The sequence below is a fragment of the Oncorhynchus kisutch genome, linkage group LG15, assembly GCF_002021735.2.
Source record: "Oncorhynchus kisutch isolate 150728-3 linkage group LG15, Okis_V2, whole genome shotgun sequence".
NCBI classification, from domain to species: domain Eukaryota; kingdom Metazoa; phylum Chordata; class Actinopteri; order Salmoniformes; family Salmonidae; genus Oncorhynchus; species Oncorhynchus kisutch.
Genome location: NC_034188.2, coordinates 31,209,755 through 31,352,243, shown reverse-complemented (window position 1 = coordinate 31,352,243; position 142,489 = coordinate 31,209,755). Strand labels below are relative to the sequence as shown.

At 42.7% G+C, this 142,489-nt stretch overlaps 10 protein-coding genes across 22 annotated transcripts; 5 read left to right on the top strand and 5 right to left on the bottom strand.

Moving 5' to 3' along the window:
• The first annotated feature begins 20,472 nt into the window (after positions 1–20,472).
• On the top strand, positions 20,473–26,243 carry LOC109905167 (serine protease 23). The gene is made up of 2 exons (XM_020502395.2): positions 20,473–21,179; positions 23,946–26,243. Exon 2 carries the CDS (start codon positions 23,963–23,965, stop codon positions 25,133–25,135), a length of 1,173 nt encoding a protein of 390 aa, XP_020357984.1. The 5' UTR covers positions 20,473–21,179; positions 23,946–23,962; the 3' UTR covers positions 25,136–26,243.
• A 2,015-nt stretch (positions 26,244–28,258) lies between these two features.
• LOC109905166 (cofilin-2) lies at positions 28,259–35,380 on the bottom strand. Its single transcript, XM_020502394.2, has 4 exons — positions 35,199–35,380; positions 31,076–31,386; positions 30,867–30,943; positions 28,259–29,169 (listed from the first exon to the last, which is right to left on the bottom strand). Exons 1-4 carry the CDS (start codon positions 35,199–35,201, stop codon positions 29,057–29,059), a joined length of 504 nt encoding a protein of 167 aa, XP_020357983.1. The 5' UTR covers positions 35,202–35,380; the 3' UTR covers positions 28,259–29,056.
• An 895-nt stretch (positions 35,381–36,275) lies between these two features.
• LOC109905165 (atlastin-3) lies at positions 36,276–48,830 on the bottom strand. The gene is made up of 14 exons (XM_020502393.2): positions 48,700–48,830; positions 42,603–42,812; positions 41,632–41,769; positions 41,366–41,470; positions 41,230–41,280; positions 39,792–39,848; positions 39,512–39,604; positions 39,242–39,380; positions 39,033–39,160; positions 38,892–38,948; positions 38,657–38,728; positions 38,348–38,539; positions 37,961–38,200; positions 36,276–37,750 (listed from the first exon to the last, which is right to left on the bottom strand). Exons 2-14 carry the CDS (start codon positions 42,804–42,806, stop codon positions 37,691–37,693), a joined length of 1,536 nt encoding a protein of 511 aa, XP_020357982.1. The 5' UTR covers positions 42,807–42,812; positions 48,700–48,830; the 3' UTR covers positions 36,276–37,690.
• A 1,445-nt stretch (positions 48,831–50,275) lies between these two features.
• Positions 50,276–53,807, bottom strand: LOC109905163 (forkhead box protein N2). 2 transcript variants are annotated; one of them, XM_031790103.1, is made up of 5 exons: positions 53,643–53,807; positions 52,360–53,038; positions 52,128–52,249; positions 51,859–51,914; positions 50,276–51,275 (listed from the first exon to the last, which is right to left on the bottom strand). In XM_031790103.1, the coding sequence occupies exons 2-5, from the start codon at positions 52,993–52,995 to the stop codon at positions 50,932–50,934; spliced, it is 1,158 nt and encodes a 385-aa protein (XP_031645963.1). In that variant the 5' UTR covers positions 52,996–53,038; positions 53,643–53,807; the 3' UTR covers positions 50,276–50,931. The 2 variants fall into 2 exon arrangements, with proteins under 2 accessions (XP_031645963.1, XP_020357975.1); XM_020502386.2 differs by having other exon boundaries at positions 50,276–51,230; positions 53,643–53,806.
• A 200-nt stretch (positions 53,808–54,007) lies between these two features.
• Positions 54,008–61,727, bottom strand: LOC109905164 (protein YIF1A-like). Of its 4 annotated transcripts, none has more exons than XM_020502392.2 (9): positions 61,497–61,727; positions 61,024–61,066; positions 58,269–58,513; positions 57,068–57,172; positions 56,494–56,572; positions 56,339–56,396; positions 56,005–56,160; positions 54,972–55,065; positions 54,008–54,811 (listed from the first exon to the last, which is right to left on the bottom strand). In XM_020502392.2, exons 2-9 carry the CDS (start codon positions 61,055–61,057, stop codon positions 54,653–54,655), a joined length of 930 nt encoding a protein of 309 aa, XP_020357981.1. In that variant the 5' UTR covers positions 61,058–61,066; positions 61,497–61,727; the 3' UTR covers positions 54,008–54,652. The 4 variants fall into 4 exon arrangements, with proteins under 4 accessions (XP_020357981.1, XP_020357979.1, XP_020357980.1 ...); XM_020502390.2 differs by having other exon boundaries at positions 61,450–61,517; XM_020502391.2 differs by having other exon boundaries at positions 61,454–61,510.
• A 3,430-nt stretch (positions 61,728–65,157) lies between these two features.
• On the top strand, positions 65,158–69,438 carry LOC109905160 (fos-related antigen 1). 2 transcript variants are annotated; one of them, XM_020502384.2, is made up of 4 exons: positions 65,158–65,647; positions 66,152–66,406; positions 67,643–67,750; positions 67,860–69,438. In XM_020502384.2, the coding sequence occupies exons 1-4, from the start codon at positions 65,534–65,536 to the stop codon at positions 68,433–68,435; spliced, it is 1,053 nt and encodes a 350-aa protein (XP_020357973.1). In that variant the 5' UTR covers positions 65,158–65,533; the 3' UTR covers positions 68,436–69,438. The 2 variants fall into 2 exon arrangements, with proteins under 2 accessions (XP_020357973.1, XP_020357972.1); XM_020502383.2 differs by having other exon boundaries at positions 65,192–65,647; positions 66,149–66,406.
• An 812-nt stretch (positions 69,439–70,250) lies between these two features.
• On the bottom strand, positions 70,251–73,505 carry LOC109905162 (coiled-coil domain-containing protein 85B-like). The gene has a single exon (XM_020502385.2). It carries the CDS (start codon positions 72,229–72,231, stop codon positions 71,629–71,631), a length of 603 nt encoding a protein of 200 aa, XP_020357974.1. The 5' UTR covers positions 72,232–73,505; the 3' UTR covers positions 70,251–71,628.
• Positions 73,506–75,442: 1,937 nt separating this feature from the next.
• On the top strand, positions 75,443–90,018 carry LOC109905159 (acidic fibroblast growth factor intracellular-binding protein B). Of its 5 annotated transcripts, XM_020502382.2 has the most exons (12): positions 75,465–75,769; positions 82,687–82,788; positions 83,073–83,157; positions 83,282–83,480; positions 83,687–83,813; positions 85,984–86,084; positions 86,182–86,315; positions 86,483–86,591; positions 86,772–86,835; positions 87,108–87,194; positions 87,387–87,484; positions 88,995–90,018. In XM_020502382.2, exons 3-12 carry the CDS (start codon positions 83,073–83,075, stop codon positions 89,062–89,064), a joined length of 1,074 nt encoding a protein of 357 aa, XP_020357971.1. In that variant the 5' UTR covers positions 75,465–75,769; positions 82,687–82,788; the 3' UTR covers positions 89,065–90,018. The 5 variants fall into 5 exon arrangements, 3 of the variants coding, with proteins under 3 accessions (XP_020357970.1, XP_020357971.1, XP_031645962.1); XM_020502381.2 differs by lacking the exon at positions 82,687–82,788 and having other exon boundaries at positions 75,443–75,769; XR_004203031.1 differs by lacking the exon at positions 82,687–82,788 and having other exon boundaries at positions 75,483–75,769; positions 86,772–86,909.
• A 622-nt stretch (positions 90,019–90,640) lies between these two features.
• Positions 90,641–104,163, top strand: LOC109905158 (EGF-containing fibulin-like extracellular matrix protein 2). Of its 4 annotated transcripts, none has more exons than XM_031790100.1 (12): positions 91,330–91,592; positions 97,739–97,976; positions 98,089–98,166; positions 98,289–98,337; positions 98,472–98,684; positions 99,733–99,855; positions 100,503–100,619; positions 100,740–100,859; positions 101,053–101,172; positions 101,372–101,498; positions 102,731–102,926; positions 103,181–104,163. In XM_031790100.1, exons 5-12 carry the CDS (start codon positions 98,516–98,518, stop codon positions 103,340–103,342), a joined length of 1,134 nt encoding a protein of 377 aa, XP_031645960.1. In that variant the 5' UTR covers positions 91,330–91,592; positions 97,739–97,976; positions 98,089–98,166; positions 98,289–98,337; positions 98,472–98,515; the 3' UTR covers positions 103,343–104,163. The 4 variants fall into 4 exon arrangements, with proteins under 4 accessions (XP_020357969.2, XP_031645960.1, XP_031645959.1 ...); XM_031790101.1 differs by lacking the exon at positions 91,330–91,592 and adding an exon at positions 96,989–97,225; XM_020502380.2 differs by lacking the exon at positions 98,089–98,166 and having other exon boundaries at positions 90,641–91,592.
• Positions 104,164–131,159: 26,996 nt separating this feature from the next.
• Positions 131,160–137,382, top strand: LOC109904730 (neuronal PAS domain-containing protein 4A). Its single transcript, XM_020501886.2, has 8 exons — positions 131,160–131,684; positions 132,170–132,333; positions 132,457–132,559; positions 132,677–132,986; positions 133,125–133,234; positions 133,423–133,558; positions 133,684–135,407; positions 135,530–137,382. Exons 1-8 carry the CDS (start codon positions 131,510–131,512, stop codon positions 135,556–135,558), a joined length of 2,751 nt encoding a protein of 916 aa, XP_020357475.2. The 5' UTR covers positions 131,160–131,509; the 3' UTR covers positions 135,559–137,382.
• Positions 137,383–142,489: the final 5,107 nt, after the last annotated feature.

Here is a 142,489-nt window from a genome sequence, read left to right as displayed (position 1 = left end):
TCAATTTTATACACCTGTCAGCATCGGGTGTGGCTGAAATAGCCGAATCCACTAATGTGAAGGGGTGACCACATACGTTTGTATATATAGTGTAACTTAATAACATCTTATTCCAACTTGTGCTCAGAATAGGAAAACATAAATTATGCACATCCACATGTGGCGCCAACCTGGTCTCAGAGCATTTCGTATTATTCTGTACGTAAAGCCAAGACACTCCATTTGGTATGATATGTGATGTTTGGTATGGTTAGATAAGACAGATGGTTAATTAAGGCAAAAACAAAAGGAGGGTGGATGGGTGGGCGTATATTACGCGTGTAACCTAAGTAACCTACTGTCTTTATCAGTGATTGAAATGCACTGTATACAAAATTGTGTACAATGTCCATAGGCACAATTTATTTATGAAAAGGTTGAAGTCGAAAGTGTAACAACAAAACACATTCTTTCATCTTGTACTGCTTCTCTAATCTTGTACTGTTCAAACCATTTTCATTTTGGTTACTTAAGACAGAAACGATAGGAGGGAGATTGGTCAGGAAGGAAGAATGGGCGTATAATGCAAATGTATAGCAACCCAAAGGTTGTGTGTTTGAATCTCATAACAGATAACTTTAGCATTTTCGCTAAATAGCGACATTGCAACTACTTACTACTTTTTAGCTACTTTGCAATTAGCTAACCATTCTATCAAACCATAACCTTAACCCCTTTAACCTAACTCCTAAACTTAACCCTAACCCGAAGCCTAGCAAACGTTAGCCACCTAGCTAGAATTCGTAACATATCATACGTTTTGCAAATTCATAATATATTGTACGTTTTGAAAATTTGGACATATCATACTAATTATAATTTGTAACATATTTTACGAAATGGGTGATGGACATCCACAAAATAATTTATATCATACTAAATGGAGTATCTCGGATTTATGTACAGAATAATACGAAATGCTCTGAGACCAGGTTGGTGGCACGGGAGCTGAGCGAAAAGAAAAGCTAGTCAAAATATACAATACTCACAAAAGAAAGCAGACATTCACTTTCTTTTTCTAGAAGGTCTAAGCACCCTTTTAGCAATGATGGTCAGTAGTTTTCAAGGAAAGGTGAAGAAGTGAACCGTGGCAGCCTGACACTGAAATGATTGTCATGGGTCGCTAATAAGAAATGTTGCATATTATATGACAGCTGGTTCTGATTTGGCTTCTCCCTACAGGTTAAGCAGACTGGGTTCTGGAGGAGGTCAATGGCTGCAGTCTGCAGACCTCTGTCATGCTGCCTGAGACCCTGCAGGCCAAGGTGATTGATTCACATTCCCCCTATACACACGGTTTATCCTCTCCGTCTGTCCCCAAGGTGCCGAACGGACCCACTCGGTCTCCCAAATGCGATTCAAACTCACAAATACCTAACAATTAACATTGCGTGAATGAGAGAGAGGGAGAGATGGAGGGATAAAGAGAAAGAAAGTATGCTTAAATTGGCCCATTTGTAAGTATGTATAGTCTCTGTTGAATAAGAGCGTATTTGATGTGGAAGAGCCAAGTGATTGGAGGGGTGAATGGAGGTTGAACTTAAACACAGAGACACAGCTGCAGCCCAGCCTCTCTGTCTTGGTCCTTGGCCTGGCCTAGTGCCTGCAGTTCTGTCAGCCCGTGCCTCAAATGGTAGTATTCACAGACAAGTGTCAGCGACAGGGAGTCTGCAAGCCGTCTACAGCCCTGCTAGCAGTCTGTGCAGCAAAGTTACAGGAATTTTACTACACTAGAGCAGGAAGAAAGAGTGGATAGGAGACATTTATTGTAAACACTGCTTGTTTTTTTTGTGACAGGCAAACGAAAAGTACATTTTTTTGTGTGTAGTACATGATTTTGTATACAGTGCCTTTCAATCACAGATAAAGACAGTAGGTTAATTATGACAGAAACGATAGGAGGGAGGTTGGTCAGGGAGGATGGGTGGGCGTATAAAGCAACCCTCTAGCAACCTAAGGGTTTTGTGTTCTAAGCTCATCACAAATAACTTTAGCATCTTCACTAATTAGCTACTTTGCAACTACTTTTTAGCTACTTTGCAACTACTTAGCATGTTAGCTAACCCTTCCCCTAACCTTAACCATTTAACCTAACTCCTAAACCTAACCCTTTCACTTCATAGCTAGTATGTTAACTAACCTTAACCCCTAACCCTAACCTTAATCCATAGCCAAGCTAACGTTAGCCACCTAGCTAGCCTAGCTAATGTTAGCAATAACACATTGGAATTTGTTTAATGTACACGAATGCATTATGAAGAAAGAAAATCATGTAATAAGCACAAAATGCATTGTGACAAAAAAAAGTTGTGTGCCTGTCACAAATTTCAAATAAGTAATTTGTGTCTATTTCACAATAAGGTGTGAAAGTGTGTTGATTATCCAGATCTATGTTTACAGTGATGCCAGTTTTACTATGTTTTCAAAATGTAATGGTTTGTTGATCAGTCATGGTTTGATTGATTTCATGCCAGGTAAAGCACTCAGATGCAATAGTGAGAAAGTGACAGAAAAGCAGATGTGGTTGGCTGTAAAGTTGACAATGGCAGATATGGCTCTGAATCAGTCACTTGCAGTACTTATTCCCACACTGTCTAACATCTCTCCCTCTCTATTTCTCTCTCTCTTCCTCTCTTCTCTCCTTGGTGTGACTATTTGGAAGGCAGCAGCCTGTGGATGTGAGGTGGAAATGATAAATTAGCTGTCTGAATATGGAGGATTAGCTGTCTTTTAAATCCATCAATTTTAAGTGCACACACATGCATAGAAACCAGAACCACACACACACACACACACACACACACACACACACACACACACACACACACACACACACACACACACACACACACACACACACACACACACACACACACACACACACACACACACACACACACACACACACACACACACACACACACAGAACTTGTTTCATAGTTGCACAGATTGAGACATGTATAGGGTGTTCTGCTTTTGTTCCTGGTACAGATTCACTATTACTAACCCCCCCTTTGATAATGTTTTTTTTAAGCTTCTCCCAAAAAGATTCCTGCTGTCAGAGATGAGGCTGTTGTTTGTCAGTTGGCTATTAATACCACCAAGATAAGTTTGCAATTAAACAATTGTTGTTGCAGTGTTTTGTCACAGGGATGATTTGTGTGTCTGGGCCTTTGGAGCACCGAGCCACCTCCCGTCGGATGGATTTATCTATAGGCCTCAATCAGCGATGGATTCAAATCTGGTCTAAACAATAGCTTCAATAACGTAATGGGTCAGGGATGAGGCCTGTTGGAATTCTATTAGACCTAGTGTTGCCTCATCTCCCTGTCACTGATTCAAAGGAGACCACTGCTCCACAAAAACACAGGTCAGGCCCATGGAGAAGCAGTAGTGAGAGTATTAACCTCCACTTAAATTAATTTCATGTCACATGGAAAGTGTCTTAGAGTGGAGGTCTGCTTCTGACACTGGGAGTGAGGGCATTCTTTGTTTCCGTGGTGTTTATAGGCTTAAACGGGGATTCGGACAGCCTCGCCTTTCTTTGAGCTCTCTGATTGCTTTAAAGTCCTGTCTACGGCTCCACTGTTCCAGCACTCATGGCCGGGGACCAGAACAGGCCGCCTTGTGAAGTGAAGAGGAAGAAACCCAATAAAAAAAGTCTGCCTGCCAAAACCTCAGTGAATTCCTGATGAGGGAAAGAATGCAGCAGGAAAATAAGCCACGTTACCGTTCCTTCTCATTTCCCCCTCACTCCTTCCCTTTTTTGATAAACACAAATCCTTCCCTGTGCCCCCCCCCGCTCGCTCCTCTTCCTCACTCAACTCCTCATTCACTTGCACAGTTCTGGCAGAGTCTAGGAGAACCATGAAATCCCTCAAGTCCAGTCCAGATCTCTGGCAGAGAGAGAGATGTTGAAAAAAAATAGTTCCACTTGCATTTGAGATCTCAGTAATAGTTAAACATATGCGCTCATCCACTGATAGTTTATCCATTGTTGGAAAGTTTAATTTGTCTTACTGACCCTCTACGAGAAGTGTTAGAGGGTAAATAGGATAGGGTGCGTCGAGTGATTGACTGAAACAGGGCCTGTGTATTAGCCTAGCTGTTTCTCTTTATTCCCCAGCCTGGCAGTAGAGTATTGCAGAGGAAATGTCTTGTTATGGAGCTTCAGAGATGTTACGCAGATGGCTGTTTGGTTTCCTCATGTGATTAATGTCAGTTGATTAACCCTGGTTGGGGGCTGGGGAGCAGAGATGGGGAGCTCTACAGCTGCCGATATGACTGAATGATCTGGTAGCAAACGTCCTTGCTCTGTTTGTCAGAACTGGGTTTGGACTGTCTCCATTGAGCATACAGGGAGAGAGAGGGGTGGGTTAGGGGGGTTCTGCACTGTCCTTCTATGTAACTTTATGTTGATTAAATCACTTCATACTTCAGCAGCTTCACTGCATGGATTTCTTTCTAAAGTCCTCCCTCACTGTTTTGTGGAACTAATTGGGAGTGAGAGGTGAGTTGAAGTACACACACATATTTCCCCTCACCCCCCATGAGTTCCAGTGTGTGGCCACTAAAATATCTGCCTGTCATCGAGTCTGCTCGGTTACCTGGCAACATTCATTGTTCCGGTGGGAGTGCCTCCAGAGAGTGGGTGGGGGCTGATAACATTCCAGGACCTTCCATTGAGGACTCAGGTGCCTCCCTTGGCCAGGCTCATAGCTCTGTAGCGTGTATGTGCTGAAGGACAGGTGTGCTGGTGTGCTGTGCTCTCTGAGCCTTGGAGGGAAAAACCACACAACCACACCCACTAAAGCCCGTCTGATTCAACTTCTTACTCATAGAGACATGATGTCAATGTGGATATTTAGGGCCAAATATGGACATGTGCAGGTTTAAGGAAGGACTTGACGAAGGAGACAAGGCAGTTAATCTTCTCAATAACACTCTGCAATATACATCACCTGTCAGTATGGAATCTGTGTGCAGAGGGGAGGAAAGGGCAATGCGTGAAGAGAGGGCTGAAAGTGAACCTGGAAAGTTCACCTCGAGGTCTGCAGTAAATATTCAAACCTGTTTACCGAACGTTTTGTGGTAGATTTGCTCCTTTTGGCTCAATTACTTGAGTGTTTTTTTCTCTCTCTCTCCCTCTTGTGGATACAGGTTTTTGAAGTATGATCTCTCCCATGTCTTTGGATCAGTTGCAGCAATACATGTTGTGATTCAATAACAACCTGTTTGATGATTTTTCAATATGCGGCATGACATATTTGGGGGAGGGAAGAGGAGATAGGATAAAAGGGTTAGCACAGGAAATATCGCTGTCTACCTAGTCATGAAGCAGTGGGTTCAAGTGCCTGCAGATGCCCCCAAATATCTGAATCTAAATCTGCATGGCTCCTTGTGCTCTTTACAGGAGCAGTAATCTAAATCTGCATGGCTCCTTGTGCTCTTTACAGGAGCAGTAATCTAAATATGCATGGCTCCTTGTGCTCTTTACAGGAGCAGTAATTTTAATCTGCATTGCTCCTTGTGCTCTTTACAGGAGCAGTAATCTAAATCTGCATGGCTCCTTGTGCTCTTTACAGGAGCAGTTCATGTATAAAAGGCACTTCTGGATGATCTTTGTTCCTTGTCCTTGCTTCTCTGTTACCCTCCATGGTAGGATTCTAGACATGCTAATGGTGCTTGAATCCACTGGCGGTCGGTGCTGTTTACGATTAGGGAGGAAAAAAAATGTATACTCTCATTCATATTCCATCCACCCAGCTCCATGTAAAAATGATAGTTTTAGGCTACTACGTGATATTTGACTTTAAACAATATCCATCATGAAATTTTATAACGTAGGTGCACAGGTCGAGAGACAAATTGCCTTAATCAAGGTGACAGACAGTGACACATTCAATACCACCTTGCCTGCATCTAGCTCATCTAGGATATAATCATTAGTCCAAACAGATGCAAAATATATTTTCTATTGGACAAATTCAGGTAGGTTTATCCCTGTTTCATTCTGTTTACTTCCTTTTCAGAAAAGTTTTTTAACAGAATCGTCAGAATGAATACACCCCTGATCACCCGCGCAACAGTTCACTTTCATAGAAGCCACATACAAACAGCATCATCACTTTCATCGTTGTATAATTCCTTCTCGCATCTACGCGCTCTCCTCCTCTCACCGTTTCTCTCAGCTTGTGGACAGTGCACCATTCAACAACTGTCTGTGACCAAGCGAAAAAACCTTTCTAAGCCAACCTTCATACCATAACCGCTAACCACTACACAGACTACATCGTTGTCACCATATTAACTAATGTCATAGTCAACATACAGTAGCTAATTGAACTAACGCATTAGTAAACCCACTACAATCATGTAGTACAGTGTACAGCAAGCAGTTTAGCAATTACACCAGTGGGTCCTGGTGGCAATTAATGAATCAAACTGAATGCTTACTTTGACTTGGAAGAGTTCCAATGTTGTAGCCAGCTACCTAACATACAGTGCATTCGGAAATTATTAATACCCCTTCCCTTTTTCCACATTTTGCTACGTTACAGCCTTATTCAAAAATTTATAAGATATGTTTTTTCTCATCAATCTACACGCAATACACCATAATGTCAAAGTGAAAATCAGGTTTATATAAAAAATGTAAAATGTATTAAAAAAACCTAGTTTGCATAAGTATTCAGACCCTTTGCTATGAGACTTGAAATTGAGCTCAGATGCATCCTGTTTCCATTGATCATCCTTGAAATGTTTCTACAACTTGATTGGAGTAAACCTGTGGTAAATTCAGTTGATTGGACATGATTTGGAAAGGCACATATAAGGTCCCACAGTTGACAGTTCATGTCAGAGCAAAAACCAAGCCATGAGTTTGAAGGAAATGTCCGTAGAGCTCCGAAACAGGATTGTGTTGCGGCAGAGATTTGGGGAAGGCTACCAAACATTGTCTGCATGATTGAAGGTCCCCAAGAACTCAGTGGCCTCCATCCTTCTTAAATAGGAGAAGTTTGGAACCACCAAGACTCTTCCTAGAGCTGGCCTCCCAGCCAAACTGAGCAATCGGGGGAGAAGGACCTTGGTCAGGGAGGTGACCAAGAACCCGATGGTCACTCTGACAGAGCTCCAGAGTTCCTCTGTGAAGATGGGAGAACCTTCCAGAAGGACAACCATCTCTGCAGCACTCCACCAATCATGGCCAGACGGAAGCCACTCCTCAGTAAAAGACACATGACAACCCACTTGGAGTTTGCCAAAAGGCACCTAAAGGACTCTCAGACCATGAGAAACAAGATTCTTTAGTTTGATGAAAGCCAGATGAAACTCTTTGGCCACGTCCGGAGGAAACCTCGCACCATCTCTACGGTGAAGCATGGTGGTGGCAGCATCATGCTGTGGGGAGGTTTTTCAGCGGCAGGACTGGAAGACTAGTCAGGATTGAGGGAAAGATGAACAGAGCAAAGTCCAGACAGATCCTTGTTGAAAACCTACTCCAGAACGCTCAGGACCTCAGACTGGGGCGAAGGTTCACGTTCCAAAAGGACAATGACCCTAAGCACACAGCTAATCTTCAACAAAATACTGAGTAAAGGGTCTGAATACTTAAGTAAATTTAATATTTTAGTTTTTATTTGTAACAAATGAGCAAAAACAATTAACAGCCTCTTTTTGGTTTGTTATTATGGGATATTGTGTGTAGATTGATGAGGGGAAAAATCTATTTAATCCATTTTAGTAGAAGGCTATAACCTAACAAAATGTGGAAAAGGTCAAGGGGTCTGAATTCTTTCTGAATGCGCTGTAAATAGCATCCCGCTCTGTTTGCGCTGGGCGAGTAGGCTAAATTAGCTATCTGCATTAGCCAGCTAATTTTGTGAAAAAAAATACAATGAAATGTAGCTCTCTCTCTCTCTGCTGCCTCTCCTTGATTTTTGAAGAAATTCATTTGTTCAAAACTGTTCAACTATCGTTTGTCTCTCTCTTTTTTAGTCAACTACTCACCACATGTTATGCACTGCAGTGCTTGCTAGCTTATGCATTCAGGACTAGATTCATTCTCTGATCCTTTGATTGGGTGAGCAACATCCCAGTTCATGCTGCAAAGAGCTCTGATAGGTTGGAGGACATCCTCCAGAAGTCATCATCATTACTGTTTAAGTCTATGGAACGGGGTGAGAACCATGAGCCTTCTAGGTTTTGTATTGAAGTCAATGTACCCAGAGGAGGATGGAAAATAGCTGTCTTCCGGCTACACCATGGTGCTACCCCAGAGAGTGCTGTTGAGGCTACTGTAGACCATTGCAAAACCGTGTGTTTTAATCAGTTATTTGGTGGTGTGACTATATTTTGTATAGTTTTATCTAAAAAGGATTACTATTTTTATTTTTATGAGATTCATTGAGTAGGATGGTCCTCCTCTTCGTCTGAGGAGGAGCCTCCACTTCTTGAATCTCTGCTTGTTGAATGCTTTGGCAGAATTCCTTGAAGACATACCCCAGAATTATCTATTTCATTTTTAATTCAGTTCATTGAAACAAAGGAGGAATTGTGTTATTCAAATGGCATGGTTTCCTAGGAAGGGACAGAAGTCCCACACATGAAAATGAAATACCAGCTTCCTTCTAAATCATTCTATGAATCAGATAGATTCAAAGACCAGATTATGTTTTTATACATTGTCCATCTATAAGTGCAGCTCATGCTTAAAGCCTGTTTTTAGGAAGCAAAACTCTTGTGTCACTGAGCTATGCAAAACTGTAGTAGTTAGTTTTTTTATCATGATGCTACTGTGACACGAAAAATTATGTTTATATTGGGGAAAGTGCTGTGTTATGCACACAGCTGCTAGCGCTGTGGAACATAGCATATTTTATTGCCAAGCTATGGCAGATGTTGTCATAGTTTAGCTTCATTTAGTTTAATTGGCGTTAAAGCTGCAGATTTTAAAACCTCAGATGTTAAGTGCCCTATTTAGGGGACTTTGAGTGGTTCTGACCCAGTTCCCACTGATATTTTGGTGTACAGTCGTGGCCAAAAGTTTTGAGAATGACAGAAATATGAATTTTCACAAAGTTTGCTGCTTCAGTGACTTTAGATATTTTTGTCAGATGTTACTATGGAATACTGAAGTATACAGTGCCTTGCGAAAGTATTCGGCCCCCTTGAACTTTGCGACCTTTTGCCACATTTCAGGCTTCAAACATAAAGATATAAAACTGTATTTTTTTGTGAAGAATCAACAACAAGTGGGACACAATCATGAAGTGGAACGACATTTATTGGATATTTCAAACTTTTTTAACAAATCAAAAACTGAACAATTGGGCGTGCAAAATTATTCAGCCCCTTTACTTTCAGTGCAGCAAACTCTCTCCAGAAGTTCAGTGAGGATCTCTGAATGATCCAATGTTGACCTAAATGACTAATGATGATAAATACAATCCACCTGTGTGTAATCAAATCTCCGTATAAATGCACCTGCACTGTGATAGTCTCAGAGGTCCGTTAAAAGCGCAGAGAGCATCATGAAGAACAAGGAACACACCAGGCAGGTCCGAGATACTGTTGTGAAGAAGTTTAAAGCCGGATTTGGATACAAAAAGATTTCCCAAGCTTTAAACATCCCAAGGAGCACTGTGCAAGCGATAATATTGAAATGGAAGGAGTATCAGACCACTGCAAATCTACCAAGACCAGGCCGTCCCTCTAAACTTTTAGCTCATACAAGGAGAAGACTGATCAGAGATGCAGCCAAGAGGCCCATGATCACTCTGGATGAACTGCAGAGATCTACAGCTGAGGTGGGAGACTCTGTCCATAGGACAACAATCAGTCGTATATTGCACAAATCTGGCCTTTATGGAAGAGTGGCAAGAAGAAAGCCATTTCTTAAAGATATCCATAAAAAGGGTTGTTTAAAGTTTGCCACAAGCCACCTGGGAGACACACCAAACATGTGGAAGAAGGTGCTCTGGTCAGATGAAACCAAAATTGAACTTTTTGGCAACAATGCAAAACGTTATGTTCGGCGTAAAAGCAACACAGCTCATCACCCTGAACACACCATCCCCACTGTCAAACATGGTGGTGGCAGCATCATGGTTTGGGCCTGCTTTTCTTCAGCAGGGACAGGGAAGATGGTTAAAATTGATGGGAAGATGGATGGAGCCAAATACAGGACCATTCTGGAAGAACCTGATGGAGTCTGCAAAAGACCTGAGACTGGGACGGAGATTTGTCTTCCAACAAGACAATGATCCAAAACATAAAGCAAAATCTACAATGGAATGGTTCAAAAATAAACATATCCAGGTGTTAGAATGGCCAAGTCAAAGTCCAGACCTGAATCCAATCGAGAATCTGTGGAAAGAACTGAAAACTGCTGTTCACAAATGCTCTCCATCCAACCTCACTGAGCTCGAGCTGTTTTGCAAGGAGGAATGGGAAAGAATTTCAGTCTCTCGATGTGCAAAACTGATAGAGACATACCCCAAGCGACTTACAGCTGTAATCGCAGCAAAAGGTGGCGCTACAAAGTATTAACTTAAGGGGGCTGAATAATTTTGCACGCCCAATTTTTCAGTTTTTGAAATATCCAATAAATGTCGTTCCACTTCATTGTGTCCCACTTGTTGTTGATTCTTCACAAAAAAATACAGTTTTATATCTTTATGTTTGAAGCCTGAAATGTGGCAAAAGGTCGCAAAGTTCAAGGGGGCCGAATACTTTCGCAAGGCACTGTATATGCAAATTGCCATCCTACAAACTGAGGCAGCAGACTTTGTGAAAATGTATATTTGTGTCATTTTCAAAACTTTTGGCCAGGACTGTACAGAGCTCTGTGAATGTCACAGGGTCCAGTACCTTATAGTGCCAGAAAGCCCCATCTATAAAGCTGAAGTTGTAATGAGTATGCAGACATTCGAGTTGTGTCTCTGAGTCACTCAGAAGACACTTGACAGAAAATGCTCTGTCGTCAGTTATATGAAATGGGGCCAAAATGGAGCCAAAATATGATCATATTTATTTTACAGTTATAAAAGATGAACTCTTATAGTAAGTAATTTGTAATTGGATTGTTACTATATTTAGAAGGCATTTCAGTAATTTAAAGAAAAATACTATATGATTTTTTATATTTCTATATTTTCGTAAATATTTGTACTATGTACTTGAGCTTGTGTCCTCAAAATTGACTACACCTCAGCAACGTATAACTACTTTTACCAGAAAGGTGAGTACCATACCCTTCTACAAAAAAGGGTTCCAAAAGGGTTGTTTGTGGAGGGATTAGCCTAGGCAGCTGATAGTGGGTGCTAGATCTACACTAAAGCTTCCTCCATTGAGGCTGCAAAGGCATCATTTTCCTCCTTAACTCGGAGGGGTTGGGTTAAATGCTGAAGACACACTTCAGTTTAATGCATTCAGTTGTGCAACTGACTTGGTATCCCCCTTTCCCTTTAATGTTGGGCCTTCGGTAAAAATGTGTACTGTCTTAATATAACACAATGTTTCACCACCATTTTCTGACAACTTACAGTATGATGTTACACATATTTTGCTTAACGCGGTGTGCAACATCCTATGTTGTCTGAAAATCCCAAAATGGTAGTAAATATTTATTTTTTTACTAAGACAGTACACATATTTCCCGTTTTTTTTCAGACGGCCCACCATTAATGCTAGTTAAGGAGGAAAATAATGCCTTTGCAGCCTGAATGGAGGATGCTTTATGTGCGATCGGTCCGCGGGGGACGCGAGCGTATTACCGGCTGGGCATATCAATCCTAGACGATAGTGCAGATCTAGCACCCACTATCGGCTGCCTAGTCTATGGAGGTATAGGGTTCTACCAAGAACCATTTTCATCTGAAGAACCCTTTTTGGAAGACAAAGTTGTAACGAGGCAAAGGGTTCTACTTAGAACCTTGCCTTTTGAATATGAATAAACTTTTTTATTGTAAATGTGTTTCTTCTTTTAAATAGTACCTGAGTATTAGTGTTTACCTCAGCGTTTAAACTTTAACATCAGTGGTTTAAGTAATCTGATAACTCTAAAAAGATATGTGCGAATATGTACCTATATGTGAATATTTGTGCATTTATCTGCTATTCCCGTAATAATTTTACATATACAGTACAGACATTGTTGACATCTTTGCCATGATTTCTGTCTTTCAAATGAGTATTTTCTGTGATTTTATTGAGCAGAGAATAGTATAATTAAAGGGAATATGAGTGAACCAGCAGTATATTGTGTGGTACACAGCAAATTGGCAATGTTTTTTTCATCAGTGTAATATTTCTAGTGTTGAATCAGAAGTTAAATTAACTTAACACTCAGTGGTGTAAAATAATCCCAGTGTTGGTGTTAATAACCAGAATTCCGTGTGATTGTGTCATTTTAACTCTGTGAAGAGTAAAACACTCAAAACCACACCCATCATTATCATATTTTCCAGTATGCTCTATTGCAGGTTGATTTTCAGAATTGCTTGTTTCAATATCTATGTTTTTGCATGTACATTGACTGGTTGAATAATCTTATGTTACACAAAGATAACATACATTTTTCAAAATTATTCCAATCTGTTAGTAGTTGGATGTATTTCACCCATTACTGAGATGGGTGTTCCAGTTTAGATGATTTAGGTAGTCTCATTATTCAAGTTCCAGTTGGTGGATGTCCTCACTCTGCCTGGATTCCAATTGGAATTACACATCCCTTTGCAAGCCAACACAATGTGACTTGCAAGCCTGATCTGGCCTGTAAAGCACGAGTTTCCTAACACCACTGTGTAAGGGTATAATTAGGCCCTCAAAGAAAGGCTTTGTTATATACGTCATAAAGAGTTGAATTTTAAATGCTAATAAGGCTGGTGGAACCGTTCATAGAGGGTTATAGGAGGAACCCCTCAAAGATAAAAGGGTTCTCGGTAGAACCCTTCTAAGAGGGTTCTAGGAAGATGAGAGATCCATAAACAAATTATCTGTGCACTTTCTTCTTAATACAAATTCAGGATCTCATGTAGTGCCCCCGTGAGGCAAATTTATAATAATCTTCCATCTGGCTTTATATGCAAAACCGTGGAAAACAAGATTTATTCTGTCCATTCAGACTTTGATCTGATCAGGTTGATCTCACTGGACTAGACCGCTAGATCACCCTCTAGTTTCCATGGCTCCAGTCCAAACATGGAGATGAGGGTTGTTAGGGCTAGAGGTTGGTGTGGAGTGACAGGACACAGTTTTCAAACTCTCATATCCCATACCCTTCAAAATGCCTACACTGGTTAAGGACTCATCTCCTCAAAGTGATTTGAGCTTTACATTCCTTATTTCTGTTTTGCTAATTGTGTTTTCACATTACTTCCTGCTCGCTGCCAAATGACCTAATGCAGAGGGGGAAGCAGGGCTGAAGATGTACCCTGTAGGTCCTGCAGGAGGACCAGAGACCAGTGGGAGGAAAGGTACAGGGGAAACACAGTGAATTGTTTATTTTATTAACTAGGCAAGTCAGTTAAGAACATATTCTTATTTACAATGACAGCCTAGGAACAGTGGGTTAGCTGCCTTGTTCAGGGGCAGGACGACAGATTTTTACCTTGTCGGCTCAGGGATTTGATCTAGCAACCTATCAATTACTGGCCCAATGCTCTAACCACTAGGCTACCTGCCACCCCAACACAGAGAAAGGGAGCCAGGGAGGACAGGGAGAGAGAGACAGAAACAAAGTGGGTAGAAAAGGAGAGGGATTTGAGGGCATACATTATAGCCTCACATGAGAGGTTAATTGTATGTGAAAAACACAGTCCTACTGTACATAATAACTAATGAGAATCCACATAAAAGGCATTTCGAAAAAAATGCCATTGTGGTCTTCATGATTATGGATGAAACGCAGACAGAGGCAGATTTTTACAAGGGAGAGGGAAACAAAAGGAGAGAACTACTATGTGGCCTACCAGACACATGGGGAGGACTTTGACGAGAAAAGGAGGAAGGGGGAGTTATAAATATAACTGAACGATTAAAGAGAACCATAAAATACTGGAGTGCTGGAGAGTGAGTGCAGAAAGGGGACGTTGTTTGTGTTCATAGCTCAGCACTCTAAAAGAGTTACACTCTGTAGGCTATGAATTCCAAGGAGGACATTGAGAATTGTTAGTGACAGCAGGCTCAGGCGGTAAGGGGGTCAAGACTTGCGGCCGTTGTTATGAAAGGATCATTCTACTATTGTGAGGCCCAGATCACTGGCTTGAATCTGAAGAATTATCGGATTAAAGAGTACAGAGACAACCCCTGTGATCTTGTTAATAACCGCTGTTTGCTTGGAGAACTGTCGTGGGGCCGGCCTGCATGTCAGCTAAGTGATTACACAAGGTCTGATCCCCGGGCCCACCATGGTGGAACTAAATGGGCAAAGGGAGTGTGTGTGTCCAGCTGCACACTGACCATGCCAGAGGTTATAACCTACCTGTGAGAGACATAAGGTATAGATTACAATGCTCGTTGAATGAGAGCATCACCTTTACCATAAAAGGCTCTTATGCTACTGTAATCTCCATCAAATCCTTTAGAACTTGTCTCTGTTTGACTGTAAGGAATAGCTTATAGGGTATGAGCAGGGTGTTTGTACAGTATGGAAAATGCAGGCTTTGACTTGCGTCTAGCATGGCAGACCATTTCAATGGAAATTTGAGATATGCCTATTCACACATACCCAGCGTGAACTCACTCATCTGGAATCTTTACTGTTTCCTCCCGGCTGAATCCGCTTTGCCTCAAACTCTGACTGCCATAAGTAATAAGATATATTAGCAAACCCTAAAGAAACTTGAAACAGTGACGTTAGGCAAACACAAATGTAACCGCTTGTCAGCTTTAACATAATAGTTAGACTTTCATACTCTGTGTTTCTATCTCACATTCCCCTTTCTCCCAGCTTGGGTTGACAAACTAATAACAGTCTCCCTGAAGAGTGGTCATACACAAATGATGAAGACATGTCCCGTGGGGGGAAAGGGGGTGCCTGCTTTGTTGGTTCAACTGAATCATCTCAGAAATAGTTACTATGGTTCTGGGAGAGAGGGGAAGAGAGAGGGGCCACTAACCTTCAGGACCAGTGTGTGGAGACGGTGCTCTTTAAAAGGAGACGTTTTCAACATTTTACTGGACCGAAACGTTTTAACAAAGCACCCTCCTCCCTGTGAGTCTCTCTCTCCTGGGTGAAGCGTGAATCCCAGGTCGGGCCAGGAACAACCGTTCCACTGTACTCCTGGCAGGAGACAGTCCGGAGACCGGACTCCTGCAGAATGTTTTTACAGCATCTCATTAGGGCCTCCTAAAATCCCAAATCTCATTGAAATATGATGAATGCTTCAAATTGGTCTGTTGATGTTCGATATTGTATCACATGTATGATTGTAGAGACAATGCCAGAGAGGCGTGAGTGTGTGAGAGGGTAATCTAGACAAGGAACTAGAAAAAGGAGATTAGGAATCTTAGTAGTTTTGATGCCAAACACACGCAGAGGAAATCTTTCTCTCCCTTGCTAACTCTCCTGCTGTGACACAGTTCATGTTTGCCCAAAGTTAGAGTGATACCATCAGTGGAGACGGCTTGGCTGCAGCTTGACACATTTACACCTTCTGGGCTGTTCCTACCAACAAGATATAAGACCCCTCCAGTTTAATGTGGCTTCTATTGCCAGGCAAATTCCTGTAATTGACCATAACTTTGGCCTCAATGTCCCATTATCTCAACATATCCCTGGAGTTATAGAGGAGAAGATGGTTGCATCAGAAAAGCCATATACATCGCATTCAGAAAGTATTCAGATCCCTTGATTTTTTTCCACATTTTGTTACGTTACAGCCTTATTCTAAAATTGATTAAATGTTTGTTTTTCCTCATCAATCTACACACAATACCCCCACAATGACAAAGTGAAAACAGGTTTTTATATATTTTTTGTAAATGCAGGAGTGGTTTTGTAACAAGTCTCTGAATGTGCTTGAGCGGCCCAGCCAGAGCCCGGACTTGAACTCAATCAAACATCTCTGGAGAGGTCTGAAAATAGCTGTGCAGCAACGCTCCCCATCCAACCTGACAGAGCTTGAGATGATCTGCAGAGAAGAATGGGAGAAACTCTCCAAATACAGGTGTGCCGAGCTTGTAGCATCATACCCAAGAAGACTCGAGTCTGGATTCGCTGCCAAAAGTGCTTCAACAAAGTACTGAATAAAGAGTTTACTTATGTAATGTGATAAATAATGTATATTTTTTATGTATAAATGTGCAAAAATGTCAAAAAATATTTTTTGCTTTGCCAGTATGAGGTATTGAATGTAGATTGATGAGGGGGGAAAACAATTAAATACATTTTAGAATAAGGCTTTAATTTAACAAAATGTGGAAAAAGTCAAGGGGTCTGAATACTTTTCGAATCCACTGTATTACCAACACAGACTGCTGGTCGCTTGTTAATGTGAAAAACTCATTAATCTATCTCATATTCCAGCTCCTGGAGGCATTAGGCAAGCTGTGATGGGGTTGGTTAGCTGTGATTGACCTGGATTTAAACCTTTATTTTAAGCCTTTCCAGAAATGAAAATTAGACCAAATGAAAGCAATTGTCTGAGGATGGTGCTGGACCATCTGACATGAAAATAAATAGGGAAAGTATGATGAAAAATCTTGAAATAAAGGTTCAAATCCAGGTCATGTAACACAACTAACCAAAACACAGGGCCCTAGTGCTGAACCATACCAAAATAGTTTAAGGCGGGGGATAAGAGGTCAAAGTGTAAACCTTTGCTAGGTATGTGTGAGATTCACAGTTAGGATGCGTACACACCCACTTGAGGACAACAGCAGACACATTGTGTTGAGAGAGCTTGACTTGTGTCCTTGCTGGTAGATTCCACAGCATTCCAGAAAGCGCCAGGGCCTGTGAGTGAGACCTGTGTTTCAGCGCCAGTGAACTGTTCAATCTCCCACACGTTCACATAGGGCCTGATGATACCCCCAAAAAGATCAAGGTCAGTGGGTAAATCTGAATTGGATGTGGGCTGGGAATGGATGAACAATGAAGACCACCACCACAAGATGCCCCAACATCTCAGGAATTCCTCTGCCTGCATGTGGGCTATAATCACTCGATCCAGTAATAACGATGAATGTGTCTTCGTTCCGGTGTTTCATCATATCCTACAGTATATGATGGAAAATGTCACGGATGGAGAAGTTTAATGGCAGCCATTGCCACCCATACCTTAAGTAGTGTGTTTTGTTCTGAGTCCGGGATAATCCACATGGACCACTGGAAACCACACTGGCTGCCTGTGAGTTTAAAAATACATTTTAATATTAATCTGTTTTTTATTATTCGTTGTTTCTTTTTGTATTTCTTTTTTCATTTTTTCCACCCTTTTTTCTCCCCAATTGGTAGTTCCAGTCTTGTCCTATCGCTGGAACTCCCATACAGACTCAGGAGAGGCGAAGGTCGAGATCCATGCGTCCTCCCAAACACAACCCTGCAATGCCTCACTGGAAGCTTAACCCGGAAGCCAGCCACACCAATGTGTCAGTGGAAACACCATACACCTGGCGACCGTGTCAGGGTGCATGCGCCCGGCCCGCCACGGGAGTTGCAAGAGCGAGATGGGACAAGGACATCACTGCCCTAGACAATTTTGTGTCGCCTCATGCGACACAGCCCGGTATCGAACCAGGATCTGTAGTGATGCAGTGCAGCCCCCCATATATATTTGCCTTAAAATCAATCTAGGATTGTTCACCCCAATACATGTCAGACATGCTTTTAAGTTATGTACCCAGTAGGTCCCTCAGGTCCTCTGACACTGGCCATTTAACGATCCCAAAGCCTAGGACCAAGAGGCATGGAGAGGCAGCCTTTAGAACAGCATGCTAGAGAAGCTGAGGGGAGCCAAAACTGTGGAAATATTTAAAAGGGCTCTTCAAATACCCCTTTTTAGCTGTGCTTATCCTTAGGGTGCTTTTTAGTCTTGCAGGTTTTATTCTTCTTTTGGTTTTTATACTCCGATGTTTGGTGTGTAGTAAAATGTTATGTTTTTATTGTTTTGTTTAATTGATTTGTTTTTCTTGTGCAGCGCATTGTGTTGCATCCATCTGAAATGTGCTATATAAATAAAGCTTGATTTGATTTTAAATACTGTAGTAGCCTACATTATAGCCTGCTTAGTAAGTCCCTGTCTTTTGCTTTTTTGGCAACTGTCAGCAGCTCAGTGCCTTGCACAGACCTTTTTCTGTGTGCTCAAAATGAAAAAAGGGCACCCCCCAGCTTAAAAAAATAAACATTACTTTCATAAATTCATATCTTGAAATTCATAACACACCAAACGCCTCTCACACCCAAAAAATTAACATTTTTGAGCATAGGCCTATTTATTTATGCAACATGTAAAATAGGGACCTAGTAGCAGGCAGCAGGAAGGTAGAGGTGTACATGGTGGTTGAATTGATTTACAAAGCACTGGTGATGATGGTGATAAATGCACAATTGAATTATATTTACAAAATATAGACTTCAAACTGTCTACACACCCCCATAATGTCAAAGTGGAAATATATGTTTTCGAAATGTTTACAAATTAATTAAAAATTAAAAACTGAAATGTCTTGAGTCAATAAGTTTTCAACCCCTTTCTTATGGAAAGACTAATTAGCAGACATGCTTGATGAGCATGATGAAGTTATTAATTACACTTTGGATGGTGTATCAATACACCCAGTCGCTACAAAGATACAGGCGTCCACTCTAACTCAGTTGCTGGAGAGGAAGGAACCGCTCAGGGATTTTACCATGAGGGCAATGGTGACTTTAAAACAGTTACAAAATGGCTGTTTAATGGATGTGATAGGAGAAAACTGAGGATGGCTCAACAACATTGTACTTACTCCACAATACTAACCTAAATGACAGAGTGAAAAGAAGGTAGCCTGTACAGAATAAAAATATTCCAAAATATTATTGTTTGCAACAAGGCACTAAAGTAACACTGCAAACAATGTGGCAAAGCAATTCCGTTTTTGTCCTGAATACAAAGTGTTATGTTTGGGGAAAATCCAATACAACACATTACATTTTTTTTATTTAAACTTTATTTAACTAGGCAAGTCAGTTATGAAAGAAATCTTATTTACAATGATTTACTATTACAATTACTGAGTACCACTCTCCATATTTTCAAGCATAGTGGTGGCTGCATCATGTTATGGGTATGTTTGTAATCGTTAAGGACAAGGGAGTTTTTCAGGATAAAAAAAAAGACTGGGGAGTTTTTCACGATGAAAAGAAACAGGATGGAGCTAAGCACAAGCAAAATCCTAGAGGAAAACCTGCTTCAGTCTGCTTTCCACCAGACACTGGGAGATGAATTCACCTTTCAGCAGGACAATAACCTAAAACATATCTACACTGGAGTTGCTTACAAAGAAGACAGTGAATGGGATGAATTGTAATGCCGCCTGCAAGCCAGACTTATCACTCAACATCAGTACCCGACCTCAACTAATGCTCTTCTCGATGAATGGAAGCAAGTCCCCACAGCAATGTTCCAACATCTAGTGGAAAGCCTTCCCATAAGAGTGGAGGCTGTTATAGCAGCAAAGGGGGGACCAAATCCATATTAATGCCTTATGACTTTTGGAATGAGATGTTCAAGGAGCAGGTGTCCACATACTTTTGGTCATGTAGTGTATATATGTGATTGGCTATATAACGGGAATTGATGAACAGTGACAAACAATTGACACAATGAAACCATGAGTGCGCACGAATTGGCTGGGTCAGTGCGCATACGTGGAGAGACTTGCCTAGCGCGTCCTCGCCACACAACACAACACAACACAACAACACTCACTCATCATCACAAATTGTAAGCAAGCTAGTTACAGACCCTCCAAAAGACATCGGAAAAGAGGATGGACTATCAGCTGGTCGTTGATGATTGATTTAAATATACTAGTTAGCTAGTTAGATTTATTTTACTGATTGTGATTTATTTACCTAGCTCTCTTTCTGCCTCTCTGCTGCGCATATCAGACAACCAGACCAAATATTGATGATTATTATGATGTAGGCTAAATCAACTGTCATCAAGTATTAAACAAATGTTATTATGCTATTGTGGCAGTGGTTTATATTTAAACTAGGTTGCTAGCTACACACACTCGACCGGTGACAGCATCTCTCAAGCAAAGCATGTTTGGGTACCGAGCTCCGTACAAGCAGCTTAATAGGCGCAACCAACGGACCGGGTGGGGTGGAGAACTGGAGACGATTTGTGGCAATAGGTTTTTTAACAACAATGACAAAGAAATGTAGCAAATAAGACAATTTTGGGGCGATTTATACCGGGCACTTTGGAATGGCAAAGGTGCATGTGCTCGGCAAAGGTAGTGCACGTGCCTGTAGGTAGTGAACGTGCCTGCAGGGACACATTATTCTAAGAGCCTGTGGCAATTTGTGTTTTTCAGCATCTATTCGGCTCTAATTGGCAGGTGACATTTGATATAGCTTTAGGCTTTTCACATTTGATTCACTCCCAACCCCTGTGCCAAAGTCTACTCCTGTGAGGAGAAAAAAAGTTACTGTGTCACTTGGGACTTTTTTGCAGCTGAAGGACACACTGATCTTGAGCTGAGGGCTTCAAAATGTTTCAGATATGTGCTCCCCTAGTCCCCATCCTAAAAGCACATTCTTATCCAGCTGAGACATGCTACGGCTTTTGTATACAACAGGGGCGCTAGGACCGTGAGGGAGAGCGCCTCTAAATGTCTTGTCAGTAACATTTTCAGTTATTTGTAAGCGCCTTTGAACCGAGCAGCCGTTTAAGCGACTCCCAGGGACGGATAGTCACATTGAGTAGGAACACAAGCTTGTAGTTGACTCTCATCGATCAACTTTGCTTGGACCGAATTGATTTGGAGACGTTATTAAAGTGGCGACTATCTCTCTGCGGGACTGTGAAGAGAGAGGGATACCTGTCACACTGAAGAGATGGGAGAAATCAGGAGAATCGAGATGCCCGGTAGTTTTGAAGGGGGCGAAAACGGGAATAGGATTTAAACACCGACTCAAAAAGGTACATTGTGCATTTGTCTTACCCATTGTAAGTAGCCTAATAATTTGTTAATCATGATTTTGAATATAATTATACCTGGTTTGTTACCAAGAGTCCACATTGTAAGATTACTTTTTTTGCCTGGGAAATCTGTTACAAAGTAACTCATGTTGCTCCACTGGATAGGCCTACTACTTACTGTAAGTGAATGTTGCATTGCTAAACATTAACTAAAGCCAAAACTTACCTTTTCCCCCAGCCCCACAGAATTTTTCAGTAAGTTGAGTATACTGCCTCCCAGCACTATTCCTCTGTACTGGTGCGTCTCAATAGTGACAGAGCAAGGTACACATCATCTGTTCTCTTTGGGGTCTGACAACAACCCACGGAGTGGACATGGGACAATACTACCTTCACTCATGATTTTGGTGAAAGACAAAAGACCCAGTGGGGGGGGGGGTTTCAGGACAAATCTCGGGTCCTGGGTAGCAGGCTGTTCTCAGAATTTCAGAGTCTTCACTTAAGGGTCAAAGGTGAGCTGTAGAATGCTGACAGGTTTCAGGTGTACAGAGGTCCATTACTGGAATGTTTGTGTGCCTTTGTAGCTTATATACAGTAGGTGTATTGGTGCTTGTTAAACACCTCTCAGCATCTATCAGTGGGCTATAACCTTCAGTTGTCAGGAATGGGATCCATGTGGAAATGGGAAAGGCAATTTATATTGCCTTTCCAAATTAAATTGACTGCAATTGAAGTGCATTTGACATTAATCTGATGGAAAGTGTTGACAAAATTAGTTGAGGTCCAGTGTCTTGTTTAAGAGAGGATTCCAAAAGGCTGTTAGGCACTGATTGGCTCTACAATGTGTCAGAGCTGGAGGATCTTTCTAATGTGGGGATCAATATACTGTTGTGCACTTTGGGACATAAAATGGAGGGTCACCCAAACCAAACTCACCCCTCCACAACTTTTGGAAAATGGACTCACCATGAATTTTCTTGAACTATGTTATTGATTATTTTGTGTCCTTCATCAAATGCTTCCTTATTTTAGGTTAGTGTGGTTATATGTGTGGTTTGTCTCAACCCACTATCCCCTTTCCCCAATTAAAGCTAGTCTTTCTCAGACCATGGACATTATAAATGGCCCAGTCTATACAGACATTAAGAGCCCTGCTACCCCAAGCCTTCTTAAAATACATTTAGATGTGGACACATGTTAAGTACTCTGACAATGTGTTTGTAATAATGTCAGTGCAAATTGAACGGAACCCAATTAAAGATGGCTAAATGTAGATGTTTCATGTGGATGGGATCAGAGGCCAGGATGTAATGACTGCTGATCGAGACGGGTGTAGTTGTTTTTGACTGCATAGCAGTGTAGTTTAAACATGAGCACCTTTGAGTAACTTAATCTTCTCTGGCTACACTATGATATAGAATCCAGTTGTGTGGCGGGAATCTCTCTTTGTGTGGCAAATCCGGTCCGTACGTCTATGCCTCAACTTGTCTTGTTTCACTTGTAGACACCTGCTCTCTTCTAGGCCACTAGAGCCCAAGGGTCCATCATTTTCAGACCTATCAAGTTCCCCTAGTCCCTCTGAGCCTGCCAAGCACGCTCATACATAGAAAGTTAGTTCATGTTTGATGGCAGACACCACTTTGCCCCAGAGCCTTATCATAAATATGATTTGAGACACTTCTTTCTGCTGAACAAGCTGTAATAAAGTCCCCTTCAGTCCTTCCCACACATACACCACAGCACAGTGGCCAAGATTAAAAACTTAATGATACAAGGTGTGCCTCCCAGTGTGCCTCCCGAGTGGTGCAGTGGTCTAAGGCACTAGCTATGCAACTAGAGATTCTGGGTTCGCGACCAGGAGAACCATGGTGCGGCGCACAGTTGGCCCAGCGTCGTCTGGGTTAGGGGAGGGTTTCGCCGGCAGGGATGTCCTTGTCCCATTGTGCACTAGTGACTCCTGTGGCGGGCTGGGTGCAGTGCATGCTGACACGGTCACCAGGTGTACGGCGTTTCTTCTGACACATTGGTGCTTCTGGGTTAAGTGGGCATTGTGTCAAGAAGCAGTGCAGATTGTCTTGGTTGTGTTTCGGAGGACACACTGCTCTCGGTCTTTGCCTCTCCTGAGTCCGTACCAGAGTTGCAGCGATGAGACAAGACTGTAACTACCAATTGGGGATAAAAAAATAAACATATGCAGTGTCATATTTTCCACCACGACTGATATCCAATGTGTGCCCCAACACCTACTTTCCATCTATACTTATCTTGTGTACATAATCAGATGTTCCTCTCCTGAGGCTAATATATGAAACCTCCAGCAGAACTGACATTTTAATGCCTTGCAGCATGGTTTAAAATCACATTTTATGAATAGCCCACAGTATAGGCTGGAACAGGAGCTGCGTTGTTACCTCTTAAAATAATTGAACATTTAGACCTGCATTGCAACATGAACCTGCATGAACTGATCCCACGTGTATAGTCTCTGAGCGAGGGGATTTGGAATCCACCTGTCAGAGAGAGTGGATTCATTTTATGGGGGATTTCGGAATGTGAGTGTTTGTGAATGATTCACTAAAATCAGGGAGACAATCCAGTGTTCTAATCTCCACACCGTTTTGTTTAATTAGTGATGACCTGTTTTTAATCTTTTTAATCGTTAATCTTTACCATTCCTCAAGGATAAGTGAATTCCTTATTTATTGTATTTGTGTATTGTGGTTCAATGTACGTAAATGTACGTATGTATCTGTTTTTTCGTTTCAGTGTTTTGATCAACGACCATGTCTCCACATCCAAACTCTGGCCTGGCTCATCCCTCCACCTCAGTGCTGCTCCTCTCGCTCCTCCTCCCCCTCTCTCTGTCATCCCGAGCCCTCCCTCACCAAGATCCCGTCCACCTCCCTTCACTGGTGCCCCATGTACCCCTGCCCCTCTCCCGCTCTCGCTTCAGTGCTCAAACTCAATTGGACTTCACCACTCACTGTAACGCCAGCTGCTACCACAAGGGAGAGCAAGAGCGAAGGCGAGAGCACCTGACTGAGCAGCTGGCCTTCGAGACGCTCTATGCGGATGGTTCTCGTACCCTCACCACTATGGATGTGGAGGACGAGTATGATTATGAGGGAACCATCAGTCCTGCCCTTCAACCACCACCAATGAGAGGATGGAGAGTTACCAGTCGGCACAGGCGTCAGAAACGACAGATTTACGGGGCTGATGGGCGCTTCAACATCCGCGGTGACCACTTCCTGTTGGACTACCCATTCTCCACAGCCGTGAGGATCTCCACTGGCTGCACCGGGGTCCTGGTGTCTCAACGCCACGTTCTGACGGCTGCCCACTGCGTGCATGATGGGAAGGATTACGTCAAGGGAGCCCGTAAACTGAGGGTGGGCTTCCTGACTCCGCCGTACATCAACGGCACCAAGCCCAATCAGACCCCCACCAAGATACCCCTGGTGCGCTGGGTCCGGGTCAAAAGCACTCGTGTCCCCAAAGGCTGGATCCAGGGCCCCCAGGAGGTCAGCATGGACTTTGACTATGCCCTCCTGGAACTGCGCTGGCCCCACCGCCGGCCCTTCATGCGTCTGTCTGTGGCTCCTTCCTCTGATGACCTGGCAGGGAAACGCATCCACTTCTCTGGGTTTGACAGTGACAGGCCTGGGGAGCTGGTCTACCGCTTTTGTCCTGTGGAGGATGAGTCTAACGACCTGATATACCAGCATTGTGATGCCCGGCCGGGGGCCAGCGGCTCGGGGGTGTACGGCCGCGTGTGGGACACAGCTCTGGAACGGTGGGAGAGGAAAGTCATCGGCATCTTCTCTGGACACCAGTGGCTGGAGATTGACGGGGAGAACCGAGACTACAACGTGGCTGTGAGATTCACCCCGCTGAAGTTTGCCCAGATCTGTTACTGGGTGCATGGAAACCGAGTGGACTGTATCCAGGACTGAGGGAGAGAAGGGGAGGGGGGATGAACTAAGAGAAGATGGAGGCTATGAAGCTCATGACTGAAAAGTGATTAAAGTAAGCACAAAATCCCTTAAAGGAGATGTGGAGGAAATTACTCCTCAACTCATTCTATAACAGGCAAGAGTGAAACTGGATTTAAACCTAATAAATATTTAAAGTCTTCAATAATATCTAAGAAAACAGGACTGCTAAACCTTCATGCGCCATAACGTGTTTTCCTTGGAAAGTCGTGAACCACTGTGACTGTCCCTTACTCTGGAAAGTGCAGGAATGTCCCTTCGGATCAAACTCAGTTCCCTCAGTGAATGTAAATGTTTTCTGTCTCAGACTTAACTAGCTCCTTTTTTCGGGGTCTATGCCTCCTTTCTAACACATCTGCTATCATCACAGCAGCTTTTAATGCACTTTTCCTTCTGGTCAGCTTCACAACACTTGAGTCGATATTTCCACTGTATTAAACAGAACCACTTTTATTAGAGGGAAAAGAATAACACTGATCCTTTCCTTGCGTGCTCCCCATCTCTCCTGTTTTATAACTGTGGTAGCAGCCGTTCATTTTCTACAATGTACTGACTCGCTTTAGCCAATGGAGGGAAATACTGGACTGATTTTCTTTATATATATCATGCTCTCCCATTGTACTCTATAATACCGCGACCGCATGCTTTTCAACACTTTGGATTAAATGTGTGGGTGGGTAGTTGAATTTACAAAGATGTGGTGACGGGACGGTTTATTTGTTTAGGTAATGTCTTGAAGGATGTGAACGGTTTTGGAGAGTACAGGAACTTGTCATTGTGTTAGAAAGACGCTTGTTAAAAGGCATACTTTTCCCCAATGTACCTAGCCACACTGAAAACATATTGAGCCTCAATACACCAAACATGTCAAAAAGGCTCAAAGGTATAGATGGTGAAATCAATAAAATACATTCTAAAAACCTAGGAGGGGGTTTCTTACTCTGAATGCCTGCAGCATATTCAACTTGCTTTTGAGCATATGGGGGGCAGGAAAATCAGAATGTTGGTAATAATTTTATTTTTTGAAAATGCCTATATCTATTTTAATAAACTGAGATTTCTATCATGATTGCTTGTCCGAGTTCTTGTGTTATGGAAACCAGCAGGTATACAAAGAATGGCTTGCTTCTGTAAAATGGAATCCACTTTTCAGAAGTGGAGTTAGAGTTCCCTCTTGTGGTCAGTATACAAATATATTTAGGATGCATGATGCCAGTGTCTCTTTATATATACTGAACAAAAATATAAACCCAAAATGTAAAGTGTTGATCCCAAGTTTCATGAGCTGAAATAAAAGATCGCAGAAATGTTCATTTTGTGCACAAATTTCTTTACATCCCTGTTAGCATTTCTCCTTTGCCAAGATTAGCCATCCACCTTACAGGTGTGGCATATCAAGAAGCTGATTAAACAGCATGAACATTACACAGGTCCACCTTGTGCTCGGGACAATAAAAGGCCACTAAAATGTGCAGTTGTCACACAACACAATCCCACAGATGTCTCAAGATTTGAGGAAGCATGCAATTAGCATGCTGACTGCAGGAAGGTCTACCAAAGTTGCCAGAAAATCAAATGTTCATTACTCTACTATAAGCCGCCTCCAAAGTTGTTTTAGAGAATTTGGCAGTACGTCCAACCAGCCTCACAACCGCAGACCACGTGTAACCACGCCAGCCCAGGACCTCCACATCCGACTTCTTCAGCTGAGGGATCGTCTGAGACCAGCCACCAGACAGCTGATGAAACTGAGTTTACACAACCAAAGAATTTCTGAACAAACTATCAGAAACCGTCTGAGGGAAGCTCATTTACGTGCTCTTTGTCCTCACCAGGGTCTTGACCTGACTTCAGCAGGCAAACGCTCACTGGCATGCTGGAGAAGTGGGCTCTTCAGGAATTAATCCTGGTTTCAACTGTACCGGGCAGATGGCAGACAATGTTTTGGGTTGTGTGGGCGAGCGGTTTACAAATGTCAATGTTCAGAGTGCCCCATGGTGGTGTTGGGGTTATGGTATGGGCAGGTATAAGCTACACAATTGTGTTTTATTGCTAGCAATTTTAATCCGCGACGATCCTGAGGCCCATTGTCATGCCATTCATCTGCCGCCATCACCTCATGTTTCAGCATTTTAATGCTAGGCCCCATGTAAGGATCTGTTAAAAAATCCTGGAAGCTGAAAATGTCTCGGTTCTTCCATGGCCTGCATACTTACCAGACATGTCACCCATTGAGCATGTTTGAGGTGCTCAGGATCAACGTGTATGACAGCATGTTCCAGTTCCTGCCAATATCCAGCAACTTCACATAGCCATTGTAGTGGGACAACATTTCACAGGGCACAATCACCAGCCTGATCAACATTATGCAGAAATATGTTGTGCAGCATGAGGCAAATGGTGGTCACCAGATAGTGACCGGTTTTCTGATCCACACCCCTACCGTTAAGGTATCTGTGACCAACAGATGCATCTGTATTGCCGGTCAATTGAAATCCATAGAATAGGGCCTAATTTATCAATTGACTGGTTTCCTTATATAAATCCTAAAATCTTGATATATTTTTTCATCACTTTACAGCAGCCTCAACAAAATGTTGCCATGAGCAGCACTGCAGATGCAAGAACTCGCTCTCACACAGTACATGGGTTCAGGTCACACCGTGGTAGCCGCTTCCAGTAGCTTCCAAGTGGAGGTGAGCCTCACGCTTTGACTCACTATGCAGCTTTTACTCTCTATCTTTGTCATATCACTTAGTATACAATTAATTGGCTTATGTTTGAATATAAATTTCTAACAGCAAAAACTCAGTGGAAAGTTATTGCACAGTATACAAAAATAAAATAAAAAGGAGTTCCCCAGTTAAATAAGAAACATCACCACAGCAGCCCCATGTAAGCAGGTTGCAGCACCAACCAACCATTTAATAGATCAACAGTACTTCAGATGTATTACCCAGGCCACTGTGACACTCAATAGGAATCAAGCAAAAGCAGCCACATTCATTTGAAAAGGCTAAAATTATTAACAGTATTAGCTTGCCACTATTTAATCACTAGACAAAAAAAAAATGCAGTAAAAGGTTACTCATTTAGTGCCTTTTTATTAGAGACAAGGAGACCATACAAAACATCCACCAATTCAATACCAGTCCAAGTTCTGAACACAGGCTCTTCAAATAAATCACCCCCATGTTACCGTCACATGACCCAATTCAGACTTCTAACCCTACCAGATCCTGTTTGAGGAATGTGTTAAATTATTACATCAATGCCATGTTGTTTTTACTCAGAACTGGAAATAACTAATCACGTCAACATTTTTGGAATTTGCATGTAAAAAATAAATAAAATTAAAGCAAATGTGTTCCCCTGGAATAGGTTGATGAATCTTGTGCAATCAAGAATAAATGGTTTTGTACTACACCTAGTCTCAGCTACACACACTTAGAAAACTTAACTAGAAGTTAGGCAAAAAAGGTAGTAGTATAATATCTTGGAGGATTCAATAGTTGGATTTGTGGAGTTGTTGCCGGTCCCTTTCTCTGCGATCGTCATTCTAATGGAATCCAGAGAGAACAAAACCCTGTCCTCAAACATTTACATTGTGTATTTAGTCTTCATAATCCTTCAATTTTGTATTTTTTTTTTTTGAATTTTATAGCTTTTTTCCCCTTTTTGTGTGTATTTTGTTCATTTTCATTGTGTTGTGTGAACTGGAATGAAAGCCTGCAGTTATGGAATTTGAAAACTGTCCCCCCCCCCACCCCAACAGTCCCACAAATGATCCTGGTCCTGCGTCGCCCCTCCTCCCAACCATATTGGAATGAACAGCCAAACCCCTCAGATGTGTTTGGCTTCAGTTGAAGCCCGGGGCTAGATTTATATAGGGCTTCCTTCCAGGGTGACTACCGATGAGCCGCCGAGCTTGTCTGCAAGGGTGCGTCGATCCTTGATGTCTTCCAAACCGTTCACTTGCCACTCGTGTTTGATACCTAAAATAAAATCAGAGGGGAAATGTAGCATCACATTGGACACAGCGTAGTTTTTGACAAACATTTTATGAGTAAAGAAATCCCCCCCCCCCCCGTAAAGGGTTCAGGTCATACAGTCAACACACACATTGAGTATAAGAACAATTAGGAATACCTTCCTAATATGGACTTACACACACCATAGCTGACCAAAGTCATAAACATAGAAAAATGGAGTTGCCTGGTAATGTTATCAAACCATTTCCGACAATGATATCAGTAAGGGTACAGATTCCACATGTAGACCATTTGGGGGGGTATTACAGGGTATTGTGAAATATTAGAGTACGGCCATGACATGTTGATTCCCAGTTATTGTATTTCGATGTTGACGCCAAATAGAAAATTGGGTGCACAATAATAGGATCAAAGCAGTTTAAATTATTCAAGGGACATATCAGTGAAGACCACCTCTTCCAGGGCAATAGGAGACACCATATGTATCTCTATACTCAGCCAGAGGGCAACGGAATCATGTCTAAACCAATTTAGGATGGGATGAAATGTTGGTGCCTGGAAATACAATTTAAAGTTTGGTACGGATAGTTCTACGTCTTTCCCTGTGCAACCGTGTTAATTGTTGATCTGGCCTCGCTTACCTTGCCATATACATTGAGATTGCACTATGGATTTTATACAAATAGCCAAAAGGGGGAGGGATAGGACATATTGAACTATAGAAATTCAGCCATGGCAATATTAATTCTAACAATAGATATTCGGATTGTTAAAGCAACAGGGATATTGCTCCATTGGAGGTTGGACTGAATTGTTTGAGCTTTCTGTTAAAGTCTGACAATTGAAATACTCCCAAATATTGAAAATGGGAGACAATTGGGATTCCATAAATCATGGAGACCTCCATTGGGGTCGAGGCAGTCGGGCTTATTTGGTTAGATTAACTTTGTACTGCAACTTCAGATGACACCGAATTTGTCTATGATCTTCAAAGCTTTTGGGAGGGATTGAGATACATTGTCCAGATAGAGTAAGATATCGTCAGTGTATAATGAGATGACGTGATCCGTAGAATTGCGAGATGTTGGTGTAATTTCTTTTGATTGTCAAATTGCCTGGGCCAGGGGCTCCACAAACAAAAATAGCAGAGGTGAGATGGGATCGACCGTGCCTGCTACTTCTAGTTATTCTGAATGGAAACAGAGAAGGTATTGCCTGTTATTATGGCTAAGGGATAGGCATATAGTCTTAATCATATTGGAGCCAATTCCCATATGTACAAAAACTGACCAAAAATCTGACCAGGCAATCAAAACGGTTTCTGCGTTGAGAAAGAGAACTGCCCAAGGAGCTTTGGTTTCTGATTGAAGCATGCACGCAAAAGACGGCGGTTATCTGAGGATAAATGTTTAACAAACCTGCCTTGGTCGGGATGCACCAATTTGGTTAAGTGAGTTGACTACAATGTTAGAAAATAGTTTAAGATCAGTGTTTATCAAAGATAGTGAGCACTGGGTGGCATCTTTACCTTTTTTAATAAAAGCAAAATCGCTGTATTTACATCTATTCTAAATGAACCGCTGCATATAAAACCCTAAAAAAATGTATGCATTCCAATCAAAGCTGGAAGCTTAAGCAAGGAGATGGCATTTAATTTGAAGAGAGCCCAGAGCCCAATAGGTCTCCTATCTGCGCCTCACCTGTGAACTTCTTCTTGATGGCATCTTTTGAGCTGGCGTAGATCATCTTGCTCTTCAGGGGAGCACCATCTGGGGCCCTGTCGGGGTGGGGGAAAATGGTTTAACTTGTATCCCGAGTGTAGAAGCCAAGTGATTTTAACATTCAACAAGTGACACCATACTAGAAAATGTAGAGTGATGCGCCCCCCCCCGCGCCAAGCTTCCCTTACCAGAAGATGAAGACCAGGTCCTCTTTCTTGGTCTCCTTGGTCTCATATGTGGCGTCATAGAGGGCGTAACGGCAGTCATCTGGGGGCAGCATCTTGACGAAGTGCAGGTAGGGGTCCTGGACAGTGACGCCCACATCTCCTGTCAGGATCTCCTGACCCTCCTCCAGGATGATGTGCTTCTTGTCCTCACTAAGGCAGAACAGCACTGCCTTCTTCCTCTTCTTCTTCTCATCCTCATTTGCCTGCAACTTGCGCACTTTCATCTCGTTGAAGACTGTGATAACGTCGTCTGTCACTGTCACCCCGGAAGCCTGCGCAGAGACAGACAGAGATTAAGATCATATGCTTCCGAGGGATGAGGGACAAAAAAAAACGCTGAATGGTCTACAGCAACCCAGGCTACATGAACTATTCAATTCAATCCAATCAGTACCGACTGATTACAAAACTAAAACTCCAGCTCCATTTCTAAGGAGGTGTCTTGTTTATGCAGCATTGGAGGTTATCCAGTCCTAATGACCAGCACAGAAGAGTGACAGGACAGAAAAAATTGGAAGGGGGCCTGAGACTTACCATACTGCAGGAATTGACCCTTCAAGGAAAGCTGATAAAGGCAATCGAGAGGGAGGTAGCAGCACAATGACTTGCAGTGATGAACGAATGGCCATTAGTCCAATGGGTGGGGGACACCATAAGCAAGACGGCAATCCTGTTTCTATGACCTCTACCCACATGATCATTCAAGAGAATGGGGACTTTGCGAGTCACCATCCATAGCATTGGCCATAACAGCATGATGTACAGCGTGACTCAGGAGTGGCATTTAGAAAAAGCAGAGGGCTTTTTGAACCTTTCCCCACTCCAAAATTCCTGATGAGTAATAGGTGTGTATTGGTAGTTCGCCACTGCCTGATAAGGGCCAGTAACAGGTGTGGCTTTGAAGCATCTCAAACGGGGGGGGGGGGTTTCCCCCCTCCTATAAAACTAAAAGTTTACAGCACGCAAGATAATCATGCCAGGTAAGAAACTGCTGTAAAGTAACCATGCGAGTGAATATTGGGAAAGGAATCAAGCCTTAGAATGTATGGGTCGGTCTCAGACAATGGATCCTCTGTGGGAAAATAACATAATAACAGGCCACATCCCTGAGTCACAACAGCCCTATAAACCTTGCCGGTCTTCTGATATCCATTAGGACATTTTACCCAACAGGAATCACAACCCATGTAGGAACCGGGCAGAGGATGTGACCAACTGTCAAAAGGCTTGCTGTACCATCCCGCCCCGTCTGGCAGGTTTTGGCCAATCCTGTCACCCCACCTTCTGCTAAATCAGGTAGACTAGGTATTCCTTTCCTCAAGTAAAGCCAGATCCATACAGCCAGAGTAAGCCTTCATTAAAAATGGCACTCCTGGTCTGAGAGTTGCTTCATATCATCCAGAGCCCTGCCACTGTGTAGTGACCCAGTTTGAAGGAATGTGTGTGTGAAGGGTGTGGGCATGTTTTCTCTGGATATGTGGATGGCAAGGGCCTGTGTGAGAGAAACATTGGGCTCAGGATGTAATCATCTAGTGATGAGCCCAGAGAGTTTGGACACGTTTGGATTAGTGACGTCCGAACAGGAGGGAAATGACTGCCAAAGAATTAAAAAGAGTTGCCAGGGCATTCATTTACTCTAGGAAGGGCAGGGGCCTCATACAGAGGGTGAAGAGGCCAGTGTTTGCAAACAGCAGCCAATCGCCATTCATCTTCACTAAATCCTGCCATCTTCCAAAAACAATGAGAACTCCTGTTACCATTCGGAGAGCTCTTCAGACAATGCATGTTTCTTCACACTGCAGCAAGTCACGACACAGACTAGAGTGCTGACTGGGGATGCCTGTTTGAAAAGACCAATACCATGAGCCAGTGAAGATCATACCCTTTTAGTTCCTCCATGCAGAAAACATTCTCTGAGCAACAGAGATCCCTTTCTTCCTACCATAAAATACCCAGAAATCTCACCAAATGGTTCAAGTAACGGCGCAGGATAAAAGACACAGCCATGTCAGGTTCCTGACTGCAAACCCATAGGTAGCTCTGGAGACTAATCTTCACTTATGCTGCACTTCCACCTAACCCACACCAGTCTGTCTCCAGTGTTGATGTTAATGAAGAGCTAGTGTAATTGTGTTCACATCAGGTGTGACACTAAAGACGTGTGGCGAACAGAATCAACAACCTCTGCTTTGCGAGAAGGTGTTTAATTCATAGTAAGACATAATGAAAATGCCAGCTGAAAAGTATCAGTGGCCCGACATTGGGCCCTAAGTCAGAGCATGTCCACAGGAGACGTGAATATTAGATGGAAACAAAACAAGATTCTGTTGCAAAAAAATCTCAATACGTTCTTATTCCAATTCACTTAAAATGAAATGAAAACAAAATACTTTACCAAGTAGCTGTAATGAACAAATAATTTTGGTTTGTTATTCCCTGCAGCTGTCCAATCGGTCCAACTGCACCCATAGGGCACTGAAGACTACTGTGGCTGGGCCTTTTCATGACTGAACCAGCACTTCCCTCAGCCAAGCCCTTGCACCCAGCAGGAATCAGATGCCCATCGTGCTCAACAGTAACCATTCATTATATACAATACAACCAACACATTGATGTCATGTTGTAATACATTATTCATATGATCAAGAATGGTACATGAGAAAGGCCTCACAAATGAAAAGCTAGTGGGAAAATAGGATAGCTCTAATCAGTCGAGTAAATTGAATGTAAATCGAGATCCCCCCCCCAAAAAAAAAAATTTGTATAACCTTTCATTCAATTGAATCTAATGTGTAACGCAATGACAATAGAAACTGGAATGCGCACTTCCGTCCAAGCACGATATTGATAATTCGGCAAATGTATTCAGGGTTAAGCCAACCTAGCTGTTTTACACGAACATTTACGACGAATTGTTTGAGTAGTAGGCTACAGTAGCTATATTTGGTCGTTCACAAGCATCTCGTGCGTTTCTGACGCACCACTTGTCAAAACTAGATGCGTAGAAACCAGGAAGGACGTCGTGCGCAACACTTGCCAGCGACAAAAGGCCCACATGCAAAACCTTTAGCTATTGATAGGGGTGTCACCGTTGTGAAAAATTTCTCGCGGAACCTTGGTCTGATTTTGTTATACCATCACTAAATTAAACTACTCTGGGTACACATGTAATGGCTAGTTGGCAACTGGTGCAAAAATGCTCTTTGCACCAAAAACCAGGGTGGGGCCATGAATGCAGTGGTCGCACATGTGCACTATATACAGGCAAAACGATGTCTTAAATACCAGGCAAACTCGATTATTTTCACGCTGCAAATTTAGCTAACAGTAAGTGCTATAATTCAAGCTAACGTTAGTCAATTGGCATGGCACCTGCGCACGATAGTTAAAAATCATGGGGCTCATGCGGACCAAGACAAAGGATGTGTAAATCAAATTACCTAGCTTCCTAAATGGCTAACGTAGATACGGTATGCGCATGCACAGAAAATGCACACCGTTAGCCATGCTAACTTAGCTGTTAGCACCGGCGAATACAAAGCCAGATACAGTTACTTAGCCAGCTGGTAAATTCGCGGGGAGGAGTAGCACCGGGCAGTACTAACTAGCTAACTTGATAGCATATACATGTGCGGATGAAATAGGCTGCTACTTGCAACTCGAAGTGCTAGACTAGGCATTAGGCCTTACTTAGTGAAGCATTGGGAGGAAGGAAATGGCGCCAGTTGTTTTGGGGTCGTTTTCTTTCTACACTAGGCGATTAAAACGGCAAGAGGAGACGAGCATACACCTGGATAAAACAAAGTTTCGAGGAAAGGCTAGTCACCGGAATGATTTAAAGCATTTTAACAATTTAATACCATCCAAGATTTAACATCCAGCTAGCAAACGTTCCTGAACACCGCAGGATTGAAGTCACTCACAGCTGACCCGACTGGGACAATCTGATACTGTAGAGTTAATCTCAAAATTAACTCGCTGTTCATGAGCTAAAATACATTGCTTTAAGACGAGACACACTCCAATGACAATATATTTTAAATGATATGCCACAGAGCTAGCTAGTTGTTAAATGGAAACGTACCATAGCTGTCTCTGAATTGGTCGGCGTCTGGATAGAAATTGAATGAGCTGTGATGCAGCGTCTGTAATGTCTCGCACACACTTGATACACCACGTGGACGCGCTAAACTGCGCGTGCTTGATGATGGGGTGGGGAGCGCGAGCATCTCCATGAAAAAGTGGTCATGAGATTTAACGTAGAGCATGGTGGGAATAGAAGTTCTAAACCCTTCTGTATAACGTTTCATGTTTGTCAAAATAAAACATAACATTTGGTTACTTTTATGCCCGAGCTAAGGCACTGACATCAGAAAAAAACTTTGGGAAAACATGCTCCCTGCAACACAGAGATTATGTGTGAATAATATAGTACTACGGACACCTATGCTATTCAGACACGAGAATAATATTTCATAGTGTAGAATCCATAATAGCAAAGTATTCGGTCTCGCCTCGCCCCCTGTATTAGGTTTGTTGAACTCACTTCCAAATATGGAAGCGAATGGTGGCGACAGCAGTGCACGCGCCTCGGTTCAACAAGGCAGCCCGCGACGCCGATCACCATATAAGGAAACAAGGACATGATTTTCGCTATAGCAAATTTCACTACGCATTATACGCACTGTTAGTGGGAGCAGCATTGTGCAGTACAGAAAGGAGAATGTAGGAGGAACAAGGTCAAAATAAAACGAGGGAACGGTTCTGACGCTGGAATAGGAATGGATGACGAGCCAACTAAGCAGTGTACAGCCCTAAAACCTGTCCGAAATTATGAATAATTTAAATAATCCTGCTTGATACCAACTAACAGTAATGGGTGATTGATTCATCATCATTACCATTTCAAGACTGACCACCAAACGTATTTTTCCTATTCCAGTTATGTGAAGACTAGCATGATTAACGGTATTTTTTTTATAGAAAGTATAAAGATCCCAATCTATTGCTATCGTTAATATTGTCCTTCCCTTTATCCATTCAATATTGACACCCTCTCCACAAAAGGAAGACCAGAATCAATTTGTAGAAAACAAAATTTGGCATGACAAAGTTAAATCGGTATATGTGATTAACCAATCAAGAATTCAACCAAGCTTACACAGGTCTTATGCATTTTATTTGGCTTAAGCATGACTTTTTCTTAAAAAATGAAAACATTTCAGTAACCAAGGCCCAACAAAATACCATTGCAAAAGATGATTAAAACAAAAAGGAAGAAATTAATTTAAAAAAAAATACATTTCATGCATCTACTGTAATATATTTTTTATTTGTGGAATGAGTTCAAATGTAATTGTACAATAGAGGGCGAGTGCAATAGTAATTGCGGAAAAATCCCTCCAATAGTAGCCTCCTCAACAATGGAATGGAACATAGATATGGAATGTGCAAAAGGAATGTCAGAGTCAATGGAACTTCTAGAACTATGTACCCCTATGTTTATAAGTAGTTCTTTGGCTGACAGGTCACTGAACCGCCTCACAATACCCATCACCTGCTTACACACAAAACAGTAAAGAAAACGGTTCCCAGAAATTCAAAATGATCACAATCACCTTTCAAGCAATCCTCTGTATTGAAAAATCTTACATATAACATCTTTGGAGCATTTATTTCTCAAGTAAGTACAACTAACATCTCTTAACCAACCTTCCAAGTTCAGAACCGTACGACATTTTGGTCAAGTTACAAGCAGTGAAGCAGTCTAAAAATTAAAAGATAAGTGGAATGCATCAGCACTTGCACTGCCTCTAAAGTGGGCTTGTGTTTTAGAGTCACCAATCGTGGTATCAAGAAAGAAGAGAAAGCAGTACAAGGAATCTCTGACATGGATAAAGGGGATGCAAATAAGGTGCATAATGCAAAACTGGGAATGGGAAGATATGTGCACAAGGCCACAGAGCGGTATAAAGAGACCAGCATTAAGTCAAAAAGATCTGGCTACATGTATAACTGGTATACCCCATTACAGCACAGCATAGCATAGGTAAATTGCATCAGGAGCATACACTGCTTAAGTCTAACATGACTTAAAACCACCCTGGCCAGCCTCCTATTACTAAGCATTGGTCACAAAGGATACGTAGATTATGATGCATTCAAATCCATGGCATGTCCAATAATACAATACTTGGGTCTAGTGTTTCTACGTAAACATCACTGGGTTGTCTATATAAATGAGGGGAAGTGTGTGAGAATGGCAGTGTCAGTCAATGTTAAAAACAGGTCCAGGGGAATAAACAACCTCATGGGTCTGAGAATGCACCTTGCCCCTGATACTCTGTAAGACTGTAGTCTAATCTTTATGTAGATAGACACTGATATAACCTTTGTATGTAGAGTAAAATTGTGCGATTGAAAAGATGCTGGTGAATGTGCATCATGTTGACCTCCCACTGCCATTATAATCATATGTTGGTTCCATTGGGTAGCATGGTAAGGCTTTAGTGCTGGGATGTGTGCTTGTGTTGTGTGCATGTTGTATTGCATTAAGATAAATAGGGTCAAGGCCATCTAGCTGGATTTCCTCATCTCAGCCACCGCTGGCCTCGACTTGTTCAATACCACAGTGGCCTGAAAGAAAAAGGACATGATTAAATTGCATTAAATAAAAACTCTAAACAGGGGTACTTGTTACAACTACTTCTAAGGGGGAAAATGTTGATTCTTACAAAAGTTTACAAATAATAACTATGCTTAGTTTTTTTACAGTCCAACTGTAAACTCTGTATACCAAATGTGATCGGCCCACACACACAATTCAGAAGATAGAGATGTGTTCACCTGCTGCAGTATGACATCTGCTGTCTGGTCGATGGCTCCCCCCAGCCCCCGGTATTTTCCCGAATAGCGTATGAAGCTCCAGGTGAGCATGGCGACCATGGCCAGGCCCAAGACACAGTCACATATCAAAGCAATTGTAGCCAGGCCGATGAAGAGCAACAGCCCTGACAGCACGTACAGGAAGCACACAAGGACAAAAAGCACTGCGGGCGTCCGGAAAGCACTGAAGACATTCTTTGACTTTCAAAGAGAAATAAAATAAAATCCTATTAATTATAATGTTGATCTGTTGATTTAAATAATTCTACCTTGAATTTATCATCAGTGAATTTAAAATGGAAAATACAATGTTTTTACTGACAAAAATGTATCTGGTGTGACTCTTACCTCATTGTGCTTGCTGAAAGACTGCCACAGTTCTACCAGCTCGGCCTCAAGCTGGTCTCGGTAGCGGTCGCAGAACTCCTGCCCTCCCATCTTCTTGGTGGAGGAGAAGACATGGAGGGACTCCTGGAGGAAGAAGTGGTGCTTCTCCTCCAGAGAGGCAGGAGCCACATAGGGAAGGTCTCCCCCACAAACCTTCAGGACAAAAGCGGGAGAGAGGAAAAGAGAATGCAAGGTGAGATCTTATGAGTGTTAAGAGGAATTGTTCTATCAGAAAAAAATACACTTTCTTTGTTACCATTAGAAACCCACCTTCTCCATGTTCTTGTAATACTGGTCTTTGGCTCCTGCCACGGCTGCCAAGTTGTTGGCCTCTGCTGTGGCCTTGTGAGAGAGACATTTAATGGCAGTGGACTAGTGACATTCAAGAACACCTCAAGACTTATGAACATCCTCAATATTAGCATTATATTCCTCTGTTGAGCAATACAGTGGAATATTACTTTACTCTCAAAGTGGAAAACCTAAGTGGTTAATGGGTGTGTACCTGCAGCATAGACTTCGGGTGTGGCAAGTCTTCACCTTGGTAGATCTTGATGTATGCCTGTAATCACAAACATTACACTGTCAAACATGACATAATGATACAAACCTGGCAAGAACCTCAGAGGGCTGAACGCAGTCTCACCTTGAAGAACTCCAGCAGGCCCCTGCAGGTGACTTTGTTGCCGTTGATCTCTTTCTCAGCCAGGCAGTTAGGGTGCAGCAGTGTGGCGATGAGGTTGCGAAGCTCCTTTTTAAACTCGGGAGCCACATCTGAGACACAGGGTTGAATCAGATCAAGTTAATTGGTTATCATTAGATGGATTAACAAGATGAACAAGGGGGCAGCCATACCACTAAGCTGGCCTTTGAAAGCGGGGCTGGTGGCCACCTTCAACCCAGGATGTGGTAGCAGGAAACAGTTGATGGAGGTGAAGCAGGAATGAATGTGTTCCCTCACTGTCTGTAGTTCCTCATGCTGGGTCTCCTTCACCTGCACAACATCACACATACTGGTTACCATCACCAATGCATAACTGAACCTGGTTGAATTTACTATTGTATCTTACACAGTGCAAAGCAACAAAAAGCACTTAAATTTGTACCCTGAAAAGGGACTAGTACCTGTAGACGTTTATCCAGGAACTCTCTGCCTCCGCTGAGCCCATATTTATACTCATAGGGAAAGCTCCAATCCCTGATTAGGAACATCAGAGACTGTGGGAAAAAGGGAGAATAGAAAGAGACCACGGTATGGTAAAAACAAGGCACTTTAAGTTAGAAAACATTATACCATAAAAAGTGCCTGCGAGTAAGGTCAAAATGCACTTCAAGATAATTGGTCTAGATCCTAAATGATTAATGAACATTTTCTTGATATTTACAAGACTTTTGGTTCACATGCCTGAAAGGGCTTCAGATAGATTTCATCCATGGCGAGGCGACCATACTCTGTGAATAGCTGGAGGAAGACAGAACACACAGGGTGTAATTAATTATGCACAAGAAGAAAAAAAAAAGTATATATAAAAATGGCTAAATTAACTTGAGGTACTGCAATTGCTATTAGAAACAGATACTGTAAATTATGTGGCGGCGGCAGGGTAGCCTAGTGGTTAGAGCATTGGACTAGTAACTGGAAGGTTGCAAGTTCAAACCCCCGAGCTGACAAGGTACAAATCTGTCGTTCTGCCCCTGAACAGGCAGTTAACCTACTGTTCCTAGGCCGTCATTGAAAATAAGAATTTGTTCTTAACTGACTTGCCTAGTTAAATAAAGGTCCAAAAAAAAAAAAAATTGTTGAAATGATATATTATTTTACTACAGTGAAGTAAAAAAAAAAAATGCAGTGATTTGTACTTCTTGCAACTTTCTGAAGTGAGAATGCCTGTGCCTACACTTTGTGTAGCCAGTTAGTGATGTCGAAACAGTTGTTTCTAAATGCTTTCCCATAAAACGTTATAAATTAAATGTTAACTGCAAAGTAGGCTTATCTGGCAAAATGATACGATATCGTGATGATTTGTATCAGTTAGGTGGTCTTTTGGTATACAAACTCTGCTTTTGCAGATGTACAGAAACACTGCCAGCCAAACACCAGTCTCTTGAGGTGCACAATTGAACTTAAAAAGGGCAACGATACCCTCCAAACACCAAAAGTGTTATCCTGATGTGATTTAAGCATTGTTGTGGACATTTACCTGCCAACGTGGCTGGTGGACCAAAACATTTGTTTTTAGACCCTGTTCATAAACCATGTCACAGGCATTTGTTTACACCTGGTTTAGTCATGTTAACTAATTAGCTAGCTAGCTAACAATATGGTTACTTTACCAGTACATCTTGTTCAGTCATGTTACCTCATTAACTAGCAAACAACCGGGTTACTTTACCAGTACATCTAAAGATTTGGGGGCACAGAAAGGAAAAAGGATAGCTTCTTTATAAGATCCAGCTGTGGAACATGTTGCTAGCCTGGCCAACACCAGACCACGCAGCAAGATGTCGGCGACAGATAGGGCAGCTCTGCTTCGAGCTCCTAAATACTCACAATTATTTCACTACACCTGCAATAGCATCTGCTAAACATGTGTATGTGACAAATATAATTTGATAACAAGGCACACACTGTTGGTCTGGATTCCCTGTTGTCCAATGTTAAAAGTTGTTTTAGCGCCCAGTGTGTGGGTTTCAGCGAGAGAGACAAAGAACCAACCACTGTAAAAGTAGTCCCCTTCATAATCGACGCATCATGCCAACAACATCAAAGCGCCTCCACAGACTGGAGTCAGCCAGAGTGTCGCTTTAGCCAGGCACACATGCTGCTGCTGAGGAAGACTGACCTGCAACTGCTGCAGATCATCTTCCTGAATGTTCTGTGAGAGGTTGTAGATCTGGAAGAGAGACACAAACAATCACAACCATATTACAAACATTGACATCAATTATAACGAATAACATGAGTGCACAGCAGATCACCTGTATTGAGCTGGTCATGGTGCTGAGGGCAAAGATTGTGGCACAATCCTTCACGGTTGACTGGTTATCAAATGCACCCTGGGTGTCCATCAGTAATACTGCCACCTTAGAAGGCAGAAATCAATCCAACCATCAATCAATCAAATACATAACACCAACATAAACATTACACTTTGCACACTTTTCAGTTCCAGTGCCCAAACAACTTTCTAGCACAATGGCAGAATCATTTCTAAGCGCATTGTTTAGAATGATGGAGTCAGTACCTCTGTTCCATCACTCTTCTCCACCAGGAAGACCTCACTCCACAGCTGGATGCCGGTGGTCTCTGGCTCTGAGCCCCCCCTCCATTTGAACCCAGTCAGGGGCTCATCGTCCTGGCCCAGCCATTCCTCACCATGCTTCTGGAGGAACAGACGCCACTACACATTACTAACTGGTCTGACTTGGCAGCAGCCCTGGGAATAAGTCTGACATCATGAAACAATTCAGGTCACAAGGAGAGATACAGGTAACTGTAAATAAAGGAAACACCAACATAAAGTGTCTTAAAAGGGCATTGGGCCACAACGAGCCAGAACTGATTCAATGCAGCTTGACATAGATTCTACAAGTGTCTGGAACTCTATTGGAGGGACAATGCAACACTAATCTTCCACAAGACAATTCCATAATTTGGTGTTTTGTTGGTGGTGGAAAACCCAGTCTCAGGTGCCGCTCCAGAATCTCCCATAAGTGTTCAATTGGGTTGAGATCTGGTGACCGAGACGGCCTAGGGCATATGGTTTACATCGTTTTCATGCTCATCAAACCATTCAATGAACACTCGTGCCCTGTGTATGGGGGCATTGTCAACCTATGGGGACATAGCCATGGTAGCCAAAATAATGGCCTGCAAAGCCTTTTTAGACATTACCCGAAGCATGATGGGATATTAATTGCTTAATTAACTCAGGAACCACACCCGTGTGGAAGCACCTGCTTTCAATATACTTTGTATTCCTCATTTACTCCAGTGTTTCCTTTATTTTGGCATTAACTGTATGTCTGCAGGAATATAGAGCCATCAGATAGTAACAGACAGTCTAACAGGCATGGAGGGTACAAGGAGCACAGGTATAACACACATCTCACATACATACAGTTACCTGGATGTGATATAAAACCAATGAAATATTGAACTTTGAACGAAGCTTAGGACCATGGGTGTGTATGTTCTAATTTCAGAAACACTGACCTTCCTGTACATGTAGCGGAGCATGAAGTCCAGAATGAAGCTCTTGCCTTTCCGGAAGGCCCCAGCCACTGAGAGCACCACCACATGTTTGTCCCGGACCTCCGGTGCCAACAGAACCCGTCCCAGAGCCTCTGTGTCCAAGGCAAAGGAGTGATCCTCCTTGCAAACTGTCACAATCTGGACCGGGCCTGGCTCACTCCCCATCGTTCCCTGTGGGTGAAGAGACAGACAAGATGTTTTTAATTTTTTTAATTTTTAATTTGACCCCTTTTTCGTGGTATCCAATTATTTTTTGTGGTATCCAATTGTTAGCAGTTACTATCTTGTCTCATCGCTACAACTCCCGTACAGGCTTGGGAGAGACGAAGGTCGAAACCATGTCCTCCGAAACACAACCCAACCAAGCTGCACTGCTTCTTAACACAGCGCGCATCCAACCCGGAAGCCAGCCGCACCAATGTGTCAGAGGAAACACTGTGCACCTGGCGACCTGGTTAGCGTGCACTGCGCCTGGCCCGCGATGAGACAAGGATATCCCTACCGGACAAACCCTCCCTAACCCGGACGACGCTAAGCCAATTGTGCGTCGCCCCATGGACCTCCCGGTCGCGGCCGGCTGCAACAGAGCCTGGGCTCAAACACAAGAGTCTCTGGTGGCACAGCTAGCACTGCGATGCAGTGCCCTAGACCACTGCGCCACCCGGGAGGCCGACACACAAGATTTTGACATTAATAATGGTGCAAATCTGAGACGTGAAATGTTTCATGTTAGAGTAGGTTAGATTTAGGCCTGCCTCACATCAAGCCATTATCATAACTGATAATACTGTATAACTAATCGGTGTTACAACTTTGGCGACTTCCTTCCCATTACATTGCCTGGCTATCCATACTCCTTGCTCCGACTAAACGCTACGCCTACAGACTAGAGGTCGACCGATTAATCGGAATGGCTGATTAATTAGGGGCGATTTCAAGTTCATAACAATCGGAAATCGGTATTTTTTTTTTTTACACCTTTATTTAATCTTTATTTAACTAGGCAAGTCAGTTAAGAACACATTCTTATTTTCAATGACGGCCTAGGAACGGTGGGTTAACTGCCTCGTTCAGGGGCAGAAAGACAGATTTTCACCTGTCAGCTCAGGGGATCCAATCTTGCAACCTTACAGTTAACTAGTCCAACGCAATAACGACCTGCCTCTCTCGTTGCACTCCACAAGGAGACTGCCTGTTATGCAAATGCAGTAAGCCAAGGTAAGTTGCTGGCTAGCATTAAACTTATCTTATAAAAAACAATCACTAGTTAACTACACATGGTTGATGATATTACTAGATATTTTCTAGCGTGTCCTGTGTTGCATATAATCTGACTGAGCATACAAGCATACAACTATCTAAGTATCTGAATGAGCGGTGGTAGGCAGAAGCAGGCGCGTAAACATTCATTCAAACAGCACTTTCGTGCGTTTTGCCAGCAGCTCTTTGTTGTGCGTCAAGCATTGCGCTGTTTATGACTTCAAACCTATCAACTCCCGAGATGAGGCTGGTGTGACCGAAGTGAAATGCTGGCTACTTAGCGTGCGCTGTGCGCTAATAGCGTGCGTTTCAAACTTCACTCGCTCTGAGCCTTGGAGTGGATGTTCCCCTTGCTCTGCATGGGTAACGCTGCTTCGATGCTGTTGTCGTTGTGTTGCTGGTTCGAGCGAGGAGAGGGACGGAGGTTATACTGTTACACTGGCAATATTAAAGTGCCTATAAGAACATCCAATAGTCAAAGGTTAATGAAATACAAATGGTGTAGAGGGAAATAGTCCTATAATAACTACAACCTAAAACTTCTTACCTGGGAATATTGAAGACTCATGTTAAAAGGAACCACCAGCTTTCATATGTTCTCATGTTCTGAGCAAGGAACTTAAACGTTAGCTTTCTTACATAGCATATATTGCACTTTTACGTTCTTCTTCAACACTGTTTTTGCATTATTTAAACCAAATTAAACATGTATCATTATCTACTTGAGGCTAAATTGATTTTATTGATGTATTATATTAAGTTAAAATAAGTGTTCATTCAGTATTGTTGTAATTGTCATTATTACAAATACATAAAAAAAAATATTAATAACAATTTAAATCGGCCGATTAATCTGTATCAGCTTATTTTTTGATCTTCCAATAATCGGTATCAGCGTTGAAAAAAATCATAATCGGTCGACCTCTACTACAGACATTTGTTTCTTCCCAGGAATGAGTGAAGGGATTCGATTAAACTGGTCCGGGCGCCCAGGTAGGTGTGTTTTGCACCAGGTTAAAGTTAATTGCATTAGTTTTGGAACTGGGCTACCTCCCGGGCGTGAGCCAGGTGCCCTGTTCAAAGCCCACAGCGAAGTCGGCTCAAAACGAAAGTGACGTAATTAAGCACGTGGAGTAAGAAGTAGGATTCTATGTTTCACATGCGAAAGCGATTGAAAATTCAAACATATTTTATGGAAAAGAGATGTACGTTTCTGGACCATGCTGCCTTGTTGACAACATGACTGAGCGGTGGAGATTGCTGCTCCTCCCTCATCGCTTTTGCCCGTTCCCGCACGGACCATAGACCGATGCCCCTCGGCTCAGCATATTCGAATCTGCCAATTCTTGATCCGAGTACATCACCGACCCTTCACAGAACGCAAACACATTTTCGGGGCTGTCTGATGGGTCCAGAAACCGATGGGCTCGTCATTGGCTTTGATACTCTGGTTAGAGACGATCCAATCACTGATGACTTTCCCACAACACCCCTCACCATAAACGACTTCAATGACGGCAGTCTCAGACTAAAGTATGTAGCAAACGACAGAGCATCTGAAGAATTGAGTGTGTCGTCAGGCTACCCATTACATAATCCCTGTATAAACAATTCAAGCTCAAACTGAGGCCTATAAAAAGCACAGTAACGTTGAAATGTTTAGTTTTTTCTGAGGAGAACCCAGTGCCCAGTGAGAAATGATTCATAGTTTATACACAGATAAGCTTTCATGATTAGACAATGTTGGGCTCTGTGCAGGACTGTGTCTAAGGTAATGTGTGATGCATCAACCCAGCTGCCGGCTAGTGCATGCTCCACATCCCTGCAGATTCCTTTAACCCTCTCAATGAGGCTCTTTGTTGCATTGCTAGTAGTCGCCCATGCCCACGGCAAGATGGGAACCATTATTGTATAACTAAGATGGCGTAGCAGTCAGACGTCTTTGTCGTGTCCCCATGTATATTTATTTTATATTCTTTTTCCTTCGCATATCTTTAAAAAAAAATCATTCTAAACCTCAACTTCAAAATAATCTCCTGCAACCCACCTCACCCAATGTGGTGTGGATCTGCTTTTTTCTAAAGTATTTTTCTTTACTTCTGAATCGGAATCCCCAACTACTAGCTAGTAGTCAGCTAACCACTGCTAGCGGTCATCAGCTAAACTTTAGCTCGGAAAACTCTCGCCAATTTGCACAACGCGATTCAAACCAGAGCATACCGGACCTATTTTCTCTCCATATCCCCGGATTCACACCGCAAGCTCTGAACCTTTTCACATGGATCATCGCAGCTAGTTAGCTGCAATCCAAGTGTCTACTCCTGGCTAATGTCTCTGTCCCGAAGCAAGCACCAACTAGCCTGGAGCTAGCCCATGGTAGGCCCATCTCCCGGCTAGCTGAAGAGGTCCATCAGCCACTCTTGGGCTACAATACCTATACCTGGACACCTTTTACTGCCGGTACGAAGCCCCGCCGATTCTCCACGACTGGACTACAGACTTAATCTGCCCGAGGGGGTTATTCAACTGGCCCCTCCGTTGCGACGTCCGCTGAATGTCGATCTGCTAGCCGTGGCCCGCTAGCTGTCTAGAGCATATCGGACTGTTGCCCGAATTTATTGGGCCACAAAACCTATTTTGTCAATTGGACTTGACCCCTTTACCACACGGAACCCTACTAATCCATCACAACTGACGAGGAGGCTCCGCATGAGGAGGCTATAACAGACTTCCTCCGTCGCAACATCCGTCTTAGGCCCTTCTGCTAGCTTGCTAGTGTCTCCAGCCAGCCGTGTCTCCAGCCAGTCTCACTACTCACGGGACCCCTAAGATCACTCGGCTACGCATGCCTCTCCCTAATATAAAAAACAATCAATCATAATCACTAGTTAACTAGGGTAGCCTAGTGGTTAGAGCATTGGACTAGTAACCGAAAGGTTGCAAGTTCAAATCCCCGAGCTGACAAGGTACAAATCTGTCGTTCTGCCCCTGAACAGGCAGTTAACCCACTGTTCCTAGGCCGTCATTGAAAATAAGAATTTGTTCTTAAATGACTTGCCTAGTTAAATAAAAGGTAAAAAAAAAAAATACCCATGGTTGATGATATTACTAGGTATTATCTAGCATGTCCTGTGTTGCATATAATCTGACTGAGCATACAAGTATCTAAGTATCTGACTGAGCGATGGTAGGCACCAGCAGGCTCGTAAGCATTCACTCAAACAGCACTTTTGTGCATTTTGCCAGCAGCTCTTTGCTGTGCTTCAAGCATTGCGCTGTTTATGACTTCAAGCCCATCAACTCCCGAGATTAGGCTGGTGTAACCGATGTGAAATGGCTAGCTAGTTAGCGGGGTGCGCACTATTGGCGTTTCAAACGTCACTCGCTCTGAGACTTGGAGTAGTTATTCCCCTTGCTCTGCATGGGTAACGCTGCTTCGTGGGTGGCTGTTGTCGATGTGTTCCTGGTTCGAGCCCAGTTAGGGGCGAGGAGAGGGACGGAAGCTATACTGTTACACTGGCAATACTAAAGTGCCTATAAGAACATCCAATAGTCAAAGGTATATGAAATACAAATGGTATAGAGAGAAATAGTCTTGTAATAATTCCTATAAAAACTTCTTACCTGGGAATATTGAAGACTCAATTTAAAAGGAACCACCAGATTTGATATGTTCTCATGTTCTGAGCAAGGAACTTAAACGTTAGCTTTCTTACATGGCACGTATTGCACTTTTACTTTCGTCTCCAACACTTTGTTTTTGCATTATGTAAACCAAATTGATCATGTTTCATTATTTATTTGAGGCTAAATTGATTTGATTGATGTATTATATTAAGTTAAAATAAGTGTTCATTCAGTATTGTTTTAATTGTCATTATTACAACAACAAAAAATATGGGCCGATTAATCTTATCGGCTTTTCTTGGTCCTCCAATAATCTGTGTTGAAAAATCATAATCGGTCGACCTCTACACTGTATATAGACTTTTTTTCCGACTGTATGTTTTATTCCATGTGTAACTCTGTGTTGTTGTATGTGTTGAACCTCTTTGCTTCATCTTGGCCAGGTCGCAGTTGTAAATGAGAACTTGTTCTCAACTAGCCTACCTGGTTAAATAAAGGTGAAATAAAAAGTTAAAATGACCTAAAGGGGGAAAAGTCAACCAGGCCAATATCACCTAACATTAAACATACTCTAGCTAGAGACTATATCAATCGTACACCTTGCTATACATGTTCAAATCAGAATAAAATGACTGTCCTCAAAACACCATGTAAAAGTGTTACAGGCAACATAGCCAACAGCAATGACAGGTGATCTGAAGATGTGGTGCCAAAAAGCAAATTAAGTGACATGCCATGATTTTCTCTACCATGACAGTCAGATAGGCAGAGTCACAGACTAAGTAACATAAGGAATGCATGACTGAAAACAGGTTTTCAACTGTGTAACTAGTTAACGTTACCTAGAAATAAAAAGGCCCAGCAACAGAATTCACTATTTTTACAGACAACCGTGTAGCCCTATCATACCATAGCAAGTTGGAGAATTAGTTAGAAAACATATTGCTAATATAATTATATCTAGTACACAGGGCACACTACAATATTTCAGATAGCTGTTAGTATAAAGAAATTTAATGTACCGCACACTGAACTTAACTAGCTAACGTTACAGTACGCTTGTTAGCTAGCCAAGCTTTCTAAGCTTACAGAAATTAATTTCTAACCATTTTAAACGACGGTTTACTGTTCACCAAATAGTCGAAAATTATTAGATAAAGCACTGTTTTACCTTTGGTATCCCGAATGAGGAATTCACAGGCACAAGCAATGAGTCAGAAAATTAACAATACTGCTGTCATGAAAACTTTTTCAAACTACGAATTCATTCACTTCCGCGTCCGCAGTCGAATTGACCTGTAGGGCTTGTGGTTTTGTCAATGCCATGAAGTAATAGAACTACATTTACAAAGATCCTTCAGGCGGTCATGCTTACCCTTGTGCTGATGGCTAAGGTAGATTTTAATGGAGTGCTACTAATGCGGAATCTACAGTATGTGCTAAACGCATTTATGTCCATAACGGACATGAATGGGTTTAGCACATTATAATTTCATTTTGTACACTTGCTCTCTAAACTTACTGACAGACAAATCTAAATATACACTATTGGTCAAAAGTTTTAGAACACCTATTCATTCCAGGGTTTTTCTTTATTTTTTCTATTTTCTACATTGTAGAATAATAGTTAAGACATCAAATCTATGAAATAACACATATGGAATCATGTAGTAACCAAAAAAAGTGCAAAAAATATATATATTTTATATTTGAGACTCTTCAAATAGCCACCCTTTGCCTTGATGACAGCTTTGCACACTCTTGGCATTCTCTCAACCAGCTTCATGAGGTAGTCACCTGGAATGCATTTCAATTAACAGGTGTGCCTTGTTAAAAGTTCATTTGTGGGATTTCTTTCCTTCTTAATGCGTTTGAGCCAATTAGTTGTGTTGTGACAGGGTAGATGTGGTATACAGAAGATAGCCCTGTTTGGTAAAAGACCAAGTCCATATTATGACAAGAAAAGCTCAAATAAGCAAAGATAAACGACAGTCCATCATTACTTTAAGACATGATCCTCACTGAACTTCTGGAGAGAGTTTGCTGCACTGAAAGTAAAGGGGCTGAATAATTTTGCACGCCCAATTTTTCAGTTTTTGATTTGCTAAAAAAGTTTGAAATATCCAATAAATGTCGTTCCACTTCATGATTGTGTCCCACTTGTTGTTGATTCTTCACAAAAAAATACAGTTTTATATCTTTATGTTTGAAGCCTGAAATGTGGCAAAAGGTCGCAAAGTTCAAGGGGGCCGAATACTTTCGCAAGGCACTGTACATGATTCCATATGTGTTATTTCATAGTTTTGTTGTCTTCACTATTAGTCTACAATGTGGAAAATAGTAAAAATAAATAAAAACCCTGGAATGAGTAGGTGTTCTAAAACTTTTGACCGGTAGTGTAAATATATATATATATATATATTTTTTTACATAGGGCAAAACATTTGTCTACAATGTGAATTGTTATTGTAGTATAGTCAGTCTTTGGAGCTAATGGGGATCCTAAAAAAATACTTAATACACCGCCATAATCTACAGATGACCTGGATTATTGATTTTATCAAGTACATTTTGTGTTTTGACATAATCCCTAGATGGGTACCCAAATACAAATGTTAATACTTTGTTATAGCAAGTCAATTCCCCCCACTAGATGGCGTCTGCCCATTGAATCCTGTCATTGTCTGAGTATTTGAAAAAGGTTTACATGATAAAATGGTTTGGGACACATAAAATTACCAGTCCTATATTTTAAAAGAGTTTTGTGCTTTATTGTTAAATTGAGAAGTGAAAAATAGATGGATTGAGAAGTCTAAGGTTTCTTTCTAAACAAACAAATCAGACAGCCTACAAAATATATTCTCCGCAAGAACACGTGTTTAATAAATGCTGCCCCTGGTAAAGAGATTATAAAATCTAAAACATAAAAAAAATATGTTAATCATGAACAGACAAAGATTCAGGAGGATTAAACATAACTTTCTTTGTCCCCTGAATCTGAGAGTGGATTAACTGGCAGTAGATTTCTCATGTTATCATTCATCGGAAGTATTCCATCAAAATACAGCGGTCTTGATTCTTCGTATCATCATATCGGTACAGCATCAATCTTTTTTCTCCCTCATTTGTACCAAAAGCATATGCCAAGATTTGGTTTATGTCAATTAATGTGGTGAGTGACTTAATGTGTTTCAGTGCATCAGGTAGGGTGGCTTGGATTTGCAATCATAGTAGCTATATCACTTCATGACAGCAAATCAAATCTCAGGCAGTGTCAACACACAGCAGCGAATTGTCAATTTCTATCACTCAGGTTGCACATAATCTCCTTGCATCACAGTGTAGGCCAGTCTATTGGTCAATTTGTTTAGACCCCACTGCATGTCATTATCTGTAGATCAGTCTAATGTCCACCCCCTGCCAGGTCCAGAAGTGACCCAGCAGCCTCTTGGGCCTCAGCATCCAGCTGCAGGATCTCTACCGTCTCCAGATCTAGTTCAGTGTCCCCGGGCAGGACCAGATACTGATGATACTGGTAGTAATGGAACTCTATGTAGCCGCTGTCTGACAGGGGGTCTTTCTCCATCTCCTCACCAACCTCTTCCTCATATTCCACTGCCTCCATATTGACAAGCTCCTCGTGGTCAGGGGTCAGAGGGCAAGGTGGATTTGAGGAGAGAGGTGGGTTGTCTGAGGTCAAGGCTGGGGGAGAGGGGGAGGAGAGGAGAAGGGTTTGAAAAAGGGAATCTGTGTGACAAGAGACCATCATTTGTTTTTGTACTGTACATTGAAAAATGTGGCATGTCAACATCCATTATAGGTATCAGCATACATTGTTGATGTGCAAATGTTTTATAATAGTGTCCCATACAGTAGAGTAGAGCAATTTATGTAAAAGCTTTAAAAGAGATAGAAAAGCCATGCATTACAGTGCATACCATGTAAACGATCCCTCTCTGAGTGGAATGTAGGGAGTTACTGCACTAAAAGAGAGAGTGACAAATGGCGGAGCCATCGTGTAGCTGTGGCTATAGGTTGTCAAGGTAATAGAAGGTTGTTGCCAAGACAACAGCACACAAACCCACCAACCATGCAACATGCAGAGTAAAGAGGTAGAAAAAAAATTCAGCAGGTGAATTAAGGTGTAAAAGATAGATCAGTTGTTCCTCAATTAAACTATGACTAAACATTATGAGGGAACCGACATCTCCAAAAATACATTTGTGAGAGGCACTACAATACTGTCTGGGGCTTTATAGTTTGCCCACAAACTTTAGTGTGGGTATCAAGATCTAGGAGGCTGACATGCTTAGTGATAGCCTGGGCTAACCTGAGATCGCCACAGTGTCACACACCATAGATACTCCATAATCAGCTCCCTCCAACCTGCACAGGACAGAGTGGGAAGACAAATACAGTTAGTTGGACTACTGGTAAGGTTTTGACTGGGCTGTGATAAGCCTGCTATTGTAAGACAAATCATTAACCCACATGCGTTAAACAACAAGAATTTGGGCAAAAATATGTGGTAGTCACAGAAGGATTTGTGAGATTTGGCACTGTGAACTAAACTGCAGTTAACTGTTTGTTCATACTCACAATGCAGGGTTGTTTAGTAAGTTGCTGTTAGTGCTATGGTAATACTGGGTCTTCCTAAGCACCTCCAGAAGAGCGGATCGATATTCTGGACACACGCACCACAGTGAGCCCTTCCCCACAGACTGAAAAAACACATCATACGCAATCTTCGATATCACAAAACACCATTATTTCAAACAAACAGCGAAACTTAATGCAATTGGCACATTGAAGACGAGTGAACACATCTCACCTGGTTCTTGTCCCTGTGAATCCGACAGAAGCTCTTACTCAGAGACAGGTTGTGCCGAACAGAGTTTCTCCACCCCCCAGGTGCTGCTCTGTAGTAGGGGAAGCTGTTCAATATCCAGTCATAGATACCCTTCACTGGGAGCCTCTTGTCTGGTGAGTATTCTATCGCCATGAAGATTAGACTGCTGAAGGAATAAGGGGGCTTGGATGGGGAGGAAAGGTGGTGTTGGGTAGGTATGGGATCCTGGGGCTCCAGCTGGGGCAGTGGTGTTGTTTTGGGCAAGGGCTGCAGGGGAAGCAAATTGCCTCTTTGATGTAACCAGTTGAGGCAGGTCAAGTCATCTTGGTCAGATGTGGTTGAAGAGTTGAGGCAGTGTAAGTTTTGTCCGTCAAGGAACTGAGGGGGGGACAGGGAGTCTAAAAGAGGGGAGAGAGATTCAGTCTTGAGGTGAATGGAAACTGGGGCAGTGGGGGAAAGCCAAGTAGGGCATGGTGGAATCGACAGAGGAGACAGAGGGAGTGAAACATGGACAGTGGAAGAAGTCTGCAGAAGAGAGGAGAAAGGCGGGGACTGGTAGAGAGTGGTGGGATAAAGAGATGTAGGAAGGGGTGGCAGTGTGTGAGTGTCACTCTCCATCTCTCTCCCAGCAGACTTCTTAAACACTCATTCAATAGATGATCTGTTGGGCAAAGCAGAGCAGTCAAACATTTCAAAGGCATAGCGAAACATGTAGCTCAAGTTAACAGCAATGTAGTTCCACAATTTGAAAAACACAAGTAAACCTAATTTATAACAGCGTTGGTAGACCAGATCAGGTGGTCTTACTGAATTAATTAGTGGCTACATGTTGTGAGTCAGTCTACTCTCTGCCCTGCACCAGGGTCATTCATTTGGTAAGAATATAAAAACATACATCAAGTTAAAGATTAAGAAAAGTCTGAACAAAGTCCTCCCCCTTTTTCTTCTGGTTTTGCATGAATGATTTCGCTGGCTATACTAGCAGATTCAAACAGCTACAGCAGCAAAAAGGCATTGCACAGGTGGATACATAAAATCTTCCTGAATAGAAAACGACTTTTATTTCTAAAGGGTAAATAAAGCAGACTGCTCATGAAGCCACATGGTGCTCAACAATGCTGCTCAATGTGCTCATTCTTCGGAAAATGGCGGTAGAATATAAAGTTACATTTAGCACAATCAGTCAAGCAGTCTTTTGTTAAACTCCCCCTCAGGTGCTGACAAACACTTAAAACATAGTATAAAAAAAACAATGCATTGCTTACCAATAAAGCAACGTATTAGTTCAGGGTATATCGGTAAGTCTCGAATTATGCAAAATATATTATTCAAAAGTTAAAAATATTGTCTGATATCCATACGAAGAATCGAATTCCTGCCCGTCTGCCTTCTATCCGTTCCAGTGTTCCCTTGGAAACCAAAAGGACGCTTTGCAGGTTGCGCGTCACCTGCGCGTTCCCGCCTTAAAGATACAGTTCAGTATTTATTTTCCCAACAAATGGAGAGGACAAACCACTTTCCAGATATGACTGTCACAGCATTCCCAAATTCAAGGTCAAAGATGATCAAACTGAGCAACAGACATTTTTCAATTGAAACTTTACATTCAGTTAAAAAGACAGAGGCATGGTTAAAATTCAAAGCTAAATATGTTTATTTTTCTACAAAAAACATAACACTGATTGTTGTTCATGCTCTATAAAGTTTAGATACATAATAAAGGAGGGTTTAACAGGGAAGGACAAATGGGGAAGATAAGAGTGCACTGGTAGCACATCCTCAGAGTAGCTCCATCATTTTACATTTAACCATATTGCAACATTTCTGGTAAGCCCAAATGGACAATATACACAGGAAACTTTAGAGGAAAACTGGAGTGTGGTGTGAAATGTTTCTCATAATTATATTCCAATTTCATGAATACAAAACCCTTCTTTCTCTATAAATAAGAGGGCCAAAAAGGACTCTGTAAAACACTCATGGTGAGAAAACATAAAAGCCTTCCATTTTGACAAGCGATGCATCTTGCATACAAAAGTCTCACACTGTAGAGGAGTCAAAAATAAATGTTTGTTTAAAACTAACCCACAAGCTGAACACAAGATACAGCTCGATATCTATTATCCCCTTTTCTCTGGCAGATGAGCTGAAAGGCAGGTAACAGTGACACTCAGAAGAACCAAATTTGTAGAAAGCATCAGTGTTTTTAAAGTTTTTTTGTTTTTGTTTTTTAAGTTCGATACCAAAGGACCTCCGCATCAGACCCCATATCAGGTCACCTGACCAGATGTGAGGTGAGCCAGTAGATAATGATTGGCTGAAAGGCGGCGGTGGCCACGGTGATGTACAGGCGGAGTCTTGGTTTGGCACTCGCCCCAGCCCCCATGGAGTCATGGGAGAGAGATGACAGAATCTTCATTTTGAGAGAACGGACCTGGTGATATGATCAAAATGCTGTAAACTCTTGGACATGAAGTTTAAAGACACAAAAACGTATTAAACTATGTCAACTTGGCTACTATAAAGCATAACTAGGTATGACAAATTCAGAATAATTCTTAACACACATTTCCACAGAGTTCTAAAGTACTTACAATGAAAAACATAAGAGCACACGATGACCAGGCGAGAGCCACGAAATAACCATCACTGCCAAACAGCAGACCACCCAGCACTGTGAAAATCATCCTAAAACAAAGAAGCATCCTTAAACTCAGGGGTATCACAGTAATGTCAGCAAAATGTAATAACTTGAGGTAAAAAAAAAAAGTATCTCTTATAGAGTGTAGATAACATAAACCACGTTTAAATCCGAGTGAAGTCATACCGTATATATAATAAATAAAAATCACGACAGCTGTGATAGAAACAGGAAGTTTTGGTAGAATTTTATAAATGCAGAAAGAATGTTCATTCGACATGTTGGGATCTTTTTACGCCTGTAAAATAAATTCTGTGAGAAATGGCGGTGGAAACACCTTTATACGCAAATATTGATATAACAGTCACATAAACTTGAATTCATACCATGATATGGTGGGTGGTCCTCCCACTATGACTCGGGAAACCATGCAGTTTTAGGCAACAGATGAAACCACTTATGATGAACTTCACAGGGTGGTGAAAGTGTACAGTGATCTTGATGCTTATTTCCAATAAAAATATTTAGGGTCTTATTCTGTTGACATGATGATCAATGCTTGACTGCTGTTTGACCCCCCATAACAAATATCTTGCTCTTATCCATAATAATCTCATAATATAGACTAACCTACCTGCTATGTATCTGCCAGCTGTTGGCTAGAGAGCACGTAAGACCAGAGTAGACAACGTTTTCTATTTAACGGAACCATGTGAGACAAAACCATCAGTAGAGTTGAAAAATGTGATGGAAACACATTGAACTTTACATTTTTATTCGGTACATGAACGCTTGAGCGAAAAAGTACATTTTGTGTGCACTATGTCATCGCGCACTGATTTTAATTCGCAACAAGTTTGTTTGGTGTAAACACACCACTGGTGGGAAAATTCACATATTTTCTACATGCAGATTTTGGAATATTCACATGAAAATCAATCACCAATTGGATGGAAACCTAGCTATAAATCTAATGGAGCCCTTACCCCACATATTTGTATCCACTGTAGGCAATGAGGTCAAACGTGGATAGGTCAGAGTGAACCGTGAGAAGGTAGAGACTCAACAACATGACCAAGACCTCTATAACGACCCACACCAAAGCAGTGCTGGCACACAGACCAAGGACCTCTGGACTGAACCTGCCATTGAAGAAGAGAAAATAATGATGAGGGGGGAGAACATTAGTTGGTTGATTCATAAACAAAATGAGACAAATATAGTGTCACTTAAATTAATACATTGTATCTAACACTCCAGAAATCATACATTTGCTTGGCTATGTTTGAACAGTTGTAAAGAAATAGTAGTTGATGTAACCTGTTCTGAATGCCAAGGGCCATCCCAGCAAGCAAAATGTAGGTAATGAAAGCCATTGCTGAAAAATAATACAGTAATAAATCAAATCAATTCATAGTCCGTCACTTCAATATTAAACATCTTACTGATATACCCTATCAATAAAACATACTTACAAGGTATGTAAAGGTCGGGTGCATTCACGTCATGCCTGGGTGTGAGAGGAGTGTCTCTGTGGTAACGAACTTCCCAGTCCTATTGACATTACGACAAAATGTGAAATGTATTTACACAACATCACAGAGAAGCACAGACATATAGTTCTTACTGGATCTAACATTTAGCAGGGCACAGAATGTCTAACAATGTCTCCTAATCTGAGAAGGGTAATTTGTGCAAACATATCATGCTTGTTAACATCAATATAAAGATTGATGAAGCACAATTGCGTCGGTCTTTTTTACACCTACAACATTAGAGAAAATTCTCATCTTCTGTGACCACAACACACACACCAACACACACATAAACACACACTGCTAGCAGGGTGATTAAAGAGTGATTATCTTGTTTGGAGGCCCAACTATCTGATATGTACAAGAACATGAGACGAAGGAGGAATGCCAAGACTGTCTCCATGACCTTGACACACCAGTGTGTGCTACAGTGCTGTTGAGGATCATACTCTGTAGAACATCATGTGCAAGAACGTGACATGGTGCGTTTGGTGTAATAAAATGACTTGATTACCTGGTGTGTGTATGGGAACATGAGGAGCAGAAGTTTCTTCATTACATATTTGCTGTCGACGGCAAAGAAATACTTCAGCTTGTTCACAGACACGTACCTGCTGATCTGAAGAGAGATTGCACAGGTTAATTTCTCTAACTGTCATGATAAGTGGAATCAAAGATAGTTGGCACAGTCTCATTATTTGCCGACCAGTGCCTATGCTTGTTTGAGGCTATACTTTTCCGATATTGGAGCCTTAATCAGCAGACGGTTCTGATTGGGAAATCGTTGTTTGCGTAGAAAGATTTAAATCCAATTGGTAGACGCACCAGCCACTTCCAAATCAAAACATGGATGTAAATGTTTGCCCATACATGCGCCATTCTAATTTGCCTGTGAGGCTGATTAGCTAGTGCAAACAGGTGTGAAACAGACAGTAGTGCGCGCAAAGCGATTTGGAGGGGGTGGTAGCATCCAACAATTAGATTTAATTATTTATTGGGCACTGCTCAGCGATGCAAACAACGATTTCCTAATTAGAATAGTCTACCAATTACGGATAAAGGCTCAGATATTGGAAAAGCGTCACCAAATAAGCACGGGTCGGCAAATAACTTGTTAAGTGGGTAAATGTTATACAGCTATTTATTTATTATTTAACTAGGCAAGTCAGTTAAGAACATATTCTTATTTACAATGACGGAACTACCCCGGCCAAACCCTAAACCGGATGACGTTGGGCCAATTGTGGGCCCTATGGGACTCCCAATCACAGCCGGTTGTGATACAGCCTAGAATCAAACCAGGGTCTGTAGTGATACCTCTAGCACTGAGATGCAGTGCCTTAGACCGCTGCACCACTCGGGAGACAAGCTAGACAAGGGTTTGACTGTAGTCTAGGAAATGGTCTAAGTCTCATCCAGGCTTCTAAGGAAGTAATTATGGAAGAGGTGAACAGTAGGCTCACTCAGGCACAAACTGAGTCAAGTAATAGACGCAGACCAGCTCTATAGCTCATGTGGCTACCTCATGCACAGCTTTACCCTAACCATCCTATCTGGCTGAAGTCCATTAATAAAACCTCAGCTGTGGATCGGAAAGGACCCACAGGTGAATGCAACACACCAGCAGCAACTCTAGTCTATTTAACTGTTCATTTGCTGGAACGTGGCCATCACCCTAATGAGAATGAGACCAGTCTGTAGTGTGATTCTCTCACCTCCTTGTTGACAATATCCTTTCCCTGGTTTGCCAGGGAAGAGCCATATATCATGGCTGCACTGGCCATTGGGTCAGCAAACAGGTTGTTGACCCCAGCACCTCCTGGCCCTCCAGCTGGAGCCCCTCCCATGTTGTACCCAGGGGTGTAGAAACCCTGACTGTTCATTGGTGGTGCAGCCGAACTGGTATCGTCAAAGAGGAGAGGGTCCCCAGCGGGGGGAGCTGCACGGGCTCTTGGCTTTGCTACAGAGGGACAAATGGGAATGAGGATAGGGTAGTGTGTAAGATACAGAAGTGGGGGAGAGTAGGGTAGTGTGTAAGATTTGGCCAAAACAGCCAAATACTCCATCTAAACATGAATCGATTCTTAATTTAGGTACGGTTCTAGAAACATAAAGCATCAAAATAATTTCACAAATTATACACGCTGTACTGCAGCGCCAGCTGTGCCATCAGAGACTCTGGGTTCGCGCCCAGGCTCTGTCGTAACCGGCCGCGACCGGGAGGTGCGTGGGGCGACGCACAATTGGCCTAGCGTCGTCTGGGTTAGCGAGGGCTTGGCCGGTAGGGATGTTCTTGTCTCATCGTGACTCCTGTGGCGTGCCGGGCGCAGTGCGCGCTAACCAAGTTTGCCAGGTGCATGGTGTTTCCTCCGACACATTGGTGCGGCTGGCTTCCGGGTTGGATGCGCGCTGTGTTAAGAAGCAGTGCGGCTTGGTTGGGTTGTGTATCGGAGGACGCATGACTTTCAACCTTCGTCTCTCCCGAGCCGGTACGGGAGTTGTAGCGATGAGACAAGATAGTAGCTAGTAGCTACTAAAACAATTGGATACCACGAAATTGGGGAGAAAAAAAGGGGTAAAAAATAATAATGTAGTAATTTAACCTTTTTTATTTTGCGCTGACATGAAAGATATGTTTCCAAAAACATAACGCAAGCAATGTGCTTTAGTGTTTGGAGCAAGCATATCGGGGCTCTTAACAAAAAACTATATTTGTGCATTAAAGACCTCTCGAACAATGAGAAAGTTCAGATTCAAACTCCCATTCACCAGCTCTGCAAGCGTTATAATGCACATTATAATTTAGAACTTTTTTGGAAATACATACCAACCGTAGCAGAAGTAAATGAAGATAGTTACTTAGCAAAACTCCACATTTGGTTATCAAGTATTTTGACATTTTGCATTTTGACATTACAATGCTTGCAGAATTGAGAGTTTGAGTCTGAGCTTTCTGTGCATTAGAGGTCTAACATGCTGACCACACCGCTTGCATTACGTGCGCGAGCATTGCAAAATAAATGTACACATACATGTTATTCAATCATTTCATCCAAACTGTTCGTGAGTGTTTGCGTAACCAGGCGCTGCAAGTCCCACCTCCCCCATCTCCTCAGTTATTTTTAGGATCATATACCAACGTGGGTGGTTGAAAGATAAACTGAGGTCCACACTCCAGTCGTTGGCGGTAATGCATCTTAAAGTTGTTTGTCAACCGCCATAAAAAGTCCAAAGAAGAAGACTGAAGGAGGAGAGATTACTAGAAACCATCTAGGTTTACCTTTTTATCTGTGGACTAATTGTCAGAGTAGAGGACCTTGTGCATTTCAGGTAAAATAACAACCCAATGTTTATATCCAAAGACAAATTAGCTAGCAACTACAAGTAAGCTAGCTAAATTGCCACGAATGTTTCATGCATTTCAACCTGTCCCCAAATTAATATAGTTGGTTCAGAGATATTTTGGATATTTCAACCTGTGTGTCCTGGTCACATCTGTTGTGGATGGACAAAATCAACATGCGCGTGCCCAGTCTAGTCAGCATGTAATGCACAGATTCTGGTTCAGTTAGTCTATAAATGGGCTAGGGTGAAGTATGACAATTACATAACAGTTAAGGCAATTATGAGTGACAATATGAGTATCAAACCTGTAACTACAAACAATAGTCATGCCATGCGGGATGCAATGATAGCCTCAGGCTTTGATCACATCGATAGCTTCATTGCGCAAAATAGTATGCAGCATTATATTTATTTAACCTTAATTTAGTCAGTTAAGAACAAATTCTTATTTTACAATGATGGCCTACACCGGCCAAACCCTCCCCTCACCCAGACGACTCTGGGTCAATTGCGCGCTGCCCTATGGGACTCCAGATTATGGCTGGTTGTGATACAGCCCCGGATCGAACCTTGGTCTGTAGTGATGCCTCTAGCAATGAGATGCAGTGTCTTAGACAACTGTGCCACTCGGGAGTCCTAATCTGGATATGTGTCCAACAAAAGCTCAATGCCTTGATCACACCGACAGTGTTCATGTACAAAATACTAAACAACATCATCTGGTTATGTGCCCAACAAAAGTTCAACATTTCCTTTCTGCTACAATTTATGTCAAGCCGTCAAAGTTTAAAGCCTGACTCATACTTTCGATTACTCTTTTGGTGTATTCTAAGAGTTATTGCGCAAAATAGTATACAGCATCATCTGGGTATGTATGCAACAAAGTTCAACATTCACCTTCTACTACCATTTCTGTCAAGCAGTCTAAGCATATAGTTTGACGCATACGTTCGAAAAATGTAACGTATGCAACGCACTGCAAAGCAATCCCAGCGTTCCATTGGAAATGAATGTACATCCGGTGTACCAAAACCAGGTCGGTGTGTTCGAAGCGTTACCTAACTCTAGCAAGCTACATTATTAGTTAGATGTATCACATAGATAACATGTAGCTAGCTTACTTACCACTTGCTCGGTAGCCATGATGTGGAAGGTCCATTGTAAACACCTGTTTAAAAATAGAAACACAATGTTTGAGTTTGATAACGTGTTGCAACGCAATTTTATACGTCGCATGATCTTCGCATCCAGAAGTTAGTTAGCCAGTTATGTTTCAATGTTGGCTAGTGGTACGTAGCCAGCTAACGTTAATTAGCAGTTTTTCGTCGTTAACGTTACTCTTGGCTGCTAGTCTGGGGCTAGCTACCGAATGCTAACTGAAAAGCTGGTTAGGGTTTGCCACCATTTGTGTGAACACAATTGACAGTTAATTAAAGCAGAATAACATATTTCAATGTACAAGAGTGTTTATAAAAAATATATAAATAACTAACTATGACATACTCATGGAATACAATATTCACTATTTAAAAAGCAAAACGTTACATCTACCTACGTGTCCTATGGTGCTTCCTTAGAACCCGCCTCTTTTACTTTACCTTAGCTATTAATGGTCGTCTTCTGTGCCTGCGTGGCAGCGTGGATAAGCAAAATACTTCTATTGGTCCAAAATAAAGATTCAGCCTGTGCACGGATTGGTTTTCCGGGATATCAGTCTTCGCTATTCATTAAACCAAAGAGAGCACAGTAGGAAACTCTGAATTACATATTCATCAGCTCTTTCAACCTAAGCATGGGGTGTATTCATTACGCCAATTCTGTTGCAAAACGTTCTGTCTGTTGCAAAATCTGTTGAAAAACGTTTTGCAACAGAAACCGTTTACTTCAAAAGGAAATCCTTGCTGTTCTTTGGAAAAAGAGATGGATTGGCATCGAGCTATGGCTAGCTGTAGTTTTATAGAAGGTAGGCCATGATGTCTTCTGAAACAGTGACTCATGGTGAACTTGTAAATGTAAAAAGTGACAAAAGAGAAAGTTATAACTTGTTTAAAAACAGCAAAGATTTATCTTTGGAGTAAACGGTTTCTGTTGCAAAACGTTTTAGCAGCAGATTGTGCAACAGACAAAACGTTTATCAACAGATTCAGTGTAATTAATACACTTTCAGCCTAGGTTGAAGGAACTGATGAATATGTAATGAACATTTCATGATTCACGAAGACTGACATCACTGAGGACCTGAAATAGTCTCACCATACCAACACTGTGGTGAAGAAGGCGCAACAGTCTTCTTCAACCTCAGAGGCCAAGACAAAATTCTTAAGCCTCCATCGGAGCCATGGCCTGTTCACACTGCTACCAGAAGGCAGAGACAGGACAGGTGCATCAAAGCTGGGACATAGAGACTGAAGAACAACTTATATCTCCAGGCCATCAAACTGTTAAATTGTCACCACCACTAGCCAGCCTCCGCCCAGTACCCTGCCTTGAACTTTGTCACTGTTACTAGCCTGCTACCACCTGGTACTCTACCCTGCACCTTAGAGACTGCTACCCTATGTACATGGTCATTGAACACGGGTCATTTTAATAAAGTTTAAATACGGTTTTACCCACTTCATGTTCTAGTCAAGGCTCATCCTATATAGCTATTGCTGTACACAACTTTTCTATTCATATACTGTCCATACACACCATCATATACATATATTTATATATGTCAAAGGAGATTGGTGACACCTTAATTGGGGAGGACATGCTTGTGGTAATTGCAGGATCATAATTAGAGGAATGGTACCAAATATATCAAACACGTGGTTTCCATGTGTTTAATGCCATTCCATTCGCTCAGTTCCAGACAATACTATGAGCCGTCCTCCTCTCAGCTGCCTCATGTTATATATTTATATTCCGAACTCTGACTTTGCTCTTTCTGATATTTCTTAATTCCTTTATTTTTATTTTTTGAATTTGTGTGTATGGTTTTAAATTGTTAGGTATTACTTCACTGCTGGAGCTACAAACATAATAATTTCACTGCACCTGCAATAACATCTTCAAAATATGTGTACCCCCGAAGCTGGCCCATGTTGACTGTAAATGCTTCCCACAGTTGTGTCAAGTTGGCTGGATGTCCTTTGGGTGGTGGGCCATTCTTGATACACACTGGAAACTGTTGAGCATGAAAACCCCAGCAACATTGCAGTTCCTGAAACAAATCACTGTCCCTGACACCGACTACCATACCCCATTCAAAGGCACTTAAATATTTTGTCTTGCCTGTTCACCCTTTGAATGGCGCACATACACAACCATGTGCCAGCAGCATACCACCCTGCATACCACTGCTGGCTTGCTTCTGAAGCTAAGCAGGGTTGGTCCTGGGCAGTTCCTGGATGGGAGACCAGATGCTGCTGGAAGTGGTGTTGGAGGGCCAGTAGGAGGCACCTTTTCCTCTGGTCTAAAACAATATCCCAATACCCCAGGGCAGTGATTGGGTACACTGCCCTGTGTAGGGTGCTGTCTTTCGGATGGGACGTTAAACGGGTGTCCTGACTCTCTGAGGTCATTAAAGATCCCATGGCACTTATCGTAAGAGTAGGGGTGTTAACCCCGGTGTCCTGGCTAAATTCCCAATCTGGCCCTCAAAAACCATCACGGTCACCTAATAATCCCCAGTTTACAATTGGCTCTTTCATCCCCCTCCTCTCCCTTGTAACTATTCCCCAGGTCATTGCTGCAAATGAGAATGTGTTCTCAGTCAATTTACCTGGTAAAATAATGGATAAATAAAATAAATTGTCTTAAGGCTTAAAAAGCCTTCTTTAACCAGATTGAAGTGGATTTAACAGGTGACATTAATAAGGGAGCATAGATTTCACCTAGAAGTCATAATAAATATAAGGATTATGAGAATGGGTGTGTAAGTGGTGGGTGTGCATGGTTGTACTATGCGTACTGTACCTGCATGTACATGTAGTCTACGCCTGTGATGCCTCTCTGAGCCTCTCTGAGCCTCTCTGAGCCTGCCAGCATGTTGCCGCATGTCATAGAGAGACAGAAAGGGTGTGTCATCAACGGCATTCCAGAGGCATGAAGTCATCTTCACCTCCCCCTATACTCTCCTACAACACTCAACCACGTGATAAGGTGTCACATCCTTATGGTTACACCACAGAGAGAGAGGAGCACATGTCTCCCCATTGAAATAGAGAAATAATACAGGCAAAGTACACTTTTAAAGAAGCAGGTGGCAGTAGTAATTCGGTCACTGTGACGCATAAATCACAAATGCCATGCTGAAGGGAACATCTTTCAACTTCACTCATGACTATAATCTCATTATGATGGTGGTGGTGAGTGATAAAACAACACTACGAGCAAAATGCTTCAAATGATAAAGATGCTGATACAACAGTGTGATTCACTTTATCTTCAATACGTATCAATTTATCATAATTAATGTTACTAATAGTTTTAGCCTTATTTTGAACACAATGAAATCAAATTTGACTCTATATCCCAAGAGACAACCTGGTATAAGGTGCCTATTCGTTTATTCACAACAGATGAGTCAACCATGTCGGGAACTCAAGCCCAATAGATCCATAAGGGAGAGCAGGGACTGCAGCTGTTTAGCGGCATCTCAGCCACTACTGTAGGAACCGGGGTACATTTAGGATATTTGCATTTTTATTGAAGCTTTTGATGGTAGACTACATAAAAACCGCCGGCTACTGGCAAAGTTGAAATGGTGAAATAATTCAGCAACATAGTGTCATTCGGCTGACTCACGTCCTACAGTCAGAGTTCCCTTGATTGATGTGGCCTAGAGAAGAAACTGTACCCAAACTAAGCGCCAAACCTCAATACGTTCTGTTATTTCACTAATTGTTAACACACAGTCTAATTATTTAAATAGCGTACTTAGCTTATCAAATAGCCACATTTCTTACAATTATTATATTAGTATTAAATAAATAATAGGATACAACGAACACCATAATGAATGACAATACTACATTTTTATAGACAGAAGGCTATGTTTCTGTGACATGATTAATTTCCATAAAACACGATTGGATAGATTCTATAAAAAGTTGTATGGTAAAAATGAATGTGAATGCGAGCATGGGGCATAAACTTGTAGAATTCAAAGAGAGCGTGCTTTCCGCTCCTGTCAATGGAGGAATCCCGGGAACACTCTCTGGAGGAAACTCACCATATATGGTTATATACGTCATCCGCACGTGGTCAGTTGCAAGTCAAAAACCAAGACACCACCACTTCCAGTAAATTGGGAGGGGCGTTAAATAACTATAGAATCGGTTTGGGCGTTTATAATTTCACGAGCACTCTATACTGTTCAGTCCAACTGGAATGATCAATACGTAAGAAGTAATTCAAATGAATTTGGGAGAATTTAGTCATACACAAGAACAAGATTTTAATTCGCAGTTTTCTTATTTCCTTTCTTTTTGGATCCTACCAACATCCCGCAATAAGGAGGGTTTGCCCCACGTTTGAATTAGTGAACCTGACACTTTCCCTGAACATTTAATCGCTTGTTCTTCCTAAAACTCCTCAGGATTACTTTGCACTCATCGTGAATCGGGATAGCAGTTTACAATCAAAGATGTACCGAAACTTTGGGAACTTGGGCCGAGGAGGCAGCGACTCTGCGTCCACCAATACCGGATCGAGTGCTGTATCCCAGGGCACCAGCACCTCAACTACTCAACAAGATCAGGTAGGCACACATATTGGTCTATGTTGATAAACATTAGTAAAAGTAATAAATCATAATTTGTGTAAAGTTTCTCCCCTCAATAATTATGATATTGCTTAATCATATTAATTGCAGAATGTAGTAATAGGTTATTAATGGCATAATATTTACATAAAAATGTAGTAGGCTCATAATTGTATTATAGCCATGGTGCAGTTTGATTACCCTTGTCTGATGAATTGATACACATTATGGATTTTAAATTATATTTTCAATGCTCACCGTCTTTGTCAAGATTGTTGCCTTTACATCCGGATGCACACCTATGTCCATGTCAAAAGCATGGATAGCATGTTTTATTTATTTTATTTAACTAGGCATGTCCATTGCCCATGACACATATCTGGTTCAAAATAATTACATTGCTGTAAATCAATTTCTGTTTGTTAGTTTACCCATCATGTCCTTACTCTAACCTCCTCCTCTCTTTCTCTCTCTGTCTCTCTCTCGCTTTCCCTTAAGAAGTTCACTGTGGCAGGTGGCAGCCAGTTTGTCCCCAGTCTCAATGCCATCACTTCCAACCAAGACCTCCAGTGGTTGGTCCAGCCCTCCTTCATTGGTCCAGCTGGCCCCTCGCGGCCTCCACGTCCTCTTTACTCACCTGCAGCAGGAATGAGGCCCTTCAACCCTTCACCTTCCCAACCACACCTCTACAGACCAGGGGTCATAAGGGCAGTGGCAAGATCCGGGAGCACAACCAGACGCAGGAACGATGAACATGTAAGAATATTTGTGGTCTTTAGCCAGCAGGGTGTAATACTATATAATTGACTTTCAGCATCAATCAAAATGTAGATAGGCATTGTGCCAGAATGTGGGTGGATATCTGACCAAAATGCACATGAAACGTAAGGTCACTTAACACTACATAGACCTACATTTAGATTTTGAAGAAGTGGTTGTCTTTGAAGAGGAACCGTCTTTAGTAGTCCCTTTTCCATGTAGTTGTTGTCGTCTTATTAATAGGACTATACTGTATAAAGATACTACTGCAAGGCTTAGAATTCGAGTGCTCCGGTGGGACTGAGAGGGCCAGGGAATAGGGCAACTTGAGACTTCAGAGGTGTGGAGACAGACGGTTGAGTCAGTGCGTCGGTCGTGTGTAATATCCTGTAGTGTGTGTGACTGTTTTATACGTCTGACATGGCAGTGAGACTTCACCACACACTCATCTTGTCTGATAGGTTGAAAACAAAATTACAGAAACAAATATTCCTGAGAGCTATCTTTTGAACGGGATAGATTTCTGCGACGATGTGGAAATTTCAGATGATGCAGAGGTTGACCAAGCATTTGTTTTGGTTGACAACTATGTACTTTGGAACAGCTATGTACAATGACCTGTTTCATCATTGTTTAAGATACTAACATCAAACGAGTGGCGTGTGGCGTTGGCTAAGTGCCAGAAAGGATGAGAGCTTTTATCAACCTGTTTGAACCAAAATATATCTGACACGAGCAGGTTCACAAAATGTAAGATGGCAAGACATCAAGTAGTTAAACTACTAGTAGGTTTTGTTTTCCTTGAGAGTAATTATTTTCATACCTGTTGGCTTTGTTACACTTTCAGAATGTGTGGTTGAGTGAGCTGAAATTTGATGAGACAGGAAATGGGCTATCGTGATTCACTGGGGCAAGTCATATGACTCATACCTGAGTCACAATTGGGGTCTGAGTGACTCATCACAATACAAGGCGGGATAAATTGGATGAACAATGTTAAGTGAAATTGGAGAAAGGGTGTAACAAAATGACAAAAGCCTCTGATGTTACGAAATTAAGGGCCATCTTGAAAGTTTGAATATAGTGACTCAGTTCATACACAAGGTGGTAGTATTTCACCACAACACATTTTACAGCTATTCAGTCCAGTCCCCTTTATTCAATTGAGTTGTAAAACATATAACTTTTTTCAGTCATAACTATGCCTCATCAAATGTCTTTCTTTCGCTTTAGTTGTCCCCAGAGGAGTTGGAGAGACGCAGAATAAGGAGGGAGCGAAACAAACAGGCAGCTGCCAAGTGTCGTAACCGTCGACGGGAGCTGACAGACACGCTGCAAATCGTAAGTTTAAAGTTTGTAAATCATCAACTACTGGATTTCTCAACCAATTGAAAAATAATAGATTGACAATACAACCCTAACCGTTTATCTTTAATTTCCCCGCTCTTAGGAGACAGATGAGTTGGAAGATAAAAAGTCCTGTCTGCAGAAAGAGATTGCTGAACTAGAGAAGGAGAAAGAAAAGCTAGAGTTGGTTCTGGAGGCCCACCGCCCCATTTGCAAAATCCAAGACTCTGACTCAGATTCTGACCAGAGCTCAGAGCTTCCCTCATTGGGAGGTATCAAAATTGAGCCTGAGCTTCCTGACCTACCAGGGAGCTCAGCAAAGAGCCAATCAAGGATAGAGAAGCCCAAACCAAAAATTACTATCCCTGTCCGTCCTGTGACCTCCTCTGCCTCTGCTGTCCCCATGGAATCTGAGTCCCTTCACACCCCAATTCTTATTTCTACTCCATCTCTTACTCCTTTCACGGCTAGTCTGGTCTTCAGTTATCCCTCTGGCTCTCTAGACTCCAGTTCCACTATTTCATCCCAGGCTCTACCGACTCTGTTATCTTCCTCTCAACATGGTGTGGCCCAGCAGTCTCGAAACCCCCAGCCCTGTAGTATTGCCCATCGCCGTAGCAGCAGCAGTGGGGACCAATCAGATCACTCCCTAAACTCCCCTACCATCATCACACTGTGATTTAACTGGCTTCCTTGGTGGGAAAGACTGAGTGACAACACTGACGGTTATGAAGATGAAGAAAATTATGACATAGGTGACTTTAATAACGACAGTAATTATACGCTAAATGCAGCTGGTCTACTTCATTTCCTCTGTGCCTACACTTTCCAAATAGCCCCTACACACTAAATGCACACAAAAGCTAAAATACTGATTCTCACAAAAAGCATTATGGTGATGCGAATGACTCATATTTAAAGGGTTGTATTGTTACACTTTTTTTGTTTTCACCGATGCATATAACTTCTGACAACCTATATTTGTTATGCTCAAAACACAAGATGTAGAACTGTGCAAATGTGCAAACAAAAATGTATTAACTCGGTGTACTTTGGCAATAATGGTGATATATTTAAGAGGGTGAGGGGCTGTGGTATATGGCCAATATACCACGGCTAAGGGCTGTGGCATATTGGTAATATACCACAAATACCTGAGGTGCCTTATTGCTATTATAAACTGGTTACAAATTTAATTAGAGCAGTAAAAATAAATGTTTGTCATACCTGTGGTATATGGTCTGATATACCATGGTTTTCAGCATACAGGGCTCGAACCACACAGTTTGTAATGTAGGAACCACATCATGGTAGTGCATGGTAATAAACACTGTGGGTTTGTTTGAGGGTAAATATATGTGCATGCCAGGTAAACTTTCATGTGAGCTAGCTATCTTTTATATAAAAGATGCATACATCTACTTCTCATATTGTACGTTTAGTACAATATAATTTATTTAATTTATGAAAAACTGCATTATTTGGGGAAAATTTGAAAGACAACTAAGGCAGGACCATGAGAGTAAATATAGAATATATAGACATGTATTTATTGAGAGTGTAGTATATTTTTTTATAATGTGTCTCTTTTGACTGATGTGTGGGTCAGTGCAGTGGGCAGTGCCTTCACTTAAATGTGTTCATAGACAACGGTACAATAAATACATTTTTTTTAAAGACAACATTATGTGTATCTGGTGACGTTAAGTATGTTTGATTATGTTCATGCGATGATATTTGCATCAAAATGTCAAAAAGTTCAATCAAATTCTACACTTTAAAATATCAGTATGAAAGGGGTAAAAAGAAGATTAAATGCATCCTTAGTGTTAAACCCATTAGTTAGTTAGTCCATTTTGAATACGTCCTGTTTCCTGCTTGATGTTGCTGCATAGCAACATTATGTAAGGAGGTAATGGATGCTGGGGAGGAAAGGGAGGGGAAAGCTGGCCATTACCTCTCTGGAAATAATTGTATAACTGACTTCAATACAAACAGATACAAATAACACAATGTTTCAGATGGGCTGAATAAGAAAGATAAGCAAGAAGAAAAGGAGGTCACAGCGGGACATCTGGGTTTTTGATTGAATGGGAGGTCATGCTTAGAATTTTTTTGGCCTGGCAGAGGACAAAACATAGATCAAAATGAGAGTCTGGTAAATGGAGATCTATTGGCCATGACCCTGATTCCTGAACACAGAGTTCTGATGTTACTGTACTTCTCGCAAATGAAGTGACTCACTCACTCACTCACTCACAGGAGGCCCAGAGAGCATATGATAGCAGGGATAATAAAAAGGAGATTTAGGAGAGAGAGCCTATGTGTGCTCCTCTCTGTAAAATGAGCTCTCTGTTAAAGCATTACCGTCCACTGCGCAAACAGAGGTCCAAAAATAAAACTGATACATTTCCACAATGCCAGGCTGTATGACATGGACAGGAACATCAATCGCCTGCAGTCTGGGACAAACAGGTCATAACAAACAGGTAGAGAGATCAATCAATCACTCATGTTGCACCATGTAAAATGAATGTCTTTCTGCAAAGTCACACACACAAAGAAAGGTCACAACATGATTGAGTGTCTCAGCCAGTGTATTTAAAGCTCTTCAATGCACTACAAGCAGCCCACCAATCACAGCCAACAACAAAGCAAATCTTATCCAATCCATGAGCATGGTCTATATGCTTAAAACAGAAATATGTATTTGTTAATGATGTAATACTGATATGTCAAGTTAATGACAATGAGAGAATATATCTACAGAATTACCACAAAACATTATATTAGGATCCTGACTATTGGCAATTTAGACAGAAAATGTGAAGCAGTAGTAATAATGATAATAATCATAACAATAATAATGTAGTAAAGAACAAAGTAAAAGTGTCTTGTCTAGTTCCCAGCATCATGTCAAATCCAGTCTCGAGCTTCCAGTTTGACACAAAAGTGGCTAGTTGAGAACAGCCTGGGCCGTTCAGTTCTGAAGAAGGTCTAAGTACACCATCATATAGGTGCAGGTGCAAGACACAAACCATCACAAGTTTTAGTGCATTGTACAGCCTAAATTACTGTGGCACACTAGCTATGTCTTTCAGTGTAAAACCCATGGGCAGCCAAGACAGTGTTCATAATATACTATTTCATTGTTAGTTTGTGATTTCATACACACAGCACTCCAATCCTGACCTGAGGGACTGAATGCATAATCTACATTATTTAAATGTTATTTAAAGGTCTTTCACAAAAATCATCACTCATCCTTCAAATATTTCAGTGCTTTTGGATGTCATGTACAGTAGACTAGTATGGCTCAAATCTGGATTGAGATATGTGTCTACAAGGACTCATATAATAGCTTTGTCCAGTGCAATGCAGTACGAAGTAGTCCACTATCAGTACAGTCCAGTGCATTAGATAACATCCTAACCTAACCTCCTTCCAACACCTGCTACTGTTAACCACATATAGTCTCAATCACAGAACAGAGGAAAACCTCCCAAAAGATTGTTTTAAAAAAGCATAAAATTGTGAAATGATCATTCGATAAAGCTTGACCTTTAGTCTCAAATATTTATGTGGGCCTGTCATCCCTCTTTCCAGGAAAAAGCCTTTTTCTTTTCTCTTGAGGATCCTTTTTCAACTCTTCTTTAAGGACAGCAGCATGTGCAGAAGGAACAGAATTGACTGCTATTCTGGAGATGATGCTGTGTTACTGTGTGTTATAGGCCATCTTCTAAAAAGTATCCCAATCAAGTTTGTGTTCTACCAATGAATGCTGTAAACAACTAAACATATTTCCTCAACCCATATTTCTCTTTATCGTGCTCTTTCACTACTCAGTGAAAGTATCCGGCTCTGTCCCATCATCAGTCATCAGGTGAGCACACCAGGTGGAGCTGGTCCGGACTACCGACACTCCCAGTGCTTGAACTTCCATCTCCCAGGTCTCGGGACACCATACACGGCAGGTTGAGCTCAGTGGAACCACCGGGACTGGAGTCATTCCTGCTGACACATTCCTCCTCCAGGACCAGACAGAGTTCTTTGAGGTCCAGATTCTCCTTTACCAATCCATCCTGCATGCACTCTAGGTCGGCCAGTTTTTTCAAGTAGCCGCCCAGATCCTCACGCATCACTTTGGCTGCGTGGTGACCGAACAGCTGCCATTCCCGGGCCAGCTTCTTCACCTTCAGTCGGTCATCATCAAGGAAACAGCACAAGTCACGCAATTCTGTGTTTTCTTCCTGGAGACGCTGGTTGACGGTTTTCAGCTCCCTGATCTCAAGCAGGTGGCCCTGTAATTGTTTGTTAACTTCTTTTATCAGCCGTCCACGCTGGATAAGAGCAGAGATCTTCTCTGACTCCTCTTTACGCAGTCGACTCACCAGCTCTTCTTTAGAGCAGGAGAGTAAATCCTCGTCAGACATCTTTGACAAGTCTCTGTTGTAGAGCTCACTGTCACTCCCCATATTTTTTGGACTGATCTGTAATTCAATAACCTGAGAAATAGCCTTTCCCAATTACAGGCAGTAGAGGCTAATTAACTTTAGTCTACAATTCCTGGGATGCTCTGCAATGTGCATGGAGGCTACAGTAAGCTTTTTACAGGCAGCCCTGAATTGTATGACTATCAACTGACTCTATCCAACCATGGAAGCAAAATATAGGCCAACAGTAATTATTGGTTTTACCTATGGATAATGGGGAACAGTGCATGCTTCACATCAACGTTTTTCTATGAGCTATAAAATTCCCTGAACAAATTCGCTCTTGATATAATAAAACAAAGCAAAGAATTTATATATTTTCAATATAAAATGTCAATCCATCACTCTCATATCTCAGATGATAATCTGCGATTATAGGCTTTGTAAAAAAAGAGTTTGCATTAATGTCCAGTTTTCCCTTTGCTTTTCCTTGGTTACCTTCAGCAGGGTGAGGGGTTCTCGTGATTTTGCAATCCGTTATTTCGTTTTTATTGTGCAGTTGACTCGTCATCCTATATCGGAAAACCATGGATAAAGTACGATAACGTTATTTGACTCAGATCTTCATATCTTATTATCAGAAGTGACGTGCTGAAGAGCATATGCTTTCGTTCTGTCCGAGTAAATGTTGTATTCCCTCTGTTTGGAGAATTTGTTCATGGCATAACATTCCTTTTGATTATAACCCCGAAAGAGGCAGTAATTTGAAATTCACCGATGAAAACAAACAAGGCCCTGAAGTTTCAAAAAAAGAGAAATACATCCAGATTCCTGCTCATCCTATTGCATTGGTGTGTGGAGGATTACAATGTCGGCCTTCTTCCACTGTCATTATAAAGCGGATGTCTCCTCTCAGACTCGGTTTTTCTCTCCACTCAGTGAATTTCAGAAAATGACGCCCATTTAAAAAGAATGGGATTTTCTTCTATCCTCTCCCTTCACATAAAAAGCTATAGAAATTAGTAGTAATCATCCATGTAGTCTTTTAAAAACGAAATGAACAAACACAATAAAAATGTAGGACGAAATCGATACAGACCACGTTTGTAGAAGAGATGCTCGGTTTAACAGTGAAGGTCAAAATATTCACTGATTCTTTAAAAACACAGTTTCTTGATATTATCCTACAAAATGATTAAAAAAGCGATTACATTCTTGAGCATTCAAGTATGGTTGTCGGATGGTGGTTGTGAAGGAGGCGGCCGTAGGAATGCCCCTCTTCTGAATCCCTCCCCTCTCTCTTTCCGTTTGGTCTTCCTTTACGGTAAAATAATAGCTTACACTACTTTTATTTCATTTTATTTTGTGTGATGTCATTTCTTTCGATGGAATAGCTTATACTACGTATTGTATCCCGTCGACATAAATTACATCACACAAAATTTGAATGCATGTGTTAATACTATTAATTTCGTTTAGGCTGTATCACATTTGTGTTCAAATCTACGGGCAGAACTACAATAATTTATTCGGAATATATAGCAATCATATCACATACCATTGTATATTTGTATTCCATATATATTTGTTAAATACCTCCCCACAGGACCCCACTCTCCACCCCCTCCAACCATAGGCCCACAAACGCACACACACACGCACAACAGAATATGACACACAAGCATCAGAGTCACACTTTGACACAGAACAATAAGTGAATCAGAGTTACAGTGTAGTCTACACAATTTCAAATACACAGATGGAAAGTGTGACAAAAGGTTTAAGCATGAGGTATTTGGCCACATCCTTCCGCCCTTCATTCCAGCTCTATTGTTTCAGTGAGGCCATAGCAATATAGGGTGTTATACAGGGACTGGGGGAAGCAGGGGATGGAATCAGGGTGAGGTTAGCTAACAGAAGGGCTGGAACTGGGAGATTGTTGGTTGGTTGGTTGGTTGGTTAGTTTGCAGTGAGGTGTAAAACAAAAAGACAGTTGACTGTGTACTTTTTCTCTTTTGTAATTTTGAAGGGCACAGACAGATTCAGCAACAGGAGGATGGGAGGGGGGAGGAGAGGGATTTGGTGGGATTTATTCTGATAAATCTCTGCAGGGAAAGCATGCGCAAAAACACACACACACCATAATTCATCATAGTAGCTATCTACTTTTTAACATTTTATTTGTGTTTATTATGGTAAAATAACTGTTCTGATATTCTGTTTTACATAATATAATTGTGTATGTTTTGTATATCAAAATATAATTTTACTATATAAACTTGTGCAACATGTTCTCATGTAGGTTACATCATATTTTTCATAGATTGTAGTATTCCACGTTTTTTGTTGTTGAAAATAAGTAGTTCAAAGTGTGCTGCTGAAAAGGTTTAAATATGGCCGCTATATCAGATACGAAAGAGGAAGCGAGACACTCTACTCACTGTTTTTGTTGTTTGTTGATTGAATGAAAGCCAATGAACTAAGTAGAACAGACCCAGCTGCTTTAGAGAGACATAGTAATGGCGTCTTTTTGTAGGCACTAACTCTGCCATAGTTCGCTGGAAAAAGCCTATTGGGAAATGAATGGCGTTTTTGGATAAACGCCGAAAATAAAGTATGTGGTAAACACAGGTTTAGGAGATCTTATACGTTTTGTTCTATGAGATAATCTTCATCAGCTAACGTCAGTTTTTTGTGGATTTTGAAGCGTTTATGTTAAAAAAATGCACATAAATGCTTCATATTGTATAAAGGTCATGTTCACTGACTGATATTATCTTATATAATAAAACGTAGGCTATTAGATATCCTTAGCCTGTGTTAACCTCAGACCTTATTTTCCCCACTGGAATGGCTGAAGGAACCAGAGGTAACTCATTTCCGTTTTTTAGGACTACAAGCTAGCGAGCTCATTGGTGTCTATGGTAGACCCACCCCGTTAAATTGACCGGAACTGATAAAAACATGTTATGGTAAACAGCCAACCATCTTTGGCTATACTCATAGAGATAGATAGAGGACTCATCTTAGTATGTGTGCCATTACAGCATTTGTGACAGCATGAGCAGATCCTTTGAGGCAATCTCCATTTTCAAGTAGTTAATTTTCTTCTTCACGATTGGCCGGTCTCTTCTGATGACCCAGCCAATGAAGTTGGAAGACCCGCCCAGCTGACTAAATTAAAATGGTGGAAGCCCTCAATGGCGCTGCCCATGCGACATGGGCTAGTTGGGCCACTAGACGCTTCTATCATTCTCTATGGGCTATACCAGACATACTTATCTGGCTATATAAAGATACTTCCTGTAAAGGCACAATAAAGTGTTGTTCACAGGTATTTTCTTCCGTTTATTTTTTCGAAAGAAGGCTTCGTTACAGCATTAGCAACGGATGACAATGTCTCCATAGTTTATAGGAGTTTATTATTCGTTATGTTTTTAGATAATAATGAATTATCTAGCTAGCAACGTTAGCTAACGGTAGTATACCAGTTCTGGACAGCCGGGATTATTACTCATCCTAGTTAAAACGCGTAGCTATATTATAACAGTCTAGAATATTGGAACCTTAATTTAAAAAGGTAAGTATCATCTTGTTTAGTCAGATGTAATGTATACAGTTAATGTGATTACAAGTAACTAACGTTAGTAAAACATTGACTTTTTAGTACAGTGCAGGAAACCTGACGTTGAATTCTACGTCGGGGAGAAATTAGCATTTTAATCAGGAAAGTTTCCCCTCACAACCTCTACAAACCAGAATGTTGAATAAAAAATATATTTAAAAGTACTTTACCGGTTGTCCATTCGGTTGGTCTTTTTAGCGTGTAGGAATGTATAATTACAAACTTTTCAAAGCGCTGGTAATTTATTGCATTCAGATTTCTATCACCTGAAGCATGTGCAGAACCATGTAAACACGAGCTCAGCAAGAATGCACGAGTCACCTGCATGTATTTGTATCTTGTGCACATGCTTCAGGTGATAGACATCTGAAGGCACTAGCAGGATTTTGAAAAGTTTATGTGATTATACTTTCCCCATGGATATACACTCATTGGCCAGTTTATTGGGTACATCACCCCCTTCATGAAAATAGCTCCCACAGACAGTGAGTCACCTGGCACTATATATATTGAACCTTTTTATTTAACTAGGAAAATCAGGGCCAATTGTGCGCTGCCCTATGGGACTCCCAATCACAGCCAGTTGTGATACAGCCTGGGATCGAACCAGGATCTGTAGGGACGCCTCTAGCACTGAGATGAAGTGCCTTAGACCGCTGCGCCACTCAGGAGCACTATATAAAGCAGGCAGACCGGCCTCCTGGGCTGTTTGCATGACAGTGTCTATGGTTTACTGAGAATGGTGCAACAGTCCTGTGGGCGAAACGGGTTGTTGATGAGGTCGAAGGAGAATGGCAAGAATCGTGCAAGCTAACAGGCGTACCACAAACAGGCAAATAACGGCGCAGGACGACATCTCGGAATGCACAACTCGTTGGTCCTTGTCACGGATGGGCTATTGCAGCAGACGACCACACCGTTTCCACTCCTATCAGCTAAAAAAAACTGAAGAAGCGGCTAGAGTGTGCACGATGAATCTGGGTTCCTGTTGCACCATGCTGGTGGCAGTCAGGATTTGGTGTAAGCAGTGTGAGTCCATGGCTCCATCCTTCCTGGTGTCAACCGTGGTGGTGTGGGAAATGTTTTCCTGGCACACGTTAGGTCCCTTGATACCAATTGAGCATTGTTTGAATGCCATACCTTGTAGAATCCATGCTCCAAAGAATTCAGGCTGTTCTGGAGGCAAAGGGGGGCCCGACCCGGTACGGGCAAATGCCAAAGAACGTTAAAATGTAATTTTATTCAACATTCTGGCTTGTAGAGGTTGTGAGAGAGAACTTTCCTGATTCAAATGCTCATTTCTACCTGACATCGAATTTAATGCAAATCAATGCTTACAAAGGAGTCGTTGAATATGGCAATTTTCCTTTAAATTCAAGAAGCAGCCATTCAACTTAACATTAATCAGCTTTTCAAGCTTAATAATATCAAAATACGTTCAGTACTTACCAAAGAATGGAGTTTTGCTGAGAAACTGTCGTCAATTGTGCCGTTCCGGCCTGTATGTACTCCCAAAAAGGTCTAAATAAAAAGTTACATGCAACCGACAACATGCCATGTCTGGAACAAATCTATTTTTTTGAGTAAGTGCAATTGCGTCAAATCCACCTATTCTGCACCTGTTGCAATATTATTGTAATTAAAATACACTAAATGAAGCCTATCTAGAAATATACAATCACTGTAAAAACGTACCCTATATTGTTAATCTACTTACATTAAATATTATTGCATCCATGTAGCGCGGGTGAAACAACAGATTGATATAACGTTCATACTGTTGTAGGTGATCAAATCAATGACCTTTCCTACTGCTGGATCAGCCGAGAGGTGCACACTTGCTCAAAAACAATATTTAGATTATTTCCAGACAAGGCATTTTTCCGGGTTGCATGTAACTTTTTCTATTTAGATGTTTTTTGGGAGTACATACCGACCGGAATGGCAGTAATGACGATAGTTGTCTGTATTTTGACATTTATTAAGCTTGAAAAGCTTGTTAATGGCAAGTTGAATGGCTGCTTCTTGGGCCAAAGGAAAATCTCCATATTCAACGTCTCCTGTAAACCCAGATTTTGGTTCAGTTGCAGAGTAGCTATGTACAGTGCATTCGGAAAGTATTCAGACCCCTTGATTTCCCCCCCCCCCCCCCCCCCCCCACATTTTGTTACTTTAAAGCCTTATTCTAAAATTGATTAAATATATACACTGCTCAAAAAAATAAAGGGAACACTAAAATAACACATCCTAGATCTGAATGAATGAATTCTTATTAAATACTTTTTTCTTTACATAGTTGAATGTGCTGACAACAAGATCACACAAAAATGATCAATGGAAATCAAATTTATCAACCCATGGAGGTCTGGATTTGGAGTCACACTCAAAATTAAAGAGGAAAACCACACTACAGGCTGATCCAACTTTGATGTAATGTCCTTAAAACAAGTCAAAATGAGGCTCAGTAGTGTGTGTGGCCTCCACGTGCCTGTATGACCTCCCTACAACACCTGGGCATGCTCCTGATGAGGTAGCGGATGGTCTCCTGCGGGATCTCCTCCCAGACCTGGACTAAAGCATCCGCCAACTCCTGGACAGTCTGTGGTGCAACGTGGCGTTGGTGGATGGAGCGAGACATGATGTCCCAGATGTGCTCAATTGGATTCAGGTCTGGGGAACGGGCGGGCCAGTCCATAGCATCAATGCCTTCCTCTTGCAAGAACTGCTGACACACTCCAGCCACATGAGGTCTAGCATTGTCTTGCATTAGGAGGAACCCAGGGCCAACCGCACCAGCATATGGGTCTCACAGTGGGTCTGAGGATCTCATCTCGGTACCTAATGGTAGTCAGGCTACCTCTGCCGAGCACACGGAGGACTGTGCGGCCCCCAAAGAAATGCCACCCCACACCATGACTGACCCACCGCCAAACCGGTCATGCTGGAGGATGTTGCAGGCAGCAGAACGTTCTCCACTGCGTCTCTAGACTCTGTCACGTCTGTCACATGTGCTCAGTGTGAACCTGCTTTCATCTGTGAAGAGCACAGGGCGCCAGTGGCGAATTTGCCAATCTTGGTGTTCTCTGGCAAATGCCAAACATCCTGCACGGTGTTGGGCTGTAAGCACAACCCCCACCTGTGGACGTCGGGCCCTCATACCACACTCATGGAGACTGTTTCTGACCATTTGAGCAGACACATGCACATTTCTGGCCTGCTGGAGGTCATTTTGCAGGGCTCTGGCAGTGCTCCTCCTGCTCCTCCTTGCACAAAGGCGGAGGTAGCGGTCCTGCTGCTGGGTTGTTGCCCTCCTACGGCCTCCTCCACGTCTCCTGATGTACTGGCCTGTCTCCTGGTAGCGCCTCCATGCTCTGGACACTACGCTGACAGACACAGCAAACCTTCTTGCCACAGCTCGCATTGATGTCCCATCCTGGATGAGCTGCTCTACCTGAGCCACTTGTGTGGGTTGTAGACTCCGTCTCATGCTACCACTAGAGTGAAAGCACCACCAGCATTCAAAAGTGACCAAAACATCAGCCAGGAAGCATAGGAACTGAGAAGTGGTCTGTGGTCACCACCTGCAGAACCACTCCTTTATTGGGGGTGTCTTGCTAATTGCCTATAATTTCCACCTGTTGTCTATTCCATTTGCACAACAGCATGTGACATTTATTGTCAGTCAGTGTTGCTTCCTAAGTGGACAGTTTGATTTCACAGAAGTGTGATTGACTTGGAGTTACATTGTGTTGTTTAAGTGTTCCCTTTTGAGCAGTGTATATATTTTTCATAAATCTACACACTAACCCATGAAGATAAAGCGAAAACAGGTTTTTACGATTTTTTTGCGAAATTATTGAAAATGAAAAACATAAGTATTCAGACCTTTTGCAATGAGACTCGAAATTGAGCTCAGGTGCATCCTGTTTCCATTGATCATCCTTGCGATATTGCTACAACTTGATTGTAGTCCACCTGTGGTAAATTCAAATGAATCAAATCAAATTATATTTGTCACATGCGCTGAATACAACAGATTCACCTTACAGTGAAATGCTAACTTACAAGCCCTAAACCAACTGCAGTTTTAAGAAAATATCGTAAAAAAATAGATAAGAATAACAAATAATTAAAGAGCAACAGTAAATAACAATAGCAGGGCTATATACAGGAGGTACTGGTACAGAGTCAATGTGCAGGGTACCGGTGTTGAGGTAATTGAGGTAATATCTACATGTAGGTAAAGTTATTTAAGTGACTATGCATACATAATAACAGAGTAGTAACAGCAGCATGGGGGGGCGGGGGGCATAATCTGGGTAGCCATTTGATTAGATGTTCAGGAGTCTTATGGCTTGGGGGTAGAAGTGGTTTAGAAGACTTTTGGACCTAGGCTTGGCGCTCCGGTACTGCTTGCCGTGCGGTAGCAGAGATAACAGTTTATGACTAGGGTGGCTGGAGTCTTTTACAAGTTTTAGGGCCTTCCTCTGACACCACCTGGTATAGAGGTCCTGGATGGCAGGAAGTTTGGCCCTGGTGTAGTACTGGGCTGTACGCACTACCCTCTGTAGTGCCTTGCGGTTGGAAGCCGAGCAGTTGCCATACCAGGCAGTGATGCAACTCGTCAGGATGTTCTCGATGGTGCAGCTGTTAAACCTTTTGAAGACCTGAAGACCCATGCCAAATCTTTTCAGTCTCCTGAGGGGGAATAGGTTTTGTCGTGCCCTCTTTACGACTGTCTTGGTGTGCTTGGACCATGTTTGTTGGTGATGTGGACGCCAAGGAACTTGAAGCTCTCAACCTGCTCCACTACAGACCCGTTGATGAGAATGGGGGCATGCTCGGTCCTCTTTTTCCTGTAGTCCATAATTATCTCCTTTGTCTTGATCACGTTGAGGGAGAGGCTGTTGTCCTTGCACCACACTGTCAGGTCTCTGACCTCCTCCCTATAGGCTGTCTCATTGTTGTCAGTGATCATCACTGTTGAAATCACTGTTGTCATCGGCAAACTTAATGATTGTGTTGGAGTCGTGCCAGTCCATGCAGTCATGAGTGAACAGGGAGTACAGGAGGGGACTGAGCAAGCACGACTGAGGGGCCCCTATGTTGAGGATCAGTGTGACGGATGTGTTGTTACCTACCCTTACCACCTGGGGGCGACCCATCAGGAAGTCCAGGATCCAGTTGCAGAGGGAGGTGTTTAGTCCCAGGGTCCTTAGCTTAGTGATGAGCTTTGAGGGCACTATGGCGTTGAACGCTGAGTTGTAGTCAATGAAGAGCATTCTCACATAGGTGTTCCTTTTGTCCAGGTGTGAAAGGGGCATTGTGGTTGCAATAGAGATTGCATCATCTGTGGATCGGTTGGGGCAGTATGCAAATTGGGGTGGGTCTAGGTTTTCTGGGATAATGGTATTGATGTGAGCCATGACCAGCCTTTCAAAGCATTTCATGGCTACAGACGTGAGTGCTATGGGTCGGTAGTCATTTGGGCAGGTTACCTTAGTCCCTGTGCCCAAGAACACTATGGTGGTCTGCTTGAAACATGTTGGTATTACAGACAGGGAGAGGTTGAAGATGTCAGTGAAGACACTTGCCAGTTGGTCAGTGTATGCTCGGAGTACACGTCCTGGCAATCCGTCTGACCCTGTGGCCTTGTGAATGTTGACCTGTTTAAAGGTATTACTCACATCGGCTGTGGAGAGCGTAATCACACAGTTGTCCGGAACAACTGATACACTCATGCATGTTTCAGTGTTATTTGCCTCCAAGCTAGCATAGAAGTGATTTAGCTCATCTGGTAGGGTTGTGTCACTGGGCAGCTCCTGGCTGTGATTCCCTTTGTAGTCTGTAATAGTTTGCAAGCCCTGCCACATCCGACGAGCGTCAGAGCCGGTGTAGTACAATTTGATCTTAGTCCTGTATTGATGCTTTGCTTTAGCTCAGTGCGAATGTTGCCTGTAATCCATGGCTTCTGGTTGGGGTATGTATGTACAGTCACTGTTGGGACGATGTCATCGATGCACTTATTGATGAAGCCAGTGACTAATGTGGTGTACTCCTCAATGCCACCGGAAGAATTCCGGAACATGTTCCAGTCTGTGCTAGCAAAACAGTTCTGTAGTTTAGCATCTGCGTCATCTGACCACTTTACAGACCCAGGACCTGGTGCTTCCTGCTTTAATTTTTGCTTGTAAACAGGTATCAGGAGGAATCAATTATGGTTAGATTTGCCAAATGGAGGGTGAGCTTTGTACGTGTCTCTGTGTGTGGAGTAAAGGTCCCCCCCTGGTTACATATTTAACATGCTGAGAGAAATTTGGTAAAACTGATTTAAGTTTCCCTGCATCAAAGTCCTCAGCCACTAGTGCTGCCTCTGGATGAGCGTTTTCCTGTTTGCTTATGGCGGTATACAGCTCAATGAGTGCGGTTTTAGTGCCGGCATCGGTCTGGGGTGGTTTGTAGACAGCTACAAAAATACAGATGACAACTCTCTAGGTTGATCGTGTGGTCTACAGCTTATCATGAGATACTCTACCTCATGCGAGCAAAACTTCAAGACTTCCTTAGATATCGTGCACCAGCTGTTGTTTACAAATATGCATAGGCCCCCGCCTTGTGTCTTACCAGAGGCTGCTGTTCTATCCTGCCGATGGAGTGTATAACCCGCCAGCTGTATGTTGTTAATGTCGTCGTTAAACTACGATTTGGTGAAACATAAGATTGTCCCGTTGGTAGGATATATGTGCTTTCAGTTTATCCCATTTATTTTCCAGTGATTGAACGTTAGCTAACAGTACTGATGGCAAAGGCAGATTAGCCACTCTTCGCCTGATCCTCACAAGGCACACCGATCTCTTTCTGCAAAATCTCAGTTTCTTTCTCCAGCGAATGATGAGGATGAGGGCCTGTTCGGGTGTTTGGAGTATATCCATCCCATCCGACTCATGAAATAAAAATGATTTGTCCAATTCGAGGTGAGTAATCGCTGTTCTTATGTCCAGAAGCTCTTTTCGGTCATAAGAGATGGTAGCAGCAACATTATGTACAAAATACCTTTTTTTTCTTCCCTTTGTCATTATGGGATATTGTGTTTAGATTGGAAAAGGCTGTAATGTAACAAAATGTGGAAAAAGTCTTAAGAGTCTATATACTTTCCTGAATGCACTCTAAGTGGTGAATAATATTCCACAGGTTTTGTGACAAGTGAAATGAAAACATTGACGCTTATTAAAACCATATTTGTCTTGTTTCCACTTAGATGTCAGTGGAACTCGATGTGTTTGTGGGTAACACCACCATTATGGATGAGGAAGTCTATCAGTTCTGGCTGGATGGTTACACAGGTATTGGCCACAACATTCACCAACTCACACACATATACTAGACACAGTCATCCATAAAAAAAATACTTAATCGATATCTCTAACATAAACCTTGAATTCTGTTTCCTTTCTGCCCCATCCTCAGTGAATGATGCAGTGAAGGTTCGTATGGAGGGAGGGGTATTGGAGGAGTGTGAGGCTAGTGCTGAGGTTTTGCGCAGTGACACCATGGACCAGTACAGAACCTTCCAGATGTGTGAGCGCCTCCTGCACAGCCCCGCCAAACTGGCCAATCAGCTGCTGTTCCAGATCCCACCTCATCGCCAAACCATGCTCATAGAGAGGTGCTCCATCTCCTGAAACACTTTTTAACGTCTTATCTTCCTCTGCCTAAACGTCACCTAATCTCTCTCTCCTCCCTCTCCTCCCTCTCCTCCCTCTCCTCCCTCTCCTCCCTCTCCTCCCTCTCCTCCCTCTCGCCCCTCTCCTCCCTCTCGCCCCTCTCCTCCCTCTCGCCCCTCTCCTCCCTCTCGCCTCTCTTTCTGTAAAGGTACTATACGTTCGATGGCGTGTTTGTACGAGAGGTCCTTGGGAAGAAACTCTCAAAGGGGACCAAGAAGGACCTGGATGATGTCAGTGCAAAGACTGGTGTCACACTGAAGAGCTGCAGGCGGCAGGTAGCAGAAACCTCAGCGAGACATCTCTATTAACAATGACTACATCACGGACCTGTAACATGTCCCAAGGGGGAAATTGTCTTAGACACACAGTACTGCTGTATACAAAATACACTGTACATCAATGACTTCTTGTTTAGCCACATACAGTCCCAGTCAAAAGTTTGGACACACCTACTCATTCAAGGGTTTTTCTTTATATTTACTATTTTCTACATCGTGGAATAATAGTGAAGACATCAGAACTGTATGTGCTACTGAAATAGCACATATGGAATAATGTAGTAACCAAAAACAGTGTTAAACAAATCAAAATATATTTGAGATTCTTCAAAGTAACCACCCTTTGCCTTGATGACAGCTTTGCACACTCTTGGCATTCTCTCAACCAACTTCAACTGAAATGCTTTTCCAACAGTCTTGAATGAGTTCCCACATATGCTGAGAATTTGTTGGCTGCTTTTCCTTCACTCTGCGGTCCAACTCATCCTAAACCATCTCAATTCTGGTGATTGTGGAGGCCAGGTCATCTGATGCAGCACTCCTTCTTGGTCAATATCCCTTACACAGCCTGGAGGTGTGTTAGGTCATTGTCTTGTTGAAAAACAAATGATAGTCCTACTAAGCACAAACCAGATGGGATGGTATATTGCTGAAGAATGCTGTGGTAGCCATGCTGGTTAAGTGTGCCTTGAATTCTAAATAAATCACAGAAGTTTCACCAGCAAAGCACACCCACACGATCAGACCTCCTCCTCCATGCTTCACAGTGGGAACTACACATGCAGAGATCACCCGTTAACCTACTCTGCGTCTCACAAGGCGGTTGAAACCAAAAATCTCAAATTTGGACTCATCAGACCAAAGGACAGATTTACACAGGTCTAATGTCCATTGCTCGTGTTTCTTGGCCCAAACAAGTCTCTTCTCCTTTTTTTTTTTTTTCTCTCTCCAATTTCGTGATGTCCAATTGGTCATTACAGTCTTGTTTCATTGCTGCAACTTCCCTATGGACTCGGGAGAAACGAAGGTCGAGAGCCGTGCGTCCTCCGAAACAACCCAACCAAGCCGCACTGCTTCTTGACACAATGCCCACTTAACCCGGAAGCCAGCCGCACTAATGTGTCAGAGGAAATACCATACACCTGGCGACCGGGTCAGCGTGTACTGTGCCCGCCCCGCCACAGGAGTCACTAGTGCGCGATGGGACAAGGACATCCCTGCCAAACCCTCCCCTAACCCATACGACACTGGGCCAATTGTGCGCCGCCCCGTGGGTCTTCTGGTTGCGGCCGGCTGCGACAGACCCTGGACTCTAACTCAGAATCTCTAGTGGCATAGCTAGCCTTAGACCACTGGGGAGGCCCAAGTCTCTTCTTCTTATTGGTTTCCTTTAGTAGGGGTTTCTTTGCACTCTGAAGCATTTATTTGGGCTGCAATTTCTGAGGCTGGTAACTCTAATGAACTTATCCTCTGCAGCAGTGGTATCTCTGGGTCTTCCTTTCCTATTCCGAATTGACTGCCCTTCATGTAATGAAGGACTGTCATTTGTCTTTGCTTATTTGAGCTATTCTTTCCATAATATTGACTTGGTCTTTAACCAAATAGGGCTGTCTTCTGTATACCACCCCTACCCTGTCACAACACGACTGATTGGCTCAAATGCATTTAGAAGGAAAACAATTCCACAAATGAACTTTTAACAAGGCGCACCTGTTAATTGAAATGCATTCCTGGTGACTCCCTCATGAATCTGGTTGAGAGAATGCCAAAAGTGTGCAAAGCTGTCTTCAAGGCAAAGGGTGGCTACTTTGAAGAAACTCAAAAATAAAATCTATTTAGATTTGTTTAACACTTTTTTTTTTTTTGCCTTTTTGGGGGGGGGGTTATTTCATAGTTTTGATGTTGTCACTATTATTCTACAATGTAGAAAATATTAATGATAAAGAAAAACCCTTGAATGAGTAGGTGTCAACTTTTGACTGGTACTGTACGCCACTCACAGAATAAGGGAATATGCTAACACAGCTCAGCTCAACATTAGTGAGACCGTCCTGCCTGTACAGATTATATGAGCTACAGAGCTCGAGACACTGTAGTTCTAAGACCAAATGTCACTGTTTTTCACATGCACACTAAACCTTTTCTGAATGATCCCCTTTTCTCCCAGTTTGATAACTTCAAGCGTGTATTCAAAGTTGTGGAGGAACTGAAGGGACCCCTGGTGGAAAACATTCGTCAGCACTTCCTTCTCTCTGACAAGCTGGCCAGGTAAAAGTAGAATTTACTATTCAATTTGATATAATCTTGTCATTTATCATTTACCTCTTTAAAAAAAATAAAACTCCCCTGCATCTCCTCTTCTCAGGGATTATGCTGCCATTGTTTTCTTTGCCAACAATCGCTTTGAGACGGGAAAGAAGAAGCTGCATTATCTTACATTCCAGGACTTTGCCTTCTGTGCAGGGCAGCTCATCAGCAACTGGACCGTGGGAGCATTGGGTGAGTCCCTAATCAATTGACCTGCAGTTGTGCACTGCAATCATTCCCGAGTCCTTATGAGGCCCGCATTAATTGTAGTTATGTTTTTTTTTTTAATGTTTTTTACTGTCACAGCACTGTTACCTAATACGGCAATATCAGATGTCTGAAGTAGTTTGTCTTCTCAGATAACATGCTGGAAGACATGGATGTGGATCTTGAGAAGGAGTTCTTACAAGATCTAAAGGAACTGAAGATTTTAATTACTGACAAGGATCTGCTGGACCAGCACAAGAGGCATGAGTGTGGTCCATTAGTTATTGATTGCCTGATGTAGTTTCCTGTCAATAATTCACTTTTTTTCTCTCTGTATTTTTTTGTGTATATTGCATGCGTTCTAATATTATGAATGACAATATTCAGTAGTATCCCTCATGCCCTTGCTCCTGTTTCTCTCATTCCCTCCGCCCCACTCAGTTTGGTGTGCACGGCTCTCCGGGGGAAGACCAAAGCATTTAATGAGATGGAAGCCAACTTCAAGGTGAGGGACAACACATGCTTGTGTTAACCAACAGGACTGCTAACGCTTCAACAGACCACACAGTTTCATAGAAGGTGATGTCCAGTCCCGCCTACTACAAAAATCTGTAAATCAGTCCATAGAAAGTGTGGTAACCATGGTTATATGGGGTCAAATGTGCACATCAATTGTCTAATTCAAACAGTTCACTTGAGTTGAATTATTTCTAAACTGCCGTATCAAAAATCTTTTCTAATTATTTGAAACAAACTCTACTCTCTCTTCATCCATAGAATCTCTCCAGAGGCCTTGTCAACATTGCTGCCAAATTAACCAACACGAAAGATGTCAGAGACTTCTTTATTGATCTGGTGGAAAAGGTATGTAAGTAAATCATTAGTAATATACATTAGTGAATGTTTTTAGTTGGAATATTCAACTCTGGCTCTGGCTTATCAGGCCAATAAGGTCTATAGACTTTTGTGCTACCCATGAGACTGGTGTAATCCCTCTGTTTCTCTCTCTCTCTCTCTCTCTCTCTCTCTCTCTCACTCTCACTCACTCTCACACAGTTTATTGAGCCGTGTCGGTCAGACAAATGGACAGCAGGAGACATGAGGCTCTACCTCACTCACTACACTAACTCTGCACACATTCTTGACACATTCAAGTGAGTAACATATTACCTTTGTATATGCAATGTATGTATCCCTTCAAATGAGTGGATTCGGCTTTTTCAGCCACACCTGTTGCTGACAGGTGTATAAAATCGAGCACACAGCCATGCAGTCTCTATAGACAAACATTGCTTTACTGAAGAGCTCAGTGACTTTCAACGTGGCACCGTCATAGAATGCCACCAAGTCAGTTTGTCAGTTGTATGCCCTGCTAGAGCTTCCCCGGTCAACTGTAAGTGCTGTTATTGTGAAGTGGAAACGTCTAGGAGCAACAACGGCTCAGCCGCGAAGTGGTAGGCCACACAAGCTCACAGAACGGGGCCACCGAGTGCTGAAGCGAGTAGTTCCAAACTGCCTCTGGAAGCAACATCAGCACAAGAACTGTTCATCTGGAGCTTAATTAAATGGATTTCCATGGCCTAGCAGCCGCACACAACCCTAAGATCACCATGTGCAATGCCAAGCGTTGGCTGGAGTGGCGTAAAGCTCGCTGCCATTGGACTCTGGAGCAGTGAAAATGGGTTCTCTGGAGTGATGAATCACGCTTCACCATCTGGCAGTACGACAGAGGAATCTGGGTTTTGCGGATGCCAGGAGAACGCTACATGCCCGAATGCATAGTGCTGTAAATTTTAGAGGAGGAGGAATAATGGTCTGGTGCTGTTTTTCATGGTTCAGGTGCAGCCCGTTAGACACTACAGCATACAATGACATTCTAGACGACTTTGTGCTTCCAACTTTGTGGCAACAGTTTTGGGCAGGCCCTTTCCTGTTTCAGCATGACAATGCCCCCGTGCACAAAGTGTGGTCCATACAGAAATGGGTTGTTCGAGATCGGTGTGGAAGAACTTGACTGGCCTGCAGAGAACCCATGACCTTAACTCCATCGATCACCTTTGGGATAAATTGGAACGCTGACGTCAGTGCCCGACCTCACGAATGCTCTTGTGGCTGAATGGAGGCAAGACCCTGCAGCAATGTTCCAACATCTAGTGGAAAGCCTTCCCAGAAAAGTGGCGGCTGTTGTGGCAGAAAAGGGATGACCGACTCCATATTAATGCCCGTGATTTTGGAATGAGATGTTCGACGAGCAGGTGTCCACAGACTTTTGGTCATGTAGTGTATTATGCTGCCTGGCATGCATTAAGGGCCTGACTGTTTTTAGTGTGTGCTTGCATAATATATGTATTTCATATCCCAGTTGTCACCAGTGGGTGTCACTGCATCTCTCTCCATGTATCTTAAACTATAGTTACCTTGTTTCTCGCACAGCCACTCTGGAATGTGGTTAACAGTTTATACAACTGTGCACCACGACACACTCAACAAATACATATTTATCAGACAACCATATTATAATAGGCCTCTCATTAAACTGAATAAGCAAAGATCGCTCCATATTATGGAACTTGGCCAGCTCTCATAATGAGAATTTGTCTTGAGTTTTACACGTTCCACATATCTCTCTTTCTCTCTCTCTCTCTCTCTCTCTCTCTCTCTCAGACACCAGGTAGTGTGGGACAGGTACATGGGAGTGATCAAAAGCTGCATCCTCAAAATGTACCATGACTGAGATGTTGCCTCGCTCAACTTCCTGTCCTCTTTATATCCGAGTCATGTTGTCTTTTTTTTTCTCCTCTCTGCAGTCGTCATATAAATCCTCCGCTCCCTCTGTCAGATGTTTTCCTCCAATCCTAGTGCCCACATTTCTCCTTTCTTTGTCTTTCTGCTGCTTTGTTTACTTTCCTTCCTCCCTCTTTTCCCTCTCACTCCTCGGTCTGTTCTGACACCCTACTCTGCAATGTCATCTTGCATATCATATCATCTGTGTTGTGTACTGAACAACAATATAAACGCAACATGTAAAGTGTTTGTCTCAAATTTTGTGCACAAATTTGTTTACATCCCTGTTAGTGAGCTTTTCTCCTTTGCCAGATAATTCATCAAGAAGCTGATTAAACAGTATGATCATTACACAGGTGCACCTTGTGCTGGGGCCAATAAAAGGTGCCATTTGTCACACAACACAATGCCACAGATGTTAAGTTTTGAGGGAGTGTGCAATTGGCATGCTGACTGCAGGAATGTCCAACAAAGCTATTCCCAGAGAATTAGATGTTAATTTCTCTACCATAAGCCGCCTCTAACCGGCCTCACAACTGCAGACCACGTGTAACCACGCCAGCCCAGGACCTCAACATGCGGCTTCTTCACCTGCGGCATCGTCTGAGGAGGGGTAGGGGGGGTGCTGAGGATTATTTCTGTCTTTAATAAAGCCCTTTTGTGGGGGAAAACTCATTCTGATTTGCTTGGCCTGGCTCCCGAGTGGGTGGACCTAGCTCCCAAGTGGGTGGGCCTATGCCCACTCATGGCTGTGCCCCTGCAAAGTCATGTGAAATCTGTAGATTGGGGCCTAATGAATTTAATTCAATTGACTGATTTCCTTCTATAAACTAATACTTAGTAAAATCTTTGAAATTGTTGCATTTATATTTTTGTTAGGTATAAATAAAGTCAACTCATTTTATACCGACGGTCTCTTGGCCCTGATTGTATTGCAGATATTGAGGGTGTGTGTTTGTGCGTATGCTGTGAGTGCTTGTTTATGTTAGAATGTCAGATGCAAATTACTCTGATTTTAAAAACTGACTGCAGCTGTAGGGGTTGAGACCTGTTTGGTCCAATATAACACTTAGATATTTCACAGCTTGAACATGCCAAGAAAGTGGCTAGAATCTCAACCCAGCATGGATGAATATGGGTGAAGACAGACTATTTTGGAATACATCTGCATAGTAAATTAAACCTGAGTGGATTATAATATGAGAAGCCAGTAGTAAGCTGTGTGTCTATGTGTGGCCACTGGGGGTTGGGTAAGAACACCCCCCCACACACATCAATATCTCTTATTGTTATCTGTATTTCTTGAAACTGCACTGTTGGTTAGGGGTTCATAAGTAAGCATTTCACTGTAAGGTCTACACCTGTTGTATTCGGTGCATGTGACGAATAAAATTTGATTTTGATTTGATTTGCAACCTTGATTAGGTAGGTATAATGGTACTGCTCATGTCCATGTCAATTATGGATTTGCACTTCAGCAAAAATGTAATATCTATAAATGATAACTAACATGGATATTAATATTGTAAAAAGGAAGAACATATTTCACTGTTTGTATACAGTAGAAGAGCTGTCCCGGAGTACACAGCTTTCATGTAATTGTCAAAGGAAATGTGTTGCAAAAGTATTAGTAGTACTATAGTTATAACAAAACCTCTTGAAGAAATGGATGATGATTACTTCAGGGTCAGCCTTTTCATGCTTCTACATATAAACATGTCTGTCTGGAAGACCTCCAGTTTAAATATTTACTGGTAGTTAGAAAAGCTAACTACTTTTCCAAGAAGGCTTGTGTCTCTCTCCTCTCTCCTTCGCTCTAATTTTTGTCCACATTCCACCAACTTCTCTCCCAAGCTATAAATATCTGCCTGTGTCAGATTGGACCGGAGCGAGGGAAAACTTAGTGGCTGTACAGAAAGAGAAAAAGATGGGGGAAGTAAGGATAGATAGATTGGGGGAGCGAGCTGTGGGGGGTGATTTTAAATGAAACCAGGAGCGTTGTGTGACCTGTGAGTGGGGGCACAGGGGGGAGGGGGAGTGTGTGTGTGAATCTATGCAAGTTGTTGTTCCGCCTGCGATTCGGACGGATTTGGAATTTGGGCCGCAGACCAGGAATTTGCATCCTGGGGGGTCAGGGAGGGGGGGTCAGTGGGAGGGTGGAGGATGGCAGTGCAGGGGGCCAGAGGGGGGGGGTAGGAATGGGCTGTCCCTCTTTCCTCTCTGCCTCTTTCCTTCTCTCTCTTTCTCGCCCTCCCCTGCATGCATTCAGCTGCTCCAGCTGTCGATCTGCCCACTCACTCTCTCAGGGCCATAGAGGCAGGAGCAGGACAGATAGAGGGACCACTTCTGCTCTCCACACTCACACCACATCAGGGACCACCACCGCCAGGGGACTAGAACAGCACTACACGGACTCAAACCAGGGACCTGAAGATAACAGGAAGAAGACGAATTCACACAAAGGAAGAAGACTTGCCTGTGAGTTCACCATGTTTCACAATGACTTTGTGTGTGTGCGGGTTTGAGAGAGGGTGTCTATGAGAGCCTTTGTGATTGTGAGAGAGAGATTAACCAAGTGCGTGAGTGTATTACATCACAAAGAAAAACGTGCCTCTTACCCTCTGCTCCTGGAGGGGGAGGACACGTCACAGCTACACCATTGCTCTCCACTCAACCTCCACGGCTACAGTTGGATCCTTACAAGAGCTGAGGTGGCAAGGCCCTGTGTGTACGTGAGTGTGAGGGAGAGAGGGAGAGAGAGAGAGAGAGAGGGAGAGGAAGCGACAGAGCATGTGTAAGAGAGTAGTTGTATTTGTAAATGGAAATGTATTGCAAAACTCTTGTACAGATCCAACTACTATTTCACAACTATGTAATGTCACAATCGCAAAGTCTACTAATATCTCCTGCGAACTTGATTCATGAAATGCCTGCCAGACATGGTCAGCTTGGATGAAACCCTAAGTACAGGATTTGTTTGCTGGAAAGACTTGTTTTGTGAGGAGGAGGAGCAGACAGGCCTACGTTACCATATGGACACACCAAGGGACAACCACAAACTAGAGAGACAGGTGCCACCCAATGGCATTAAACACTCTGTACACACCCTCCCTCCCATACACACACACATTACATCACAGGGCAGGACACGGCCTTCTTATTCCTTTACAGACCACTTCTGTGCAGAGCAGGGCACCATTTTATCACTGTGTTTATGTACTCTTAATTACTAACATTTGACAGAAAGAATTCTGCGTTCATAGGCCAAAATTAGTAGTAAGGCTGGTCTGACTAGAGTGATTCAGGAGAGAGCACAGAGACACGGCGAGGAGGGTCAACTATTAAAATACCAAACTCCCCCTTGGCACACGTCATCTCATCTAGTTACTACAGCATATCATCAGTATTCACATCCCTTGGATTTTTCCACATTTTGTTGTGTGACAAAGTGGGATTGAAATGGATTTAGTTGGGATTTTTTTTCCATCTATACAAAATACTCCATAATGTCAAAGTGAAAAGAAAACTACAAATGTAAAAGAAAAAAGGAATAACTAAAATGTAGTTGTTGAAAAACTATTCAGTCAAATTTGGAGTAACAAATCACATAAGTTCCATGGACTCACTCTGTGTGCAATAATAGGGGTTGACATGATTTTTAAATGACTAAGCATGTCTCTGCCCAGATACATACAACATCTTTAAGGTCCCTCAGTCAAGTATTGAATTTCGAGCACAGATTCAAGTACAAAGACCAGGGAGCTTTTTGAAAGCATCATTAAGAAGGGCAGTGATTGGTAGATGGGTAACAATAACAAATCAGACATTGAATATCTCTTTAAGCATGATGTGGTTAATAATTATGCTGTGGATGATGTATTAAACCACCCAGACACCTCAAAGATACAGTCGTCCTTCTGAACTGAGCTGCAGTAGAGGAAGGAAACTGCCCAGGGATGTTACCATGAGGCCATTTGGGATTTTAAAACAGCTTCAGAGTTCAATGGATATGATGGGAGGAAACTGAGGATGGATCAACAGCATTGTAGGGACTCCACAATAATGACCTAAATGACAGAGTGAAAAGAAGTGTACAAATATACTAAATATTCCAAAACATGCATCTTGTATGGAACAAGGCACTAAAGTAATACTGCAACAACAACAAAAACACAGCAAAGGAATACACTTTTTGGCCTAAATGCAAAGCCTTATGTTTAGGGTAAATCCAGCACATCACATCACTGAGTAACTGCCTCCTTATTTTCAAGCTTGGTGGTGGCTGCATCATGGTATGGGTATGCTTTACATTGGCAAAGACTGGGGAGTTTTTCACGATGAAAAGAAACAGGATGGAGCTAAGCACAGGCAAAATCCTAGAGGAAAACCTGCTTCAGTCTGCTTTCCACCAGACGCTGGAAGATGAATTCACCATTCAGCAGGACAATAACCTAAAACACAAGGCAAAATTGCTTACCAAGAAGACAATGAATGTTCCTGAGTGGCCAACTTACAGTTTTGACTTAAATCTGCATGAACATCTATGGCAAGACTTGAAAATTGCTGTCTAGCCACGATCCCCAACATCTTGACACATTTTGATAACATTAATGGGCAAATGGGCAGCACCCACTCGTAGCACGCGCTCCAGCAGGTATATCTCATGGTCACCCCCAATGCCAATTCATCCTTTGGCCGCCTTTGCTTCCAGTTCTCTGCTGCCATTGACTGGAACGAACTGCAAAAATCACTGAAGCTGGAGACTCATATCTCCCTCACTAGCTTTAAGCGCCAGCTGTCAGAGCAGCTCACAGATCACTGCACCTGTACATAGCCAATCTGTAAACAGCCCATCCAACTACCTCATCTCCATACTGTATTTATTTATCTTGCTCCTTTGCACCCCAGTATCTCTACTTGCACATTCATCTTCTGCACATCTACCATTCCAGTGTTTAATTGCTATATTGTAATTACTTCGCCACCATGGCCTATTTATTCCCTTACTCCCTTATCTTACCTCATTTGCACTCACTGTATATAGACTTTTCCCCCCTTTTTTTCCTACTGTATTATTGACTGTATGTTTTGTTTATTCCATGTGTAACTCTGTGTTGTTGTATATATCGAACTGCTATGCTTCATCTTGGCCAGGTCGCAGTTGCAAATGAGAACTTGTTCTCAACTAGCCTACCTGGTTAAATAAAGGTGAAATAAAAACTATTGCACAATCCAGGTGTGCAAAGCTCTTAGAGACTTACCTAAGGAGACTTACAGCTGTAATCACAGCCAAAGGTGTTTATAACCTGTATAGACGTTTTCTTTCACTTTGACATTACAGTAGAGTATTTTTGTGTAGACCAATGTGAAAAAATCCAAGAGGGGTAAACACATGATACCCACTGTATCACTTTGGCCCAGCCAGCTCTCCATGCCTGGCTCCCACTAGCTTCCCTCTCCATCAGACTACAGCCCTGTGCCCATTGGGAACTGTTATGTTTGATGTTTTTTTCTGTAGTTCTTACTGTCCGGCAATATGAGAGAAATCTCACACCACAGGAGTTTACTGGTATAACATATAAGAGGTTCTGGCCCGCAAGGTGGCAGGTTCAGTGCAGCGAGGGGAACAGAGCACAGCATGAGCCCACCGGGCCACCGTGCTAGAGAGAGAGCAGCTCCATGCACAACGGAGCAGAACGGATCAAAGCCGGCTATATATACACATCACAAGACCCGACCGTCTCTGGTTGGGTCTCCCACCGGTGTGTGCGTGTGTAGATGCGTGTGTATAGTCTATGTGTGTTTGTGTATGTTGCTCTGTGTGTGTGGTCTCGCTGTGTGTTCTGTCTAGTCCCCATGAAGTCATTTCTTTATGACCCTGCTGTTATTTTGCCTGGTCATTCTGCTGACAGTGTGGATTCAAGGAGAGGGGTACCCCCTGTTGCAGGAGTTAACATACTACTGATGCCAGCACAGGAGGTTGGTGGTACCTTAATTGGGGAGGACGGGCTCGTGGTAATGGTTGGAACAGAATAGGGTTTCCATGTGTTCGATGCCATTCCATTCGCTCCGTTCCAGCCATTATTATGAGCAGTCCTCCCCTCAGCAGCCTCCACTGGATGCCAGTAATATAAGGAATGCACCTGGACCAAGTAAAGACAGCATCTGTATCAACATCCTCTGTCCTCCAAGAGTTGCAGAATTTCCTCTTCAATCCAAGTAAATACAGGGCCATATAATTACTGTATTTCTGTGAACAATGTGTACTACTGTACATAGTAGACAATGCTACACTGGTAAATGTCAAGTGTAGTGTTGTTCACCAACACCTGTTGTAACCAGAATCACAAACAATTGGAAAGACCAGTGGTTGGCGTGTGGAGGACTGTCAGAGTGATGGACCATCCTCCCACTCAGAGACCAGAGGCTGTAGGATTGGCAGCAGCTGTCCTATATGAACCATGTGGGGGCTTTCCCAAAACCTGATACTCTGAGAAACACCGTGATGGCAGGGTATCCCTACTGGGAACTGCAGCCCACATCCTTGCCACGGGCATTCCAGAGGTCCAACCACCACTTGGAGCTCACTGGTCAGCGGCGGAAGCGCAGCTCCTACCCACGTCTGCCTGCTGCTCACAAGTCTGGGTGACTGATTTACCGGACTCTCAACTGGCGGACAGTTTGTTTTTTTGGTGGTTTTAGGTCAGATTTATCCCGCGCTATAAGAGAACCACAGTGCCAAAGCGGATTTTGACGTGTCCTCATATTGTGGCTGTATAAGTGTTCGGGGGTACAGTGTGTGTTCAGTGGTACAGTGTGTGTTCAGCGGTACAGTGTGTGTCCATCGGTACAGTGTGTGTTCAGCGGTACAGTGTGTGTTCAGCAGTACAGTGTGTGTCCAGCGGTACAGTGTGTGTCCAGTGGTACAGTGTGTGTTCAGCAGTACAGTGTGTGTTCAGCAGTACAGTGTGTGTCCAGTGGTACAGTGTGTGTCCAGGGTACAGTGTGTGTATACTCATGCATACGATGCAGACCTATTGAAGACGATATGATGCAAGGTCCATTAAAATACCTCACTTTTAGGAGTGTTTGAAAGATTGTGAAATTGTGACAGGTGCACTGACTGTGTATATAGTTGTCCTGGGAACTCAGTTGAACATTTGTTTTGGTGTTTGAGAAGGAAGGATAGGCTACATTTGAGTGTGATGTAAGACAGTTAGCATGTTTGTGTGGGTACACACGTTGCTCTGTGGCTTCTTGCTTGGCCTCCCTGAGGTTTGTGTGTGTGTGTGTGTGTGTGTGTGTGTGTGCATGCGTGCATGGGGGCGCGACAAGTGGTTGAGTATTACAGCATACAAAAGTCTCACCATTGTGTGTGCGTGCGTGTGTGTGTGTATGTGTGTGCGTGCGTGCGTGTGTGCGTGCGTGTGTGCGTGCGTGTGTGTGTGTGTGCGTGCGTGTGTATGTGTGTGTGCGTGCGTGTGTGTGTATGTGTGTGTGTATGTATGTGTGTGTGTATGTGTGTGTGCGTGCGTGCGTGTGTGTGTGTGTGTGTGCGTGTGTGTGTATGCGTGCGTGCGTGTGTGTGTGTATGTGTGTGTGTGTATGTGTGTGTGCGTGCGTGTGTGTGTGTGTGTGTGTGTGTGTGTGTGTGTGTGTGCGTGCGTGTAAGGAAAGCAATGATTATAACTTTCCTCTTCATATATTATTTTGCCTGGAGCAAATTCTAACTGACGGTTTTTGCACGAACAACGGTTACTCAGAGATGATTTATTGCTTTCTCTTGGTTTGTTTTTTTTTTGTCTGAGGGAGCTGGAATAGAGGATTTATTTGTCTAGGTACAGGGTCTACTTTAACAGTTGTGCTTCCACTCTCCAAGAACATTAAATGGAGGATGGTTGGTCAAGAAAAGCAGCGTGGTCCTGTCTGCATGCTTCTCCGACACCATATGCAGTACTTCGAAGAATAACACACTAGCCATGATGATGAACGATGTCAGACTCAGAGGCAGACAATAATGGATTCTGCGGTACTAGACAGCGACGGTGATTTAGATGGATGACCAGAGCAGAAATCTGTGTCGGAGCTTGCGGCGTCTGGGGAAACGGAAAGTAATGTCTTGAAATTGATAGACAATACCCTGAGATGTAGGCGCTGTGTTTAATGTCTCACTTTGGTATACTGTAGGTTTGTTGTGTGTGCAGTTACAGTGGGCCTGTCTGGGGAAACAGAGGGCTGTCTATGGAGAGCTAACATGAAAGGATTTCCACAGGGTTGACTTGATTATTTTCAGCTGATGGATGGAATGCGTCGTTATATTGACCTTTCGCCAGCAGGGGGAGACGGGCTTCCTCTCCGTCATACTGGCAGGAATTTGTTCGATTAACAAATAATGACCGACGTCTGAGTCATAAGGGAGTTGTGTGTGTTGACTTCTGTTCTGAGCCTGGCTTCAGAAAAGTGTTAGATGTCAACACACAGCCAGAGTGTTATGTTTTTCTAATTAAGTGGATGAATTGAAAGCTGTTCCAACCTAGGTTGTTAATTAACTCTCTCTCTTCTCAACCCAGGTTAATGAGTCTCCTAAGTAACTCTCTCCTCCCCCTCCCTCCCTCTCCCCCCAGATACCGCTGCGCTGCTCTGAGCACCACAACAAGCCGGCAGCTTCTCTCGTCCTGACCGGAGGCACCGCTACCTGTGTGACCCGCCGGCTGTGCCAGGGTGTGTGTTTACGTGTGTGATCCGGTCCTATCTGCCAGTCAGTCCGTGAGCATGCAGGGCGTGTGTGCGGCGATCCTGTGTGTGTCTGTGTTCCTCCGCAGTGCTATTTCACAGCCACCTACAGAAAGTGACACCTACACGGTAAGGATGGGTATTCCAGGACTCTTTTTCTCTCCCTCCCTCCTCTCCTTCTATCTTGTCTTCCCCGCCCACCATACACCAGACTGATCATTTGACCCCTTTTGTACTGCAGCTGCTCCTCTCTTTCCTGTTGACCTCCGCTGTACTCTGGAGTCCCGCTGTGTCTTTCCCCCTCTGTGCCTATGACTAGGTACCCTCCTGTTAATGTGACACAGCCATTATTTAAAATGTACCTAATAGCTTCAAATGAAAGGTCATTTGGATTGTTCAGTGCATGTGACTCTCTCGCTCTCTGTCTCATGCCATCTGTAGGAATGCACAGATGGGTATCAATGGGATCCTCAGACTCAGCACTGCAAAGGTAATGGCTCTCGATTATCCTCATGTCCCCATCTCCTCTCTTCCCTCCATCAGTTGTAAGCAACGAGTGAGAGCATTACAACTTGCAACCAGTCCTGTCTTTCAGTCCTTTTCCTTCTCCCTCTCCCCCGACAGACATAAACGAGTGTGAGACCATTCCGGAGGCCTGTAAGGGGGAGATGAAGTGCTTCAACCACTACGGGGGCTACCTGTGCCTCCCCCGCTCTGCCTCAGTCATCCCAGCTCCAGACCCCCCCAGCCAGCCTGGGACCAACCTGGAGAGCACCGCCAGAGAGCCCTTCAACCCCTGTCCTCTGGGCTATGAGCCCCAGGGAGACAGCTGTGTGGGTGAGAGAGTAGGGAGGGAGGGGGGTTAGACAGGTGGCTGCAAGGGACTGGATAAGGTGTGCGTGCCTTGTTTGTGATTGGGCAATAAGCATGTAGTCTGAATGAGTGCAGACTAGTGTGGGACAGGTGGTTGTATCAAGCGTGTGTTTGGGGAGTTTGTGGAGTTGTGTGGGTGTGTGTGAGTATTTGTCGGTGGGGGGTGGATAGCTGGTACTGGAATGTGGAGATTTCACATGAGGACATCTGCTCTTAGTTTTATAGGACGGAGAGTGTTGAGAGGAGTGGTGTAAAGTACTTTAGTCAAAATACTTTGAAGTACTACTTAAGTAGTTTTTGGGGGTATCTGTACTTTACTTTATTATTTATATTTTTGGGAAATTTTACTTCACTACATTCCTAAAGACAATAATGTACTTTTTACTCCATACATTTTCCCTGACACCCGAAAGTACTCGTTACATTTTGACAGGAAAATGGTCCAATTCACACACTTATCAAGAGAACATTCCTGGGCATCCCTACTGCCTCTGCCCTGGCGGACTCACTAAACACAAATGCTTTGTTTGTAAATTATGTCTTGTAGTGTGCCCCTGGCTATCCATCAATAAAAAAAAACATTAAAGAAAATTGTACTGTTTGGTTTGCTTAATATAAGGAATTTTAAATTATTTATACTTTTACTTTTGATACTTAAGTACATTTTAGCAATTCCATTTACTTTTGATACTTAAGTATATTTAAAACCAAATATTTTTAGACTTTTACTCAAGTAGTATTTTACTGGGTGACTTTCACTTTTACTTGAGTCCTTTTCTATTAAGGTATCTTTACTTTTACTCAAGTATGACAATTGAGTACTTTTTCCACCACTGGTTGAGAGAGCTGCTTGTCCTGTTGTTCTTGGAGTCGGGGTGATAGGGGTTGTTTATGGGGAATGCATGAGACAGGAATAATGATTGAACAAAATGGGGCAGCTGTTGGTGCCTCAACCGTATTAACATCCATATGACTAAATACATTGTGTTGTTTTGCCATATCTCACACACAGATGTGAATGAGTGTGAGAGAGATGAACACGACTGCCAGCCCAGCCAGCAGTGCATCAACACGCCGGGAGCCTTTACCTGCCAGTGTCCTGAGGGTTACCGTAAGGTTGGCACCGAGTGCATCGGTAAGACAGCCAATAGGACTCCCACTAACCAGCCTAACCACTGGCCTGAGAGACAACCAATAGGACGCCCACTAACCAGCCTAACCACTGGCCTGAGAGACAACCAATAGGACGCCCATTAACCAGCCTAACCACTGGCCTGAGACACAACCAATAGGACGCCCATTAAGCAGCCTAACCACTGGCCTGAGAGACAACCAATAGGACGCCCATTAAGCAGCCTAACCACTGGCCTGAGAGACAACCAATAGGATGCCCATTAACCAGCCTAACCACTGGCCTGAGAGACAACCAATAGGACGCCCATTAACCAGCCTAACCACTGACCTGAGTCACACCAACTCGCTGTTTGCGGTCTCACCTCATGGTTTTGGTTAAGCTTAGCCATTTTAGCATGTTATTTGACCTCTATTTAACCAGGAAGGTAATTTAGTTTATTCACAATTAATATGTTAATATGTTTTGTCACATACACCGTATAGGTCAACTTTTCCTTAGTCATTGTAGCATGTTATTTGACCTCTATTTAACCAGGAAAGCCACTTGAGTCAAAGTCTCCTTCACGATAACGACCTGGTTGGTCAACTCAATCTCCACCTTCTCTCTGGAACTGTTTCTGAATGCTCTCCTTCCATCTGGGTTGTCAGACATTGATGAGTGCAGATACAGGTACTGTCAGCATCGCTGTGTCAACGTCCCCGGCTCCTTCTCCTGTCAGTGTGAACCAGGCTTCCAGCTGGCCGGCAACAACCGCTCCTGTATTGGTAAGGCGTGGTCAGATATACACACACCCACATACAGAGAGTCCCAGGCTATCCAGACTGATGTTAGAAAATATATTGACTGATATACTGATAGTCTTCTCGCTCTCCTCCTCCTTCCAGATGTGAATGAGTGTGACATGGGCGCCCCCTGTCAGCAGCGGTGTTATAACACCTACGGTACCTTCCTCTGTCGCTGTGACCAGGGCTACGAGCTTGGGCCTGATGGCTTTGCCTGCAATGGTGAGAGGATCTGTCTGTCTGTCTGTCTGTCTGTCTGTCTAATGTCATTAAAGTAGCAGTGCTTTGATCTGAAAAGAAAAGCTACTCTTTCTTTCTTGCATTTATTAAAAGCTGCCCTTCTGTTTCTTGGTTAAAACAGCTGTGCTATGATCGTAAACGTTGTTCCCCTCCCTCTCCCTCCATCGCTCTGCAGACATAGACGAGTGCAGCTACTCTAGTTACCTGTGTCAGTTCCAGTGTGTCAATGAGCCCGGGAAGTTCTCCTGTCAGTGCCCAGAAGGCTACCAGCTGCTGGGCACTCGACTATGCCAGGGTAAGCACCCTCTCCATCTGTTCTCCTTCTCAATGTTTTTCTGAACACCTTTCCCCATCCTTCACTTCACTGTCAGCTAACTGTGCCTGTGTGTTCTTTCGTTGTCCTCGTTGTTAGTGGACGATAAAGTATTCTAATTGATTCGATTCATTTCAATTCTCTCTTTCTCCGGCCCTCATTCAATCCCTCTCCTCCCCAGATATAAACGAGTGTGAGACCGGAGAGCACCAATGTACTGAAGGACAGACATGTGTGAATATCCACGGTGCCAGTCAGTGTGTGGACACCAACCGTTGCCAGAGCCCTTACGTCCAAGTATCTGACAAGTGAGTGAACATTTATTAAAACATGGGTACACACACACACACACACACACACACACACACACACACACACACACACACACACACACACACACACACACACACAGACACACACCTTTTTCCCATTATCAAACTATGCCCTGGTCACAAATCTCAACATATCATCAACTTCTGTATGGAGCATAGCTCACATTATTTTGAAGATTGCGCCAATTGCTTTTTCCATATTTCTGTCCAATTCTGTGATCTTTTCAGTTGAACATGTTCCAATACAATTAGAATGCTGTTAGAAGATTGAAACCAGTCTTACATTGATAACAGGTGTGGACAGTAGTTCATTTCCCCCAGCATTTTTTGGCTGTATGAAAACTGCTTCAGAAAATCTCTTGGGGAAATGGCCACTGTTCAAATACAGTTGAATGTAATCCATCTTGGTTTGAGGATAGTTCACCATGTTCCTTCATATTGCAATATACCCCTCTAGTGGTTGAGTTATCAACTACACTTTTTAATATTTTATCTGCACATGCAGGCTGGTCTCATAGACTAGACGTAACATAGTAAACAAAAATATGGGACACTCAAATTAGTATGTTATGTTTGGTATGGTATGGCTACATGAGATAGAAGGTTACCTAAGGCAAAAACGAAAGGACGTGAATGTCTAGCAACCCAAAGGTTGTGTGTTCGAATCTCATCAAGGACTACTTCAGCATTTTATGCTAATTATCCATTTTGCAACTACTTAACTACATTTTAGCTACTTTGCAACTACTTAGCATGTTAGCTACACCCTAACCTTAACCCCTAAACCTAACACCTAGTCTATCGTTAGCCACAGCTAATTGTAATTCATAATATATCATACTAATTGTAATTCGTAACATATATGAAATGAATGATGGACATCCACAAATTAATACATAACATACCAAACGTAACATATACTAATTTGAGCGTCCCGCATTTTAGTTTACTATGTTACATCTACCCATGGGTCCAGGTTGCAGACAAGCATGATAATATCATAGGACATAATCTATATTTAATATTTTGTGATAAATATCAAATATTATGTTTTAATATAAAATGAAACAGAATCAAAAGTACCACATCAAGTCATCTAGTTTATGAGGTCAAATTTCAGGAAATGATGATTTATGCAACATGACTGCCACTATGGCACAACTCATATATCTCTCCAGAGGACTAAAAACATGCGATTTTTCCTCTAGTCGCTGTGTTTGTCCTGTGACCAAGCCGGCCTGTCGAGACCTACCCTTCTCTATCGTCCAGCGCTACATGAGCATCACGTCGGAGCGCTCCGTCCCGTCAGACATCTTCCAGATACAGGCCACCAGCGTCTACCCCGGAGCCTACAACACCTTCCGTATCCGCTCTGGAGACCACGACGGAGACTTCTACATCAGAGTGAGCACAGCCATAGTGTAACAGCCCCTGTACAGCACCAGCCTGGGTCACCCTCCCATCCACCTTGTCAATATATGACGATAGACTTGTGAATTTATGATGACAGAGGAGGCCAAGAAACATATTATATTGCATTGAGTTTTGAGACATTGCATCATAACAGGACTTAGTAAGACACGTTTTGCTTGACTTTTAGACTAGGATTGTACGACGGACCCTGACTAACCTCACCATCATCTCTGTGTCTCTCTCAGCAAATCAACAACATCAGCGCCATGCTGGTTTTAGCCCGGGCCGTGACGGGGCCCCAGGAGTACACACTGGACCTGGAGATGGTGTCAGTCAACCCCCTCCTGAGCTACCAGACCAGCTCGGCTCTGCGACTTTCAATCTACGTAGGGCCTTATGCATTCTAGAGGGAGGACAGAGAGTCAGAGACAGAGAGGGGGAGACACACAGTAGAGATACAAGAGAGGAGAATTAGGACACACAGAACAATCTAGAATTGAAAGGGGTCATAAACAGAACAGTCAGATATTGTGACATGATGTCAGACGTTTGTTAGCTTCTCCTACTTCATGACCTGCAAAGGAAACACACAACTCAAATCACAACCCTCTGGGAAAGCTGAGATAGAGTGAGGTAAAGAGACATTTCTAAAAATGAATACTTTATGGATAACGTGTGACTGATAAACATCAATATGACGAAGTTAATTTTTCCCCAGCCCACACACCGTTCATTTCTGTTCCCTGCCTCTTAGCTGAAGTCTCCTGAAGTATATTTTTCGACTGCTCCACGCTGCTCATTTGTCATGGTCCTTTGAGCCGAATAGGGACAATTACCCTAGTAACCTTTAGTACAAACCCCTGTCATGTTTCAGAAACACCCTGCAATTGAAGATGAAGAACAACACGTTATTTCATCATTCTCATCCCGTCTCTGTCATTCTCTTGCTTTGAGCAGGCCCATTCTCACGCCTGTGTTTTCATGCTACTCTCATTCCTCAGCCTTTCAATCCTTATCGTCCATGGACACGACTCAATAACCACTCAGATCCAACCTCCTCATCCACCCTGTCTCTCCTGCATCCATCTCTCGCCTAAATCATAGCTAGTATTAGTGCTGAAGCTCTCACACACTCACTCACTCATCATTTGTAGATTTGTCACATTAATGATTTTGTTGTAATTTTGGTCCAGGAAGCTGATACAAAATAAAACGATATACATTTTAATCACGTGTTAACCATTGCCTTTTGTTCATATTGTTTAGCCATGTCACCCTCTTTCTTAATATAGTCCCATTTCTCTCCTACTTCTTCAACTCCTGTTTCTCCTTTTCCTCCAAACAGTATTTCCTCATTTCCCAGTGTGGTATGGTCATAGCTAGTTGACCTTTCTGAATGGAAATACCCCCCCAGGTCCAGTATGCTCCAGTGCCAGTGGCGCTCTGTGTCTTTCCACAGCTGCAGAACAGATGCCTGGGCTTCTCGTGTGACAACCACTGAGAGAATGGAAAAATCACTTGAACAAAGAGAGAGGGCAGAAGGTATCGCTAGATATATCAGCACTTAAGACTCATTAGCCTTAATATGTGAGGCATAAGACAACCAGTGGCATACTGATCTAACACAGCCACTGTGTTCTCCCTCTCCCCTGGATGACTAAAGCCATATTCCTTGGGTAGTTATTCCTCTACAGTCCCACAAAAAACAGGGGAAAGCCCTAATTTCATTGTGTATCTCATCTGCTGCTGCTAGCTCCGCCCAGGCAGCCTCCTCCTTACAATGCATGCACACCACACACTGCGCACACACACACACACACACTTTCAATCTATCCTCACTCAAGGGTGATGACTCATACGCCGCGCAGTCTTACGCAATCAGCCCAGAGTGGAGTCTGTAGCCAGTACAGCCACAAGGTGGCATTGTGACACACAGATCTTTCTCCCAGGCTGAGACAGGAATAGCATCAACCCGAGGTGATGGAATCTGCTGGGTTTTTTCTCTTCCTGACTACTGAACCTGCCTTCCCTCTCCCTATCAATGAACTCATAGACTTGAGCGATGCAGAGGCACTATGGATACACAAACTAACACGTACAACAAATAATAACCACAGCTGGTGTGTAACATGCAGCGCCTGAAGTATTCACACCCCTTGACTTTTTCCACATTTTGTCGTGTGACCGCCTGAATATCAAATCGATTCAGTTGAGAGTTTGTGCCACTGATCTACACATAATATCCCATAATGTCAAAGTGGAATTGTGTTTTTAGACATTTTTACAAATTAATGAAACATTAAAAGAGGAAACGTTGAGTTAAAGAATATTCAACCTCTTTGTTATGGCATGGAGTAGAAACGTGGTTAACAAATCACATAATAAGTTGCATGGACTCACTCTGTGTGCAATAATAGTGGTTAACATGATTTTTGAATGACTTCACACCATCTCTGTACCCCACACATTCAATTATCTGTAAGGTCCCTCAGTCGACTAGTGAATTTCAAGCTCAGACTCAACCACAAAGTCCAGCGAGGTTTTCTAATATCTCACAAAGAAGGGCACAGATTGGCAAAAAAAATAACACATCTGACACTGAATATCCCTTTGAGCATGGGGAAGTTATTAATTAAGGTTTGAATGGTGTATCAATACACCTAGTCACTACAAAGACAGGTGTCCTTCCTAACTAATTTGCCTAAGAGGATAGAAACCCCTCAGGGATTTCACCATAAGGCCAATGGTGCACAGTTACAGAGTTTAATGGTTGTAATAAGAGAAAACTGAGGATGGCACAAAGGAAAGAAGACTTTAGCGAATACATCATTTTCCTAAACATGCATCATGTTTGCAACAAGGAATTAAAGTAATACTGTAAAAAAAATGTGGCAAAGGAATTAACTTTTTGTCCTGAATACAAAGTGTTATGTTTGGGGAAAATCCAACACATCACTGGGTACCATCATGTCATGTGTATGTTTGTCATCAGCAAGGACTGGGGAGTTTTTCAGGATAAAAAATAAATGGAATATAGCTAAGCACAGGCAAAATCTGACTGAAAACCTTGTTCAGTCTGCTTTCCAACAGACGCTGGGAGACAAATTCACCCTTCAGCAGGACAATAACCCTAAAAGGCCAAATATACACTGGAGTTTCATACCAAGATGACATTGAATGTTCCTGAATGACCTAGTTACAGTTTTGACTTAAATCTGTTTGAAAATCTATGGCAAGACATGAAAGCTGCTGTCTAGCAATGATCAACAACCAACTTGACAAAGCTTGAAGAATTTTAAAAAGAATAATGAGCAAATATTGTACAATCCAGATGTGCATAGCTCTTAAGAGACTTGCCCAAAAAGACTCACTGCTGTAATCACTGCCAAAGGTGCTTCCAACGTGTATTGACCCAGGGGATGAATACGTATCTAAATCAAGATATATTTGTGTATTATTTTTCATGAGTAAATTATTATTATTTTTTCTAATCTTTTTTTGTTGCATTTTCCAATTAAGAACATTCAAAACAAAAGTGAAAAGATATTAGACAATGATAGGACAAAGTGACAGTAACAGACGAGTGTAACAATAAATAAATAAATAAAGAATTATAATTATATACACAAACATACAATAAGAAAAATTATTATAATAATGAGACATTGGATCACTTGCCGTAGGCTACATATTATAAATTACGTGTGAAACATTATGTGAGGATAATATAGAGATTCAATCAATGAGATGTAGTTAATTCTTTAAAAAAAAAAAAAATCTTCCACTTTGACATTACAGAATATTTTGTGTGGAATATATATATTTTGTAAAGACCATTAAATACTTTCTGAAGGCACTGTACATTAACACACACACCAACCAGATGGCATCAGTACGCTTGTCTTAGCTCAGGGCTTTGTGGTACAGATCATAGTTAACAACATGATGGTGCTGTGGGGTATGGAGGAAGGGGGGGAGAGGTGTATGTGTGAGGAATATGTGGGTTACGGGGGAGGAACAGAGTGGTACAACTCCCATGGCATTTCCTGTTGGCACTGAGACAAGGAAATAACCTGAGTGAAATGGGATCAGACTGTACTGTACCCGCGCTGTGGGCATGGGGGAGGATGGTAATATGTTGTGTGTGGGTTTGTGTGTGTGTATGCACAAGGGCATGTGTATGTGTGAGGGTGTTTTGTTTGTGCATGCGCAATAAGAGTATGAGTGTAAGTGTGACGTTGTGTGTGTGTGCCAGTGTGTGAGTGTGTATGCAGACATGGGGAGGAGTGTTTGGGGTGACAGTAGGGAGCGGAACAGTGGGCCTCTCTTTGGCACCTCCGCCCAGGTATGAGCTCATTTTCCTGGGCAAACCTTCCACCGTGGGCCGAGCTGGGTGTGGGGGTGGGAGTCAGTGGGGCAGTAATGCAATCACCGGGCCAGGAAATACAGCCAATGGAGAATATAGGACACTCAGAGAAACTAAGGACATCTTCTCCTAGAACTCACATAACCTGCTCTGTAACCAGGGTAAAGACATAAATGGCAACTATGCATAATTGATAAGATACCATCTTCTGTGAACAAACCCTCAAAAGCTCAAATTGAACAAAGCATTTCAGCTGTATTGGATTAAAAAAAAAGCTATTAGCTCTCTTATTCTCTTTAACCATTATGCTTGTGGATATTTTTATCAATAGGGGAGGAAGGGAACTCAGTCTAGGTAGGGTAGTTTCATTGCCCTCCGCTCCCGCCCTACCTTTCAAACGAGTCCCTTAATAAAATCAGGAGAGTGCTGTGGAATCCGAGTGTCATCAGAAATAGTCGTTACATATGACAACACAAATAAACAGATCTGAATGAGTGGATTGTAAATGAGTAGGGGGGTGGGACAGGAAATGGTGATTCTATTTTGGGGTCTCTATTGCCCTGTATATAAAGAGAGTGCTCCTATATAGAGCAACACAAATGATAACGATACACAAATAGATAACAACAATCACGAATACTTATCGGAAAATAGCAACCAGGTAAGTCATTGTTACCCACTCAAAAGATGCTTCGTGAATTTTTATCCAAATGAATGGTCATCAACTTCTTAAAGTAGACCATCACCTGTAGCCGAACCTCATTAAGGTAGGACGCCATGACCGGATCTGTGAGGTTAAATAGAGGAACATGCTCGAAGATAGACCAGTTGGTGAGAGGTAATTGCACTATTTGTTTGTAGAGAATTGAATTGACCTCGAGATACCACCATGAGATTAAAAGGCTTACGAGTGACACTAACAACAAGTCATCTCCCTCATTTTTAACTGACCTCCTCATCACCTTAATCAAATTAGTGGTCTAATTGCTGGTTATGTTAATTACAGGAGGTCAGTGTTATATCCTGAACTACATGTTGAATATCTCAGCGAAGGTAATGCATTAAGAAACCGGCACAGCTATCCACTGTAGGGGATTGGAACCAGCTAGATAGAGAAAAATACCATTGAATTACATATTGAATCTCTATTTAAAAAAAGTATATTCTATACACCAGGGAATTTGAGATCCCTACAGTTATGTAAGTAGGGACTCGTGAGTGAATGTGTATTCCCACACATTTGAGATTTTATTTAAAGACTTTTCTCCCTTTCCCTCATACGATCAGGCATTGAATGTTACAAATACTTCCAACCTTCACAGTGGTACTTTGAATAATAACCCATTCCATATCTACCCCACCTTCCATTTCTTTGCTCAGTGCGTGAATGTGGTTACTAAGATACGACAACGTGTTGCTATGGACGCGTGGGCGTACTGAGGCAAAAGGGCTTGAGCTGAAAGAAAATTCTGCGATGCAGGAAGACAGAACAGAAAAGGAAAAACTGTTATGAAAGGTGTGCAACTGAAAGGAAGTTGAAGTGTATTTTGACAAAGTACAAATGGACAGTTGATACCTGAACAAATCTGCAGCTTGGATGTCCAAATAGTCCTCTGGATATTTCACCATGGAGTAGGTGGATTTGGAGACCCAAATCCATGCCACTAAAAGGAGGATACAACTTTTTGGTTATTTGCCCTTTGCCTACACATATCAGTAGTTATTGATAAGGATGAGAAGCGGACCTCTCCAGAATAAACAAATCAAAGTTTCCCGCTCACCAACTGGAAGCCCTTAATTCTGTCCAACAATTCCGATACCCTTTGGCAGTGTTGTAAATCCCATATTGGCTGTTGTAAAAAAAACAACACAACACCAACATCCTTATCATGATCAATGGCCAATTTAGTATCCACCTCTAAAGTGATTATTTCTCAGGTTTCATCACTTCCAACACACATTATCAGTTATGAAACATAATGGCAATGATAAGCAGGTTAGAGAGAGAGAAGGGTGCTGATGGATAGAGTGAGTTAAAGGGTCAGTCATCATTAGCTATGAGTGAAGAGGAGGTAATTTGTAGAGAGAGAGAGAGCAAGAGAGGGAGAAGAGAGAGAGGGGAGAGCAAAGAAAGAGAGAGGGAGAGAGAGAGGGAGAGTGGGAGAGAGAGGAGAGATAGGGAGAGGGGGGAAGCAAAGAATGAAAGAGAGAGAGAGAGAGAGAGGGGGGGGGGGGGGCAAAGAAAGAGAGAGAGAGGGAGAGAGTGGGAGGGAGAGGGGGATGGAGAGGGGGGGGGGGCAAAGAAAGAGATAGAGAGAGGGGGGGAGCAAAGAAAGAGAGAGAGAGGGAGAGAGTGGGAGGGAGAGGGGGATGGAGAGGGGGGGCAAAGAAAGAGAGAGAGAGGGAGAGAGAGAGGGAGAGTGTGAGAGAGAGGAGAGATAGAGAGAGGGGGGAAGCAAAGAATGAAAGAGAGAGAGAGAGAGAGAGAGAGAGAGAGAGAGGGGAGCAAAGAGGGAGAGAGTGGGAGGGAGAGGGGGATGGAGAGGGGGGGGGCAAAGAAAGAGATAGAGAGAGGGGGGGAGCAAAGAAAGAGAGAGAGAGGGAGAGAGTGGGAGGGAGAGGGGGATGGAGAGGGGGGGCAAAGAAAGAGAGAGAGAGGGAGAGAGAGAGAGAGGGAGAGAGGGAACGGTAGAGGGAGAGAGAGAGCAGAGAGCAGAGAGCAGAGAGAGAGAGAGAGAGAGAGAGAGAGAAAGAGAGAGAGAGAGAGCATAGAGAGAGATAGAGAGAGCATAGAGAGAGATAGAGAGAGCAGAGAGAGAGATAGAGAGAGCAGAGAGAGAGGGGGAAAGGTAGAGGGAGAGAGAGAGAGAGCAGAGAGAGAGAGCAGAGAGAGAGAGCATAGAGAGAGAGCAGAGAGAGAGAGAGTGGGGTTGAAATAAAAAGACAGAATGATCTAGTACTGTGTGAATGAACTGGACAAATGGTCGTGTGGTTATCACTGCATTCACTGCACCTCAAGAAAATTCACCATTGTTATCCAAAATGATGACAAATTGCAAAGGCCAACGAACCGAAGAGTAGATGAGCTTCGAGAGAGGCTCAACAAAACCCAAAGAAATGAAAGTATAGATGGTACTGTAGCTTCATTCTAAAGCCAAAATGAAGGTTACCTTATTACCTCTCTTTCTCCCTTCGCTCTTGCTCGAACAATTATTCAACATATTATCAAACCCAACACCAACACCATTTTCTCTGATTCTCATTGTTGATTATATGTCTTTGTCTCGCCTTTGTCCTTCCACTATTTTTGGTCCCCTCTTGTCAATAAGCAGATACACATTCATCTCTGCTCATTGCATGTCTATCCATTCCTATCTATCCAATCTATGGTCCAAAAGAGAGAGAGAAAGAGAGCAGGAAAGACTGACTGACAGAGGGTGAATTTAAAAAACTGCTACTAGGAGGTCTCTGATGATGTCAGACATCTACACCACATCACCATAGCAACCCAGCATCAGCACCAACTTACTGAGAAAGGAGTAAGAGAAAAAGAGAGGGTGGAAATGTCTGTGGTGGTATGTAACAGTGGGATGCTTTTACATATTATGTACGCATACATTCAATATTACATATAAAATAACGTGGATTGCAAATGTTCAATTCAATCACTCCTTTATTTCAATGCTAACCATTATATTGAGGGCCTTCATAGAAGACACTAATCATTCTGAACACATTTTTACCATATAATGCATCTAGAAAGTCTTAGTTAAAAGGAACTTTATGATGGTGGAAGATGAAAAAACATCTCTCTATCTTTTCATTCAAACTATGCCATCAGACCTATTGTCCTCATGATGCCCTGTGGGTTCTGATAGTCCAAAAACCACCAGGGCAGGGGTTAGAGAGGGGGAGCTTGACACCCCCAGCACTAGGCGACTGCTCCCCCTCTTCTGAGACCCAAGTTCTAAAAATAAACTGACTACTGGAAAAAAGAGAAAAGTACAAGACTACAGGCTCTGGAAGCATCATCAGAGGAAGGGAGGGAGGGAGAGAGGGGGGCAGAGGGAGGAAGGGGGATTGGAAGCAGTGAGTGGGCGTTTGTTCGCTTCACTTCCACTAGTTACGGCTGTCGTGGAATCTGGCTACATTCACACCAGACAAACATCCAGACGCTGTGTGAAACCCCCTAACCTGCACGCTATGCATGTGAAAGCATGCACAAACAAAGCAAACTGGAAGCTATAGCACTTTCCTGTAAGCGCTTATGGTTCACACGGATTGTCAATAACTGCACCACGCACAGTCTACGCTGCCATGCATGTCTCAGACGGTCCAGTCATCTCGTTGTCTTCTGTCCGATGGACTCAGCTTGTCCTATGTCACTATTCAAACTCATCATACCTCGTCATACCATCATACCTGATCATAGCCCTCATAGCCCTCTACCTCTCTGTACGTCCCTCAGTCTTTTTCATCAAACCTCCTTCCTTCCCTCTTGCCCATCTTCTCTCATTCGCGCTTCGACGCAGGAGTGGGAGGTGTTGCTAGGCAACAGATTAGCTCCTTTCTTTCAAGAAGCAGAGCAAAGACCTTGGTTCTTTGGGTGTAAAAATAAACACTGGTGTAAAGAAAGACCTTGGTTCTCTGGGTGTAAAAATAAACACCAGTGTAAAGAAAGACCTTGGTTCTCTGGGTGTAAAAATAAACACCAGTGTAAAGAAAGACCTTGGTTCTCTGGGTGTAAAAATAAACACTAGTGTAAAGAAAGACCATGGTTCTCTGGGTGTAAAAATAAACACCAGTGTAAAGAAAGATCTTGGTTCTCTGGGTGTAAAAATAAACACTGGTGTAAAGAAAGACCTTGGTTCTCTGGGTGTAAAAATAAACACCAGTGTAAAGAAAGATCTTGGTTCTCTGGGTGTAAAAATAAACACTGGTGTAAAGAAAGACCTTGGTTCTCTGGGTGTAAAAATAAACACCAGTGTAAAGAAAGAGAGTCTTAAGGAAAGGACAAGTATCCTTCACTTCTGCTAAGAAAGGCGAACATTTATTTCCCCAGATTTTTGTTTTCTACAACCCTCTTGTCTTTTTCCTCAGAATACTCTCCTTTCCCGGAGAGGGTGAGACCTAATGCACATATCATTTCAATTTGGAAAAATGATAAATGTCTATCTCTACCTCTATCTCTATAGATATATCTATTCCAGTAACAATAATCTGTGCCAGTAACAATCACAGACGTCCTAAAAACTATTGTTATACAACAGAAACTCTTACCAAGAAAGAACATTTCTCCCAGGTATCATGGTTAGATAAGAAATCCTTAGTAAGGTGAGCTACAAACTGTTCCCTTAAGTCAGATGGCCAGAGAGATTACAGTAGAATAGCCTACATACGGTTTGCTTTCCATCTGATGAGCAACCCATTCTCTCTGTTATACTTACACTGTAGAAACTGCTGAGAGACACCTGTTGCCATGGGTGATGCCGAACCATTTGGCCCTTCATGGATATGATACATTTCAGTGTATGACTGCAGTTACTGTAACCAGCACGTAGGCTACAACTTGCTCTTTATCTACACGTTATGTGTTTGTTATGTAGGTGTGCATTATGCATGTCTTAGTGTGTTAATTAAGTGATAATGACCGAGAAGCTGGCTTCGATGGCGTTATCACTTTTATACAATGGTTTTTTTATTACATTTTTTAAAACCTTTATTTAACTAGGCAAGTCAGGCAAGAACAAATTCTTATTTGCAAAGATGGCTTACACCGGCCAAACCCGGACTACGCTGGGCCAATTGTGTGCCGCCCTATGGGACTCCCAATCACGGCTGGTTGTGATACAGCCTGGAATCGAACCAGGGTGTCTGTAGTGACACCTTAAGCACTGAGATGCAGTGCCTTAGACCACTGCGCCACTCAGGTTACCAACATATTCAAATAATGATTGACATATTTTTATTAAAGACATTATTTTGATTAATTTATTCATACTATTTCATCCTTCCACAAGATATAGTCTCGACACAAATCTAGGGTTGCTACCCAACCCGGCTGGTCGTTCGTTCTATCCGTTCAGTCGCCAGAGCTGCGACCAAGTCGTTCAGTCTTTTTTTTCTATCTATGTACACAACCCAGTCGTTCATTCTAAATGCTCCATTGCCATATTGGCTTGGCAACGTTCTTATCCCTTGCTTGCTAGCTAGCCAACTACGGCTAACTTACAGTCACGTCAAAAAAGTGCAGCCAGAATAACTGCAAAGTAGCTGCATTTGCATTTGTTTAAACTGTTTTCTAGAGACATTTATTTGGATACATCCATAACAATGAGCTAATGAGGTGCGATTTCACCTGGTATAGAAAATGTGATCACTCGTCAGGATACTGTTGTTCAGAGGAGCTAGACAACAACACAGCTAACAAACGGAAGGTGGAAAGACTGCAAACTAGCTGCACTTGGTTTCGTTTGACCTTTATTCAATTTACATTTATTTGTATATATCCGTAAAAATGATGCCAGCTGATTCATGATTTCGACAGGCTGAGAAACGCTGCCTGCCTGTCTGTCTCGTCCAGACTCCCGACACTTTCATTACTATTGGACAGCTGGAGATCTGAATTTGATTATTGAAATGTCGGAGAGACAGACAGCAACACAACAAATATTGCTTTGTGCTTGTCTCCACCCCCCTCCAGGTGTCATCCATCTTCCCCTGTGCATTTATACCTGTGTTCTCTGTTTGTCTGTTGCCAGTTTGTCTTGTCTCATCAAGCCTACCTGCGTGTTTTTTTGTACTCCTGTTTTCTTCAGCCCCTGTTTTCTAGTTATCCCGATTTTGATAATTCTGCCTGCCCTGACCCTGAACCTGCCATTCTGTACCTGTTGACACTGCCCTGGATTACTGACCTCTGCCTGCCTTGACCCTGAGCCTGCCTGCCACTCTGTACCTTACGGACTCTGCCTTGGATTACCGACCTCTGCCTGCCCTTGACCAGTTGTTTGCCTGTCCCTGTTTTATAAATAAACGTATGTTATTTGAACTGTCTGCGTTTGGGTCTTATCCTAAGTCGTGATAGTTAGTCTAAAAGTCTAAAATAAATGTGAGATTATGTCTAGATGCTTTTCAGTGGCGATTTTAGAATGTAAATCATGGTGGGGCAAAAAAAACAAAGTGGGATGCATGCCATCAAAGGCACAACACTAAACAATACATGAATTGCACTGTATCGGTGACAAACGGTGCCCACAAATTGTTAAGGCCTATGTAAAGTCCCAACAGCAGTCCCAATACCTTACCACTGCAACACCTGGCTTTCAGTGGAGCCTTGTCTGGCAGAAAAAAAGTTAATTCAGCCATTTACTACCATTTTTTTTAAACAAAGCTGATATGGCTGACTTGCTTAAACACATGTGGTTTCTACTAACAATTGAGATGTACAAACTATGTCATAAGGGGAAGGTAAGCAGATAAGAGGCAATCCATAATTTCGGTTAAGAATGAATGAGCGAGCGACGACAGACGTTGTCAATATAACTTTTTGTTCAGCACTTCTGAAATGTACAGTGACAGAATTCAGAACATGGGCCGTTCTTACAGTGTACTCCCTGTACAACAAGTCAGAACCGTAGGATAAATAAAGGGGGCATTAAAACAGACAATGAAAGCTCTTACAATATTCGATGATTACATGTCTCTAAAACAGGATATAGCCTACATGTGCACCACCAAGTTAGAACAGTAGGCGCATTTAAGAGGTGAAAATAGACCACATTATTAGGGGGCACATTGAACACCGATTGGGTCTTTACGTCATATAATACTATTTGACTCGTTAAATTAGCTTATAATTTGACACATCAAATAACACAATTATATTATCGAATGTTGTGTGTGCTGAATTTGCACGTGCTAGCCAAACGTGCTACTATCAGTAGAACAGTCAAAGCTGTACAAACAAAGTTTGCAAACAAGCACACACCGACCACAAACAATGTGTTTACAAAACCATGTTGGTGAAAATAGAACAAATTATTTGGGTGAGGTGTAACCGATGTGAAATGGCTAGCTAGTTAGCGGTGGTGCGCGCTAATAGCTTTTCAATCGGTGACGTCACTCGCTTTGAGACCTTGAAGTAGTGGTTCCCCTTGCTCTGCAAGGGCAGTGGCTTTTGTGGAGCGATGGTGTTTCGTGCGTGTCAGTTGTTGATGTGTGCAGAGGGTCCCTGGTTCGAGCCCGGGTATGGGCGAGGGGATGGACTAAAGTTATATTGTTACAGAGGCACATGGGCTACTAATAGCTTACTACTCAACATACACTTATTATTACTTTCTTAGCTACAGTATACATATCTCCCTGGCATATTACATAATTTATGCAGCAGCATACAAGACATTTTTGGACTCACCTTGTAAAGGTGGCGTGGCGGTCCTTTGTGGGCAAATTTTGTCATCAAAGTCTGGCATTCTCTGGATTTATGGTGGGAACTCACACACAGCCACTCCATTGAATAGCAGGCTAACATTAGTGGTTGCTTTGCAATGCTTGCAGTTAGCCACTGATTCCTTACAAACCACTCATTATTGAATTTCCGATTTCCAACTTCTTGTAATCTTTATGTCCAATGAGCAGACGCTTCAAATCAAAATCAAATCAAATCAAATTGATTTATATAGCCCTTCGTACATCAGCTGATATCTCAAAGTGCTGTACAGAAACCCAGCCTAAAACCCCAAACAGCAAGCAATGCAGGTGTAGAAGCACGGTGGCTAGGAAAAACTCCCTAGAAAGGCCAAAACCTAGGAAGAAACCTAGAGAGGAACCAGGCTATGTGGGGTGGCCAGTCCTCTTCTGGCTGTGCCGGGTGGAGATTATAACAGAACATGGCCAAGATGTTCAAATGTTCATAAATGACCAGCATGTTCGAATAATAAGAAGGCAGAACAGTTGAAACTGGAGCAGCAGCACGGCCAGGTGGACTGGGGACAGCAAGGAGTCCTCATGTCAAGTAATCCTGGGGCATGGTCCTAGGGCTCAGGTCCTCCGAGAGAGAGAAAGAAAGAGAGAAGGAGAGAATTAGAGAACGCACACTTAGATTCACACAGGACACCGAATAGGACAGGAGAAGTACTCCAGATATAACAAACTGACCCTAGCCCCCTGACACATAAACTACTGCAGCATAAATACTGGAGGCTGAGACAAGTCTTCAACTAGCAGCTTCATGAAATAGTACCCGCAAAACAACATTCTCAACGTCAACAGTGAAGAGGCGAGTCCGGGATGATAGCCTTCTGGGCAGAGTTGAAAAGAAAATATATATATATATATGAGTAATATATGACTCTTACACTCGCCCAAGCCAATGGCATGTACAAGATGCTCAGCAGGCTCTGCTCACACTTACTGGCCTGAGGCCATACCACAACCAACAAAATTGGACACTTTATGGAACAAAAAGCCTTCACTATATCATCCTGGAATATCCAAGGCCTGAGGTCATCTGCCTTTGGCCTAAAGAGCAGGAACCCGGACTTCACCAAAGAAATCGGTAATACAGACATTGTCATCCTGCAAGAAACCTGGTATAGAGGAGACGGACCCACTGGTTGCCCTCTAGGTTACAGAGAGCTGGTAGTCCCATCCACCAAACTACCAGGTGTGAAACAGGGAAGGGACTCAGGGGGTATGCTAATTTGGTATAGAGCAGACCTAACTTACTCCATTAAATTAATCAAAACAGGAACATTTTACATTTGGCTAGAAATTCAAAAGGAAATTATCTTAACAAAAAAATGTTCTCCTGTGTGCTACCTATATCCCCCCACTAGAATCCCCATACTTTAATGAAGACAGCTTATCCATCCTGGAGGGGGAAATCAATCATTTCCAGGCCCAAGGACATGTACTAGTCTGTGGCGACCTAAATGCCAGAACCGGACAAGAATCTGACACCCTCATCACACAGGGGGACAAACACCTGCCTGCAGGTGACAGCATTCCCTCCCACATATGCCCCCCGAGGCACAACTATGACAACATAACAAACAAAAACGGGTCACAACTCCTGCAGGTCTGTCGCTGGGTATGTACATAGTCAATGGTAGGCTTCGAGGGGACTCCTATGGTTGGTACACCTATAGCTCATCTCTTGGCAGTAGTACTGTAGACTACTTTATCACTGACCTCAACCCAGAGTCTCTCAGAGCGTTCACAGTCAGCCCACTGACACCCCTATCAGACCACAGCAAAATCACAGTCTACTTGAACAGAGCAATACCCAATCACGAAGCATCAAAGCCAAAGGAACTGAGTAACATTAAGAAATGCTATAGATGGAAGGAATGCAGTTTGGAAACCTACCAAAAAAACAATTAGGCAACAACAAATTCAATCCCTTCTAGACAATTTCCTGGGTAAAATGTTTCACTGCAATAGTGAAGGTGTAAACTTGGCAGTAGAAAATCTTAACAGTATATTTGACCTCTCAGCTTCCCTATCAAATCTAAAAATCTCAAATAGAAAACCGAAGAAAATGAACAACAATGACAAATGGTTTGATGAAGAATGCAAAAATCTAAGAAAGAAATTGAGAAACCTGTCCACCCAAAAACATAGAGACCCGGAAAACCTGAGTCTACGCCTTCACTATGGTGAATCACTAAAACAATACAGAAATACACTACGGAAAAAGAAGGAACAGCACGTCAGAAATCAGCTCAATTTAATTGAAGAATCCATACACTCTAACCACTTATGGGAAAATTGGAAAACACTAAACAAACAACAACACGAAGAATTATCTATCCAAAATGGAGATGTATGGGTAAACCACTTCTCCAATCTTTTTGGCTCTATAAAAAATAATAAAGAGCAAAAACATATACATGATCAAATACAAATCTTAGAATCAACTATTAAAGACTACCAGAACCCACTGGATTCTTCAATTACCTTGAACGAGTTACAGGACAAAATAAAAACCCTCCAACCCAAAAAGGCCTGTGGTGTTGATGGTATCCTTAATGAAATTATCAAATATACAGACAACAAATTCCAATTTGCTATACTAAAACTCTTTAACATCATCCTTAGCTCTGGCATCTTCCCCAATATTTGGAACCAAGGACTGATCACCCCAATCCACAAAAGTGGAGACAAATTTGACCCCAATAACTACCGTGGAATATGCGTCAACAGTAACCTTGGGAAAATCCTCTGCATTATCATTAACAGCAGACTCGTACATTTCCTCCAAGAAAACAATGTACTGAGCAAATGTCAAATTGGCTTTTTACCAAATTACCGTACAACAGACCATGTATTCAACCTGCACACCCTAATTGACAACCAAACAAACCAAAACAAAGGCAAAGTCTTCTCATGCTTTGTTGATTTCAAAAAAGCCTTCAACTCAATTTGGCATGAGGGTCTGCTTTACAAATTGATGGAAAGTGGTGTTGGGGGTAAAACATACAACATTATAAAATCCATGTACACAAACAACAAGTGTGCGGTTAAAATTGGCAAAAAACACACAGATTTCTTCACACAGAGTCGTGGGGTGAGACAGGGATGCAGCTTAAGCCCCACCCTCTTCAACATATATATCAACGAATTGGCGCGGGCACTAGAAAAGTCTGCAGCACCCGGCCTCCCCCTGCTAGAATCTGAAGTCAAATGTCTACTGTTTGCTGATGATCTGGTGCTTCTGTCACCAACCAAGGAGGGCCTACAGCAGCACATAGATCTTCTGCACAGATTCTGTCAGACCTGGGCCCTGACAGTAAATCTCAGTAAGACCAAAATAATGGTGTTCCAAAAAAGGTCCAGTCGCCAGGACCACAAATACAAATTCCATCTAGACACTGTTGCCCTAGAGCACACAAAAAAACTATACATACCTTGGCCTAAACATCAGCGCCACAGATAACTTCCACAAAGCTGTGAACGATCTGAGAGACAAGGCAAGAAGGGCATTCTATGCCATCAAAAGGAACATAAATTTCAACATACCAATTAGGATCTGGCTAAAAATACTTGATTCAGTCATAGAGCCCATTGCCCTTTACGGTTGTGAGGTCTGGGGTCCACTCACCAACCAAGACTTCACAAAATGGGACAGACACCAAATTGAGACTCTGCACACAGAATTCTGCAAAAATATCCTCTGTGTACAACGTAGAACACCAAATAATGCATGCAGAGCAGAATTAGGCCGATACCCACTAATTATCCAAATCCAGAAAAGAGCTGTTAAATTCTACAACCACCTAAAAGGAAGCGATTCCCAAACCTTCCATAACAAAGCCATCACCTACAGAGAGATGAACCTGGAGAAGAGTCCCCTATGCAAGCTGGTCCTGGGGTTCTGTTCACAAACACACTCCACAGAGCCCCAGGACAGCAGCACAATTAGACCCAAACAAATCATTAGAAAACAAAAAGATAATTACTTGACACATTGAAAAGAATTAACAAAAAAACTGAGCAAACTAGAATGCTATTTGGCCCTAAACAGAGAGTACACAGTGGCAGAATACACACTGCCCACAAAATGAGGTGGAAACTGAGCTGCACTTCCTAACCTCCTGTCCAACGTATGACCATATTAGAGATACATATTTCCCTCAGATTACACAGATCCACAAAGAATTCGCAAACAAATCCAATTTTGATAAACTCTCATATCTACTGGGGGAAATTCCACAGTGTGCCATCACAGCAGCAAGATTTGTGACCTGTTGCCACAAGAAAAGGGCAACCAGTGAAGAACAAACACCATTGTAAATACAACCCATATTTATGCTTATTTATTTTCCCTTGTGTTCTTTAACCATTTATACATTGTTACAACACTGTATATATCTATATATATAATATGACATTTGTAATGTCTTTATTGTTTTGAAATTTCTGTATGTGTAATGTTTACTGTTAATTTGTATTGTTTATTTCACTTTTGTATATTATCTACCTCACTTGCTTTGGCAATGTTAACACATGTTTCCCATGCCAATAAAGCCCCTTGAATTGAATTTAATTGAGAGAGAGATTTTTTTTGCTCAAAATGTGGAGCTCAAAACAGGTGGGTACTGATTCTTTTTATAGTGGATATTAAGTTTATAAAGTGCTTGGCTGGGCTGATCAGACAGTGGATTGCGCAGTCTGAAGGAACAGAGTAAATAGGCATTTTAACATCATAGATTTAGCCGGTGGTAACTTGTGGAATAGACACCAGCTGGAATGCGGTTTTAACCAATCAGCATTCACGATTAGACCCACCCATTGTATAATGTCATTGAGCCATGAGACAGCCTTATTGGATTCATTGAATCCTCTCAATTAGACAGGCTACTCATTCCTGCGACCCTCTTACCATTTCACATGCCTGCCCATAATGACTGCCATTATCATGGCAAGCACAACAAAGGAAGTGATGGCAATTTGTCCAGGCCACTGCTGCGTCGACACAGTGTGTAGGACACAATGTGCTTCTGAAACTGCCAGGCGAAAAAATAAAGATGCATACTATTTTTGGTGAAATATGGGATAGAAATAGCTATGAAGTGTTTTGAATAATCGTGATCCGGAAATGATCTGATATTGGAGTAAAAACACACAGTAGCCTACCAACAAGTATCAGACCAGAGCATAGATTCCTTAAACATCTCTGGATGCCAGACATCTGGCAATAGGCCTACACTGTAACAAATTGCTGTAGTTTTTACAGTAAAAACGCACAGTAATGCCAAGGTTTATCCGTTAACAATATAATGATGTAGACTGCAATGCATCTTGGGTTGCCATACAGGCATGAAGATGAACAGCAATAAGGGTTAGTCCTAGGCCCATCGGATTATGGCATTGCGCGGTCTTTTCTGGTGAATTATTGTACAGACCTGTAGACTGAAGCAGCCATCAAGTGGGTTAAATCATATTTACATTAATCAGCCATACAATGACAAGACCATTTCTCACTAGGTTACGGCTCCCGACGTAAAATAGCCAACAGAATCACATAGTCTAAGGTAAATAGTTGGCCATTTGGGCAACTTAGATAAATATTGGAACATTGCTTGAAACAAGATGCAATAGATTCTAGATGTATTTTCGTTATGTCCGTTATGGCTTGATGGTTCGAATGTGTAATCAATCGGTCTGTTTGTTGGCGAGCTAGCTGCATTACAGCTGTCATTTGAGGTAAACAACTCTCAGCCACAAACGTTAGTTTGCTATTCTGAATTGAACTGTTTATATAACTTCTAATTTTGGGATTTGGATTATAGAAATAAATACAGGCTACTGCAGCTTGAACTGAGACAGTTTATTTGTTTCATTTAAAAAAATTATTATCCAGAATCAACCTTACACAGTTAAAATGTTTCAGTGCAAATCATGTATGCATGAATCTAATACAGTAGTATCATAAGTACAGCACATGAAACTTCATAGAAATGGACTAAATTGCTCTTTTAATTGTGGCGTGCCCAAATGTTCAGGCAATTTACTGCCTTTAAATCTCACTTACACAGAGACCACAAAGGATATCAAAGGTCTGTGAAAAGTGCTCAATTTCAACCAGCAGACAAAATGGTGATTTGCCCAATAGACATCTGTCCTTTCATATGTTAACATTTTACTCTTTTTTTTTCATTTGAAGGATCATTTGCAAGAGGGCAGAGAAATAAGTTGCCCTTTTATGGGATGTGAAAAAACATGCTGTTAAATCTACATTTGCGTCTCATACAGTACCAAGTCAAAAGTTTGGACACACATACTCATTCAAGGGTTTTTCTTTATTTTTTACAATTTTCTACATTGTAGAATAATAGCGATGACATCATCACTATGAAATAACACATGGAATCATGTAGTAACCAAAAAAGTGTAAAACAAATCAAAATATATTTTCTTTTTATATTCTTCTTTGCCTTGATGACAGCTTTGCACACTCTTGGCATTCTCTCAACTAGCTTCACCTGGAATGCTTTTCCAACAGTTTTGAAGAAGTTCCCACACATGCTGAGCACTTGTTGGCTGCTTTTCCTTCACCCTGTGGTCCAACTCACCCCAAACCATCTCATTACACAGCCTGGAGGTGTGAAAAACAAATGATAGTCCCACTAAGCGCAAACCAGATGGGATGGCGTATCGCTGCAGAATGCTGTGGCAGCCATGCTGGTTAAGTGTACCTTGAATTCTAAAAAATCACTGACAGTGTCACCAGCAAAGCACCCCCACACCATCACAGCTCCTCCTCCATGTTTCACGGTGGGAACCACACATGCAGAGATCATCCGTTCCCCTACTCTGCGTCTCACAAAGACATGGCGGTTGGAACCAAAAATCTCAAATTTGGACTCATCAGACCAAAGGACAGATTACCACTGGTCTAATGTCCATTGCTCGTATTTGTTGACCCAAGCAAGTCTATTCTTCTTATTGGTGTCCTTTAGTAGTGGTTTCTTTGCAGCAATTTGACCATGAAGGCCTGATTCATACAGTCTCCTCTGAACTTGATGTTGAAATGTGTCTGTTATTTGAACTATGTGAAGCATTTATTTAGGCTGCAATCTGAGGTGCAAATTGGTGAAGTGAAATGAAATTTTAAATAAAAAACGGAAAAGTGGTGCGTGCATATGTATTCACCTCCTTTGCTATGAAGCCCCTAAATAAGATCTGGTGCAACCAATCACCTTCAGAAGTCACATAATTAGTTAGATTGCACACAGGTGGACTTTATTTAAGTGTCACATGATCTCAGTATATATACACCTGTTCTGAAAGGCCCCAGAATCTGCAACACCACTAAGCAAGTGGCGCCACCAAGCAAGCAGCACCATGAAGACCATGGAGCTCTCCAAACAGGTCAGGGACAAAGTTGTGGAGTACAGATCAGGGTTGGGTTATAATAAAAATATCAGAAACTTTGAACATCCTACGAGCACCATTAAAGCCATTATTAAAAAAATAGAAGTAATATGGCACCATAACAAACCTGAGAGGGCCGCCCACCAAAACTCATGGACCTGCAAGGAGGGCATTAATCAGAGAGGCAACAAAGAGACCAAAGATAACCATGAAGGAGTGGCAAAGCTCCACAGTGGAGATTGGATTATCTGTCTATAGGACCACTTTAAGCCGTTCTCTCCATACAGCTGGGCTTACGGAAGAGTGGCTAGAAAAAAAAAGATTGCTTAAAGAAAAAAATAAGCAAACACATTTGGTGTTTGCCAAAAGGCATGTGGGAGACTCCCCAAATATATGGAAGAAGGTACTTTGGTCAGATGAGACTAAAATGTAGCTTTTTGGCCATCAAGGAAAACGCTATGTCTGGCGCAAACTCAACACCTCTCATCAACCCAAGAACACCATCCCCACAGTGAAGCATGGTGGTGGCAGCATCATGCTGTGGGGATGTTTTTCATCGGCAGGGACTGGGAATCCTGTTTCAGTCAGAATTGAAGGAATGATGGATGGCGCTAAATACAGGGAAATTCTTGAGGGAAACCTGTGTCAGTCTTCCAGAGATTTGAGACTGGGATGGAGGTTCACCTTCCAGCAGGACAATGACCCTAAGCATACTGCTAAAGCAACACTCGGGAGGTTTAAGAGGAAACATTTAACATTTGGAATGGCCTAGTCAAAGCCCAGACCTCAATCCAATTGAGAATCTGCGGGATGACTTAAAGATTGCCGTGCACCAGTGGAACCCATCCAAATTGAAGGAGCTGGAGCAGTTTTGCCTTGAAGAATGGGCAAAAATCCCAGTGGCTGGATGTGCCTTGCTTATAGAGACATACCCCCAGAGACTTGCAGCTGTAATTGCTGCAAAAGGTGGCTCTACAAAGTATTGACTTTGGGTGGCTGAATAGTTATGCATGGTCAAGTTTCTTTTTGTTTCACAAAAACCTATATTTAGCATTTTCAAGGTGGTAGGCATGTTGTGTTGGGGGGGGGGGGGGGGGGTGACTACTTCCGCAAGCCACTGTATGAGTCAGTGTTGGAAAGACAAAGTGAAAATGTTACTGAGACCCCTGGTGTGTCTACAGAGAATGACTTTAAAGAGGACCTAGAGGCAGGCGGCCCCTTGGACAGTGTTGATGAAGAAAAAAAACTTTTTTTTATAACACTGTTTTATTAAAAGCTTCAGACAAAGTTATTGTTTTCTGTCTCTGTCATTCAGTCTGCTGTTGAAGAATTTCAAGATATTCATTTCCTTGGTCAATCACATTTTCTTTCAAAGCTCAAGGAGAAGGTGGGTATACTTGGCATTCCTGAGAATGATCTAAAACAATGTAATTGAAGAGCTGAAAAAGGAGGATCTTCTTAAGGCCTGTAATGGTTCTTTACGAACAGATCAGCATCAAAGACTATCTTTAAAAACACTTTCAATTATGTTGAACCTGTGCCCTTGTATTTCTGCACTAATGAATCTGGGAAAGAGTGCTTTGCCCAGTATGTCCCTGTGAATAAAACACTTGGTGCCCTTTTTGAATCAGACATTCAAGACACAGTATGTGAAAGCACTGATAAGGAAATCTTTGGGATGGACAGAATATTGCAGACAATGCTTTATTTAAAACAGAAGCATCCTTTTTAGCCTTAATACTTTATCGAGATGCATCTGAGGTTGCAAATCCTTTGGGATCAGGGAAAAAGAAACACAAGGTGCTTGCTTTCTATCTTACTCTAGGTGACATGTTGCCTTAGAACAGGTCAAATATTGATCACATGCAACTAGTCCTTCTGTGCAGAGAGCAAGATTTTAAGCATTTTGGACAGGAATTAGTTCTTAACCTATTGCGAAGAGATCTTAAGGAGCTAGAGGATGGTGGTATTGTTTTAGCAGATGGATGTGTTTTGAGAGGTGCTTTAGGTGCCATACCTGGAGATAATCTGGGATCTTACAGTATTGGGGGCTCTGTGGAAAATTTCAGCCAGGGGAACATGTTTTTGGCGATATTTTGACATTAACAGAGCAACATTTGAGTCTAATCCACTGTCAACTGGAACTGCCCAGTCCTATAAACAATGTACTGTACTGTACATAGAAGATACTGTACATACATGTACTGTACATAGAAGCTAATGACAGTGGATGGGGTGTCACATTTGATTCTCTATTTATGAGCTTAGGTACTTCCATGTTTGCCAGCCTGGACTGCTTCCTTGCCTTGGTCATGACCTCTTCAAGGGCATTGTCTCTTTTGACCTTGCACTGTTCATTAATCATTTGGTCAATCAAGAGAAACATTTTACGTATTTAGAATTGAGCAGATGCATCAGCCAACTTAAATACCTTGGGAGTGATGGTAATGACAGACCTCCTGAGATAAGCCCTGACAGTGAGAAGCTAAGTGGTGTCTGTTGAGAGTGCTCCCCCTCTCAGTTGGAGATTGGATCAAAAATCAACCAGATAGTGGTGTATGGCAGTTGATTTTGCTCCTAAGACATATATATGTGCATCAGCCGTGACTGCTGACCAGGTGGCATATCTTGAAGTCCTTATTGATAAATACATCAATTTCAGAACTGAGAATTTTCCTGACAAACCCCTCGAGCAAAAGCACCATTACCCCGAGCTTGTCATTAGGTTCAAGCCACTTATTCGTCTCTGGACGTTGAGGTTCGAAAGTAAGCATACTTACTTCAACCAGTGTGCACGGAAATGGCACAACTTTAAGAATCTATGTGGGACTCTAGCAGAGAGACACCAACTCTTCCAAGCCTATTGAAGTGCTGGCAGTTTATTTCTGCCTCTCATTCAGGTAGAAAAGGGAACTGACTTTTATCCCAGTGATTACAACAAGAAGATTTGAGCATTCAGTCGCTGCATTTCACTTCAAATCTGACAACACAGTTATTTTAAATTATATCACTGTCAACGGCACAAAGTACAGAAAGGAAATGTATGTTGTGATGGGGAAAGATGAGGATGGATTGCAAATGGGTGAGATGAAGTTGATCCTGGTCCAATGCTACTCTTCTGTTTATTTTCTTTTAGAGAGGCAGCAGGCTATGCAGCTCATTGATTTAGGTATTCACTGCCTAACAGGAGTAGCCCAGGACTCAAAATTGATCTGCATTAAGCATGAAAACCGTCTTGATTATTACCCCATAGTAGAGTACAAGGTATTGGGCAAATCAATGATGATTCTTCATCATTCTTTCCCTTTGTTGTAGAGCCGTGACAGCGCTGGGAGAGGAGATAAGAGAGGCAGTATTGTCAGTGCTACCAGATTTGCCTGAGCAGACACTTTCATCCCTCCTGGACAAGCCAGCAAGTAGAGGCAAAGTCAGACCTTCAATTTCTTAAAGAAGAAGACCTACAGGAGCACCTCAGACTAGGATTGCACATTTTGGGGAATACCCAGAGGTGGAAAATGTCAGTGGGAATTAACAGGAGTATATGGGAATTAACGGGAATATATGCACATTGATATTAATACCATTTAAATGTAGATGTTTTTTGCATTGGATATATTTACCATATGGAGACAGAAAGAGACAGACTCCTTCCCCTCCAGGAGACTGTTGCTGGGCAGCTTCCATGTGGTGCTCTTATTCTTCTCACTTTGCTTAGTGAGGTAAATTGCTGTTATAACTTGATGACCCTTCACATACCTAACCATTTCCTTGGCTCTCTTGTAGAGTGTATCCATTGTTTTCAGTGCCATGATGTCCTTGAGAAGCATATTCAATGCATGAGCAGCACAGCCAATGGGTGTGAAGTGAGGGTAGGACTCCTCCACTTTAGACCAAGCAGCCTTCATGTTCGCAGCATTGTCTGTCACCAGTGCAAATACCTTCTGTGGTCCAAGGTCATTGATGACTGCCTTCAGCTCATCTGCAATGTAGAGACCGGTGTGTCTGTTGTCCCTTGTGTCTGTGCTCTTGTAGAATACTGGTTGAAGGGGAGAATGTAGTTAATTATTCCTTGCCCACGAACATTCGACCACCCATCAGAGATGATTGCAATACAGTCTGCTTTCTCTGTGATTTGCTTGACCTTGACTTGAACTCTGTTGAACTCTCCATCCAGCAAATGAATAGATAAAGCATGTCCGGTTTGAGGGGTGTATGTTGGGTGAAGAACATTCAGAAATCTCTTCTAATACACATTGCCTGTGAGCATCAGCGGTGAACCAGTTGTGTACAAAGCTCGAGCAAGACATTCATTAGAACTTTTCTGACTACGTTCCTCCATTGAGTCAAAAAAACTTCTGATTCCAGGAGGACCATGAGCTGGTGCTATCGATAAGGTGTCTGATTCATCATTTTTACCTCGAATAGAAGTAGAGGGACTTTTGTCAGAGGTTGCTTGTTGTGAGCGCTGTGGGAACTTTATGCACTTGGCCAGATGATTCTGCATCTTTGTTGCATTCTTCACATATGATTTGGAGATTTGAAGGTATTACATTTTGCTAAAAGATTTACAAGTAATTTACAGTTGAGAGGAAATGATTGGAATTTTATTAGTTGAGCAACTAAACTCATAAAAAAATACACATCCTTTCACTGTCAACTGCGTTTATTTTCAGCAAACTTAAGATATGTAAATGTTTGTATGAACATAACAAGACTCAACAACTGAGACATAAACTGAACAAGTTCCACAGACATGTGACTAACAGAAATTGAATAATGTGTCCCTGAACAAAGGGGGGGGGGGGTCAAAATCAAAAGTAACAGTCAGTATCTGGTGTGGCCACCAGCTGCATTAACATGCTATTTATTCGGGACGTTGATCTATTTTGAAAATTGATACATTTAAAAACATTTTATTGTCTTGTTACAAACTATCATTATTTGTTATGTCACATACAAGCTAGAATATCATTAAACATACATTTGTAGAGGAAGATTGTGTAGATGGGGTGGTTGCATCCATCCTAACTCATGCTATTATGGAAACCCTTGATTTGGGGAAGTTAAGTCAAACCAGGACTGTTACGATTAACAATTGTACTCTGTTCTGATTAATCATTTTCAGATGTACACTTTTTGATAGGTGCTAGGGGGAAAGGTTTGTAATTTAAGTGTTTGTGATGAAGCCCATTTGGCTACAGTTTATTGGCATTTCCTACCGAGCAACGGCGAAGTTGTACTATTGGAGCTTATAGAATGTGTTGTCACTTTTTTTTCTTTACTTTAAACCATGCTTAATAACATTTGGTTTACTTGTTTTGGTAATGCAAATGTTTTAGAAGTTTACAGTACTGTTGGCATATTTTATCTGTAAATGTCATATGTTACTGTAAAAGCACATACAACAGATACATTACAGTAATTTAATAGCAATTCGAGTTGCCAAGTAAATCCTGTACATTTCGTCGATGCAAGTAATTATTGTAAAATAGAAGTACAATAATATATTGTAATTAGAACGGTGTACAGGTACTGTAATAATACAGAAAATTGCTGTTATTTATAAACAGTAAGTTATTGTAGTACATCTACAGCAACATGTTGTAATTATAATTTACAGTAAATCACTGTTGTTTTACAGTACTTTTACTGGCAACTTTTTTTGCCATTCGTTTCATGTCATTTCTACAGTCAATTTTTACAGTGTACCTCCCTGACAACTTACATGGGAGAAAATGCCCTTTTCACTCTACCCAGTGCTGAACATAGTGGTTGTAGCTCTCTTCATTCAAAAACTGTCTGTAATTTTATCCACAAAACAAGAACACAGGTCAACAGTCAGTAAAGTATGAATATAGAAGACAGACCAATGATGCAGGCTAATGCAGATCCATTTGATCGTTCATGTACAGTATGCCATGTGGGAAGCTGTTCATATGCATTTGCGAAAAGGGCAAACTTCTTTAAGTCGATCCAATTGTGGGAAGCTGTTTATACTGCTCTGTCTCAACACGTTATCCATTGTTACTGTACCTTTCTGCATATGCGGAAAGCAACATTTGATGAACGCCATCACTCTATGTGACAATTATTGTGTAGGTATACATAAAGAGGAACATGCAGGTTTTTTGTTTGATGTTGAGGCGTAATAAACGCTCCTAGAGAGCGATGCAGCGCTACCGAGAGCTGAAACGTCTATGTAGCTGTCCATGGTGCTGAAATATATTGCGGCCGCTCTAAAATAAAACATTTGCGGGGAAAGGGAAGGTCCGTGAAATCGAAGTTTGTGAACATGCAACATATATTTTGAGCCTTAAAAAAACCCACCTGTCTAAAAATAGGGACAATTGGAGATAGAAGCGGGGGTGCGCCACTGAGTGAATGTGTCAGTTACGGGTGAGAGCTATTTATAGAAACCAGGAGATTCATCTCTGTGCTCGTGCTCTGTTTGCAACAGGTGTGGTGTTTGTGTGTGTGTTTAGGCCAATATACTTTGAGTATCCTATAAAATATATACAATTCTACAAAACTGTTTGTATGCTTCAAATATCACTTGGACTATTTGCTACACTTTAACACGCAGTAAGAACACCATGACAACATTGTTGTAACATACTTTCATACAGTTCCTTTCAAATAATTTCACAAAACATCACATTTCATCTCAAATTGAGCTTCCACAATTCACTGGATCCGACTGTCTTCTCACAGGTTTTTACACATCAGTGGTAGATGTAGATACGAATGACTGCTGCAAAGCCTCCATCCCCAAGCCTTCAAAGAATTTAGGCAACGTTTTATATGTTAGTTTGATTGAAGAGAATGTATTTTGGGCAAGAACAAACTCTGGTCTTATCTGTTCAGCCCATAGAGAAAGGGTCATGTTGATCATGTTGTTTGGATCTATGTTTTTCGACAAAGCGAAAAAAACACAATTTGCAAATATTAACACGGGTGCTTATACAAAAGATGCAACTGTAACCTGTGAAAATGGTTACAAGGCTTTCCCAAATAATTCCCCGTTTGGATGCAATCCACGCCTAAGGTTTTCAACCAGAAGAATCAGCCAGGTTTCAATGCATAGACTAGACATAGCTCAGCATCACGCTTAGCTACATTCCGTTCAAATGACCTTATAAGGAAGGATGTTGCAGTTTATGTAACATATAGGCTATACAGCGCGATTAGGCTGTCTCTCCTCTTCCTTTGCGCGTTAGCCCCGGAGGCACTGCGCTGCCTGACAACTGAATTTCAGTCAGAATGGTGGATTCCATTCACAAAAAGCGACTGAATTTGGTGATGTAACACCGCCCCACTGTCCCGCGTTTCTCCCTGAAGCAGACTTCCACCAATGCTAGAATAACTTTTTGCTGGAATATTGTTAATATATAACCTTGGCATGCATCTGCATTCGTTACCCTAGAGGTCGACGGTGGACGGTTTTAAAGAAGGCATCGCATCGTTCATAATCATAACATTAAACATATTATGAGCTAGTCTGGCGAGGCATAGAGGCATTTGCATAATTTAGGCTACTGATAACCTAGCCTACACTATATTAGGAATGATACATTTTCAGAGAGGATTAATCTTCTCAGTTTCACTGCCCCCCCCCCCCCCTCTCTCCCCCCTCCCTTACAGTGACACCGTCTACGTTTTACGTTTGTCTCCGCCCATTCCTCGGTTTTGTCCAAATCGGGCTTTTTGCGTCGCCGGAGCTCCCGATATCAAGCCAACGTCATCATTGGGTAGAGGGAAGAGCTGACGTCAGAAAAGAGTCACCAAAAGGAGAGGGTATGAGCAGTAGGGGGAGCGGGCAGAGGGAGAGAATTTCACCATTGCTAACATTGAATCCCCCTCGGCCCCCCTTCTCTCTAGCCCCCCTCTTCCTACAACGTCGGTGTTGGCGCGTTGGGAGCCCCCCTTCGTCACCGGAATCCCAGCCTATATAACTTACTCGAGAGCAGAGTCCCTCCACCAGATTTACGGGATCCGGATATCTGGGCGAGAGACGGCTACTACAGCCGCCGAATCACTCACACTCTGAACCGGTGGAAAGCCATCCAGCGGCTAGCCAGCAACCTTACTGGACGCTGTGGCGGAACCGAAGAGGAAAAAAGAACGGATAGGAGAAGGTCTGAAGCCTTACTCTGGAACAAGCTGAGATGAAATTCCAATAGTAAAACGACAAGGTTATTACTACTAGCCTTTCTCTGACACCTCATCTTGGGAGAAAGAGACTCAGACCTCATCTGACGCAACGGTCAATATTCAGTTGAGTTTCCCCTTCAAGTCCAGGGAATTTAGTCAACCACTATAACAGGCTACAATGTATCGATCAACGAAGGGCGCGTCGAAGGCTCGAAGGGACCAAATCAACGCGGAGATTCGGAACCTGAAGGACTTGCTTCCCATATCCGATGCGGAAAAGGCACGGCTCTCATACCTACATATCATGTCCCTTGCCAGCATGTACACCAGAAAATCGGTCTTCTTCTCTCAAGGTAAGCGCGACTTAGCTTATAACAGACAAGTTCAAATACACCCAGTGTATAACCCATAGCCTGTTGATTCATAACTAAGAAATGCTTGTGAATGAAACATATACTGACAAACTGTTGCTTCCATCAGTCTGAGCTAGTTGCATGCTACCTTTGGCTTTCCGCTTGAATCAACAGGTGCCATATTTCTTGTCGAAAGAAACAGTTGATGAATTTCATGTCTACATGTGAATTATGTTGTTTAGGAATATATATAAGGAAATATAATAGTGCTTTGTTTGAGCTTCTGGCGTGAAAAACTATTTTAGAGCCGAGTGTCGCTATCTAGTGCTGAAACGCTTCTATCGCTGTCCATGGCACTGAAATCTAATGCGGCCGTTCTATAGCTACTGCAGGGAGCATAAACGTTACCTTTGTGGTATGATGACATCCATTAGCTAGACGAAAACATAATTTAAAAAACATTTCAAATCATCTTTTCTTTTTAGAATCGGGATCCGCTGGCAGTCTCGAGGAAAGCGCGAGGTTCCTGTCTTTCCACGAGCTGTCAGAGCTAGTGCAGGAGCTACCAGGGTTCCTGCTCCTGCTGACTGGGGAAGGCAAGCTGCTCTACCTGTCAGACAGCGTCTCCGAGCACCTCGGCCACTCCATGGTGAGTTCACGGGAGACCATATCATGTCTAAACAGCAAACTAGTAAATTAGCTGTAATTTAGATTTTGTCTCAGGGATTTCATGAATATGCTAAATAAAAAAGACTATTTTTCGATGTTTCAGGTGGATCTGGTTGCCCAGGGTGACAGTGTTTATGATATCATTGACCCTACTGACCACTTCATCATGAGGACCAACCTAGCCCCTCCTACATCACCTGACACAGGTAAGATGCGCCTTCCTATTTCCAATGGTACAGAAACATGTTACAAATGGCTCGCATTTATATCACTCAGATCATTTCTGATATTCACAATTTCTCCTTTCCTCTTCTTCCTCTCAGATCGTCTATTCCGTTGTCGTTTCAACACTTCCAAGTCGGTGCGCAGGCAGAGTGCTGGGAACAAGCTGGTTCTGGTCCGGGCACGCTGCCCTTTCCCACCCTCCTCTTCTACCACCCCTAGCTCCTACTGGACATCCAATCCCGTCTGGATGTGCTTCTGTTCGCCTCTGGAGGCCGTACCCACCCGCTCTGGTCCTGGGGGGGACCAAGTTCCAGCTCTGATCCCTCCTGCTGCTGAGAACAACTTCTTCCTAGCCTCATTCCAATCTCAACACAGCCGAGACATGAGGCTCCAGAATGCACAGGACAGGTGAGGTCACACCCACTGACCAGGCAACGCCACCTGTTGCTTTAGATTGTCTGAGTGATGGCATAACGTGTACGCTTTATAGTTAGAAGTATGTTGAAGACATAGACTTACCATGTCTTCTCTCCATCTTCCCTGTAGTGTCAGTGTTTACCTTGGCCTTGATGTGTCAGCCCTGAGGTCTCGCTCCTGGTACAGCCTCCTCCACCCACAGGACCTGTCACACGCCTCCACTCAGCACTGCAGCCTGTGTAAGTACCAATTCAGTTCACCACACAACAATCACACACAGACGCACCAACACAAATGTGAACTCAATTATACTGCATCCACCATTACATGGAGCAAACTTCACTACAAACCCACCATTAAAGTTCTGTGATGTGATCAGTTGTAGAACACTGTCTGATGTCGATGTTCTCTCTTTGTTCCCCCACAGTGAGAGAGGGAGGAGAGGGTAGATCTGAGATGGTGGTACGGGTGGAGTCTGCAGACCACTCCTGGGTCTGGCTCTACATGGTACTGCAGCTGGAGGCAGGAGACAGCCCTATCAGCAGCAACAACTACATCATCAGGTACTACCTCTACCCTATGACAGATCATCATAACACATTTTCAATAGATATAAAGGAGATTGCAAAGAGCACAAGAGAATCTTACTAACCATTTCCATCTTTTTATCTTTCTGTTTCTCTCTCAGTGAGGCGGAGGCGTGGTCAGTGAGACAGCAGCTGAGCACAGAGCAGACCCAGCTGACCCTGGTACTGAGTACCAGTACCTCCCGCCAGGACAGCCTGAGCCTGTCCAGCCCAGACCAAGTCTTCACCCCAGGCAGCAGTGGCCTCTCAGCCCAGTCCTTCGACTTCAGCATGACTGTGTCCAGCAGTGTGGGCTCCTCAGACGAGACAGGGGGCGCCACCACTGAGCCCATGCAGGTGGAGGGCGACCCTCGCTCTAGTATTTCCTCTATTGAGGAGGAGAGCTTCTTCCAGCAGCAGCAGATGCCTGCCCCTGTCCAAACCCGCTCTGCTGCCTCCTCCCCCACCCCAGTTACCGTTGCCACGGTAGCAGACCTGGACTTCCTCACTCAGAACATTCTCCTGCCCCCCTCCTTCCAGCTCGAGCCCCCGCTGCCCGCCCTCCCCCTTCCACTCCCCCCAGTGCCCACCTCTCAGGAGCAGCAGACCAAAGAGTTTGTGTGTACGCCCCCCTACACACCCCAGCTGGGCGGGGGCAGCTTCCTGTTCGGCGAGCCCCTCTTTAGCTTCGACCCAACAGGCACCACCACACCCCCTCCCTCCACCACCACAGCTACAGCCACCACCTCCATCGCCCCCTCCCTCTCCCCCTCTGCCCCACCCACCACAGCCTCCAGCCCTGCTCCCCCCTCCTCCCTGTGCCTCACTGGCCCCTCCACCGACCTGTTCTTCCCTGCCGATCCCTGCAGTGGCTCTATTTATGAGAAGCTACCCCCCACTCCTGACAGCCCTCGGGATGGGGACTGCACAGTGATGACCTTGCCTGAGGTTCGGGGACCCCTGTATGTAGATGTCCCTTTAGGGCCCTTTCACTACCCCCTCGAGGGCCTCCTCACCCCAGAGGCTTCCCCCGGTAAACAGCCTGGTCTCTCTTTCTTCTCCCTGGAGAGAGAGAGGGATAAGGAGAGAGCAGAGATCTCTCTCTTAGCTCAGCACATCAGCTCCTTAGCAGAGGGATTCTACCTGGATCCTCTCTTATCCAAACTATCCCCTCCTTCCATGTCCCCCTCCTCCTCCCCTCCCCCCCCGACCCTCTCACCATCCGTAGCCACTGCTGGTGTTGACTCTATCCACATGCTGGGAGAGTTTTACCCCGTCAAAGTGTGGAGAGGCCTGGACTTCCCTGTATTCCAAGATGATGATGACTCTCTGTTTGAAGAGAGCATCTTAGAAGCCCTGCTCCAGGACTTCTCCACCCCTCCACCCCTCTCCCCTTCCATCCCCCCGCCATCTCCCCCCAACCCAGTGTGCTGGCACTCACCCTCCCACTTTGAGGGGGTCAGCCACTTCTGTAGCGTCCAATCGGCGCACTGTTACCCCACGGCAAGGTGCGGGGCGACATTGGCCAGCGAGGCCGGGGCGATGGCAGAATGGGAGGGGCTGGGGGAGGAGCCTATGGAGATGGAGGTGGCGTCATCACCTCTGTCTTCCTGTTCCTCCATCCCAGCATCCCCTCCCCTGCGACTCACTGCCTCCCCCACCTCAGCCCCCTCCACGCCCGTCGCCCCCAACACGCCCGCCGTGCCTTGCGCCCAGTCCCTCCTGGAGGAGCTGGCCGCCCTGGAACCCATGTTTGGGGCAGGTGCCTCGATCGCCCCCGGCTTGGGGCAGCAACCTGAGTTGTATCAACTCCAGTGTCACCAGCCACCACAGTGCTTCCACAAAGGTGAGAATCATTCAGTTCACTTGTTCTACTGTCTTTCTCTGTTTGATAAATGGATTAAGATTTGTTAACCCTGAACATACCAGACTAATGTGCCCTTTCTCTTTGTCTCTTGTGTTTTTCAGATGGGAGTGGAAGTGTTCCCCCGTTCTAAATAAGTCTGTGACTTACTTCATTAAGTATGGCATATTGTCATATTTCGTGGAGCTATTTTACTGAAAAGTAAAGATGATTTAAGTGTATAAATATATACATAATGTATACTACTAAAGGACTTTATTTCCTACATGTCTACTGAGAACAAATATTGCCTTCATATTTTTGTTCATTTATTTATTAATTCATGTATTTCTATTTATTTTTATTTTTAAATCAAACAATTTCACATTTACTTTCAACATTGACATAATGGTGCAACATTTACCAACTGAATGTACCCATGACTGACTGAGTTTTGGGTCCATTTGGTGCCACAGCTTTTCTGTAACATGAGCTTCAGATTGGATCAGTCAGAGACGTAACAAAACCTCTGACCTTGTAAAGCGCTGTTTAACTTCCAGACCGCATTTGTATTCACTCATAGTGAAAAACCTGTTGCGAACAAAAAAAAATGAGAATACCTTCTTTGATATTTCAATAGAAAAATGACTTAGAGCATTATTGCTTGTAATGCAGCAACGCAAACCCAAATCACAAATGTGGTGTAAGTCTATGTTTACAAAAATCTCTACTGACCTGGTACAACCACTGACAGTAGCTGACAAAAGGGGACCAGATTCCCTCTCTCACATCCTCAATATTCAGTTTCCAGAGAGACACATAGTTCTACTCGGACCTTATTGTATTCCTCTCTTGTCATAGCTTGAAAGGCCAAGTCTAAACATATTAATACTGTAGTCAAACTAACCTAATACTTTGAGCTTTGAGTTTGCGGCTGAACATTTGAAAACATTTGACTTCATGTTATTTCTCCATTACGAACTTGTGTATCAATGTGATGGTGTGCAAAAGAAGAACAACAATACAAAATGTGTGAAGACATAGGTCTTGGAATGTCCACACGCAAGAACGCATGACGGAGGTTTCTGGCCTTTACCAGAAGGTGTTGCCGAATGGAAATCGTCTGGAAGTTACTCAACAACTGTGTGTGGTTCTGTTGTGTACAGGACCAGCACATTGTACATTAGACTCTGAATGTGGGCTCTTTAGGTCACCGTTCTCTTGGGCTTGGCTTCAAGGGCAGCTCTGCTGGATTTTCTTGCAGCATCAATATTTGCAATGCTGGCAGTTTATAGCGGCTCCTGTGTGCCTGGCATGGCCATGTCCTGCTGAACTCTGAACTCTATCTGAACTCTTTCTCTATGTCCATGAACCAATGGGCTGACAGTCACATCGTAGCTCTACTTGAGTTATGGTGTTGTGGGGCACAATACGGCTATGTGAATGACTATATGATTCTTCTTTTTTGAGAGGGGTTAGACAAGAATGGAAGTTTTGTTTTAAAAAATGACCTGAAAATAGTGTGATGGGTTACTATTTCTATTCAGTTCCTCCTAAGCGACACGGGTTGAGAATGGTACTATTCCCATGGTGTCGACGTGCTAACGTAGAGTTGTCTACGGTCAAGTAAAGGATTGATTCCTACGTTCTAGCTATTAAATGCTACGTTTAACATATGTGTAAGTATTATATTGTATGTGTTGAATTGACAAAGAAGAAACTGTTGATGTTCAATGCATAATGCATTATGTCTGTGGATGTAGGCACATGCAATTTTTTTGAAGGGTTGTACACATTTGTACATTTGTATAAATACATCAGTCTGTACATATCAGAGACATTTCTATTGTTTAAGATGGACTGTATACATGATTATATATTGAAGAAAGGACATTGTGGATCAGTGTTCTCTTGTGTTGCTGAAAAGTGTATTTGGTTGTCAAACAAATGCATTTATATTAAAGTGCACTTAAAGCGGTTGGATCTCTTTGTGTCGTCACTTCCTGTCCACCTCCTCCTCCTTCTACCTACTCTCATCATCATCCCTCCCTCCCTCCTCTCTCCTCCCTCCCTCGCTCTCTCCTCCGTTTCTTCCCCTGGAGCGAGCTCCGCTCAGCAACAGCACTGACGCAACGATCTGACTCAGACTGACGCACACGCTCCACACCGAGGCTCTCACACACACAGGCACACACCACACACACACAGTTGGCCTCCCACTCAAGCAGGCATGTTCACTTTGACACACACATTCACACAGGGGCGGACTGGGACCAAAGATCGGCTCTGGCATTTCTAACAAGCCAGCTGTTTTTCCACCTGACCATCCCCCCCCCCCCCCCCCCCTAAGCCACCAGATATTTTGCGAAAAAATAAATAGATAAATAGTTAGACAGGCCCACAAGGCAAAACATTGACCAGCCCATCTGACATTTGTCTGAAATACCAGATGGCCAGCCCGCCCCTGCACACACACCCAATAGGAGCCCCTCCATCTTTACAAATAGCAGCAGATCACACTCACTCAATGTACCTGCTACTCTGAGAGCGTGCTGTGATGGTGTCAGACTCCATATATAGGCATTCCTGTGTCGAAGCTCTGATTCAAGCAGCCCCCTCTTTCCTCAGCCTCCGATTCAGATGGGAGGGGGAACTGGGGGAGCCAGAGAGAGAGAGAAAGAGAGAGAGAAGAGAGAGAGGGGGGAGAAAAAGAGAGCAATAGAAGAGAGGAAGCCAAAATCAGAGAGAAAGAGGGACAGTCATGATGAATGTACTATCAATCACTGACTAGTACCCAGTGAAAGCTCTGTGCTCTACACATCATGGAGGGCACATTTTTGGTAAAATCATTAACGTTACATGAGTGATGGGCATTGCCATGTTACTGTGTAAATGCATCCTGCCACCTCCCCAGGTCCCTCAAATCTCATTTCAAAAGCAGATCTGCAGGATAGGGTACAAATGTGAGGCCTTTAATATCTTTAGTCCTAAACCTTATATACTAAACCTGCCATACCAACATTTAGTTTCAGCACCAGTCACTGCAGTGAGCCGCCTGGAGATGAGAGCAGCAGAGATAGAATAGATTGTAGCTCTCTCCTGTCATCTTGTGGCGAAGCAAAAGTAGTGCATATTCAAACATTTGGTACTCATTGGGAAAAAAAGAAACGTCCTCTCACTGCCAACTGCGTTTATTTTCAGCAAACTTAACATGTGTAAATATTTGTATGAACATAACAAGATTCAAGAACTGAGACATAAACTGAACAAGTTCCACAGACATGTGACTAACAGAAATTTAATAATGTGTCCCTGAACAAAGGGTGGGTCAAAATCAAAAGTAACAGTAACAGTCAGTATCTGGTGTGGCCACCAGCTGCATTAAGTACTGCAGTGCATCTCCTCCTCATGGACTGCACCAGATTTGTCAGTTCTTGCTGTGAGATGTTACCCCACTCTTCCACCAAGGCACCTGCAAGTTCCTGGACATTTCTGGGGGGGAATGACCCTAGCCCTCACTCTCCAATCCAACAGGTCCCAGACGTGCTCAATGGGATTGAGATCCGAGCTCTTCGCTGGCCATGGCAGAACACTGACACTCCTGACTTGCAGGAAATCATTCATAGAATGAGCAGTATGGCTGGTGGCATTGTCATGCTGGAGGGTCTTGTCAGGATGAGCCTGCAAAAAGGGTAGCACATGAGGGAGGTCTGCCACAGCGAGGACGATCAGCTGTCCGTCCTGTCTCCCTGTAGCACTGGCTTAGGCGTCTCACAGTACGGACATTGCAATTTATTGCCCTGGCCACATCTGCAGTCCTCATGTCTCCTTGCAGCATAACTAAGGCACGTTCACGCAGATGAGCAGGGACCCTGGGCATCTTTCTTTTGGTGTTTTTCAAAGTCAGTAGAAAGACCTCTCTCGTGTCCTAAGTTTTCATAACTGTGACCTTAATTGCCTACCGTCTGTAAGCTGTTAGTGTCTTAACGACCGTTCCACAGGTTCATTAATTGTTTATGGTTCATTGAACAAGCGTGGGAAATAGTGTTTAAACCCTTCACAATGAATATCTGTGAAGTTATTGGGATTTTTACAAATTTTATTTGAAAGACACGGTCCTGGAAAAGGGATGTTTCTTTTCTTGCTTTGTTTACTTCCATGGGGCAGAGAAAAAAAAATGCATTTATAAAGCTAATTCCTGCAATTCTACACATTTTGCCATGACTTACACCATGCTCATATTTGGTATCTTAATAGGATTCCCTTTATCTGTTTTCGAAAGCAGCAGCTACTCTTCCTGGGGTCCACACAAAACATGAAACATGACATAATACAGAACATTAACAGATAAGAACTGCTCAAGGACTGAACTACATATATTTAAAATCGACGCATATAGCCTACATGTCAATACATACACAAAAAATATTTAGGTCAAATTAGGGAGAGCTATTGTTGCTTTAAATGTTTGTTTAACTCAGGTTTGCTGTTCATTTGAGAAACATGAAATGGAAGATAGTTTCATGCAATAATGGCTCTATATTATACTGTACACTTTCTTGAATTTGCTCTGGATTTGGGAACTGTGAAAAGACCCCTGGTGGCATGTCTAGTGTCAGAACATATTAATGGTTCTCATAAAAAGAGAAGTAATACAGTCAGACTCTCCTCAACTCTTAGCCAAGAGAGACTGGCATGAATAGTACTTATATTACCCCTCTGATTACAATGAATAGCAAGACGTACTGCTCTGTTCTGGGCCAGTTGCAGCTTAACTAGATCTTTCTTTGCAGGACATGACCACATGACTGGACAATAATCAAGATTAGACAAAACTAGAGCCTGCAGGACTTGCTTTGTGGAGTGTGGTGTCAAAAAAGCAGAGCATCTCTTTATTATGGACAGACCTCTTGAATCTACAACCACTGAATCTACAGTGCTGTGAGAAAGTATTTGCCCCCTTCCTGATTTCTTATTTTTTTGCACATTTGTCACATTTAAGTGTTTCAGATCATCAAACAAATGTAAATATTACACAAAGATTACCCAAGTAAACACAAAATGCAGTTATGTGATGATTTGATTTATTAAGGGATAAAAGCTATCCGAACCTTCATGGCCCTATGTGAAAAAGTAATTGCCCCCTAAACCTAATAACTGGGTGTGCCACCCTCAGCAGCAACAACTGCAATCAACTTGCAAATGAGTCTGACATAATGTGTCTTATCTCACCACCACTAATGAGATTGGTGTGCCGGATGCATGTTTCATCAGAGCTTCTCAAAGCGCCGGGGGCGTTGTGGACAGTGTGCACCTCATCTCTGCTGTCACATCCAACCTGGATCCATATTTGGTATTAATACAGACGAGAGCACTGGATCCAGCTTCACACCGTTTTGCCATGACGATGGGTACAATGAGTTTCATAGTGCTTTCAAGACAACGGGGAATTCTGAAAAATACAAGGTCAAATCATGACGTCAGTGATCTTCTGGTCGGAAAGTCTGAGCTCCAGAAAGAGGCCCGAGTTGGATGACCGTTCAAAATGATTTGGGAAGTACTGTAGGTCCCAAAGTGCTCTTCCAAGTGTTGGAGGTGAGCAGTCATCACTCGTGTGTTACACTTACAGATGCTGTTTTCTGTGATAAACATGCACAGCTGAGGGAAGGGGGCATGATTCGCTTACAGAAAACTTTCTCTCCAATAACAATTATTTCCCCTGAATCCACTGATTCGGTCACTCATCTGTAGAATATTTCTGCATTTCCCCTGCATGCTTGCGTACAGTTTCCCAAATATGTCTTGAGAGACATTTTATTTTCATTACACAGAGAGTCAACCACGTTTTTTTTTTACATCCATTGTGAATGACAAAGGTTCCTCTCTCATTGCGAAAAATGTTTCCAACACTCCCCCTCGATAACCTGCCTGCAGTCCTGCCATAGATATAGCCCCATCTGTGCAATAGCACACAATTCTATCCCATGGAATCGTTTTTTTGTTAATATAGCCACGCAGCACACTAAAACTCCCCTGTGCCATTTCAAATAATATCAAATCAAATTGTATTGGTCACATACACGTGTTTAGCAAATTTTATTGCGGGTGTAGCGAAATGCTCGTGCTTCTAGTTCCGTCAGTGCAGTAATATCTAACAAGTAATATCTAACAATTTCACAACATATACCCAATACACATAAATCTAAGTAAAGGAATGGGGGTGGACCATTTCAGTTTGTCCGTGATGTGTACGCCGAGGAACTTAAAACATTCCGCTTGCTCCATTGCTGTCCCGTCGATGTGGATAGTGGGGTGATCCCTCTGCTGTTTCCTGAAGTCCACGATCATCTCCTTTGTTCTGTTGACGCTCCCAGAGCACTCACCTCCTCCCTGTAGACTGTCTCGTCATTGTTGGTAATCAAGCATACTACTGTTGTGTCATCTGCAAACTTGATGATTGAGTTGGAGGCGTGCAAGGCCATGCAGTCATGGGTGAACAGGGAGTACAGGAGGGGGCTGTGCACACACCCTTGTGTGGCCAAAGTGTTGAGGATCAGCGAAGTGGAGGTGTTGTTTCCTACATTCACCACCTGGGGGCGTCCCGTCAGGAATTCCAGGACCCAATTGCACAGGGCGGGGTTCAGACCCAGGGCCTCAAGATTAATGATGAGCTTGGAGGGTACTATGGAGGGTTACTATGGAGGGTTACTATGGAGGGTTCATGCTCAGGAATTGTGAGACAGAACAATATGTCCTCGTGAATAGCTTCCCCTGACATGTATAGAGAAAAAGGTCAATGCGTGGGCATCTCGGCCCTCACAGCTAACATCCGTTTGGAGCGCATAAACTGGGGAGAGTCGTTCAATCTGAGTTTCCTCTTGATTGCTAGCAATAGCATCAATTCTTTGTTTAACAGTGTTACCTGACAAAGTTATTGATGTGAATTTCTGTGCCCCTGCCTCCCCACACATTGTTTTCACCATATAATTTGTTACTGGTAATATCAAAATCTCTGCAGTAGTGTGTGGTTTTCTAGCGTAGCGGGCCTAGCCATTCACCGTGGGCATCACTCGCTCTTAGGCTGA

Bases quoted from the DNA above. Each gene is read 5' to 3' on its own strand.
- LOC109905167 (XM_020502395.2), top strand. From the start codon at position 23,963: ATGTCTCCACATCCAAACTCTGGCCTGGCTCATCCCTCCACCTCAGTG.
- LOC109905166 (XM_020502394.2), bottom strand. The intron at 30,944-31,075 runs GTAAGGGAAGCT...CCACCCCGACAG, and splicing joins GACCTGGTCTTCATCTTCTG to GGCCCCAGATGGTGCTCCCC. The intron at 29,170-30,866 runs GTGAGGCGCAGA...ATTTTATTTTAG, and splicing joins CATCAAGAAGAAGTTCACAG to GTATCAAACACGAGTGGCAA.
- LOC109905165 (XM_020502393.2), bottom strand. From the start codon at position 42,806: ATGGGGAGTGAGCCAGGCCCGGTCCAGATTGTGACAGTTTGCAAGGAG. The intron at 39,381-39,511 runs GTACTAGTCCCT...GATGTTGTGCAG, and splicing joins TCCTGGATAAACGTCTACAG to GTGAAGGAGACCCAGCATGA. The intron at 38,540-38,656 runs GTGGGTTTCTAA...TTTGTCCTGAAG, and splicing joins ATTACAAGAACATGGAGAAG to GTTTGTGGGGGAGACCTTCC.
- LOC109905163 (XM_031790103.1), bottom strand. From the start codon at position 52,995: ATGGAGAGTGACACTCACACACTGCCACCCCTTCCTACATCTCTTTAT. The intron at 51,915-52,127 runs GTGAGTATGAAC...TGTCCTGTGCAG, and splicing joins TTACTAAACAACCCTGCATT to GTTGGAGGGAGCTGATTATG. The intron at 51,276-51,858 runs GTTAGCCCAGGC...CTTGTCACACAG, and splicing joins TGACACTGTGGCGATCTCAG to ATTCCCTTTTTCAAACCCTT.
- LOC109905164 (XM_020502392.2), bottom strand. From the start codon at position 61,057: ATGGACCTTCCACATCATGGCTACCGAGCAAGTG. The intron at 56,397-56,493 runs GTAAGTATGTTT...ATTATTTTTCAG, and splicing joins ACCCGACCTTTACATACCTT to CAATGGCTTTCATTACCTAC. The intron at 56,161-56,338 runs GTTACATCAACT...CTTCAATGGCAG, and splicing joins GCCCTTGGCATTCAGAACAG to GTTCAGTCCAGAGGTCCTTG.
- LOC109905160 (XM_020502383.2), top strand. From the start codon at position 65,534: ATGTACCGAAACTTTGGGAACTTGGGCCGAGGAGGCAGCGACTCTGCG. The intron at 65,648-66,148 runs GTAGGCACACAT...CTTTCCCTTAAG, and splicing joins CAACTACTCAACAAGATCAG to AAGTTCACTGTGGCAGGTGG. The intron at 67,751-67,859 runs GTAAGTTTAAAG...CCCCGCTCTTAG, and splicing joins TGACAGACACGCTGCAAATC to GAGACAGATGAGTTGGAAGA.
- LOC109905162 (XM_020502385.2), bottom strand. From the start codon at position 72,231: ATGGGGAGTGACAGTGAGCTCTACAACAGAGACTTGTCAAAGATGTCT.
- LOC109905159 (XM_020502381.2), top strand. From the start codon at position 83,073: ATGTCAGTGGAACTCGATGTGTTTGTGGGTAACACCACCATTATGGAT. The intron at 86,085-86,181 runs GTAAAAGTAGAA...TCCTCTTCTCAG, and splicing joins CTCTCTGACAAGCTGGCCAG to GGATTATGCTGCCATTGTTT. The intron at 87,485-88,994 runs GTGAGTAACATA...TCTCTCTCTCAG, and splicing joins CACATTCTTGACACATTCAA to ACACCAGGTAGTGTGGGACA.
- LOC109905158 (XM_020502380.2), top strand. From the start codon at position 97,887: ATGCAGGGCGTGTGTGCGGCGATCCTGTGTGTGTCTGTGTTCCTCCGC. The intron at 98,338-98,471 runs GTAATGGCTCTC...CTCCCCCGACAG, and splicing joins TCAGACTCAGCACTGCAAAG to ACATAAACGAGTGTGAGACC. The intron at 100,620-100,739 runs GTAAGGCGTGGT...TCCTCCTTCCAG, and splicing joins CAACAACCGCTCCTGTATTG to ATGTGAATGAGTGTGACATG.
- LOC109904730 (XM_020501886.2), top strand. From the start codon at position 131,510: ATGTATCGATCAACGAAGGGCGCGTCGAAGGCTCGAAGGGACCAAATC. The intron at 132,334-132,456 runs GTGAGTTCACGG...TCGATGTTTCAG, and splicing joins AGCACCTCGGCCACTCCATG to GTGGATCTGGTTGCCCAGGG. The intron at 132,560-132,676 runs GTAAGATGCGCC...TCTTCCTCTCAG, and splicing joins TCCTACATCACCTGACACAG to ATCGTCTATTCCGTTGTCGT.